This window comes from Octopus bimaculoides, chromosome 14, assembly GCF_046866305.1.
Source record: "Octopus bimaculoides isolate indiv1 chromosome 14, ASM4686630v1, whole genome shotgun sequence".
In the NCBI taxonomy this organism is placed as follows: domain Eukaryota; kingdom Metazoa; phylum Mollusca; class Cephalopoda; order Octopoda; family Octopodidae; genus Octopus; species Octopus bimaculoides.
Genome location: NC_142941.1, coordinates 60,535,304 through 60,679,482, shown reverse-complemented (window position 1 = coordinate 60,679,482; position 144,179 = coordinate 60,535,304). Strand labels below are relative to the sequence as shown.

At 35.9% G+C, this 144,179-nt stretch overlaps 5 protein-coding genes across 19 annotated transcripts in view; 4 read left to right on the top strand and 1 right to left on the bottom strand.

Annotated features, from left to right (window-relative positions):
- Window positions 1-12,939, top strand: part of LOC106876392 (SMAD family member 4) — a 175,643-nt gene extending 162,704 nt beyond the window's left edge. For all 11 annotated transcript variants that reach the window (XM_014924911.3, XM_014924910.3, XM_014924909.3 and 8 more), the window contains 5 exons: window positions 3,377-3,415; window positions 6,009-6,192; window positions 7,739-7,907; window positions 8,529-8,667; window positions 9,327-12,939. In XM_014924911.3, coding sequence (XP_014780397.1) covers window positions 3,377-3,415; window positions 6,009-6,192; window positions 7,739-7,907; window positions 8,529-8,667; window positions 9,327-9,556 — 761 coding nt within the window. In that variant the 3' untranslated portion in view covers window positions 9,557-12,939. The remainder of the gene's footprint in view (window positions 1-3,376; window positions 3,416-6,008; window positions 6,193-7,738; window positions 7,908-8,528; window positions 8,668-9,326) is intronic.
- Window positions 12,940-15,534: 2,595 nt separating this feature from the next.
- Window positions 15,535-34,229, bottom strand: LOC106876402 (beta-sarcoglycan). Its single transcript, XM_014924930.3, has 7 exons — window positions 34,072-34,229; window positions 25,435-25,638; window positions 23,958-24,143; window positions 23,368-23,398; window positions 21,229-21,386; window positions 20,271-20,414; window positions 15,535-19,307 (listed from the first exon to the last, which is right to left on the bottom strand). Exons 1-7 carry the CDS (start codon window positions 34,084-34,086, stop codon window positions 19,104-19,106), a joined length of 942 nt encoding a protein of 313 aa, XP_014780416.1. The 5' UTR covers window positions 34,087-34,229; the 3' UTR covers window positions 15,535-19,103.
- A 6,869-nt stretch (window positions 34,230-41,098) lies between these two features.
- On the top strand, window positions 41,099-99,930 carry LOC106876376 (signal peptide peptidase-like 2A). 4 transcript variants are annotated; one of them, XM_089363130.1, is made up of 17 exons: window positions 41,099-41,648; window positions 47,639-47,770; window positions 48,638-48,826; window positions 52,210-52,296; window positions 52,688-52,827; window positions 55,062-55,112; window positions 59,474-59,655; window positions 68,428-68,524; window positions 69,711-69,824; window positions 71,126-71,207; window positions 72,441-72,515; window positions 73,300-73,359; window positions 76,792-76,866; window positions 89,464-89,563; window positions 90,482-90,559; window positions 91,523-91,680; window positions 96,483-99,930. In XM_089363130.1, exons 1-17 carry the CDS (start codon window positions 41,565-41,567, stop codon window positions 96,618-96,620), a joined length of 1,842 nt encoding a protein of 613 aa, XP_089219256.1. In that variant the 5' UTR covers window positions 41,099-41,564; the 3' UTR covers window positions 96,621-99,930. The 4 variants fall into 4 exon arrangements, with proteins under 4 accessions (XP_089219256.1, XP_089219258.1, XP_089219257.1 ...); XM_089363132.1 differs by lacking the exon at window positions 76,792-76,866 and having other exon boundaries at window positions 96,483-97,545; XM_089363131.1 differs by lacking the exon at window positions 55,062-55,112 and having other exon boundaries at window positions 41,118-41,648; window positions 96,483-97,545.
- A 1,029-nt stretch (window positions 99,931-100,959) lies between these two features.
- LOC106876398 (guanosine-3',5'-bis(diphosphate) 3'-pyrophosphohydrolase MESH1) lies at window positions 100,960-111,105 on the top strand. The gene is made up of 4 exons (XM_014924927.3): window positions 100,960-102,499; window positions 105,699-105,754; window positions 106,829-106,910; window positions 109,352-111,105. Exons 1-4 carry the CDS (start codon window positions 102,388-102,390, stop codon window positions 109,654-109,656), a joined length of 555 nt encoding a protein of 184 aa, XP_014780413.1. The 5' UTR covers window positions 100,960-102,387; the 3' UTR covers window positions 109,657-111,105.
- Window positions 111,106-115,573: 4,468 nt separating this feature from the next.
- LOC106876382 (protein NATD1) lies at window positions 115,574-126,189 on the top strand. Of its 2 annotated transcripts, none has more exons than XM_014924895.3 (3): window positions 115,574-115,731; window positions 118,456-118,580; window positions 123,936-126,189. In XM_014924895.3, exons 1-3 carry the CDS (start codon window positions 115,584-115,586, stop codon window positions 124,038-124,040), a joined length of 378 nt encoding a protein of 125 aa, XP_014780381.1. In that variant the 5' UTR covers window positions 115,574-115,583; the 3' UTR covers window positions 124,041-126,189. The 2 variants fall into 2 exon arrangements, with proteins under 2 accessions (XP_014780381.1, XP_089219255.1); XM_089363129.1 differs by having other exon boundaries at window positions 115,574-115,918.
- The last annotated feature ends 17,990 nt before the right edge of the window (window positions 126,190-144,179 follow it).

Here is a 144,179-nt window from a genome sequence, read left to right as displayed (position 1 = left end):
AAGGGCATGAGCTAAGTTTAAATTGTGTTTATGCAAAATTATGTAAAAATTGTATTTATAGCTAAATTATACCCATTCAAAATTGATATGGTTACAAAATATTGTATGAATGCATAATTGTGATAATTGCAAAATTGCATTCGTTTAGAATTATATTTGATTATGAAGTTGTATTATTGTAGTATTATTATATTAAATCAAAAAAAAAAAATATTAAATATTAAAAAAATTTTTTAATTCTATTATTGCTAAATTACATTAATGCAAAATTTCATTAGCACATAATTATATGATTACAAAATTGTGTTAATAAAAGAGGCTTAATATATTGATTTAAAAAAAAAAAAAGTTCTGCTAATTGCATAATTGTATCAATACAAATGTTGTAATAACTTGAAATTTTATTGAGAGTAAATTGGACCACAACAAATGGCTGGATGATAATGTCGCAGCAGTAGTAGTAGTGGTGGTGGTAGTAGTAGTGGTAGTAGTAGTAGTAGTAGTAGTAGAAAGAGCAAAGCAACTAACGTTTCATCCAATGATTAAAATGGGTCTTTTTTCTGTTGTTGTTGTTGTTGTTGTTGTTGTTTTCTTTTTCAAACCAGTAAAACAGAAATTATATGAAATTTCTTTTGCGTGTGTTTGTGGTTTCTTGTTCTGCATTTTTGTAAACTGGTAAATTGTACATTGTGTAAGTATAATTATTGAAGAATGGATAAGCCTACTCAAAATTTTGTTCTATAACCCCCACCACCACCACCACCACCCACCTCTTTATCTCTCTCTCTCTCTCTCTCTCTCTCTCTCTCTCCCCCACCCCAACACCAAAACTAAATTCTGTTCTCTGAAGCAGGCCAATACATCTAACCTCATTCGTCATGGTTGTTTGGTTCCCCTCAAAAACTCCTTGTGTTAAATGAACCGGTGACAAATGAGTAACAGAACATACATGAGATTAAGATAGGGTAGTCATCACATGATGTAATCCCCTATCATGCCATATTCCTGTTGTAGTGGGAATAAACTTAACTTCATCTCTGCCAGCTTCCCAGTAAAGTGGTGATGAACAACACACACAGAAAAAGAAGATGCAGCCATTTCTGTCCTTTAGTTTGCTTGCAATCATTATTCCTGAGCTGTATATGTAGCTACTTCTTATTTTGCTCAGAGGCCAGGTGGAGGATGAATTTAGACACAGGGGCTCACTCAGGTCTGAGAGGGTTAATACAGATATGGGAAACTTCAGTTTATCTCTGTCTTGCTTAGGGCTGCTCACCCACCCATTTCACAAATCTAACGTGATTCTATATGAAGGTGAAAATTAAATGATTATTGTGCAAGATGATTTAAATAGCGATTAATTAATTAGCTGTACTATTACATTGAAAATGAAATATTCATTAAAATCCCATCCTCTACAAGTAGATAAGTATGTATTTTTTTACACGTCAGTGACCATGTGTGTGTGTGGTTTGTATTTTCCTTTTAATCCACAGTGAATTCACAGATTACAATAATTCTCCACTCCTAAACAATATTTCAAGCCAATGAAGTTACACATATTCCTTTTATTCTTTTACTTGTTTCAGTCATTTGACTGAGGCCATGCTGGAGCACTGCCTTAAAGGGTTTTTAGTTACAGAAATCAACCCCAGGACTTATTTTTTTGTAAGCCTAGTACTTATTCTATCCGTCTCTTTTGCTGAACCGCTAAGTTATGGGGACATAAGCTCACCAATATCGGTTGTCAAGTGATGTGGGGTGGCAAACATAGACACAGACATACACTCTCTGAGTGGTTGGCGTTAGCAAGGGCATCCAGCTGTAGAAACTCTGCCAAATTTAGATTGGAGACTGGTGTTGCCATCCGGTTTCACCAGTCCTCAGTCAAGTTGTCCAACCCATGCTAGCATGGAAAGCGAACGTTAAACGATGATGATGATGATGATGATGATATATATATATATATATATATATATATATATATATATATATATATATATATAATAAAGTAAAGTTGTGGAATACCGTACGAGTGGAAATATATATGAAAGAAGGTTTGAAAATGCACTTATTTTTTAAAAATATTTATTTACTTAACCGGTTTCACTTTTTTAGAAAAAGATTATCAAAAGTCTTTGAGAATAATAAAAAATGTTAAAAAACAGTTCGAGTATTAAAATGCATATATACATTCTTTGATGATAAAATATATTTAAAGTATAAAGCTTTGTATGAACTTTGTATTGTTACATACTGATTATCACACATTCTCTGATAAGATGAAAATGTTAAAAACAGTGTATGAAAATACACATATGGAAAAATACATATACATATTCTTATACATATTCTTTGACAATCGAATAAAGTTGAGGAGGAACTGACCTGGCTTTTTTCTCTTGTGTATATTGAGGGAATGTTTTACTGTCTTAAGAGACAGTATGACGTCATACTGTCTCTTAAGACAGTAAAACATTCCCTCAATATACACAAGAGAAAAAAGTCAGGTCAGTTCCTCCTCAACTTTATTCGATTGTCAAAGAATATGTATATGTATTTTTCCATATGTGTATTTTCATACACTGTTTTTAACATTTTCATTTTAATATCAGAGAATGTGTGATAATCAGTATGTAACAATACAAAGTTCATACAAAGCTTTATACTTTAAATATATTTTATCATCAAAGAATGTATATATGCATTTTAATACTCGAACTGTTTTTTAACATTTTTTATTATTCTCAAAGACTTTTGATAATCTTTTTCTAAAAAAGTGAAACCGGTTAAGTAAATAAATATTTTTAAAAAATAAGTGCATTTTCAAACCTTCTTTCATATATATACATATTTATTAAATAGGCTCCTTTCAGTTTCCACCTGCCAAATCCACTCACAGGGCTTTGGTCGGTCTGAGGCTAAAGTAGAAGACACTTGCCCAAGGTGCCATGCGGTGGGACTGATCCCAGAACCATGTGGTTGTGAAGCAAGCTTCTTACCACACAACTATGCCTTTTGTTATTTATTGGAAGCGATACTACTACTGCTATTTAATGAACATGTAGTTCATTATATATCCATCCATCTATCTATCTACCTACCACATACTGTTTCCTCCCACCTCTCCTCCTCTCTTCAACACATGTTTTCTTTATCTCTTTCACTGGTGCTCATTAAAAATAGTCTGTGTAGTTGTTTTTGTTTTGTTTTGTTTCTTCTTGTTGTTATATACTTCAGTATTTTTCCGTAGCTGACTTGTTCCCGCCCCATCCTGATATTACTATATGTCTGAGAAAATATATGAGCAATTTCTACCATGTATATATCTAAAATAACATCAATGTTTGTATCTTTATATTTGTTTTTTAACCAGGGAATAGCAATCAGTTACCTCCCCTGACAAACCAACCACGTAAGTTTGATATTTTTTTTTCATATTCACTATCATCATCATCATCATGGTCACGTTTTCAATATTGCTTTAATTATAATTGTATAGTTACCGAAATATGTATGTAATGTGGTGTGAGTGTGTCTGTCTTCTTTCTCTCTCTCTCTCTCTCTCTCTATGTTTTATTTATACCTGTGTGTGAGATTATTTCTTCCTTTCTTTTAAGTCTCTCTCTCTCTCTCCTCACACACACACACACACACATAGTAAAGTTTATTTGCCACCAGGAGGTAGCAGTCCTATAAAGGACATGTGTGTGTGTGAGAGAGTGAGAGATGGTTTCTTGATAAACAGCATCAATTTTTACAGTTCTGTAAATAATAATAATAATAATAATAGTATTTTATAAGCTTGAAGCTTATAAGTGATTACTGTGCAATGACTAAAGAAACTGGTCTAATAATGGGGCATATAAAACCTCGACAGAAAAAAGTATGTTTTCCTGTACTGTACCACAAACGTTGCTTAGCCCTTTAGCATTCAGATGACTCTGTCAAGTGTAATGCTTATCATTCACTTTGCTTTGAATTAATCACACATTATCTTTTAACCTCTATATTTCAATAATGTGACTGCTTAGAATGATATTGTAGGGTAAGTTTGAAATGTGATTGGCCATATTTGGCTGGTTTGAATATAAAACAGGTGAACTTACAGCCTGATATGGCCAGTTTAAATGCTAAAGAGATAAGCTTTCTATATATATGCTTCAGCTCACAGAACAGATGCATTACACACATTTGTACAACTCTTGGCTCGGCTATATTTCCCTAAACAATAGAAACAACATATAAGCATTCTAATCGATACCTCTAATAGTTGTGCCAATCCAGCATAGAGACTCTGGAAGGATGAACAGCAGAATTTACCTTGGCTGGATTTGAACTCAGAACTCAAGGCACTTCATCCGGTGCTCTCATGACTCTGCCAATTCTCTGCTTTGTTGTTGTTGTTGTTTGTTCTTTCTCGAGCCATGCCTGGCTTATACGGGCCAGTTTCCCAGTTTCGTTGGCATGTAGGCTCCGCACCTGGATGGGATGCTGGTCCATCGCAGGTGAGCTGTTAGATGCAGGAGGAAAGAGTGAGAGACAGTTGTGGTGAAAGAGTCAGCAGAAGTTCACCCTTACCTTCTGCTGGAGCCGCATGGAGCTTAGTGTTTCGCTCATAAACACACACATCACTCGGTTTGATATTGGAACCTGCGATCCCTTGACAGTGAGTCCACTACTCTAACCACTAGACCATGTGCCTCCACAATTCTCTGCCTTACTGACATGACATTCATCATCATCATCATCATCATCATTATTGTGTGTCTGCTTATGATACTGCTATGGTTTGGGCAATTCAAAAAGATCTGATGAGCCAGAGGACTGTGTCAAGCTCCAATATTTGCTTTGGCATGGCTCCTATGGTTAGATGCCAATCCTAACGCTAACTAGTTTTCAGAGTGTCTTGGATGCGTTGGTCATGGCACCAGTACTAGTGAGGTCACCAAGTAACTTGCAAAAGAAATCCCTTTGATAGAACGGAGGGGTAGTGGGGAGGGAGGTGGTTTTAATGGTAGGTGTTGAGAGGTTAAAAGATGTTAGGGGTACAGGAATAGGTTTCTTGCTAGAGAGGAAACATGACTATCCTTCATTACGTAAGGGTGGATGGGAGCAACTGTGAAAAATATATATTGTCTGTAACAAAGTTTAGAAAACAAGTTTTACCTTGAAAATCGAGTAATCTCTCATTACCGACATGAAATGGAAGATGAGTTCGTTAATCCAGTCTGTTAAAGAGATTATTGTTAGCAAAATGAAACTAGAATACATCAACAGCTGGCTAATGTCAATAAAATGATTAATGAACCAATTGTTGAGTCACCACCAAGACCATCACTGACATCATCATCATCATCATCATCACCATCACAAGTACATTTTATGTGGCACTGGCACCTGCAAGACAAAGACTTCCCAGCTAGGAGAGTGAGTAGGGGGCATGACCATAACAGACATGCCCCTACTCACATATTGTTTGAAATAAAGGGGGATGGTCGTGGATGTAATGCTTTGAATTTATATCTTTGCTATTTTTTCACACCACACAAGTGTATTATACTATATTCCAATACATATTGTTAACTTCACATCTCGAAAATAATAAGGTGTCTGAATGCTTCTACCAGGAGTCTTGTCTGCTAAACAACAACATGTTACACTTCCTCGTAAACGAAAGTTTTTTGTACATTTTCTGAAAACTAGGTGAGATGGTCGTTTTACGAATGCGTTGACTAAACTACTGTTTGCTTACACCAACTATAATATGCTATCCTCTTTTCTATGGTACACCTTCATACAAACTCTAGACTGAAGCGTCCTGAATATGTTTTCTGAAAATTTGGTGAGATGGTCATTGTTGGAATGTTTTGATTAAGTGACTGTTTGCTACACACCAACAATAATATGTCGTCCCTTTTCTGCAGTACTCCTTCATACACGGTGTAAACTCAAAAGTCCTCTCTCGTCGTAATAAAATATTCTCTTTCTTCTCCTTCAAACTGCAGCTCCAGAGTTTTGGTGTACCATTACCTACTTTGAACTGGACCAACAAGTCGGTGAAACCTTCAAAGTTCCTTCAGGGTGTCCAAGTGTTAAAGTAGATGGCTACACTGACCCATCAAGTATTGACCGGTTTTGTCTTGGTCAACTGTCCAACGTACATCGGACTGAAGCTTCAGAACGTGCTCGGTAAGTGAAACAGAAAAGAAGCACCTTGCCTGCTTCGGCATCTTTGTTTAAAATAAGGCATCCTATATATCACTATTCCTTATTCTACCTCTCTCTACCCATTTGATATAAGCGTTCAGATCTCTACCCATTTGATATAAGCTTTCAGATCTCTCTACCCATTTGATATAAGCTTTCAGATCTCTCTACCCATTTGATATAAGCTTTCAGATCTCTCTACCCATTTGATATAAGCTTTCAGATCTCTTCCCAGTCTATTTGGGATTTATTTTGAGGGCTAAAATTCTAGCCATCCAAAATAGATAAAATCACTAGCAGTAACATATTGAGAGCAAGTTAGTCAGCTTGAACCTAACCCACTTTTCTTACAAATTTGTGGTCTGATGTAAAAATTAGAAACTGTCATTGCTATCCAAAGTTGTAAGTCAGTTTTGTTATTTATTGGCCAAAACAATGGTGTGCCAAGTCAAATGTCCTATAATCAGGGCTTATGAGAGTGTGTGGAGGGGACAGAGATCAAAAAAGAGCCTAGGCAGCCAAGAAGACGTTCTAGGTATTTCTGGTGGGGAAGAGGGACTCTACCTTTTGAAATTACTTTTGGAGGACTACAGAACTGTGTCCCCATTAGTTTTTGGGTTCAGATCCTGCCAGGATTTTTTCTTTTTAACTTTTATTACTTCAGTATTGATGCATATTGAATCAGTAAAGTACTATTTAATCAATTAAACATATCCTCAAAACATTTCTGGGTCAGTAATACATATTAATGTTGTTGTTGTTGTTGTTAAAGGAAAATTGGCAAAATTAGTTGTCAATGAACAACTAGACAATGTGACATCATAACAATCAACAGCGTAACATCATAATGTTTGATAGTATGACACTATAACAATGGACAGTATAATACCATGACATTCAACATTGCGACATCATAATGTTTGACACTGTAACAATGGACAGTGTTACACCATAACATTCAACATTGTGACATCATAATATTTGACAGCTCGACACTGTAACAATCGACAGTGTAACACTAAAGCAGTCATCAGTGTGACATTATAACAGTCAGTAGTGTAATACATAAAATTTGATGGTATAACATCATTACAGTCAATAGTGCAATAGAGGAAGATATGAATTAAGGAAGAATTGGCTGCTTGCAATAGAAGCCTAATCTTTTCAAATAACATCCTACATTCTTTAAAAAAAAAATGCACATTGTACCAAATAGGATGTTTATGGCTGCTTGATCAGAACTGACCTCAATCAGATCAGACCAACAACATCATCATCATCATCATCATCGTTTAACGTCCGCTCTCCATGCTAGCATGGGTTGAACGATTTGACTGAGGACTGGTGAAACCGGATGGCAACACCAGGCTCCAGTGTAATTATATAACAGCCAGCTGTCTCCCTTTGTGAATGTAACTTTACCCATCTTCCATTCATCACCATGTTTCCTGCCTTCTCTGTAATGTTCCTGTTGTGTCCTCAATCCTCATTCCTCCTGGTAATGGTTCCCTACATGTTACATTTACAGGTTACACATAGGCAAAGGTGTACAGCTGGATTGTCGGGGTGAAGGTGACGTCTGGATTAAATGTCTAAGTGATCATAGTGTGTTTGTGCAATCATATTACCTCGACAGGGAGGCTGGTCGAGCTCCAGGTGATGCTGTCCACAAGATATATCCTGTAGCATATATCAAAGTAAGTATTCTCTTGGCTCTTGGGACATCATATTGTACTCTACTAATATAATAGGTTGAATGTAATGCATAGCATGTCATATCTTCAGCAATATATATATATATATGCGCGCGCACATACACACACATGTATTCATTGTGTTGCTCACAAATAACACTCATACACATATACGAATTAATATGGCGCATACACAGCAAGGCTCACATAGTAATATATTTATACATATACACCATCATCATCATCCTTATCATCATCATATAACGTCCGCTTTCCATGCTGGCATGGGTTTGACAGTTTAAAATAGAGCTGGCGAGCAGGGAGCTGTCCAGATTTCAGTTGTCTATTATGGCTTGGATTGGATTGTATGGCTGGGTGCCCTTCCTTATGTACAACAAGCTTATTTCAGTATCTGTCTACCAGATCCACTTGCAAGGCTTTGATCAGCCCAGAGCTATAGTAGAAGGTGCTTGTCCACGGTACCATGCAGTGGGACTGAACCTGAAAACTTACAATTGAGAAGCAATCTTCTTAACCACACAGCCACCCTTGTACCTATACACATACACAAAAATCACGCACGCACACACAGAGTGACATTAGTCTCTTATTTTCTCTTTGAAGGTATTCGATATACGACAGTGTCATTGTCAGATGCAACAGCAAGCAGCCACTGCTCAAGCCGCAGCAGCTGCACAAGCAGCAGCCGTCGCAGGTAATGTGCCAGGGCCTGCTTCTGTTGGTGGTATTGCTCCTGCTGTAGGTAAGTATCAAGGTGCTTTATGATGCACCTTTCATGTTTATACCTGACCTGTACAATCTCCACCCCCAAATCAACAAGACATTAATTAGCAAATGTGTGAGAACTGTATTGATAACGCAATATCTCAGGTGTGATATTTTTTTTTTCTTCACAGGATATTCATTAGGAAGTGAGGTATTTTTAATGTAGTTTTTTAACCCTTTTGTTACCATATTTCTGTTAAGATGCTCTGTGTTTCTTTCAGTTAACTTCAAATATAACAAAGAATTTAGTAAAATAACTTAATTATCATTTAGCTAGTGTTAGGAACATAAATTGAGACTAAGGTTTGGTGAAAGATTTTAATTCAAAACTTTTGAAAATAAGATATTTGTACGACAGAACCAGAGGCTGTTTCAGCCGGGTTGGTACCAAAAGGGTTAAATTGTGAGTGAAACTTCCTTGGCATATTTCACTCATTAACTCATGAGTGGAACTTTCTGGTGTGAACTCATGAGTGAACATTCACGCTCATGCCTATTGGATGAAACACTGGGGTCAATGTAATCAACTATTCCCCCCCCCCCCCTCAAAAAAATTCAGGCTTTGTGCCTATAGTAGACAGAATTATTATTATTATTAGAAACAGTCATTATTAATGTTATTTCTTTTCTCTGCAGGTTTATCTGCTGTGGCTGGGATAGGGGTCGATGATCTACGTCGCCTGTGCATCCTGCGATTAAGTTTTGTGAAAGGCTGGGGCCCCGACTACCCACGCGCTAGCATCAAAGAGACGCCCTGCTGGATTGAAGTGCAACTCCACCGACCTCTACAGTTACTTGACCAAGTCCTGCAAGCTATGCCACTTAGTGATCCTCGACCGACTCGACTGATTCCATGGATGAATTGATTGGTTGGTCGATTTATTGAACATCCTTCCATTGACTCCATCTCTCCCACCACCACCACCACCACCCCTCCAACTCTTCCTCGTTACCCACACACACATACGTACATACACACACACATATATATACATATATATATATATATATATATCACATATATATATCATATATATGTCATATATATGTCATATACACAAACAAACACACACACAATCATATGAATATGGTTTCAAATAAACAATTACAATAACAACAACAACAACAACAGCAACAACTGTTACTATAACTGCAGCAGCAGTTCCAACAACAGTAACAACTATTATTACTACGACTACTACTACTACTACTATTAGTACAATAAACTGCAACTGATATTACAATAACGACTACTGCATCAACAACAATAATACATTCGAAAATTAAAATAAAATTAAAGAAAACGTAAAAGAAAAAGAAACGCTCTCTTTCTGGTGTCTCCTCATTATTTTTTTAAATGACTGGGTTTTCTTTGTTTCCAGGGAGCATGGGTGTGGGTCCTTTGTGTGTCTGTTTAACTGTCTCTTCTTGTTTGTGTAAGCATGTCAATATATCTGTTTATTTGCCTCTGTGCATTTGTATGTCTGTTGATCTGTGTGCTTGTTTGTGTGTATATGTATGTATCTGTAATTTTTGTGTCTATGTATGTGTGTGTGTGTGTGTGTTTTTTTTAGTGTCAGTCTACATATGCATTTGTCTATTTTCCTTTCTTTCTACTTTTATATAGACTGGTTTGTAGAATCTGTCTATCTATAAGTTTATCTGTCTCAAAACCCTCTATCTTTCTATCAAAATATTTCTCTTATTTCTCAGTGCTAAATGTGTGTGCATTTATTTATTAGTCTCTCTCTCTCTCTCTCTCTATATATATATATATATATATATATATATATATATATAATCTGAAGTGTTATATCCATTATGGCCAATCTTACCAGTCATTTTCGTGCTAGCCATTCAATGGAGTGTTAAGTAACAATCTGATTATGTAACCCTGCTCTCACCTCCAACAACAGAGAGCTGGCACCATATTCCATTCCATAACAGCAATCTCTGATGGGCACAGGGTTACATAATCAGATTATTAATTAACATTCCATTAAATCCCAAGTGTGAAACTGATTGATAAGATCAGCCATAAGAGATATATAATACTGCATGCTTCAGATAACATATATATATATCATCATCATCATTCTTTCTCCCATTTATTCTCTTCATTTAGCAACCTTTCATAGTGGCATCTCCAAGTCTCTCTCTTTGCAGATTCATTAAATACAAGTGAGCCATCATCCATGCAGGCACATTTCTCTCCCGTCACATCACGATTCTCTCTCGCACACTGTCTTACAACACGAAACACTTCAAGTCTTTAGTCCTCACAATGCAGAACATTGGCAACTTTTTTTCTTATCTGCTTCCCCTCTGGCTAAGTAAACTTGTTTCCAAGCTTCCCTTCTGGCGATCTGATACAGGTCCCTGCTATCAATACACTTCCAGTCCTTCCATGCCTGTTTCTTTTCTCTAATGGCCCTGTCATCTACATCGTTCCACCACCATGTTACCTTAGGTTGAGAGGGGACAAATGCAAGAGTATGGCATGCTGGGCAAAATGCCTAGCAGTATTTTGTCTGCCATTACGTTCTGAGTTCAAATTCCGCCAAGGTCGACTTTGCTTTTCATCCTTTTGGGGTCGATAAATTAAGTACCAGTTACGCACTGGGGTCGATGTAATCAACTTAATCCCTTTGTCTGTCCTTGTTTTTCCCCTCTATGCTTAGCCCCCTGTAGGCAATACAGAAATAAGAAACTGAAAGAAACGTGTTGTATATGAATGTGTGTGAGTGTGTACCCTTGTCTAGACATCATGTGATGGTTGTAAATTAGCATCACCACCATACAAGCAATGTTGTTCATTTTCATTCTTGTGTGACAAACATGTCTGATCATGGGGAAATATTAAATTGCTTGGAAACAAATGAGGATTCACAACAGGTAGGGCATTTGGCTGTAGAAAATGTATCTCAACAAATTTTGTCCGGAGAAGTGGACGTTAAATGATGATGTATGTATATATATCTTTTTGCCTATATGCTTACTTTACTATCTACCTCTCTATGTACCTGTCTCTCTTTCACACACACGCACACACAAATATATATGTTTCTATGTGTTTCTCTCTAATTAAGCATCTTATCTGTTGTTTGTCTTCTTGTTTATCCAACCACCAATATATGTTTAGCTATTAACCTATTTAGGTATCTGAAAAAATATTTATGCCTGTCAATATCTATGGCAACAACTATATATTTCTCTCTCTCTCTCTCTCTCCCTAAATATATGAAGGAGTGCTGAAAAGCTCCTGGCTTTAAGAGTATTGCAAAAGACCTGGTTAGAGACCTAACACTCCAAGTTCTTTTACAGGTCTCAGAAAAACTGAAGGACCGCTGCGATAAGTGTGTGAATGTGAAAGGGGAATATGTTTAATAAAATCATAATTGACCGATCCTCCTGTATTTTCTTTTACCCAAAACCAGGAACTTTCAGGCACCCCTTGTACATGAATGTGTATATATATATATATATATATACACACACACATCTGTGTAGCTATCAAATTGTCTACCTAACTATCTATCCATAGTTTCTTTCTCTTTGTTCATCCATTTGTCTGTCTAAATAACTGTCCATCTCTCTTGCCTCCCTCCTTCTCTCCTAGTTAGTTCACATCTAGCTTATTTACCCCCCCCCCCCCACACACACACACTCATCCCCACCCTCCCGTTCTCTTTGCTATCTGAATAAATGTCAAGGAAAGAAAGATGTTTAGAGTTTAGTGCAGCCAGAAGAGACAACCACAGTTACCACAGCAACAGTCTCCTGAATTCTTGTTATATTTGTCACATCACCTGCGCACCAGACCCACCCACCCATCCACAACCACTTCTCTCTCCTTCATGTTGATATTAAACTCTGCACTCTCTTCAGTTTTATTAAATATATACATGTACACACACACACAATCTATCTCTGCCTCTCTTTCTTTCTCCTATTGACGCACAAACTATCCCTTTCTCAGTCACTTGATTTCTGTTGCATACACATGCATACACACACACACACACACTCTCATACTATCATGCAAACTCTCTCCCCTTTATCTCTCTATCTATCTATCTATTTATTTATTTCTATCTTTCAGCTGTATACAGTTGATTGTTATCTATGGTTAAGTTGTTGTTTAACCCAGGGCAGACCTGATTGAGAAAACTTATGATCAGGGATTTTTCCAACTGTAACCATTCCATATCATTTTGAAAAGTATCGTATTAAATATATTAGAGTATGATTTAACCCTTTTGTATTTAAACTGGCCACATCCAGCCAAAAATTCTCTACTTGTTTTATGTCCAATCTGGCCAAATCTGGCCTCTCACTCCTACCCAACAATGTCATTCAAAACCTAAACAATCACATCACTGAAATCTCGAAGCTACAAGATAATGCAGGATTAATTCCAACCAATGTGAATAAATAAGCTTTGCATTTGACAGAGTAACCCGAATGCTAACGGTTTAAGGGAGACTTGGTTTTTATCCTTTTGGGGTCAATAAATTAAGTTCCAGTGAAACACTAGGGTCGATGTAATTGACCAGACCCACCCCAAAATTTCAGCCTTTTGCTTTTAGTAGAAAGGATTATATCTTCCATTAGGGATCTGAAAAAAAATAAAATCCCTTTTCATTGTCTTGAAAAGAAGAATATGCTTATAATTAAGTATCCTCAAACCCAGTGTACATATATATATATATATATATATAAGGAGAATTCACAAAAAAAAAAAAAAAAGACGAAGACAGGTGGTGTAGACAACTAACAGATGTATTAGTTTAACGGTCAGGAAGTGAAAAAGTCTTTAACGTTTCGAGCCTACGCTCTTCCACAGAAAAGAACACAGAAAGAAACAAGGAGAGGAAATAAAGAATGTGTAGTGGCTAGCGATCTATCGTGGCGAATATATATATATATATATATATATATATATATATATATATATATATATATATATATACTAGGTTTGAGGAGTATTTGAGAATGAACACAAGCAGGGTTCAAAATTCACAACTGTTTCAGTAGCATTTTATTGATGCATTCTTAGATTATATCATAGCAAAACCACACCATTATCAGGTAAATTTTAAACATATATATATGCAGGCAAGTTAAAACCAGAAGAACTAAGAACAATGAGGTCAAATCAATCTTATTTTTCAACTTAGTTTATAGTTTTGACCTACTGCAAACAAGCCACTTGGCTATCACTAAATGACATGTTCAAGAAAGGTTGTTCTAAATGTTTGAAATGAATCATTTCTAAAGTTACTATTTTCCACATTTGAAATTTTGTCTCTAGGGTGTATCAACACTATAATAAAGTTAGCTGCATATTTAGTTGGCATTATGTAACTTTTACTAAAAGAAATCAATTATTAAAGACTTACAATATTGAAAAAATACGTATTCCAATTTTAATTTTTTTTTTTCAAAATGAGGCTTTGAAGTTTCTTTTCTTATTGAAGATTCAAGTTTGTACGCCAGTCACAAAATAATTTTTATTCCCTGCAATCAATCATAAAACAAATTTTTATTCACTGTGACTTATCTCTCTCTCTCTCTCCCTCCCTCCTATTCAACTGTTTTCATTAAAAATAAGTGATTGCACAGTTTTTCTTAAGAGAGAATATTTGTGAACATGGCTGCTAATCCACCATTCTTGGCAAGTACTTTATTTATTAATCCAAAAAAGAATAAAAGGCAATGTCCATCTTGGCAGAATTTGAACTAAAAGCCTTCTGTCCAACACTAACAATTCTTCCAATATACTTTTTACTAACCAACCAAGCAATGGATTGTCACTATGACTACAAGATGATATGAGAAGTTATTAGCCCTAACAAAAATGTTAACCCTATAAAATATAGATTTTTACCCTAACCTGACAAGATCCAAGAGCTGGCCCCTGTAATTAACTCCTATATATTCTGTGTTCCACACATTTATGAATGATAGCAATATTGGTTATAGGATTCCAGTGAGCTGTTCATTGTGTAATTAAAATGGTAAAATTTTACAAAAAGTATCAAATAAAGAAAACACTTTAATTACAAAGAAAGTGGAAACAAAAGTTAATAAATGACTAGAAATTTGATATATTAACCAAACATTCAAGAGTTCAAACCTTACTATGTTCACTGTTTTATGCCTTGAGGGCACATAACTTTGCTCAACACAGTCTACCTGAAAAACAAGTAGTTTTCAACACCTACTTCAATAATCTTACATATAATAAAATTTAATTGAGTTTTTACCTGTAAATTTGGATTTTTATCTCTAATAATATTATTATTATATATATGTATATGTATATATATTCTCGTTCATTTAACATCAATATATGTTATGTGAACGATAGTATTATAAAAACAAAAAAAGTGTTTTAATATTTACTTTCATATATATATCTATATATGTGCGTCAGTGTGATACTGACAACTAAATACAATTTATGATAAAAATTTGCAGTTCTATGTTGATTAAAATACCAGTGTCTTTTGAGCAAAACTTTTCAGTAGCAGGGGTGGATACTCTGAGAGCATAGCTGCTACAATAAGAATAGGCTAGGCAAAGTTCAGAGAGCCCCTACCTCTGCTGGTAACAAAGAGACTCTCACTCAGAGTGAAAGGCAGACTATGCACAAGGCCTGAAATTTTTGGAGGGGGGGGGCAGCCGATTAGATCCCCCCCCCCCCAGTATACAACTGGTAAAATTATAAAATATTAAAAAAAGAAAAAGAAAAAATCTCATCCTGGGTGGTAATGAAAAGCAATGTGTCAAACAGCAAAATGAATGAAGAAACAAAAGATAAAGGAAGAAAAGACAGATATTTTTGGTTAATAAATTTAATTAAAAACTTTATGGTTACCAACATAATGTTATTAGCACACACTCATTATGAAAAGATTAACAGCCAAGTTGTTGACAATAGATTTGAATATATAGATGTATATATATATATAGAGGTATATATTATCAATAAGTGGTGCTTACTTTAACTGCCAAAATGCTTTGTGTAAGTCGTTAATATCACATCCTAGTCTATAACAGGTGAGCAATAAGCATTACCAGTTGAATTCATTTGTATACGATTAAGCAGACAGAATACCACTAATTGATAATATATTTGAATGTGAATATATAAACCATAAATACAACAAGCAGCCTGAGGTTTAGGCTGCAGAGAGCAAACAGGTCATAAATAGTTAACAGGCCCTCAAGGTTTAACTTTAGAGTTTATATATACTGTAAATATTTTATACGCACACACACACATGCTGTAACAAACAAGCAGTTTTGTTTCAAACTCAAATATTTCAGGGTGTGTTTGTGTGCATAAATAGACACACAGATACATACATGTGTATATGTGTAATTTAAAACTAAGAAAATAAACTTGTGGTGTGTGTGTGTGCACACCTGACAAACAGGAATATGAAACTCTGAGCAGCAGTTTTTTGTGATGTTCTTGCAGCTTTAATGATAGAAAAAGCCTATTATTCTGCCTTTTTTTTCCACCTTGTTTTGCATCTATGCGCTTACTCATGTACATAATGCTTTTTTAGGTGATTTTAAATGTCTTGCCCGCTCACGTTTTTGGTATGCTGCTATATTTCATGTTGAGAACAATTTAGGTCTTAATAGACACAAGATGTGATCTATTTCTAGCGCATTAATTGTCCACATTAGTGGTCGACGTTATTTTTTAAAATATATATATATATAAATATAAATATATATATATATATATATATATATATATATATATATATATATATGGGAGAATATACAAATAATAACAACAGACGAGGACAGGTGGTGTAAATAACAAAAGTATATATTAGTATGACGCTCGGGAATACGGAAAGTCTTTGACGTTTCGAGCTACGCTCTTCAACAGAAAGAATACAGAGACAAGGAGAAAAACACGGAGAAAAAAAATTGAATAGTGTTCAGTCAACGGTCAATCCACACACATACACCACATACACAGAGTCCTCCAAAAAATGTATACACACTTCAGGAAAGGAAAAAAATCTATATAAATATTGAACTTGTATAACTACCTCTATAAATATAGATACCCCTTTCAACGTTTTTATCAAATTGCAATAACACTGAATTCAAATATTTATAGATTTTTCCTTTCCTGAATTTGGAATACATTTTTTGGCAGACTCTGTATATACACACACACACACACACACTGCAACTTTATATTCTTAGTTCTAAATTGCACACACACACACACATAAATGTATACATACATGTGCATTTTTCTTAGTTCTAATATGTGTGAGTGTGTCTATGAAAAACAAAAATTCAAAATTCCATTACTAAGACAATACATTTAAAGAAATCATTAAATTTCCTAAAATTTCTCTCATCTTTCTTTAGAAAATCTCTCTTATATGTAAAGTGGTTCTGATTTAGAAGTAGGACGGATTGATAGACCCTTTACAAATAAGTGACACAACCCTGATAATTCTCCCAGTCTGTTTATGAACTGCATCCAAGTGAATGTGAAAGAGGATCCATGATAATCTTTTAAAATCAGGAAATAAAATGTGATTCTGATGGTATACACCATGCTGAAATATAGCTAAATTCCAAATTTTTTTCTCCATAGATTGGACGTCTGTTATGTGATTTTATTTTGTCTGAGACCAAAATTAGATTCATACAATTGCTATCAATTGAAACACAGCATAATTAGTTCATTGCAATTCTCATTACATTTGGATTATTATTATTAATTCTTTCCCCAAAATTATCAAACCTCAAAATTTTGCATGCTGTTTGAAAATTGAAACAAAATTTTTTATGAATTAGTTTTGCATGTATGCCCAGGTGCATACATATTGTTTATACAATGCATGTATGGTTTTATATATATATATATATATATATATATATATATATATATTGTTTAAACATCCACTTTTCCATGCTTGCATTGGTTGGACGGAATTTGTTTTGAGGCAAATTTTCAACAGATGAATGCTGTTCCTGTCATCAAAGCCCATCCATTTCCAAGTGTGTCCCCATGTTTCTACAGGACAAATGACTCTACAAATGACTCTAAACAAATGACAGGACAAATGACTCTACATTGACAACAAATGACAGCAATGCTTGTATAAAACTCTTGCATGATGTCTAAGTATGGAGACAGAAGCACCTACTTACATACACAAACACACACATACATACATATATATATATATATATATACACACACATACATTCACACACACAACAGGCTTTATTAGAAGACTATATAGTTTATATATACTGTCAGACTGAACCTGAAACCATTTGAGTTAGAAGGGAACTTCTTACCTACACAGCCAAATGTATTTATACACACAAACTTGCATGGCCAAGTGGTTTTTAAACGTTTAATTTACTCTTCAGACTGCAGATTTTGGGTTAGATCCAATTGGATGGTACTTTGGCAAGTATCTTCTACCACACCATCACATTGGTCAATGCTGTGCAAGCGAAATTTGGTAAATGGAAACTATGTAGAAGCATGTCAGATGGACTGAAGCTGTGAGAGTTTTCCTAAAGATTATGTTGGGTGAACAAGCAACTGTGAAGTACTCAACCACATGAACTACAATTCAATGAGGAAATAATTCAATTGATTGAACAACTAGCGCATCCATTCATTCAAATCAGTGGTTCTCAACCAGGGACCATATGACCGTTAGGGATCCATGTAAGATTTTGTTAAAATTTATGGGAAATAAACGGGTTATATTTCTACAATACACAAAATATTTTAATAATTATTATTATACAATTCCTTAATAATATTTAATTATAAAAATACAGCAGATTTTTTTATATATATACATCGAATGGCTATGGTGGGGCACCCCCATAAAATAGGAATCAAAGGGGCCCTTAGGCAAAAAATGGTTGGGAGCCACTGATCCAGATAAACATGCCCCATCAAATTATATGCACATACACAGACGCACACACACATCGTGAATGAACATGAAACATGTATAATTGAAAGAGAACGGGGAAAGAGAAAGTGAGTACCACATGGTATTGAATCCTTATTTCACCATGGGATGAAACTTCAAGCCAACCATACAGTTGCTTTCTCTCTCCTTTGCTATGCAACTGTTATATCCACACCATAGTTTATAGCTTAATTACAATCAATTAATTGTTTAAATTTTAAATAGCTTCTGTGAATCAAACAAACAAAAAAAATTAGTTGAACAAATATTTGGAAAGGAAGCTTTCAAACAAATAAAGGAAACAAAAAATAAGAGTGATTAGTGGTGGTGATGGGGGGAGGTCATGTGATCAAATGGTTAGAGGGTGGAGAAACAAAGTAATTGTCCTTTGTTTCAGATTTTTTTCAATCACGTCTTGCTAAGTATCATTACATGCATCCTTTGGTGATAGACAATTTAAGGTGTTTGGTACGGCGAACAACTTGCCACTCGGTGTACAGATACACAACTTGAATGTCTCACCCGTAGCATTTACTCCAGGATTCTCAACTTTGATCGGACGTAGAGTTTTCTTGTTAATTATTATGTTGCCGTCGCTAGCATCAAATTTCAAGTTACCTTTCTGGAAAAAAAAAAAAAGAAATCAAAATTTGGATGGTCAATCATGCTTTTTGCTTTTCTTTTATTTTTAGCAAAACTGTGTATATGTGTACACAGACTAATGTGTGTGTTTGTATATACAGGGTGTTCATAAATTATCTTTTTAATTTCCATCAAGCAGTCCAAATGTGCTGCTTGTGACCAATGGAGCCCGTGTGGAAGTGGTCTGACATCTCTAATAGAACTATGAAAAAAAGATATACCATTAGCTTTTTCATGTGTTGTATTTTAGAATCACCACAACAGACTGATTTAACCTCTAATTGATTTTATATATACATACATATATATATATATATATAAAGATGAGAATGTGTGTCTGTGTGAATCCCTAAAACTTGAGAAATACTAGATGTATAGATATAGATGTATATGTATAAATGTATGTGTAGATGTCTATTTATAGATATACATGTATATATATATATAGATGTACATGTAATATGTACACATATATATACACATATATACATGCATACATATATACACTCATACACACATACACATAGATACACACACACACACACACAGATACATAGGTGCAGATGTGGGTGTGTGGTAAGAAACTTGGTTTTAAGTGGTACCAGCATTGGCAGAGTCACCAAGTAACTTGTAAGACAAAGATCCTTTGAGAGGGGAGAGGGCATACATATGCATATATATATAGAGAGAGAGTGAGAGAGAGCTGTATATATGTAAACACATGCACACCCACAGATATATAGATATTTGTATTATTATGGTTATTTGTTCAAACAGCCTTGTATGGGAAAGCTTTGTCTCAAAGTGAATTAAACCAAACATACCAACAGAATATTTGCAGTTCTAACGAGTTTATTTATACAGATTATGTCATTCATTTATTTGAAGATGACAAATTGGAAGTAACAATAACAAACTGCTTTTGCAGATGAAAATTCTTTACCTCGGCATTCAAGGAGATTCCTTTGCTGGCTTGGACATTGATTTTGTTGATGCTTTCTTCTGTACTTACGCCTTTATCACCTTTTACGTCAACTCTGGAGAAAGATTCGAAAACAATGTCGTTCCACTTTGTTCGACTTTTTATCTGTCCAATATAACCAAGAGAGAGAGAGAGATAAACAAACAAAAAAAAAAAGAGGGAGAAAATGGTATTTGACAATTTCAATGATGTTAGCTATTATAAAGCATAAATTTGTGACAAACAATAACAACAGCCCTACCAAATGGACTCGTGTCATATTTCTTGCTTGATATTCCAACTACGATCCATGATCATCTTACCTTTATCCTGTATGCAAGGAACATAGAACTATACTATCAAATACGTTCATTTCTAAGATGACAGGATGCAATTGGAGAGAGATTTGACTGCTATTTCTAGCATAGTAGAAAGGATTATTATTATTATTATTATTATTATTATGAAGTTTATAACATGTATAACCAAACATAGAAAGGCACCAGCTGTATTATTTTGCTCTGGACAAACTTCTTAAAGATACTTGTGTATTATTACATTCTTCATTGGCTAAAATCACAATATGAAATACAAAATGCTGGACTATTAACTGCACGGTCATAAGTTTAAATTTTGCAATTTTGCTGTTTACAGCCTTTATATTGTGTGCTTTTAGTCAACTGTACTTACAAATCTGTTGTTCTGACAGATTATTCTACCATAGGATGGTTTAACAGCAGGAAAAGGTTAATGATATCCAACAGCCTAATCATAGAATTAATTTCTTTTTCATTATGCAAATATTTCAAAATTACAAAACAATTAAGCCTATTCATGTTGTCATAGAAACATAGACGTACAACAGTAAAATAAAATAAAAATTAGAGGGGAAAAAAATAGGAAACAGCAACAATACAACGGCATTAGGAAATACACTTACATTGGTAGTTTCTATTGCATTGGTTTGGAGATTTTGTGGCATTTTGGGAAACGACCATTCTTTGTTTGGATCAGTTGAAAAGACAAGTTTACTAGTGTCAGCGTCAATAACATCAAAAGCATCAGTGGTGAACAAGCTTTGGGTCTCATTGACAGACACTTGAAGGAAGAAAAGAAAAAGGAGGAGAAAGCAATGAATAATAATAATAATGATAATAATAATAATAATCCTTTCTACTATAGGCACAAGGCCTGCAATTTTGGTGGAAGGGGGATAATCAATTACATCCAATGCCTCTACTTAATTCATAGACCCCAAAAGGATGAAAGGCAAAGTTGACCTCAGCAGAATTTGAACTCTGAATGTAAAGACGAGTGAAATGCCTCTAAGCATTTTGCACGACGTGTTAATGATTCTGCCAGTTCGTTGCCTCAATAATAATAATAATGATCCTTTCTACTAAAGGCACAAGGCCTGAAATTTCAGGGGAGGGGACTAGTGTTATTATTGATAACAACAACAACAATTGTGCCTAACATAGACACAAGGCCAATACATGACTGGTACTTTATTTTATAGACCTAGAAAGATGAAAGGCAAAGTCGACCTTGATGGGATTTGAACACAGAATATAAAGAAGTAGAAATGCCACAGGGCATTTTGTCAGATGTTCTACTGCTTCCCCCAGATCATCACAGATCCTCCTCCATGTTTAACAGTTGGAAGAAGGCAGTCTGGGTCAAATGCTTCTTTTGGCTGTATACTTGGCCAGTGTTTGGAAATAAGGTAAAGGATGACTCGTCTGAGAAAATAACATTCTTCCACTGCTCTAAGGACCAATTCTATAGGTTTTTACTCCACTCTGAATGCTTTGCAATGTTTCTTTTTGAGAGTAGTGGTTTTCTGATTGCAGCCCTCCCGTGAAATCTGGCTTTGTGCAGCTCCTGGCAAACAGTTTTTGTGAAAACTGGGTTCTCAAGGTGGTCATTAAGCTCTGCAGTAATTTTGGGAGCTGTACTTTTGTGATCCTTTCTAACAATTCGTGTAAGAGTCCGACAGTCCCTATCTGAAAGTTTTGGTTTTCTTCTGGAGTTTTGTTTCAACGAGAAGGTTTTTCTCTCTTTCTCAAAGGCTGTCATTACTTTCGAAACAGTACTTCTTGATACACCAAACATTTTGGCTGTATACGAGCACCAACAATTTAACCTCTTTGAAAGTTCGATAGATCTGTCATTTTAATGAATTTTAATTACCTTTTTCTGATGATATCTGAAAAGAAACAGCAATTTTAGCAAAACATATTAAGCAACACTAATAATAAATCAAGAAACATAAAAATAAACAAGCTTATGACGGTTTTATAGATATTTCAAAATTATGATGCTATGATTCTAGGTGTTTCCATTATTTTGTCCAACCTCTGTATGTATGCGTGTGGTGGGGGTGTATTATATGCATGTATGTGTGTGGTGGGGGTGTATTATATAATAGATTTAAGTGAGTGTTACTGTCATACAAGCAGTGATATCCATTTCCAATATTCCTGCAAAAAATGTCTGGCCTTACTTGGAAACAAGAGAGGATTAGTGACAAGAATGGGCATCTGGCCATAAAAACCTTGCCTCAATAAACTTTGAACAACTCACGTAATCAGGAAAAGTTGGATGTTGGAATGATGATGATGATGATGAAGAGTGCTACCATTGTCTCTGTTATAAATTTGTATATTTATACTGCACTTGAAGTTAGAGGTCTCTCCTCTACATATTGCTAACAATTGAATAATTAACCAAGGGCAGAGCCTGTTATCCAGCTTGAGCTGCAATAAATAAAATTCTGTGATTTGCCCAGTGCCTGCAATAGAAAGGCACGTTCCCTCCTCCTCTTCCTACTACTACTACTATTACTGCTGCTCCTGCTGCCACTGCCACTTTTACATTGTCTTTTTAGTCAGGTAGAGTTTTATACATTGTCTAAGTATTGTACTGATGTCCTCACAATTAATAGTCCTGCATTTTTACCTCACAGCCATTGTATACCACAATCATGAATGTGACAAAATAAGTTAATATGTTATATTATTTGATGAGTAAATGATGTTTATATCTGCAGAAATGTGTGAAATGTTTAATTACTTACACATTGAAGATTCTGGAGAACCAATATTGATCTGGAAAGCGAAAACGAAATAGTTCTTAGAAACGTAACAAAATCAAGTGTCAGTCTTTGACAAGAAGAAATTCTTGTATAGAATTTGACAAAAAATTACATGTTCTAAAGCCTGAACACAACAAAGACCAAATGCCATCAAAGAAGTGGTCATGTTCACTAGGTAGGGAACGCAAGTGAAGACTTGATACTGTGTTCCCACAGGAAATAATTGGTGCTCAGAATATATAACACCTTGAATAGGATATGAACAGGGCATCATAAATAAACACATTGGCAGAATAGAAAAACAGAATACCAGAACAAAAGAATAAAGGGATATCAAAATACACAAATTAAAATAGTAAAATGTCTGAATATACAAAATAGAAGAATGGGATACAAAAATATCGGGTACAGAGGATAAAAGTGTTGAAACTCTGCATAATATGGAAGTTACAAGAACAGTTGCATACGGTTGACATATGGTTTCCGATGACAAACAGAAAAGATCAAATCATTTAATACCAAGTAATATCTGGGTTTTGAAGGACAACAAATTAAACCAAAAGTCCACTTACCACAGATTGGTCTGCTGTGAAATTCATTCCGCTCCACATTCGGCTACCCAGTTGTCCACCTATCAGGGTAATGTTTGGTAAGACACCATTCACAATAAACCGTAGTAATTCCCCTCCAGGGATAAATTCAAGTGACTGCAGTCCAAACGGGGTCAGTTTTAGTACAGACATTAGCAAACCAGTTACCTGCAATACAGTACAGTGATTAGAACTGACACATGGAGTATAGTGGTCAATATAGCTGTCACCTACAGTATAGTGGTCAGCCAGTTATCATATATGGTACAGTAGTTAATACAGCTATCATTAACAGCAAATTGGTCAATACAGTGCTTCCATATAATACATGCATCATGACTTCCATATTATACATGCATCATGACTGCGTAGAAGTCAACTCAGCTGTCACCTACAATATAGTGATTGACACAATTGTCACATAAAGTACATCTGTCACAAAGTACATCTGTTACAAGTACAGCTGTTACAAGTATAGCTGTATCAATATAGCTGTTTTCTGTAGCAGAATGCTTAAAAGAACTGTCATGAAATATTTGTTAGAAAAATCAAAGTTAGTGAGATATGTATATATATATATATATATATATATATATTATGTGGAGAATGGAGAAACAAATACAAGAAGCAAGTCGATTGGGCTAGTTAGCCATTAATTTAATTATGTGGAGATTATATAATGAGTCATTTACGATCGTTTCAATGTGCCAAATAGTCTGGCAGATCTCTTCAGAATGTTGAGAAGTATGTTAGAGTTCATGGTGTGAGAGATGCTTCTTCTTGTATTTGTTTCTTCATTCTGCACATAATTATACTTATAAACTGCGGTTTAAGCAATAAATTACCTGCCTCTGGATACCTTCTAACGAAGACGGTACCCACACAAGTAATTCCCAGGAGTGCCTTCGGATTTAACTATCCCCTGGTTGCTTAGATACTTCAGACTACCCCTGAAATATTGAAGCAATCCTATCATTTACCTATATATATCATCATCATCATCATCATCGTTTAACGTCCGCTTTCCATGCTAGCATGGGTTGGACGATTTGACTGAGGACTGGTGAAACTGGATGGCAACACCAGGCTCCAATCTAAATTTGGCAGAGTTTCTACAGCTGGATGCCCTTCCTAACGCCAACCACTCAGAGAGTGTAGTAGGTGCTTTTACGTGTCACCCGCACGAAGGCCAGTCAGGCGATACTGGCAACGGCCACGCTCCTACACTTCCACAACCTATTTCCATATATATATATATATTTATTTATTTATTATTCAAAGAAATTCCAACTCTGTTTTTCCAGAACTTCCACCACAAGTCACTTGAGATTTGGGAATTTTGATTTTATATATATGTGCATGGATATACCTACACATGGCTATGAATTGCCTTTTAAATATTCTGCCAAGAAGCCAAATTCTTAGTATTCCCATGAAGAGGTTAACTCTGACAACTTACCACTATGTTGGCAATAGCAACCAACAGAAGGAAGGCAACAACGCAGTAGAGAACTTTCTTCTTGGAACCCCTTATACCAGTTTTGTGCAAGTATTCTTCATTGATAGGGATGAAGCCTGCTCGGAAATTTGTACGATGTTCATGATTGTTATGTTTCCTCTGGGCCTTGTCCCGCATACTCAGCTGTTGGTTCGTTGCATGGTTCTGTAGAATAAAAAAACAACAACCAAATGAGAACATTTCAGCAATAGTTTGTAGGGTGGAGGTGCAGGAGATTACCTGCCATCTTGTTGGGACCTCTTAAGTGGCAGATAAAGAAATTATTTATGAAACGCATTTCTTTTAAAAGCTCAAGATGAGGTTAATTGGTAGGGCTGGTTTAGGCCCTGCCAATTATTCAAGAAGTCCATTTGAAGTTTTTGAAGGAAACCATTTATTTGTACATAAACATTACACTGATTACAATAGTTACTTGCTGGAGGCTGTATCACTGATTACCAATAGTGAATTATGTATGCATGCTAGCTAAAAAGGATAGCTACATTTTCATGCTGTGAGAAGCAGAAAAGTTCTGTTTATTGTAGACAAACCATTCTGTTTAGTCCTTTGTCGAGCAGCGACCAAGAAACCTCAATTATGACGTGCATCTTTATTTATAACCATGACTGGAGGGAAAATCGAGGAAAATTTCAGTGTGCGTACAATTGCAAAGGAAATAGTATTGGCCACGATCCAGGACAAGTCACCTGATATGCTGCTGCCCGTTTATCATAATTGAGCTAACAGTTTCAAATTTAAACCCTGCAACAAGTGCTGCTGACATGAGAATGAAATAACATATCATAGATACAGGGGTGGGATTTGAACTCAGAATTCCACTTTTACTCTACAGTATGTTTTTATCCTAGGAAAATCTTAACGTTAAAAAAAAAAAACTAAATGTTATTTCAGTGAAATAAAGTAAAATTAAGGAAACGTGTTTTTACTGAGCAGAAGTCAACTTGCCATTGTCATTTAACAAACACGGCAGTGACAGTAAACAAGAGTTCTACAACAGAGCGATTTTTGTTCGGTTTCATTTTTCCTCTTCTTTCAGTATCATTTATTTTCCTTCTGCTCTTTTATAAATGTAGACATGTTAAACAATTATTTTTAACAATGTTCAAGTAACTTCTAAACTTCGCGTGATTGTTTTCCTTCCTTCCTTAATAAAAACGACTTGGACTTGCCCTCACACTGATCTGTATTTATACTACCTAGATTTACAGATTCGTAAATCGGTTAAAATAACAACCCCTAACTGCAGCGTTAAACTTAAACAGAGCCAACGAAAGCAAACAAGATATAAATATTGTCGAAGATTAGGTCATAGTATTCGCATTTGCGATATTCCATAATGTCTTTAAATTCCTGTTTAGGAACTTCCTTTAACTGCAGTTAGATTCAAATGATAAAAAAAAAAAAAGCCATAATAAATGGGGAAATTGCAAGTAAAAGATGCTAAATGTCTCAAACGACTAACAGAAGAGAACACATCAAACAATATTATCCTAAATGAGCAATGAATAAATTAAAGCTAGAGTGGTTACTGCTAGAATGCTTTTGGTTGTAAGCTTACTTCAGGAATGACGTAGAGCTCAACAACAACGAACATTTGAACACAGCAAATGTTTATATACTCTTATAATTGATAATCAACAAAAAAAAAAGAAATTATTTATGAAACGCATTTCTTTTAAAAGCTCAAAATGGGGTTAAATGTCGTGAACATGCGCTTGTGTATGCAACCACATTATTCAAGATTGTTTACATTTTTATAGGAAGCTTCACACGATTGACATTAGCGGGTTAAGAGGGAGAGATGAGTAAATCTTGATGAATTGTTGAATAACAATTAAACATGTTAGTTTATTTTTATCTTCGTCTTCTTGAAAAGGCCTTCGTGAGGCTAATTTCACAAGACCAAATACATACGGGTATGTGTCAATTATGAACTAACAGGATGCCAAAACAATTTTTTTTAACAATTGTTCTTTCGGGTGACTATTTTAATCAAAACTAACGGACCCCGTGTCGAATTCTGTTTCATAAACGTTCTTATCTCTATTCTGATGCATAAATTTGTAAATCTTCAAAAAGATTTCGAGAGCGAGTTTCGGAATAGCTATAACTAACCTCATAAAGAATGAAAAAGGGCGGGGGTAAGTTGATGTTTAAAAAAAAATTGAAATTCTAAGACATTTAATTTCTAAACATATAACTCTTTCAGAATCGTAATTCTTGCTGTATGAAAAACAGGGATACTGAAACAATGAAGGAAAAACTACCCAATTCCTTGCCCCCTTTTCTTTCCCCATGAGGTAGCGACAGCCATTCAAAAACTACCAATTCGATTTTGCTATCGATTTCTCCTCACAGTTAAATTTGTTTGTAACCTAACACTCGAACGAGCATTGTAAGAAGAAGAATATTAGAGCTAGCAATCAGGTAATCATCAAAATTCTGCTACCATGATCTAAAACAAAAATTCCTAAGAAACTGTATATTGATTTTGTAGGGATTCGAACCCCAACCACAAGATATTCTGTTAGAGATCACGAGTGAGCCACCACAATTTCACGTGATTGATCCATAAATCGACCAATCAGTGCGAAGCTGGGACGTGATCTAATATTCGCTCTAGAAAAACCGTTTGGCGTATAACTCAGCCAGACGGTCTTGGATATTAGTATAGACCAGATTACGTTGAGCAAGGAACGACTTTGGACACTCGCACATGATGTACCACAGCTAGCATTCTATAAGAAACAGCGCGGTTATCTCCTCCCAGTCGGCAATTATATTATCAGCATCTTTCTTTTCTAAACAGCCAACGCAGTAAATTATGTCCAGCAATATATTTAAAGTTATTGAGTTGCTTCATTTATTATACATGCAGCCAGCTACAACACACAACAATGGTCTTCAACCAACATTCACATCAACAGGCAACCACCACAACAATGGCAAACAATCCACTTCGCGGCAATTTTTTTTATGTATCTGAATGATTGGAAAATTTTATCTTCGAATCCAAATTAGCAATTGTTGTATAACTTCAAAGTTCTTGATGATTAACAAACAATACATTCAAATATTTATAACATAAACTTCTCCCAATAAAAGTATCGGGCAACCTTGAAATCCCTTGAGAAATCTGATGATCAGCAATGCATTTAAATATTTATAACATAAACTTCTCTCAATATATATATAAAAAAAGGTTGAACGCTTTTTGTTTTCTAGACCTCAACATTTTATAATAAAACATGTAAACTTCCCAAGAGATATCGCATCAAACTTTCTAACACCTACAAATTCTCTTTGCGTCTTATTTCTATTGTTGCCGACACACATTCATTCTAATGCATCCCGTTGAAACCATCTCGTCTTTTTCTTCATAGATGTAGTGTATCGATTATCACAGTATCTAATGTCCTGTCCCTTGAAAATAGAAAAACTTAAACTATTTGTCTACGATTTCTACAAGCTCAAGATACCTTCCCTGACTTATTACTAACCATTAATAATGCAGAGTATATTCCACACAAACACCACCTTTCGTTAAATTAGGGTTATAACAGTTGACTTCAACTCCATTTCCGATCACGTGTAAATTTATTATGCGTGTAGATCCCCATTTCAGCCAATCAGAACTTTTTTGTTCACATGACAAGTTCTAGAATTTTCTTTCAACGAAGGCATTAAATAGAGGCTTTTTGCGCGAGAAAACAGTGAATTCGGATTTCGTCGAATTCAGTCCCAGATGAGGATTTCCTTATGTTGTTTCCCCGCAGAGAAGTACAAGTGGAAGAAATAGAGGTCTGTGAAGAGGAGATGGTGGAAGGCGAACAAGAGGAGGTGGAGTGCGAGAAAATTTCTCAAGAAACAGATAGAAAGCGTATGCGGACAGAATCGCCGCCAAAGAACCTCCAAAAAAAGAAAGGGGGGAAAAAAAAGACAGAGAAGGAAACGGAAACCGAAAAAGACGAAGCTGAGAATCGAACCGAAGATACAGAGCACGAAAAAGAAGTGAAAAGAAAGGAAAAGTGGTAGAATTGGTTTGAAAAGATGATAGACCAGCAGAAAAGAGCAAGGATGGAAGGAAAGGTAATTGGAAGAGTCGATTATAAAAATATCATAACAGTGATTTTTTTTTACAAGGATTTAGAGTTGGAAAAGACTATTGTAAGAATAAAAGGATTAGTAAGACTTAAACTGGACCCTGAAACGTTTGAAGAAAAAAAGAAAGCTATATTGGTGGAAGAGCATGTGATGCAGAGACTGCAACAGATACACACGGACAAGTTTCAAATAAGTGGATTATACGGGGGCTACGACACCCTGCCAAGTGTAGTAACGGCAGAGGAGCTGTGGCCACTTACAATTGTTAAAGAAAAAAAATGATCATAAACTGTATGACAGAACTGTTAAATGAAACTGCGAGTTTTGGGGGACTCGTAAGCCATTTCATCACCTCATTGTAAGTAATTCATCATTCATTCTTTGTACCCCACGTGCTGTATTGTTTTGTCTGTCCTTGTAGTGTCCCCCCCTCTGTGTAGTGGCCGTAGTGCCAAAATAAAGATATGGAATTCAGTCCCAGATGAATTCCTCTCAGTAATAGCTGTTTCTACGGCTTCATACTTAAACCAGCGCAATACTCCCAATAGCTGTTTTTTTATGGCTACATACACAACCCGGAGATGGATGACGAATCAACGCAGCCATACGTAATTGCAGCGATGTGAAAAACCAGTCTAATCGTCAATTGTCTGTTGAAAATCTTCAGCACCTGTAAAACACGATGTTCATATAAGACTAATTCTCTCTGTATTGCATGACGTCTTGTGATAACGTAGCAATAAATTCTGTGTATAAACTGACACCAAGTCTTTGTTATAATTAACGCTACAGGGTGGATGATTACCTAAACGCAGATTTCATAATTCTGGAAAATTTCATTTTTGTTTTAAAACATAATTAAATTCCAGAAGGGAAAGAGTGGAATAATCCTAAAAAATATGTTTTTCAACATAATTGTAATCTACATCAAAAAGCGTAGAAGGAAACAAATTCGAGGTGTGCGAAATATCAGCATAATAGTAATGTACAACATCAAAACATGAGAAAACAAAGTCGAACGTGTGTATGCCATTTTAATTGTTCTAATAAGAGCTACCCTTCGGAGATGGTATCAACAGAAACTATTTGTTCGGCAATTTCCGTAATTTTTTAAAATTATTTCTTATTTTGTACTTCCTTATGTACTTTGTACTTCTATATGTAAACCATGTTGGCAAAATAACATAGTCTGCCATGGACACCTGTGCTTTGGTTCTTTCTTTCTTTTTCTTTTCTTCCTTTCTTTTGTCACTTTTACTATGAATTAAATTAATGAATTCAACGGGATACACCGTCTGCAAGTAGTTGGGTTCAGCATATTATCCTCCATTTTCTAATTGTTATACATATATATATATATATATATTTATATATGTTTCCAGTTGACACACAGACGTATAAGCACATGCCTTCGAAACGCGGAGTAGATGGAACAGGGACAACTGACGAAGGGATATACTCTTTATGTTGCACGTCTCGTTTCTCAGTTTGTTTTTTTCGTTGTTCGAAAAAAAGTTCGTTTTCTGTTTTCGTTTCTCGTTGTGTTTAACGTTTTTTTTTTTTTTATGTCCTGTACCCATATATGCATGTATGTATACATATAGATGTAGGTATGTACATATATGTATGGATATATCTATATATTATTTATATTATACATATACTTACACGAAAATGCATAAACGTAAGTGATTCGTGAAAACGTGTGTATTTATGTATGTATATATGAGTGTGTGTGTGTGTGCGAGGATGTGTTCGAGTGTTTCATTGTTTGAACTCGCTCGTGGACATGAAAGACAATGGGTGTACGTGTGTGTGCGACCATGTTTTTCAAATTTCAGCTGAAAATATTGCAAAAATTGCTGAAGAAATAGTTTCTAGTGATATCATATTCGAAAGATAACCTTAAAAGAAGCAATCTCGACAGTGAATGTTGTTACTTTCCATGAGATTAAATTTATCTCATTGAATGACAAAACGCATGTGATTGGGTATACCCAATCTACAGTTTTCTAAGTGACAAAAGTAATTTCCATAGTTACTTTTCTGGAACAGACAACAAAAACCTAAATCATTCTATCGTACCATATATATATATATATATATATATATATATATATATATATATACTTTGTTAATATCACAAACAAAAACTTTGCAGAAGTACATTTTTCGAGGATGTAGATCACGATTATGTTGACAAAATTCAGGAAAAAGAGAATGAAAATTTTGAAAGAGTTTCGAATCATTCTTTCTCCCCGCAACTTTGCTACCATAAATTTCCGTAACTTAGGCGTTTTTTCTTTTACTTTTTCCTTTGTCAGTATTATGCTTAACCCTTTAGTGTTCACATTATTCTGCCATAATTAATGCTTTTTTATCCACATTGTTTTGAATTAATCATGCATTATCTCGGAGCTATGAGATTTTGATGAGGTAGCTGTTAATTTTTAAAACGATATTGTAGGGTTGGTGTGAGAGACCAGATCTGGCCAGTTTGAACATAGAATAGGCAGAATACTTTTGGCCGGATATGGCTGGTTTAAATGCTAAAGGGTTAAACGTCAATATTACGTAATCTTACACCCTCGAAAACTTATCTTCAAAAAAATTTCAAAAAAAAAAAAACATGCATTTTCCGCAGTTATAAGGAAATAAATTTAACTACCAGACTCCAGTTATGCCACCACCCCTCTATATATATATATATATATATATATATATATATTCTTTTACTTGTTTCAGTCATTTTGACTGCGACAATGCTAAAGCACCGCCTTTAGTCGGACAAATCGATCCCAGGACTTATTCTTTGTAAGCCTAGTACTTGTTCTATTGATCTCTTTTGTCGAACCGCTAGATGCGGGGATGTAAACACACCAACATCGGTTGCCAAGCGATGGTGGTGGTGGGTGGACAAACTCTGACACATACATACACATACATATCCATATACACAATTTCCGTCTACCAAATCCACTTACAAGTCTTTAGTCGGCCCGTGGCTATAGTAGAAGACACTTGCCCAAGATACCACGCACTGAAACTGAACCCGGAATCATGTTGTTGGGAAGCAAGCTTCTTACCACACAGTCACTTCTATATATATTTATAATTCTTATTCATTTTGATCGGCAGAAGTTATAAGGTGACCCAAGGGCTGAGAGTCTCGTGCATGGTACTTACCAAATCTGAAACTAGTTTGATGTCATACACGAAACTATCGGCTGTTGAGTCACTTTGCAGCTTCAGACGATTAGAAATATTAATAATAATCTTTTCTAAAATAGGCACAAAGCCTGAAATTTCAAGGGAGGGGTCTAGTCGATTACATCGACTCCTGTGCTTGACTGGTACTTATTTTATCAACCCAATAGGATGAAAGGCAAAGCCCACCTCGGCGAGATATGAACTCAGAATATTAAGACGGATAAAATGCTACCAAGCATTTTGCTCAGCGAGCTAACGATTCTGCCAGAGTTTTATTTACCCTACTTCTCTCAAGTGTAAAGAATATGTATATATCACATTTACGTATTTATTTGTTTTGCGAATATTTTTATTTCCTGGTGTGAAATCGTGCGTTGAAACTGATATCGTTATATTTCGGGATGGTCTTTTTTCTTTTTCTTTTTTTTTTTGCCACATAAACGAACATGTATGTTAATTTGACAAGGAAAAAATGACCGTCTCGAAATATAACAACATAAATGTATTAGAAAATAATACTAGAAGATTAATGATGGTCTGTATCAGTTGAAAATGTGTTTAGTGTTAAGTTCTGGAAGTGGCACAAGAAGTAAGTGTGAAGTTTCTCCACATGCGAACTTAAGAAACTTTAAACTTTACCTACACGCTGACATAGTTTTCAATTTCCGCAGTCGAGATAACATCAAAAATACTTTGGTTAGTGTTTTAAGAAGATTTGGATAGTGAGAAGAAGAAAAAAAAACATTTGCTGGTGTAAAAGAAAAAGCTTCTATTCAGTATCACAAATGAATGACATGAGATATAGCCACTTGTCAATTCTTGTTTATCTTTATATATTATATCGTTGACATGAATTTTAGTACCTGTAGCTAAAATGTTAACCAAGAAATTCTTCAGTTGGTTAAATTAATAAAATTAAAAACGAAAGTAGCTTTTTTTTTTTTTTTTTAACGAAACCGAGTGATTCTACAAGAGTCACAAACGTCTGTATTGTGATTGACATAAAGAAAACAAAAATTTTGGCAACAAAATATTGGTGGTTAGGTAGCAGGAGTTTGAATGTTCGAGGCATGCAACTTCTGCGAGTGAATGGTACGGTCGGTAGAAACCAAAATACGATTTTCAATCTGGCTTCTAGACGGCTTAAAAGATTGATACAATGGCTTTTGGCTGCAGTTTAATTAGAAAAATGAAAGAAGGAAAGAGAATTGATGCAGAATTTTAGATGTTTAGAGAAGAAAACAATTCCATAAAAGTTCTTACCCGACGTGACGCCATCTTCGTGAAGTGTCAGGAAATAACAGAATCCTTCTCTCTGATTGGCTGGAGCTAAAATGGATGAATGTGAGTCTGTGAAGGGAAGAAGGGACCTTGCCGTTGCTAGGTCAGTTCCAAACAAGTAGATCCATGATCATTGCATCTTATGGAGTTGGGGTATATCCAGGATTATATTTTTCGATATGTCCTTTTATTACACAATTTGAAGAATAGCTAACTTTATTGAACATTTTGGAGGTTTGGTCAATGAGATCGGGTTTTTTTGTTTTTTTTAATGTATTTATTTATATTTATTTGACTGGTTAATGATCCCGACAAGATGAAAGACGAGCAGAATAATAAAAAAAATCACTAATTTAAACGGTTAACACCCAACCACGAAAGCAAAAATTTGCGCCAGCGAACCGGGGTTGCGGGAGAGGACTTTCGGAAAATTCACATGATCCGATTTTTTCCCTCATAACTTAGGAAAATGGATATCTTTTAATGATAGATTACGATTATAAAGAAATTTGTGGGGGAAATTTTTTCCGATGGGTGGTGAGAGGATTTTCGAAGAGAAAGAAATTCATAATTTTTTTTTTTTTTGCTTGAGTGTAATGGAAGTAAGTTTGGAAAAAATTTTAGATTCGTTTATTTTTCGCTTGAGTAATAGAAAATGGTTTTTTAAAAAGATCCCATGTATCATGCTGAGAGAAACAAAAATTCATAAATACGGCGTTGAATATGGTTTCACTATGGAAAAAAACTTAAGGGCGATTTAGCTGTTGTTTTTAGCACATCTCCACCGCTGGAATCTTTTTTAAAAAAACCTTTTTCTATTACTCAAACGAAAAATAAACGAATCTAAAAAAATTTTTTTCAAATTTCCATTACACTCGAGCAAAAAAAAAACATTTATGAATTTCTTTTTCTTCTACAAGTCCTCTCCCCACACCCTCGGAAAAAGTTTTCCGAACAAATTTCTTTATAATCGTAATCTAAGCCGTTTGAGAGGTATTTATATAAAATTTCATCCATAAAAAATATCCATTTTCCTAAAAATTATGAGGGAAAAAATCGGACCTTGTGAAATTTCCGAAAGTTCTCTCCTCACTCCACTCCGGTTCGTTGGCGCAGATTTTTGTTTTCATATTCGTTTAATACATATTTTTTACACCTATTACGCACTTTGTTTTGTTTTGTTTTAGTGGCCGGTTGTTAAAGTAAACATTAACCATTTAGACTAATGATTTTATTTGGCTACCAGGTTTTAGCAAGACTCCCCACGGTGTTAACAATGTGACATACCTACAAAAGTGTGACCGCCACCCATAGTTTTGTAAATCTTCTATCTTTTACCTTTTACTTGTGTCAGTCATTAGACTGCAGCCATGCTAGCGCATCGGCTTGAAGAGTTTTTAGTCGAATGAATCCACCCGACTCCAGTACATTTTTTAAAGACTGGTACTTATTCTATCGGTCACTATTGCCGGACCGCTAAGTTATGTGGACATAAACACACCAACACGGGTTGTAAAGTGGTGGGAGGGTGGATAAACACAAGTACACACAAGTGTGTGTGTGTGTGTGTGAAATTGCAAGGAGCATTTGGACGATAACTGACGCAGAATGAGCAACGTCTTGTGTATAAATCTTCCATTTGTTCGTTTGTTGTGTTTTTGTTTAAATTTTGGAACTTATACCAAATCCACTCTCAAAGGTTTGGCATTCAAATAAGAAATTAATAACTAAGACAGTTTGCGAAGAGTGGTTAACAAGCATTTTTTGTCCTGCTGTAGGAAGGTATAGTACAGGATACATTTCCATCAAAGCACTGTTCCTTTAAGACAATCCCCTAACCCACCCAGTGAACTTCAATGGGCTTTCTGTGAAAACTGAATAATCCTTAAGAATATAAATTTTCGCTAATGGATCATTTGCTTCAGCTAATGGGTCACGGCGTCATGCACATCGCTTTCAGACATATTATCTGAGAGCTTGTTTATGAGAGAGAGTGTGTTATGCATGTATGTATATATATATATATATATATATGTACCAACGTACGTACATACATACATACATATATACATACATACATAAGAAATCTTGAAATAAACTGAACAATGACATACATACATACACGTGTGCGCGAGGTATTTGGGGACATATTTGGTAATTTGATAAAACAAGTACTTAAAACCAAATGTATTTTCATTAAAACATTTTGCACACGTTCTCAGTTATTTTATGAATCCGCCTTCAGCTTCGATTAGTTCTTTAATGCGGGATCGGAATCATTGACACTCCTGCATTAAATGGTCGTTATTCATTTTGGACATCCTTTAGACAACTGTTGCCTTCAGAGAAGCTATGGTATTGTGAAGATGTTGATTTTTCTCCCTTTCAACAACGCTCCCAAATTTAATAGTCCATGGGATTTAAATCTGACGCGTTTGGCGTCTACAAGTTTCTTGGGTTATTTTAACTTTGTGAGAAAGTGCTGAGTTTTGAATCACGCACGTGTACTTTATCCACTGTGTACTTTATCCACTATGCACTTAATCCATCCTGGGTTTAACAATCTCTAGCATCTTTCTAGTATCTCAACGTATGCAACATCAAAAGATTTGAGGTGCCATGATATGACCTTCGAAACTCATCACTCTTAAAACCACTACAGTTACAGGAAGCTTAGTGTGCATCGTTCAAACTCTGCCGAGGTCGACTTTGCCATACATCCTTCAGGGTCGATAAATTAAGTACCAGTTGCTCACTGTCCTCTACCATTCGGGCAATAGGATCGGTGGATGTTCCGCTTTTGCTAGATGTAGAGGATTAGTGGCGGGGAAGTGCGACGACGTCCTAAGGGAGACTGGTGTCGACGAAGACGAACTGGCTAGTCTGTTCCGGAGGACTTTTCGGCCGGGGACTATTATGGATAATTTCCAGGTATCTTTGGCTTTGCAGTACTACAGCGGGGCGCTACCGGTTCGAGATAGACATTACAGATACGGATGTACTGTCAGACAGGCTTATCCGAGGTGCGCACAGAACGACAAAACCGTTTTGCACGCACTCGTTCGATGTCCGGACATTGCTGACTTGTAGAGTTATGTCGAATAGCTGCTGTCGCGTGTGGGACGCATTCGCCTGTCATCCGAGTCCAAAGTGATGATTGCCCCGCTGCCCTCCTTTAATCGAGCAGGCAAAGCACTTTTCCTTTGCCTGATGGCTGTGGCGAAAGAGGTTGTCTGGTGGACGAGGCTGAAAGAGATGAAGACAGAGACATTCCTTTTTGGTAAAACCCCCATCGACTTTTTCAAGTTTCATTTGTGAAGGTGGGGAGGGAGGTAATGTCCTCGAGTGAATTTATCAAAAGGCGGGTGAAAGTTGCGAAAATGGCAAGAATGGATGATAGCATTCTAAGTGTAGACCTGTGAGTCGGAGGAAAGAAGTTGGGAAGGGCACTTCTCCTTGATATTAAGGGTGATCTTGTATGGTGGGGTTCTTCGATTATCCCCTTTCCCCCCCATTCTTCTTCTTCTTAGTGCTATATACAATGTATACTTATAGTTTTAGCTTTTTTTTTCTATCATTCCATTATATTTAAACCCCAACACTTTTATGTCTCTCTTTGTATTGTCCACTCATCCTTCAGCCCTGGTGGCGAATAAAAGAAATCATTATTGTGGTTGTTGCTGTTGTTGTATAATCTATTAATTCTAAACAATTTGCTGAATAAAATTCCAGTTACTTCAACGGTGTGAAAACATGCTTCTGACAACATTTATATTCAACAACAGTTTTCTTGCCAACAATGGAACAATAGTTATGTAAATGTTAGCAAAAGGAATGCATGCGTTGATGTGTGTATATGTGTGTGTGTGTGTGTGTGTGTGTACGAGCGCGTATGTCTGCCAATGTATGTGTAATAAATTGCATGCAAGGTCACAAGACAGTGTTAATACATTTGTATGTCTTTCTCTCGATGCCTGTGCACAATGAACGATGCATATATGTGTGTTAACCTCTTCGTTACATGTGCTCGTTTAATGGTGTGTGTGTGTGTTGTGAATACAATGAATGTACGTTGTGATGTGTCTAATGCATTTAATATGTAATGCATTGTTGTTGGCATAGTGTTGATCTCCAGCTCAGCCCTTATTTGAACGAAAAGCTATGACACCTAGCTTGTTGGGAGAAAGGCTGGGAGCGATTCACAGATCGACTGTTTCAAACGTATCTTTCCAAACTCCGCATCCACCCATCTAGAGATACAAGCGGATGAATACGGAAAGGCTTCTAAATAGCTCCGGCAGTTTCTGCATGGAATTAAGCCCGTGTGATGTTCATTCTTTAACCTAATAAACTTATAGAGAACATACTGCTCTCAATAACATGCGCTGCTTCATCGTATCCGAATGCAGTGCGGAAGATCGAGTATATGGCGTCTTTTCCGACAGCCCAGTTAATTGTTTTTTTAAAATTTTTTCTGTGTGTGAGAGAGAGAGAAAGAGAGTACTAGAACTCGCTATAACAACCACAAGTCCTTCTTCAACATCCCGGAGAGACGTAACGCCACAACCCTGGCCAAGCACGTTTGGTCTTTGAAAGAGTTCCAGGATTTTGGCGAGTGTGGTATTATCTGTTAGCTACTGTTGTTCCCTGGTCTGCTCTGACTCAGAGTAGTAGCACCTATTATGGTCCTGGTTATTTGTTAACTAGCATATGTGATGACATTCCACATGAGCACGAGTCGCAGAAATACCTTTGGTTGCTGTCAGGGCGCGCATTAAAACCAGTGAGAGTGAAGGACAAGCTGTTGTTTAGGCATCCTTCTAGGAAAGAGTCACTCTGATGTGAAATCTATGGCTTCATGTGATTACTGTTAAGTACCTAGTGACTAATCATGGAGACTTTTAGACTGGTACTCAAGTTACACAAGTGTTTACAACTATAATCCATTGACGTACAGATATCTTTTTATGGTGACCTCATTTGTCATCCCATCTTCGCATCAATGTCCTATGGCGATAGAAGAGTGGCAACGTGAGCAGACCTAATCAGTTGGAAGTGCACACTGAGTTACAGCTTTCGTCTGTCATCAATGCTTCAAACCATGCTGATCAGCAACGTGACTGATGAATCATCAGAGAGGTAATGAATGGAAAATCAGAAATGCCATTTACAACGAGGAAGCATAAGCAGACGACAAATAATCAGCTATGAAGATGGAGCAATATGCATGTGTGTATGTATGTATGTATGAGCGTACGCGCACACATACCAATTTCTGGAGCTCTTCATGAACTGTCGTTTCAACTAAATGCGTATCCCTTTGATCGCGACTACGAAATAAACCTAATAATAAAACGTGCTCAGCCCGAGTAAATATCCTTTCGATCCTGGAGCAGTGGAATTGTCCTGTCTCGTATGTTACGTTACTTTTGGCGTAACATGAAGCAGGATCAAGACCGGATTAAGATTCATAGCGGCCCTAAGTACTTATAAGATTTTGGTGGCCCCATATATATGTAATTGAAAATATAAGCAATAATAAACCATAAAATAAATTTTTAGGTTTCAAAATGAAACAAAACAAACAGTAAGATGGTAAATGATGGTTATTTTTATATGCCTCCACTTTATATTTGAAAAGTTTTCTCCTGCTTTTTGTAGCAGCATAGTTTTTGATCTGTTCCTCAAAATCGTAACACATCTACTTCTAACTTAATAGAGATAAGACAGCCCGAATATCATTTTAGCAAGTTTAAAGTGATTTCTTTTGTGTTATAAACCATTTACCATTTTTGTGGTGCCTTCCTTTCCCTTGATGAAGTGCTTATTTTGCTAAATGGTTAACCCAGCGCTGAGCAGGATGTATGATCCAGGGCATACATCCTTAATATTACAGCGGAGGTAGTGATGTTAGGTGTGGTGGTGATGAGTTTACTGCATCTGTTGTGGAACAGAATAGGACACTAAATGAAATACCCTAATTTGTCGGTAAATTATATTTTTAAACCTGTGGCATTTGAGATGTTTCGTGGTGACTGGACTTCTGGCAAAGAGGTTTTATTAATACCTCGTCTCACCGAAGTATTAATTATGAGAAACTTGCCGTCAGCCTGACTTTCTGAATGGCACACCTAACGAAATACTGATTTAAAATTTTGGCACAGGGTCAGTAAGTTCAGGAGAGGGTTTAAGTCGATTACATTGACCCCAGTACTTGTCTGGTACTTATTTTATCGACCCCGAGGATGAAAGGCAAAATCGACCTCGGGGGAATTTGAACTCAGAACATAAAGACAGACGAATTGACGCTCAGCATTTTGCTCGGCGTCTTAACGATTCTGCTACCTCGCCACCTTACACCCATCGAAATAGTACCTTCACTTTTTTTAGTAGTGCCTTAGGGTGAACTATATCTCATGCATCCAGCTTCTCGAAAAAGGTTGCTCAATTTGTGTGCGATGGTGCTTATGAGGATGCAGAGCTCTTCAAGCGCCTCAGTCTCTCGATCATCTGCGGTAAAGAGTGTGTTTTAGGTTGCCTCGAAAATGTTTTAGAAGGAACCCCGCTGTCTCCTCGTACGAGGTGTAATTCAAGATTGTGTCAGCTATTGTTTTGTTTATTGATTTCTTATTCATATTTTTACCTTCATTTTTTTTTTACTATTTTCAGTTTACTTTTTGTAAATTGAGCTTTTTTTCTTCATTAAATTATGTCAATTCATATATTAAATCGGAAAATATTACCAAAAATATAAACACAGACACACGTAGAAAATAAATATATAAATATACAGATAACACACACACGGGTTCCTTGAAACCGACTCGAATATAAACGTGATGCAAATATTAAATATAATATGGCACATAATGACCTGGACACACAGACCTAGCCCCCCCCCCCTCATATGTACACACACATACATATACACACCAACACTCGTATACACACTGACCAACAATATACACCAGACTAAAACGTCTACGCGGCATTACAATTATCTCCCCTTACTACACTCTCTTTTACCCATAACCACACATACAATTATAGGTACGTACACACACTGACACTCACGTACACTCACACACATATATATATATATATATAAATATAGACAAACCAGATTAGCCAATATTTTTACTAGAAAATCTCTGCCTTGTCAATTAAGTGTAAATGTGACAACAGTATCTTGACCTTTATCGTCTCCCTGGCAAACATTTTATTTATAATTTAAATTACTATCTATATTGTTATTTTCAAATTTACTTCCGTCCTATTAAGTAATCGAACGTGTGCATTCAGGAAGACGAAGGAGTATACACAAGACAGACATTTACATATATGTAAATTTCGTTGAACGCAAACTCACACATGTATATATAAAAAGCTAGCTATACTATATCTATAGTACGTACATAAGGCTCTCACACGTATAGAAGGGGACATGTGTACATAAGGGCAGAACTTAGCTCGTTATGTTAAACTCTGCATCTTTTCCACAAGTGTCCCCCCACTTGTGCCAAGTGTTTATACTGTTGCTGTGGTCCCTGATCTGCCAGGTTAGTAAATGAAAAAAAAAATAATCACCTTGTCTGGTTCATTTTTCGTTTTATCATTGTGTTACTTATGAACTCGTACACACTACATACTATATATTCATTTACTCACACATACATACATACATACATACATATTATTTTGGTCGGGTCAGTCTCTTGTTGCTCTGGGTTTCGATTGTAGCTAGGTGCACAGGGGCCTTCAGACAAGTTATGCCTTGCCCCTAGACCCTGTGCACTCACTGGCAGACCTCAGAATAATAAGAGACTAACTCGACCAAAATAATATTTATCTCTACTATGGTATTAATACATTTTTTTTCCGACAGTCAACACTAAATGATATTATACATATATAATACAAATAATAAATGAGTATAGGCATATATACGTACATGTATGTACATACCTACATCTACATGTATATATAGATGCATATATATATATATATATAATATAACAATATAGGTCTCTTGACACTCTTAGTCCTGTTCAGTGATGACTGTATTTTTCTTGTATGGTATCACATTGCGCCTACACATACATACATACAGGGTTGTTATGAAATCTGTGCAGTTTTATTCCTTTTGGTTTTATATAAAGTGGGATTATTGTGTAAAATTCATAACTGGAAAAAAGATTATATTTACAAAATTTCCAGCATGTCCGTCGTCTTTATGTCTATTAATTAAGTCTGGCCAAGTGAGCTGTTGTCTTTACGTGTCCCCCAGAAAGTAATGTTTTTACAATTAATTAATTTTAAAAAAAATAAGTGTTCTTTCACCCGCACGATTTTCACTAAGAGAAAAAAAGAAAAAAAAAAAACTCGGATTTTTTGCGTGAAATCCAGTACCCTGACCTAATATGCTACAAACCCCTTATTTTTGTTCGGGAAAAAGTGGGGTGGGAAACCGGACCCCCACCTTATAATTTACCAAAGATTCTATCACATATAGAACTAAAGTTATATAAATTTAGAATTACACTATGATCCTGTATTATGACTGTATGTGTGTGCGCGCACCCATTTTCCTTTTGCCAGCTCGAAGGGTCGGTCATAGGATGGAGTGAATCATAAGCTTCGAATAGAAAAAAAAACAAAAACATGTATCAAGTAATAGAGTTTCTATATTCACACATATTACAGTGTGTGTATATTTATTAATGTTCAGTTATATAAACAATTTTACATTAATCTGATAGGTTATTCTATACTTTAGTAGAATACAAATCTATTCTTGTACAAGAATGTTGTTGACAGTGATTTCGAAGTTCCGGCCAGCTAAGCCATCGTCAGACTATTTCATATATATATATATATATATATATACTGCTTTAGGCAATATGTGTTTTTGTGGGGTCCCGAGCGGGCGGAAGGGCTGCCCCGGGCGGCACACACTCTAGCTAGATAATGATATATATATATATATATATATATATATATACACACACATACATGAACAGCCTATGTACAATGAAACAAGTACGCATATACAAGCATATCTAACCTAATAGTAAACATACTATAGACAAAAAAAAACGCATACATACAGGTTTAGATTGACAACCTGATTACATTGTTACCACGTAGTATGTGTGTGTGTGTGTATATATGTATACATTCACACAGATCAGTTTTAGTTTGACGAATGAATGTATATAAGTAGATGCACTCACGAAGAAATTTGATTCTTTTATATACTATAAATTACCCACTTATATCTAAATTTTACAACTTCCGACTATTGTGACACTTCACTTTCAGTTTTTCTTGTTATTTTTCCAATTTTATTTAATTTTATCTCCTTTTTAAATTTCTTTTTTTCTTGACCAACAAATTTGTAAAAGAAGGGTATGGAATTGTGTGAGTTGAGTGGTGTGATTAGAGAGATTGTGTTGTGGTGACGTTCATGCCTTTCTCAAGGACAACAAACTACGTCGCATAAAGTGACTTTGGGGTTCATAGTTTGTTTAGATTTCGTTAGAGAGAGAGAGAGACTCGGGAATGTGGTACTTCTTTTTTGTTGTGATTGTTGAGGTCCAGATCAACCTTGACCAGTGAAAAAAAACTGTGATTAAAAGTATTCCAGTCGCGATCGTCTCGTCTTTTTCGAGGAATATGTAGGACGTACATTATCTAATGGGCATAATTACACAAGTGTGCCACTTCCTCATCGACTTTGTTTCCTCATAACTTTAATGTAAATTTATATCTTTTAATGAATTTTTTTTTTTCAAATGCCTTTCAAATAGTATAGATCACGATTATCTTGAGATTTATTGTGTGGTGGCCGTGCACGCATACTGATACATATGTAGATAGCTGCGAAATGAAACTTGAAATTTTGAACAAAATTATGCGCGCCCTTCAAATTTTCGATTTTATTTTACATTAAATTCTGGGTGATTTTAATCTACACCACCTGAAAGGTATTTGTAGAAAATTTCATTAAAAAATATCCATTTTCTGGAAGGTGTGAAGAAACGAAGTCCGTGAGGGCACTTGTGTGTAGGTGTGTCACCTAATATTGTTTTTCTTCATTTTAAGTTCTCAACCATTTTTTTTTTTTTTTACCCCTGTACCCCATTGATTCCTATCTTATTAGGATAAACCCTCATAGCCATCGATGTTTAAAAATCCTATTTTTGTTGTTATGAATTGTATAAAAAAATTGGTAAAATATTTTTTGTATTGTGGAAGTATAACTAATTTATCGCATGTAATTTTTAACAACAAAATCCTATATTAGACCCCGAAAGGTCATGTGGACCCCAGTTGAGAACCAGTGTTTTAGATCAGGGGTTTTCAAACTTTTTGACTTGCGGACCCCTTTATATTTCAGGCTTTACCTTATGGACCCCCTTATAAACGCTTATGAAATTTATACATAGATATTTGCTTAAAATAACATATTTTTACATTTATTTATTTAACAGTATTTAACAAAATATGTTTATTGTCAATTAAAAGATTTCGATTAAAAAACGTATATAAAATCAAATTGCCCATAAAAAGTATTTGCTGTCCACGGATCCCCTGTCTTGTCCTTGCGGACCACAGTTTAAAAACCCCTGTTTTAGATAGTATATTTGTGGTTTGGGGTAGAGATTTTCTAGCTAGCTTGTCAACCACTTAATAACTTCCTGGACTCTTTTTGTGGCCACAGAGATAAGCAAGATGGACAGTCTCAAGTGTAACAGATACTGTTTCTCTGCATTCAGTTAGTATTTGCTTTGAGAGGAATAATTATAATTCACGATGACTAGAATTCAGATTTGACTAAAAAAAAAAATTTTGTTCAGTAACAAAAGAAATAACGATCTATAGATTTCATGCAAGTTTCTGGGTTTGTGTTTGTTTGCATAGAAAATGATATAAAGAGAGATTGAAACTAAACAATTTTACTAGTTAGAAATTCTTTGTGTACGTGGTATGTTGTTAATTGTCAAGCTAAACTAGATTAGTATGTAAGTATATGTGTATGTTCGTGTATGTATATACATAATGCAATGCATTCAGTTGTCATGCTAACCTAAATGTGTACGCATATGCGTTTTTCTGTGTATACTTCAAGTTGTTATTATTTTCCACCCTCCTTTCATTTCCCATCGTGTGTGTGCCTGTGTTTGTACCCCCACCATCACTTGACAACTGGTGTTGGTGTGTTTACGTCACCGTAATCTAGCGGTTCAGCAAAAGAGATCAATAGAATAAGTCCTGGCGTCACTTTGTTCGGCTAAAGGCAGTGCTCCAGCATGGCTGCAGTCAAATGACTGAAATAAATAGAAGAATTTATATAAATATATAAGAATCTCAACCCTCAAATATATTTGCAGATACCTTAGTTCTTTCACTAGGATACGTGTACTGGTGTGTGTATGTGTGAGTCACCATCATAATTGTGCAGAAGACACTTGCGCAAGGTACCACAGAGCAGGATTGAACCTGTAGAAAGCATGATTGCAAAAGCAAGCTTCTTAACTACTCAGCCATAAGTGTCAATGTTCATTCAGTTGCCCAAGATTGGAACTGAGAAACTCCAAGAATCGACTCATGCAACCTCAGTGTTGAGCAAATATTATTTCACTCTGTTTAACAATATCAAGTACTTTTTTTTCTTCCTCCCATTTCTTTTCAATTCACACTTGTCATGTTACTCTCTAGTCTTATTAAATGGCAAATCAGCCTCACTTCATTAGTATTACTATCATAGTAAAGTATACACATTACACTCAGTAAATGAATCGGCAAACTAGCAGATGCAACATAAGGTTGATAGGGCCCTATGATCTTATCAAGGACATGACAAGCTCTCGACTGCCTAATGTTGTTTGTGGAGATGACCTCTTTTTTTCATTGGTGATATCTGAATGTATGTGAATATATTCTACACTAACTGGTATAGTCCCCAATATCTGAGACACATTATTTTACTATGTTCTTATGTGTGTGTGACTTGGGTCATCCCATAAATACTGCAGTTGTTTTCAATTGCATCAACTTGCTATAAAAGCATGTTGTAATTTTACCGTGTCCTTATACTTAGTGCAAGTTTTGAAGAGTGCAGTTTGATTTTAAGTTATTTTTTCAAAGCTATAATGGGAGTCACTATGCATATTTAGCATCTTTTGCTTTATGAGTTCAATGCACAGAAAGTGTGAGGAATATTAATGCAGTATATGGGGATAAGACAATAGGCATAAGCCAGTGTCAATGGTAGTTCCAGAAATTTTGAGCCAGAAACTACAGCCTAAAAGACGAACCTCATCCTGGAAGATCTGTAGAGCTCGACGAGGACATCCTGAAAATCCTGGTGGAACAAAATCCTCCTTCATTTTCTACAATGCTCTTCCAAAATTCACTTGTCTGTGACAAAAAAATACTCCTCCAGTACTGTTCTGACTGAATTCGTATTTTTTCTGTCCAAATGATTTTGAAGACTGCGGAATAAATGATAATCATTTGGGGCAATGTCCAGCGAACATAATGTGTGGGGTATCGTTTCCCATTCAAACTGTTCCAGCCTTTGGAATATCACCCTAGGATGATATACCAAAGGCTGGAACATTATGTTCACTGGACATTGCCCCAAATGATTATCATTTATTCCGCAGTCTTCAAAATCATTTGGACAGAAAAAATATGAATTCAGTCAGAACAGTACTGGAGGAGTATTTTTTTGTCACAGACAAGTGAATTTTGGAAGAGCATTGTAGAAAATGGAGAGTATATTTTAGATCAAAAAAAGAATTTTGTTTATCATTTTGAAAAATAAAAGAAGTGTATAAAAAAAACTACATTATTTATGGGATAACCCAATATTTCACATGACTAACTCCCATAATCATTAATATCTGAAATCTATTATGTTGTCATAGGTATTTTTATTGATATCTTTCTTTCCATGTGGCTTACTTCTTTTTATTCAATTTCTAGGTCACATAGTATAGGCTATGTTGAATAGAGTGGGATTGTAAATTTAATGTACAAATCATTTCCTATATATATATATATATATATATATATATACACATACATACACAGGGGTTGGACAAAATAATTGGAACATGTATTAAATTCAATGAATATTTATTTAATATGGAGTTGGTCTTCCTTTGGCTTTCTGAACAGCTTCGATGCATCTAGGAATTGATTGATACAGCTTCCTGACTTCATTGAGAGGAATCTTGATCCATTCTTTTTGAGATAGCCAAACTGACACTGAAGTAAATAATCTAGTCGTGAATATCTCAAACAAACGGGATTAAAACAGGGTCATTGAATTTTTGAATGGTTAGAATATGTTGGTTGAAGGAGGTGGAGGTGATGGTAGGATACAGCAATAAAAATCTAATGAAATATAAGCCTTTTCTTTTTGATTTTGTAATTATCTTTGTTGTTGTCTGTCGTCAAAACATTTCAGGGGTATGATTTCAACTTATAAAAAAAAAAATTTCTTAATAAAGAATATTCTTTTTGTTACATTTTGCAGGCAAATGGCCAGAATTTGGAAGACAGAGCAGTATTGAGTGCATATGGAGAGGAGAACCCATCTGAGAGGGTACATTTCTGTATCCCATACAACCATGAGTTTCATGTGCTACCAGAAAGCCAGTCGGCAGCTGTAAGCTAACACTTTGTATCTTGTTTTGTAGCAGGTGTTCTGGGAAATTTTACCTAGATTTGACATGAAACTGAAATCACCATAACTACCATCACCAACGTCACCCCCAACACCAGCACCACACCCATCACTACCATTATAGCCACACCCATCACTACCATTATAGCCACCACCATCATCATAACTACAATGAATACCAACACCATATTAATAAACTGCAAGGCCCACATAACCACAACTATCATCATAATTACCATCACCACCGCAACCACCACCACCATCATCATCACCACCACCACCATAGCCACTATCACCACCACCACCACCACCATCATCATCGTCATCACCATCCTCAAAGCCTTATTAGCATAAATTAATGACGATGTTGATGTAGTAGTAATTTCCTTAATTGACAAGCTGACATGAATACATAAATTAACTGATTCTGTGTGATTTAAGATGTTCTCTATGTGTCTCTGCTGTTGTCTGATGGGATCTTGACTCACATTAAGTGATCATTGATGAGAATTTTGATAAGCTCAAAACTGTGTAGTCATCATCATTGTTTAACATCCGCTTTCCATGCAGGCATGGGTTGGACAGTTTGACTGAGAACTGGTGAGCTATGAGGCTGCACCAGGCAACAATCTGATTTGGTAAGGTTTCTACAGCTGGATGCCCTTCCTAACACTAACCATTGTGAGAGTATAGTGGGTACTTTTAACATGTCACTGGCACAGGTGCCAGTCAGGCAGCACTGCCATCAGCCATGCTCAAATGGTGCTTTTTACGTGCCACTAAGATCTAAGTCTTTTCCTGTGTACTGTCAATTTTCTCTGAAGAATTTTTGTGTTTATGCCATTTCAGAAGTTCTACCGTCTGGTCGACTTTAGTTCAGCCACCGGGTGCTCCGAAGATGCATACGCTGGTGCCAACCTAAGTCAGACTGTGGTCACAGTGATGCGTGGTGATTGCAGCTTCTCTGTGAAAGCATCTATCGTTGCCAAACTTGGTGCTGTTGCCATTATAAACATTTCACCAAGTAACGAAAGTCTGGTAAGTTCTCAATGTTTTTATATTTCTAATATGTTTCTATCTGTGAACGTTTTATTTTTGCTTCGTTTGTAGTGTGTATGGGTGCAAGAGGAAGGAAGCAAGTACCCAATAGGTAGGCTAGTTGATTAACTAGCCAACAAGTCACCAGTTCAAATCCTGCCCCTGTTACTGTCTTGTATATCATAACTAAGATACTCCAATGTCTCAGTCTACCTAGCTGTAAATAGGTATGACAGAGTAGCCTATGCAATGATACTGTAATGATGGGCAAAGTAGTTCTTTAACTTGCAGTGTTGAGTTCTTTCTTGGATTCAGCCCCACTGATCTCATCTAGGTGTGGCTGTGTGGTAAGAAGTTTGCTTCTCATCCACAATGCTCTGGGTTCGTTCCTACTGTTTGGCACTTTGCGCAAGTGACTTCTGCTGTAGCCCTGGGCTGACCAAAAGTCTTGTGAATGAATTTGGTAGATGGAAACTGAAAGAAGCCCATAATATGCATGTGTGTATGCACTTCCCCACCACTATTTGACAACCAGTGTTGGCTCATTTATATCTCTATGGCTTAGTAATTCAGCAAAAAGATATTAATAGAAGTACTGCTTTGATTTGTTCAACTAAACTCACGATTTGTTCACTCAACTCACTGGAGTATGGCACCAGCATGGTCCCATTCCAATGGCTGAAACAAGCAAATGATAAAAGAACCAGTCACCCATTGATGCATGATTCTTATCACAATTTTGTTAATTTATTTCCTCATGAAAATTCCTGTCAGGTGAGTCTAGCATAGGGGCACAGGAGAAATACTTGACCAGTAAACAAACCCCTTTTCTAGCATAATACCAGAATCTGGGAGGTGACATCCTCTCCACTCAGTTCTAATTGTTGGAAATTATATGTGCTTAATGAAAGCCTCTGTGTGCTCACTGGACCTCCTAGAAATATCAGCCAAATGTTCCCTGAATCACACCCTGGAGTTGGTCTGTTTACGTCCCCGTACCTTAGCAGTTCGGCAACAGAGACCAATAGACTAAGTACTAACCTTAACCCTTTCGTTACTAACCTGGCCGAGTGTACCCATTGTTATTTAAATGTATATTTGAACCCAAATTTCGTTAGTACATTTGTTAAAACACCTGATTTCACTTTGCAAACAGTTGAGTTATTGTCTCAGACATTGTTTGGCATGATATTTGAACTCAGTGAATTTTGGAAGATTTTTTTCCACATTTTTTGCGGGGTTAATTTTTTTCAACTTTGAAGATGGAGAGGAGTTTCATGCTATCATGCAGTGATTCCGAATTTGAAGGTTTTTCAACAGAAGATATGGAGATATCGAAGAAAAGAATGAATGAGCTACGAAAGGGTTAAATAAAAACAAGTTCTGGGGTCAATTCATTCAACTAAAAATTCTTCAAGGCAGTGCCCCAGCATGGCTGCGGTCTAAGTGCCTGAAACAAAAAGTTAAATGACTTATACTATGGACTTCTTTTGGTTTCTGTCTACCAAATCTATTCACAAGACTTTAGTCATCTCAGAGCTATAGTAGAAGACACTTGCCGTTGGTACCATGCAGTGGGCCTGAACCTGAAGCCATGTGGTTGGGAAGCCAATTTCTTAACCACAGTCATGTCTATGCCTAATAATCACAGTGGACAGTCATACTTGGATTTTCATTAATAATTTGTCTCAACATTCACATTACTCTCTGACTTACTTGGACATCCTCTTCTTTTTTCATCATCGACAGAGCCAGTTCATTTGAATTTGTCCTCTAGTTTACATATTGTTTTATCTGCTGGCTGTGCTTTGTTGAATTTCCTCTCAAACTTATTTCTGATTTCATTGTGGTTCTTTCATTGGACTTACCAGATAAGTATTGTCACACATTAGTGCATGGGTTTTCAAACTTTTTGACTTGCGGACCCCTTTATATTTCAGGCTTTACCTTAGGGACCCCCTTATAAATGCTTATGAAATTTATACATAAATATTTGCTTAAAATAACATATATTTTTACATTTATTTATTTAACAGTATTTAACAAATAGGTTTATTGTCAATTAAAAGATTTCGATTAAAAAACATATATAAAATCAAATTACCCATAAAAAGTATTTGCTGTCCACGGACCACAGTTTGGAAACCCCTGCATTAGTGTATTCACTTGAAGGGTCTGGAAAAAAAAAAAATTTTAATTGAGCCATTTGTATTAAAATAGTACTTGACTTTGTCCAGCAGGTATTTTACAAATAATGAATTGGCAAGGCGATATGATAAATAAAATCAATACAGCTAATGGAGTAATGATTCAAATGAGAAAAAAATCAGATGAAGTTGTGTGTACTCCAGCTGTTTATCTATAAAATGGAAAAGGAAACTAGATGGTTCATAAGTGTTAGCTGACAGCTTATATGATAATGAGTTGGTAGATAAGAATGTTTTTGATATAAATATTTTGTCAATGACAAATAGGAGTTGTGAACTAGCAAGAAGAGTAACATACATTGAACTAACTATATTATTTACATTTGATGGATATTTGTCCTCATCTTGTTTGTTGTTAATATATTTCAGATGATATACCCTCCAGCCTTCACCAGGTGTCTTGGAGAAATTTCAGACCTGGGTTCTCATTCCTAAGGTATTTTTCAATGTTGTTATTATTATTATCATTGCCTGGAATCGAACTCGGAATCTTGGGGCTAGTAGCCTGCACTCTTAACCACTTCGCCATATGCCTGTGGGCGTAGTGATTAAGAGCGTGGGCTACTAACCCCAAGATTCCGAGTTCGATTCCAGGCAGTGACCTGAATAATAATAATAATAATATCAAAACATACCTTAGGAATGAGAACCCAGGTTCAAAATTTCCCCAAGACACCTGATAAAGGCTGGAGGGTATATCAGCCGAAACGTGTTAACAACAAACAAGATGAGGACAAATATCCGTCAAATGTAAATAATGTACATAATTCCTCATCTCTTAAATATAGAACTGTATTGAACTAACTAGTTTCTATGTGAGTATTTAGTGAAAGGTAATACTTGTTTAGTCACATTGTTTTGAATTAATCCTGTAATATCTCGTAGCTTTGAGAATTTGATGGTGTGATTGTTTACTTTTAGAACAGTGTTGCAGGGTAGGCATGAGAGGCTGGATATGGCCTGTTTGAACCTAAAACAAGTAGAATATTTGGGCCAGATATGGCAGGTTTAAATGCAAAGAGGTGAAATGCAGAAATATATTATAGGGGTTAATTCAGAGCATTTTAGAGAAACCTGAAAGGAAAGATAACATTTTTATTATGATGTAATATTATACATGTAAAATGTTTTTTCTGACTTGTATGTAATCTTGGTTTTTGTGTCCTGATTTCACAGATTATCCCTGGGGGTAATAAAACTGACTACATGAACATCAACATCACTGTGGCTCTAATGAGAGATATTGAATTTGCCACTATTAAAGTAAGTGCAAGTTTCCTTTTTTTTTTTTTCACCTCTAAGACCTGAGGTGCTTATCCAGTTATTTTCTTATTTAACACTAGCCTTATCACCGTTGCTAGTAATCATTTCATTGCAAAGAGTTAAAACCATCTACCACACAAGCCAAATGAGAGAACTTGTTTATATGTGGTTATCTCACTCTGCTAGAAGTAGCAGCCAGCCAGTCAAAGGAGAGCATCACCAGAATTATCATTTAGTACCAGTAAAACACTGGGGTTCAGTGTAATCGACTATCCCCCTCCCCCAAAATATCAGGCCTTGTGATTATAGTAGAAAGGATTATTATTATTATTATTATTATAAAGGCAATTATTGATCTAATAAGTAACTTATTTTTGTTGTTGTCTTTCAGTATCTTGGTGACGATATTAAATGCCAGCTGTATTCTCCGCAACCAACACTGTTTGGACTCACGGAAGCTGTCATCTTTCTTCTGGCTCTCATCAGCATTGTCATTGGAAGTTACTGGTCTGGTGTCCTCTTCTACGAAGAGTTAGTCTCAAAATTTTTCTATTATCTTGGAGACATTTTTTTTTTTTTTTTTTTTTTGTGTCTTTTGGTGTTTTTACTCCATTCTGTGTGCATATGTTTGTGTTGTTGTTTAGACCCAAGCTAACTCTGATTGAGCTGACAAAATCCAAGGCATTCTTGCCATGACCATTTCATCTTTGCTTTTTTTTTAAATTTTAGTACTCCTAAAACTAGATTATGCAATGTGTCCTTCTACTTTTTAAAAATAGTATGGTGTAATTTCAAAGGAATTTGGCTGCCATTTTTAGCAGGTTGAGCGACCATGTGGAAGCTCCCTCATCATTTGTGTCTGTGTGTGTATTTGCACATTGTCGAATGGCTGAATGGTCAAGAAGTCCCCCTTTGCAATCCTTTAATTCTTGGTTCAAGACTGCTGCTGCCACTACACGTACATATTCTAGGTCACTCCAAGTCACTCCTCATACATCTAGGACCGAACTATTATTACATAATTAACATTTTATGCTTGACTATTATAACTGCTAAATAGTCAAGCATAACAGGACATGTTACTCTAATCCAACATGTCTAAAACAAATAATGAAGAATTAATCCTTAGATAAGACTTGTTACTGTACTCTATATGAATACATCAACATATCTAACACTATTAATACTATGATTACTAAAATGTTAAACCTTATACAAGACACACCACTCTTATTTTTATGAATATAGTAACCTATCTAACATCATATATTAAAGGGGTTAAACATTAAACAAGATACACCACTCCACTATATAATGCTAAAGTATTTAACTTTACACAAAACCCACTCCTCTACTTTATATGAATTATTAAATGCCTGATGTGCTTCATGGCATACATATGTGAATACATACATCCTTCCTTTCTTCAGTCTACTGCTAGGTGAAGGCTACAGCATGTTCTCTCCACCAACCACAATCTGATGTTTTCCTCTTCCATGCTTGGGTGCCAAAGAATTTAACAAAGTCTTCATTCTAACTTCTGCATGGTCTTTCCTTCCTTTTTTTCTGGAGGTGGTGTCCACTCTGTCAATTTGCTATTCCGTCTATTGTCCTTTCCTCTAAACACATGTCCCACAAAAGACCATTTCAAGATTTTTGTTTCCCAGACAATATCCATTAAACCTCAATATCAACATATCTAATGCTTTTTTCTATTGTGAAGTTTAGACAAAATAATATTCTACTTTATATAAATACATTAATATATCTAACAATTTTTCTATTAATATTGAACAGTTCAATGCTTAGACAAGAATTACCTCTCTACTTTGTATAAATAAGAAATCTAACACCACACATAAGTTCCACAATGTGAACTGAGCCTACAACCCCAAGTTTGCTTATCTCTATTTTACTAACACTCTTTGGAAAGGCATGAACACCATTGCTCCAGTTCCCTGGAGTCAATAAAGCTGACCATTCAGTAGTTGTCTCAGGTCAACCAAAGCCACATGAGTAAAATATGGTAGGCAGAAACAGTAATGGAGACCTATCAGAGGGCCTGTTACTGTCCTTGGATCAAAGACTTAATCATTTGATTTAATCCCTTTATCTGGTCCTTGGGTGCCACAAAGCAGAGTCCACTTTATTGCAAATATTTGAACCAGGTCTCCAGTCTAAAGATAACTTTCTCCATTCCTCCCACCAATCTCCATGGCTCTGAAAAAAGTTATGCACATTGCTATCCCTTTACTGCTTTAAGCCATTAAAAAATATTAAAAAAAAATCATGAATGGTCAGTCATTAAATTCATCTTATTTATCCTACTGGTGCATGGCATCTATAAGTATTTGTCTATCTTTCATCATTAACCCTTTAGCATTTAAACCGGTCATATCTGGCTCATATAGTCTACCAGTTTTATATTGAAACTAGCCAGATTCAGCCTCTCACACCTATCCTACAATGATATTCTCAAAATAAACAATCACATCATCAAAATCTCAAGACTATGAGATAATACATGATTATTTTTTTTAAAAATGTGGATACATAAGTATTACATTTGATAAATTAAATCTGAATGCTAAAGGGTTAATATAATGAATACTAAACCTTCTAGAACCTTCTGTATAGTTATCCCCCCACCTCTTTTCCTCAAAGCTCTAATCAAATTAAACGTCTGTATTTTCTGTTGTGTCTTCAGTTAAAGACCTGCTTACTCTGTGGAGTACTAACAACTTCCTGCTCTTCTTTATTTTCAGAACCAATTTGAAAAAAATTAATGAAGATGTTTCTGAATCGCCTCCCACACGGTACGATTCCCTTAACAACAGCAAAAAAAAAAAAATCAAAATCAAAAAAAGGGCTACTAAATTTTTATAGCATTTTTATCTTCTAGAAATATTTAGAACCCCTCAACTTTCACTCACTCACAACCTATTTTTCCTTTGTTTTTGCTTTTCTTAAGTGTTTTTTTAAGTTGCAGATTTTTAGTTATTTATTTATTGATTTTTTTTTTTTCAGTTGCAGTCTTTATTCTTTGTTTCATGATTTAATATGCTGCATTGTCATGCTGTGATTGCACAGTTTCATTAAATACGCATGCTTTTTTCCTCCTCACTCACCCACCATTCTTATGCTAACAGTTAAATGTTGACACTGACATTTTCTGTTTTATTTCGTAGCAGCTGTTTTGGCACTGATAGTAGAATGCTTAGCGTATTCCTTCTCTTATCCACCTGTTCTCACTTCAAATATCACTGGTATAAGTAATATAAATACCAGTAATATTCTATTACAACTCTTCTACCTAAAGAGAGAAATCCAGCCAGCACAGCAGCACGACATATCTTGCAATATTAAGTCCTGTTCCTAAGGCGGTGAGCTGGCAGAAACGTTAGCATGCCGGGTGAAATGCTTAGTGGTATTTCATCTGCCGTTACGTTCTGAGTTCAAATTCTGCTGAGGTCGACTTTGCCTTTCATCCTTTCGAGGTCAATAAATTAAGTACCAGTCACGCACTGGGGTCGATCTAATCGACTTAATCACTTTTTCTGTCCTTGTTTGTCCCCTCTATGTTTAGCCCCTTGTGAGCAATAAAGAAATAAGAAACGTTAGCATGCCAGGCGAAATGCTTAGCAGTGTTTCGTCTATCTTTACGTTCTGAGTTCAAATTCCACTGAGGTCAATTTTTGCCTTTCATTCTTTTAGGGTTGATAAATTATGTACTAGTTGCATACTGGGGTTGATCTAATTGACTGCCCCCCCCCCCCCAAAAAAAAATTTCAGGCCTTGTGCCTAGAGTAGAAAAGAATATTAAGTCCTGTTCTTTTAATTTCTGTGTTAAAACCTTGCCTGCTTTGCATGTTATCTCTCTTACAGTTGGTAAAATAAATATGTACCAATCAAATACTGGATCAATTATGTCTTTTGATGCCAAGCCACCCATAGTTCTGATACAAACCTCTGGTTTTAAAGTAATCTAATTTAAAATCTTCCGCCAAAATTTCCGGTTAATTTATGTTCCAAGCACAGACAGTTTAATGATGACAGTTATTTGAGTAAATTTTTCATTACTTTTAAAAATCAATTGAAACAAAGTTGGTATATCCCAATAGAAATATGGTAACGAAAGGGTTAAATTCACATAGCTTTGTTCCAAGACTATATTGAGCAGCCCTCTTGGAATGGGGAAATACATATTCCAACCACAGCAAATTTTTAACTCAGGATTTATAGGAATAAGTTAAGGCCAAATAAATAGTGGGATATGGAATCTAGTATTCTACTATTTTTGCCATCTTACTACCCTAACAGCAACACAGGGCCACCAATATTTGGTGGATAGATGATTGAACCAACTCTAGTGCAAGACTGGTGGTTTGTTGATTCCAGCAGCATTTGAACCTAAAGGGATGTGGCTAAGATATCCTGATATTTTGCCCAGTACTTTACCAATTTTGCTAATCGCCACTCTTCTTCAATAATAACCATGATGAAGAGGAGGAATTTCACTGGCACAAAGTTAAGGATAGTCAGGTGAATTGTCCCCTACTATATAGCTGGTATGGATTTTAATTGACCTCAGAGGGATGAAAATGAATTAAACTGACCCAACTTGAATTTTAGTTTAGAATGTAGAAAGAACATACAAAAATGAACCAAGAGGCTTTTGTCACCTGTACCATTTCTGCCTGCTCACCATCTTAATAATAATGGTTTCAAATTTTGTCACAAGGCAGTAATTTTTTTTTGGGGGGGGTGAGTCAATTACATCTCTCCCAGTGTTTGACTGGTACTTATTTTATTGGCCTCAAAAGGATGAAAAGTAGAGTCAACCTTGGTCAACCTTGGTGGAATTTGAACTCAGTATGTAGCAACAGGCAAAATACAGCTAAGCATTTCATCCGGTGCACTAACAATTCTGCCAGCTTGCTGCTTTAATAATATTGATAATAATAATAATAATAAGGGACCTTTTGAGTGGGATGGGCTACTCGACCTGAAGAAAATTCTAACTGGGCCCCACCTGAGATCAGCATGTCACGCACATATGATTGTGATGCATGTGCCTGGTGTACCCTTATCATACAGGTAGTCATGATGGGTATATTGGGCTTCGTATATTTTACCCCAGTATCACTTTGATGGCATGCACTGCTCTCTCACTCAATAATAATACAGTAATTATTACTTAAACTGGCAAATTTTACAAAGAGTTTAAAAATCTTTGAAGCTAGGGTCACAATCAACTGACTTTGATTATGCATTTGACTGGTACTTATGTTATCAACCTCTTCTCTAAAAATCAGTAACAATAATAATTTTTACCATTGACAATTCTTTTGTTTTGCTTTGTTTTGTTTCTCTATTATCAAATTTCTTACTGAGTTGTTTTTTTTAAAAAAAACAAAAACGTGTTCTCTTTTTCTTTCCCTCCAGTAGCGTCTTCAGGTGCCGCAGTACATTTCTTTCTTTTCCTTTTAACTCTTTAACTGCATAATTAAATTTCATGGTCATTTCAGTAATGATGTTAAATATCTACTAAAAAAAAAAAAAAAAGTACAATTGGTATTTTCTGCAATTCCCATTTCCTCAGTAAACTTGGTATAAACTCAACAGAAAAATAATAATTTCAAGCAAGACATTCCTCAACAAAAGATAGATTGGTAAATAAAGCTGCTTTCCACAGTTAAGGGTAATGAAATTCTGATTAGAAGGGTTAATCCCCAAAAGCGCAGCACTACAAATGTTTTAAACCTAAAATCAAGTACATCATCCTTACGAGTTTGAATGCTTTAGGTTTATTAGTTTTCTTGGATAATTTAATTCACATCTAGAATGTATCATGATAGGACTGTAAATCAACCTCCTGTTTTTAACTGGTACTTTAACTTTATGATATACAAGCAAGTGGATCACAAAGTTGACCTCAACAGGTTTTGAACTCAGAATGTAGATAAAAAAAAATTTTTTTAACCACATGACTGTCAGTATTTGGTTACCTCCCTTTATGTTCTAGTCTTCCAAGTTTAAAAAGATGACATATAACTGTCAACTGCTAGAGTTGGTTTAATCGGTTTTGCTCTCACTGCAAAATTTCTGGTCTTGTGCCTGCCTATGTAAAAATTTGGCAGAATCGTTACCATGCCAGGTAAAATGCTTAGCAGCATTTCGTCTGTCTTTACGTTCTGAGTTTAAATTCAATGAAATTGAGTTACCGTAACTTAGTTGTTCGGTAAAAGAGACCGATAGAATAAGTACTAGGCTTACAAAGAATAAGCTCTGGGGTCGATTTGTTCGACTATAAAGGCGGTGCTCCAGCATGGCTGCAGTCAAATGACTGAAACAAGTAAAAGAGAGTACCCCACCCCCTGAACTTGCTGGCCTTGTCCCAAAATTTGAAATCATCATTAAAAGGCAGCGAGCTGGCAGAATCATTACCACTAAGCATTCCATCCAGTGTGCTATTTCACCTGTCGCTATGTTCTGAGTTCAAATTTCGCCAAGATCAGCTTTGCCTTTCATCCTTTCAGGGTCGATAAATTAAGTACCAGTGAAACACCGGGGTTGATATAATCAACTAGTCCCCTGCCCAGAATTTTCAGACCATGTGCCTTTAGTAGAAAGAATTATTGTTATTATTTATGAACCAACTTGAAGCAGTAGGTTGGCAGAACCATTAAATTATTGGACAAAATGCCGTTAGGTATTCTTTTGGCTCTTTACATTCTGAGTTCAAATTCTGCTAAGGTCAACTTTACCTGTCATCCTTTTGGGATTGATAAAATAAAATACCAATTAAATCCCTCCCCACATATTGCTAACCTTGTGCCAAAATTAGAAACAATTATTTTTAAACACACCGAATAACAATTCTTGACTGACACTGAATTTACCTTTTAACTTAGTGGCATTTTTACCATCTGTTTATCCATTGCTGGTATGTGTTGCACAAGTCTACTGGCCCGTGCCTACCTTTCTTTTTATTTTATGCATCTTGGGCTTACTACTTCACATCATCCACATAAAACAACAATACTCACAGTTTCACATTCACCACATTATCTTATATATAAGATATTCTTTAACTTGTGTAGTAAAAATATGCTCTGTACTCCTAGTTTCTCTCTCTCCCTCATTTTTTCCTCACCTTGCTTCTGCTTTGTTGTAGGAATGAAGTCACTGCTGAAGGGCACAAACCTTTGGAGTCAGAAAATTCCGATGATGCTGATAAAGAAAGGAAAATGAAGGCTTCCCAAAAACTACTTTCCATCTCTGTACCAGTCGTTATATTTCTCATTATCGTCATGAGTACCTTTCTGCTTGGCCTCTACTTCTTCTACAACTACCTAGGTAAGTATTTTCAGCAGAACACCAGAATACTCAGCTCTCTCTTTCTCTCTCTCTTCTGACATCTCTCTCTCTCTGTCACCCACTCTTCTTTCTCTCACAAGATCTCAGTCCATCCCACAGGACATTCTATTATTATCCAGTGGTTTAAGGCAACAAGCTGGCAAAATCATTAGCTTGCTGGGAAAAATGCTTTGCAGCATTTCGTTTGTCCCCATGTTCTGAGTTCAAATTTCTGCTGAAATTGACTTTGCCTTTCATCCTTCCAGTGTCGATAAAATAAGTACCAGTTAAACACTGGGGTCGAAATTGCTGGCCTTGTACCAAAATTTGAAATCCTTATTATCCAGTGGTCAATCTACTTGACCAATAAAGACTTACTACTTCCTTGGTAGTAACAAATGAAAGCTCAGTAGTAGCAGTTTAGCTTGTACTTTTCAATATCTGCATCACCTCACTTGTCCCTTTGTTGAGCAATTTCATCTAATTCTGTAACCCTGGTGGTAGTGCTGCTGCTGGGGCTTTCATATTGGCACTTCTCTGCAACAGATGCGAGACAAATTACTCCTGGATAGGATGTCATCTTTTGGGGATGAGCTATCAAGGGAACGTCTGTGTTGTTACTCAACCCTACTACAGGTACATCCAGATCTTCCTTAAATCACATTTTACTGTCTTTAGAAAAAGAAGAACCTGTTTTTATCACATAATCTTCAAATACTGAAATAAGGACAAGGCTCGTCATGGCAGAAACCTCTTGAATCAAAGACTTTCATGATCAGGGCTAACCTCAGGCTAAATGATACAGAAAGACAGTCTGCTAGAAACAGCAATCAAATCTCATCTTATAGTCTTAAAAATGGAAGGACTCGTTAGATAATGGCATGGTGCCCTTCCTAACACCAATTACTCCAAGAGTGTAGTGGGTGCTTTTTACATGCCACCAGCACGGGTTCCAGTTACAAGACATCTCACTTGGCTTGACGAGTGACCTCTAATATTTAGGACATAATTATATGTGGGACTGAATTTTTCAATGTATTGTTCCTCTTTTTTTTATCTTAAGATATAGAATATCATTTTAAAAAGATTTGTCTGTTATTTTTAGCAGGCTAAGTGACTCTGAAAAGGGCTCACCACCAGCACAAGTGAGGTTGCCAAGTAACATGCAAGATAGAAAAGGAATGGAGGAAAAATATAAAGCCCCTACTATTAAGTGGTGGGGAATATTTGAAAGTGGCTTTATTCAGGTGTTGATTGGTTAAAGTATGATACAAAGACAAGAACAGGTCTTTTGCCATGGAGGAGACACACAGCTACCCCACAGTATATAAGTGGGTTTAGAGTTAGCTGCTATCTTTCTCTGTAGGTCTGTGTGTATGTGCACTTCAAAGACAAACTAAAAGACAATCTGAAGTGAGGCAACATTCCTTTTTCTTCCTGGAAAAACAAAGCATCAGAACACAGGTCCAGGTTCAAGAATACAAAAAAAAAAAAAATTCCAACAAGAATCAAATAATAGCAGAAACAGAAAAACACATACATAGACAGTCAACAACACACACTCACATTACTATTACTGCAATTCACCAATATTTATAATTCAGTCAATTCACCTGGTTACTCCTCATGTGAATCTTCAGGCCACCAAAAGCAATATGGATGTGAGCATGACTCATTAAACCAGCATATCTCTCTTTCTCTTTCCGCTTGTTCTTTCTCAAAGTATAAACAGCTAACAAGTAGAGAGATAGAGATTTGGAATATGTCACTGTCATTGTGATGGGAAGGAAGAACTGTCTGTAATTGTATAAATGATAATTCATTGTGATATCATAAAGATAATTATTTCCAATAATTCTTCATTATCCTTATTGTTATTGACAAACATTTACTGATTTTTCATCTCTCCATATGTTCATTCCATTTTGAATCTGACTCAGTTTGGCTCCCAAATATATTTGTTCAATTTCTTTCTCTCCTCTTCTTAACCACAATTCCATTCTCCAAACAAATTTTAACCTAAAATTTTTTTTGTGCCTGTTTTTTTTATTTATTTATTCATTTAATTATTATTTTCATCTTAAATTCATTATGGGTGCAACAATTAATATATAGAATTTGGTGTTTGAAAAAAATGTATTAAACATGTTTGACTGTTTGATTCAGAAGAGAAAATTTTCTATTTTCAAATTATTATTTTTTTCCTTTTAATCTTACAAATTCTAAAACAGTTTTCTAAAATGACTAATTTGTTGTGTTTTTAAAAATTTATTTATCGATTTATTATATTTTTTGACTTAATCGCAATTGTTCAAATAATTTTTGGTACTTCAAATTCTTGTTTAACATTTTAGTCTTCTACTGACAGTTGTGATACCTGTATTTTGTCTTGTCATTATATATTAGAGTATTAGGTTGCAGACAAAACTACTGGCTTCAGTTTGTACAGCCAGATGTCAATGCAATGGCATTAATTCTTAACCCTTTAACATTCAAAGTTGGTGTCAGTTCAGCAGCAATAGAAACAATGTTTGTTGTTTAAACTGGTCATAAACAACCACATTGACACACAACCTTTTCTAATAGTTAACTCTACTATAACTAGATTGCACCAGCATTAATACTTTAGCCTTATCATCTCAACATTTTTATGAATACATCAAAATATCTAATAACCATGATCTTTATGAAATACGTGTTATACTTTAGATAAGACGTACTATTCTTGAGTGTATGAATACATCATGTACATCTAATGCCAAAGGTATTATGAATATTTATATTTATATACCTTAAATATATATGAATACATTATATACATCTAATGTCTATAGTATTATAAATACTATAAAGTTAAACCTTATACTTTTATGTTATATAACTACATAAATATACAGATCAACTGCCATTAATATTGTGAATGCTAAAGGGTTGAACCTTAGACGAGACACATTTTTCTGAATGAATTTATTCAGTTTCACAATCATTAATAATATTAACCACTGCTAATACTGTAAATTTGAAAACAATATGACAGTTGTGGTGTATGTATTACTATACAATAAGACAGCATGCAAAAAATGAATACGATTTGAATTTTGACAGTTATTTCTTTTTGTTTAATATGATTATGTATTTTGGAATAAGATTGGCAGCCTTATAAAAATAGTCATTATAGATTTTCTCTTGGCAAGTGTGGAATTGAAGATATAATAATATCATTCCAATTCTAGAATGTTCTTGATTATTCTATGGTATTATGTAATGAACAATGGTCAAGAAGTTTATATATATTTTGGGTCATCCCATAAATAATGCAGTTTTCTTTTACTTATTTTTCAAAATTAAGATAAAGTTCTTTTTTAATCTAAAATATTCTCTCCCTCATTTTCTACAATGCTCTTCCATCTATCTGGTAGACTTGCAAGGCCCCTCTTCCAAAATACACTTGTCTGTGGCAAATAATACTCCTCCAATGCTGTTCTGACCTGGTCTGCAAAATTCATATTTTTTCTGTCCAAATGATTTTGAAGACTGCAGAATAAATGATAATCAGATGGGGCAATGTCCAGCGAATATGGTGGGTGGGGCATCATTTCCTACTCAAACTGCTCCAGCCTTTGGAATGTCATCCTCGCTTTATGTGGCCGAGTATTATCCTGATGGAAGAAGACCTTTTGTCTTGAAACTAAAGATGGTCGTTTTCCTTCCTAGTTCTTCAACAGTTACAATGGGATTTTGTTCCACCAGGCTTTGCAGGTCATCCTTGTTGAGCTCTACAGATCTTCCAGGATGAGGCTTGTCTTCTAGGCTGTAGTTTCTGGTTCTGAATTTCTGGAACCACCATTGACACTAGCTTACGCTTATTGTCCAATCCCCATATACTGCATTGATATTCCTCGCACTTTCTGTTGAATTTATTGAACTCATAAAGTAAAATATGCTGAATATGCTCCTTTGTCACTTCCATTATAGCTTTGAAAAAATAATTGTTAAAATCGAAAAACTCCTCAAAAATTGCACTAAGAATAAGGACATGGTAAAATTACTACCTGCTTTTATAGCAAGTTGGTGCGCCTAGTTTATCCCATTCCCCTCCAACTGTTAGTTCATGCAACTGAAAAACCGCATTATTTATAGGATGACCCAATATAATGTTTATATATAAAACAGCCTAGTCTTGTTGCAAGGATTTAAAAAAAAAATAATTGCCTGTGTAATGAGAGAGCAATAGATTGTGACTTCAAATCTAATTTGGATCCTTGTCAATTCCAATGTAGTCAAATCCCCAAATTACCTAAGCAACATGAAATTAAACATGCTTTCATAAACAGAATTAGTTAACTCATTTGCTGCATGAAAAGTTGCATAATTATTGTCACTTAGTTATTGTTGAGCTTAACTCTACCAACTGAGAAATGAGTCTTATGAATTCTTTGAAGTCTTCACAAAAAATGCATTTCTCTTCAGTCGGATCAGATTTTAGTTAGAACCAGAAACCTTTCCCCCAATTTCTAATCATTCAACATGTTGTGAGGTACTCTAACCCTTTAGCATTAGCTCTGACAAATGTAATGTATATTTATTCACATTGTTTTGAATTAATCATGCATTTTCTCATAGCTTCAAGGTTTCAGTGATGTGATTGTTTATTTGTTTTAGAATGACATTGTCGGGTAGGTGTCAAAGGCCAGATCTGGCCAGTCTACATATAAAATAAGTATAGAATATTTGGGCCGGACATGGCTGGTATAAATGCTAAAGGGTTATAATACAACTGAACATAATTCCATGTATAAAACTTATTCTTTTTCTGTATGACACAATATATAGTTACTATTAATTGTTTGTTTCACATGGACTATTTCAGAAATTGTGTGATCCTCTGGGTTGTTTGTGTCATACCAGCAGAGCATCCCCATCCAAAATAGATTTGATATTATAATCTTTTGATTACAATATATATATATCTGTATATATATGTATATATGCTCTCTGTCTGTTTCACTATCTATTTTAAGAGCTTTATCAACATTACTTTTTACATGGAGACTAAATATATGTACAGCTGTTTGTGTTTGCTACAGATTACAGATGTTCTCCACAGAAGTCTGTACTCTGCACTGTTTTATTTTGTTTTTAGCAAGCTAACCACTTAAAAAATTGTAAAGTTTGATATTTCAATGTCTAAATATCTGAGCAGGGTCACTTGGAATAATAATAATTACCTCATTTATTTAATTTTTCCTATTTTTGTATTCTACATTGATTTGATTGACTCAAACTCCAATAATCTTCAGGCATTTTACTGTTAAATATATATATATTCTTTTCTAGGCTGGGTTTAAACTCAGAAACACGTTCTCTCTCTCTCTTTGTTTTGTTTTGGTTTTTTTACCGTTTACATATTTTCTGTACTTACCCTTCTGTAATGTTTACTCAAAATTTCTAAATTCTCTCTACTGAACATCTCACTAAGCTATATTGTGCTGTGTGTGTGTGTGTGTAATTCTGCATTTGGTACTGAACCAGTGCATGTATTTTTTTTTTATTGGCATATTGACCCACCCTAAACACTAGATATACATATATGTTTATATATATATATATATATATATATATATATATATATATAATGTTAATGTGATGTCAGTTGAGCTATGTTATGCTGTAAGGCTTCAGTTTTTGTTACCTTTTACAACTTTACATGTCTTGCAGCTGTTACATCATACATGATGCTGCTTTTACTTTCGCTATCAATGCTCTGTTGGTCAACACCGCCCTCTGAGGAATGTTATTGATCCACTATAGATAGCACCAAGTTAAGATACCAAATAACTAGCCTTGATATCAGCAGTTTGCTTCCATTAATGTCCCCACAGACTAATTCACTTTCTGTAAACAGTCTCAATACTGAGTTCATTTCCTTCTGTGTGCATGAGCTATATTAGAAGCATTAATAATAGATCTTTACTTGAGCCAGCACTGGAGTCTATATGCAGTCACTTGACTCGCTAGAAATAACAGCTAAATTTCTAAATAAAGGAAAAAAAACTACATTACTTTGGGTAATGTAGTTTCAAATCTGAGAGAAAAAGATCGTGATATTAACTGCTAAAATTTATTTAATCATAGATCTGCTTGATGAAGGCTGACCTGGGACTTATCTATAAAAACATGGTCTTTTTATTGCTCATGCAGCCAAATAAAGAGTCTTGTTGACTCAAGCAACTCCTTGGCCTTTTCTCATAAAATATTTTAATAAGTACAGTGTTTACACAGCCATGACAATATGTAGTCTTAAAAAGAAACATACAAGAATCTATCTAATGTTTTTGGTCCAATATATATAGCTTGTAGTAATTCTAAAAATCAAGGTGTCTTGGTTGTGTGATAGCTTAAACTCTGATCTATTTAACACTTTAACCTCCATTGTGAATATTTAATGAGAGTGCCCCTATTTGGTCACTTGGCCTTCCAGAAATAAGTTAAATCTCCCTCAAATCACCCCTCACTGTCTTATAAAAAGATAAAGGCATGTGAGATAATGTTGCCCTAGATACCTCTGAAAAGATGGGATGGTCAAGATTGGAATGCTTTTGATCACTTGATTAATTCGTTAACTCATCTGCTCTAGGGAAAGTTACATAATTATTGTCATTTATTTATTGTCGAATTTATCACCAACTGATAAACAGATTCTTAACACAAAAAAGTCCCTTTTCTTCAGTTTCAATTTGAACAAAAATCCTTAAACTCTAATAATTTCACATTTGGCCTTGAGCTAATTTGATACTTTAACCCAAATATTCTATTTGCTTTATGTTTAAACTGGCCAGTTCAGACTCTCACACCTACCCTACAATGTCATTCTAAAAATAAAACAATTACACCATCAAATTCACAAAGCTACAAGATAATGTGTAATTAATTCAAAACAATTGTAGATAAACATTACATTTAACAAAGTAATCATAAATGCCAAAGGGATTAAACTCTGCAGCAGCAAAATGCTCCTTGGGAAAGATAGCAAAAGTGTTTTAATTCAAATCTAAACGGGATCAAATTTCCTCACCCTACCCCTCTTTATACACCATAGCCTGTTGAGCATAAAATAAGAGCAGTAATATGTATGGTGGAACTATGTCAGTGTTCCCTCCTGCAGGCTTGCATTGAACACTTAGACATTGTTTAGTCTTCTTATCTTACCAATGTTTGTTCTTTTGTCAATTATATATAATAGCATATATACATATATAGTATGCATGCATATGCATTTGGTTATTTAAATATATTTTGTGTTTATATACAGTTCATACCTAATACTTTTTCAGTATGCTAACCCCCCCCCCCATATATATATATATATATATGCATGCATGTGTGTGTCTGTCATATATATATATATATATATATAAAGGTAAAAAATTAAGGAGTGTGTGTGATACATAAATATTTTCAAGATTAAATAAAAAGACAACAAACGGAAAATATGACCTACCAATATATATATAATTAAAAACGCCTGTAGTAAATAAACAAACGAACATATACTAAATACAGAGATGCACAGAAAGTCACCAATTCTTCATCAGTTATTGGCCAGAGGATCAAATGCAGCTTCGGCCATTATTGATAATATTGCTTCCATTTGTTGTCTTTTTATATACACATACACACACACACATACACACACACACACACACACACACACACACTTTATGTGTATGAAATGTATGTGTGTATTTACTTACTCAATTATGTAATTTTAGTATTAATTCTAATGTTTATTTTGATTGTCAATTTAATATGTAATTACTGCCTCTTTATATCCTCATTATTAACAGCCACAGCAACAGTTTCATCATCATCATTGCCGCAATTACTTAGCCCCACCTACTTCATATCATTTAAAGTATTTCATTTTTCATTACTGTCATTGTCACATTCCTCATCACCTAATCATCAATATTATCATTTGGTCAGAGGTATTAGAATGGCAGATTGTATGAAGGGCTGGCTGTTATTATTGTAATTTAACTCTGGTTCTACTCTGGTCAAGTAAACTTATGATCAAAGTTGCTCTAGCCTTCATTATCCTGTCTTTCCTCAGCCTGTCTAGGACAACACTAGGCTATGTGTCCTTCTCTGAAAAGACGGCAGATTTCAGGACTTCTGCCAGGCCAAGCAGCTAGAGATTTGCTCACTGTCTTACTGTTGCAATACAGCTTATAAACACACATGCACACACACATGCATACTCTCTCTCTCTCCTTCTCTCCCTCTCTCTCCCCCCTCTCTCTCACCAGACACGTCTCTCTCAGTTTGGATTCATTTTGAAGAATTGCCGAGACATTTGGTAACTGATTTTGATATGGGACCCTGTATTGGAATGGCGACCCTCTCCAAACTCACAGGAGAAAGTTAATTTTACACTATAACTTAACAAACCACATGTTGATTTCTCAGTACATCTATTTGCTTTGAAGAGTTGCCCGCCTCTGACACCTACTTAGTCAGCTAGATAGACCGGGCCATTTTTAGAATTAATTGCCATGACATGAACCAACTGAATCTCTACTAGTAGCTTTATCTCTTCTTATCCACTCGGCCATCCATGCTCTCAACTACCCTGTTTGTCTCCTGGAGACAAATTGTTTGCTACAGAGGCCAATATCTTCTTCAACTAACCTCTACATATTTTCTCAATTTCCATGGCCAAAGTATTTTTCGTACAAAAATCTTGCTCAATTTTTGATTATTTCATTTCAGTCTATGTTGTGATTGTTATATTCATGGTTGCCGCTTCCATTGCATTCTACTCATGTTTTAAACCTTTCTGGAACTATATAATTCCAGGAAAACAACGGTAAGACTTTCAATTTTTACCTTCAGTTATTGTTGTCCTAGAGATTCCCTTCCCAGATCATCAAGACCTATGATCATAGGGATTTAAGTCATTAGTGTGTGATTTTGTAAGGCAATTCGGCTGTTATTTCTAGTTGATTGAACTATCATCTAGAGCAGGGATACTCAACTATTTTTTTTATCCATGGTCCCCTTTGATTACCATTTTATTCTGGTGGACCCCATAGCCATTCTATGTTTAAAAACTATTTTTATAGGTACTTCTTTCAAAATTCCTATTTTGTTTTTCACACATTAATTTGTTACTCGTTGAACTATGTAAAACATTAGAGAAAGAAGCCTAGCTGTTTTTTGCAATAAATAGCAATACATACATCTGAAGCAAAATTTCTTCAGGGGCCCTTAGAATACTGTTGTGGATCCCCAATTTACTATCTTGTTGCATGGGCCCCAAAATCTCAGGGGTCATATGGACCCCAGTTGAGAACCACTGACTTAGAGGCTCCCTCATTAATGGTTGTGGTACTTAGACCCAGCTTTAGCTGCTGTTTCTTGCAGATAAATGTTCCCTCAGTAGCTTCAGAGGCACCCTCAGTGCCTCATTAGGCTAAATGTAATGTTATTGTTTAGCTCCAATTCAACCCTGATCAAGCAAAACTATGATCAAAACCAAGACCGTCCCACTTTTATATATATTCAGGATTATATTATTCAGTATGTTTGTTTGTTTTTTATATTACAACACCGTTTGAGGGTGACTTAAATCTGCTATTTCTAGCAGGTCCTGCAACGCTATAAAAGCTTTCTCACTGTACTAGCGCTATAGCATGATGCAAAAGAATAAGACAAGTAGATGTAATAAATAGGCTGACGAGAGGTAGATACTATACAACAGGAAAGTTTAGAAGAGCATAGACCAGTGTAGTAGCAGTGAAAGAAGCAGGGAGTGACCATAGTTTGTTGGTGGAACATATTGATAAATAAAAGCTTGCTTAACAGAATGGAGGTGTTTCTTTCTCCCTCTCCATTTCAATATTTGGCCTGTATGTAGTCTTAACCCTATCCCAAATGAGCTGTAGGATGTAATTGTCCCCTTGTACAAGGTCTGCAAAGATTTTACTTAACCCTTCTTATATCCCTCTTCCACTTTTAACAACTGTTTTTGAGAAATATCTCCTTGCTTTCAGATTAAAGTTTAATATATGTTCCTGTTGTAAAGCAGATATTATGTATAAAGAAATTGTGTTACTGATGTTGGGTTTTGCAGCTGGTATCACATGGCTAGTCCTCAGACATAAACCGTAAGTATTCTTTTACCAGTTTCTTCAATCTAGGGCCATCAAATTTGCAACTAACTGAGTTAGTGTTGAACATAGATGTGCCATGTGGAAGAAAGATATGTTGCTTCCTCGCCATCAAATCCGCAACTGATTCAGCTATTTGTAAAAGGCGCATATACTGCTGGGCAGAAGTTGCCACATGTATCCTTCTGCAGCCAGCTCTAATTGGATGAAGTGGCCATAACATGACTGTGCTATGCCACCATGACAAAAAGCTCTTTTCTGTCTCTCTATATATTATAATTCCATTCTCATCTTCGATGTTTCTTATAAATATTGCATCATTGCAAGTACTTGACTGGTACTTTATTGAGTTGACAATCCAACAAGACATATATCTTGTATTCAAAGACCAGCTGAATAGTGAAGAATTCGGAGTTTTTTTACTACAAATAATGGGGTAGATTAAAGAGATGCTAAGTGTTCATTGGTTTGGGAAATAAATTATTTTATGCCCATACCTCCATCCTTGTATAGCCTCTATATCCTCCTCTTCCTCCTCACAGCATGCATCAGTTCTTTTTTAAACCAAGGGACCTTTCAGTTTCTATACCTTCCTACTACATTCTCTTGTGTTTTGGGGTGCATCTAACTTATAATCTGATGTCACCAATCACTGATTGTAGTAAACAAGCATTATCTTCATCAGTTTACCCATCCATTAAGCATGCATCATTTTTGTTATTGTCATGGCTAAGTGGTGAAAAATAAGAAAGAACAAATATATTGCACACTATAACCAAAATAGCCCTATAACACAAATTCAAATTTGCATAATTCATATTCGTTTAACGTCTGCCTTCCATGCTAGCATGGGTTGGACGATTTGACTGAGGAATGGCGAACCAGAAGACTGCACCAGGCTCCAATCTGATTTGGCAGTTTCTACAGCTGGATGCTCTTCCTAATGCCAGCCACTCTGAGAGTGTAGTGGGCGTTTTTACGTGCCACCGACATGAGGGCCAGTCAAGCGGTACTGGCAACGGCCACGCTCAAATGATGTTTTTCACGTGCCACCTGCACAGGAGTCAGTCAATTGTTTTGTTCACATGTCACCGGCACAAGTGCCAGTAAGGCGAAATAAGAAAGAAAAAAATATATTGCACACCATTGCCAAAATAGCCCCATAACACAGAAATTCGAATTTGCATAATTCATATTAGGGCGTAAAGGAAAAAAGAAAAAGGGATATCTCTTTGATGATTACTAACTTCTCTATTGTTTAAACCAATGATGTATTAAACTAATAATCATTATTTCAGATATTCCTGGATCTTGCAAGATATTCTAGGAGTGTTGTTTTGTATCAATGTCTTGAAAAACCTTCGAATTCCCAGCTTAAAGGTGAGAAAATTATTTTATTTTTGGATTAGAAATATGGGGTGGGGGAATCCCCTAAGTAGCCAGCAGAGTAAGGAAGGGTTACAGAAAATTTAGGGAGTGTTGCAGAAGGCAGACTGAAACATGTAAGATGTGTGATGCTACATGGTGGTATAAATATTGAATGTAGAAGATTAATGACCCATGATTGCAGTATTTCAGTTGAAGCAACACTGTGTTCTCTCACTTGAGCTCTGACTTGTTATCATCTATCTTTTGTTTTAGTCATTGAACTGCAGCCATGCTGGGGCACTACCTCAAAGAGCTTAGTTGAGCAAATGAATCCCAGTACTTATTTTTCTAAGTCTGGTATAAATTCTATCCATCTCTTTTGCCAAACTGCTAGGTTACAAAGACATAAGCAAACCAACCACAGTTATTGATTGCTGGGAGACTCGTACTCTTTCTTTCTCTCTCTCTCTCTCCATCTCTCTCTCTCTCATTCTATCTCTCTCTCTCTATTGGCTCTCTCCATCTCTCACTCTCTCCATCTCTCTCTTTCTCTCTCTCTCTCTCTCTCCATCTCTCTCTCTCTATCTCTCCATCTCTCTCTCTCTCTCTCTCTCTCTCTCTCTCATTATCCTCTTCATTTAATGTCTGTTTTCCATGCTGGCAATGAGCTTCCACACAGTTTTCATCTATTAAATTCACTCACCAGCTATTGGCTGGCCTGAAGGCTGTAATAGAAGACACTTGCCTAAGGTGTCAAACAGTGGGACTGAACTCAAAACCATTCAGTTTCAAAGTGAGCTTCTTACCCATACAACCATGTCTGCACTTACATATGTATATATTGGTTTCAAATTTTGGCACAAGGCCAGCAATTTTGGAGGAGGCAGGTAAGTCGATGACATTGACCCCAGTAATCAACTGGTACTTATTTTATCGACCCTGAAAAGATGAAAGCATTTTGCCCAGCATGCTAATGACTTTGCCAGATTGCCACCTTATATGTAAATATTCTCTTTTACTTGTTTCAGTCATCTGACTGCGGCCATGCTGGAGCACCGCCTTAAATGTATATATATATGTATATATTATCATTTGAATTTGATGGATTGTCACTGTAACAGCAGCAATTAAAATCCAATGAATTTTAAAGAACTTCATAAAAGCTACCAGATATACTTCTTGATACCAAGATTGTAAAATATTTATGAAGAATTCACCATTTCTTACCTTTTCTTTTCATCACAGGCTGGCACCCTACTTCTAGGAATGTTCTTCCTTTATGATATATTCTTTGTGTTTTTGACACCACTGTTTACCCAGGTGAGTTTTATCTTTATTCTTATATATATATATATATAATAATAATAATAATAATAATAATATTAGGGACAAAATCCAAAATTTCAGGTAAAAACTCAATTAAAATCAATTTATAAAAAATTAAAATTAAATTGAGCTTTACAGATTAAAATATCGATGAGTTCATGAAATTTGGTTCTTTTCCCTAAAACTATATATATATATATATATATTTGTCTTCTCTACATCTTACTCTGTTTTCTCTTTCTTCTTGGTTTCTTCATCTGCTGTCCAATTCTTCTTGATTCTTCTGCCTGCCTCCCATTTGTCTTCTGTCTCTTCCTTCTGCCTGCTCTTCCTCCTTCTGCTTCTGTCTGCCTCCCCCTTTCACTTCTGTTTGCTTCTCCTGCCACCCCTTCTGTTTGCTCTCCTCTTGCCTCCCCCTTTCACTTCTGTTCCTTCTGCTTCTGTCTCCCCCTTCTGCTTCTGCCTGTCTTCTTTCTGCCTCCCCCTTCTGCTTCTGTCTGCTCCTCCTCCTGCTTCTACCTGTCTTCTTTCTGCCTCCCCCTTCTGCTTCTGTCTCCTCCTCCTTTTACTTCTATCTGCTTCTTTTTGTCTCCTCCTCCTCCTCCTCCTCCTTTTGCTTCTATCTGCTTCTTTTTCTGTCTCCTCTTCCTTTTTCATTTTCTTCTTGTAGTAAGGGAGTGAGCCCCATTATATCTAATCTATTACATTATATATTGTAACCCATTGTTATGACATGGTAGCTCTACATTTCATTGTTTCTTTTTTCCCATCGTTCTAGAATGGTGAAAGTGTAATGGTGGACGTAGCAACAGGCAAAAGTGGCCATAATTCAGAATCAGTAAGTACAAGACGCTACACTTTCAAGGATTTTTTTTTTGTAGCTGTTTCTTTTCTACATTTATTTTCAGGCAACTCAGTTTTTGTTTTCAGAGAACTTTCTATTGATTTGTAAATATTCCATTCCAGGCAAGAATTTTAATTAAATTCTAAGACGACTGCTATTTCTAAATTACACATGAAAGTATCAGTATAAGGTTTTTATAGCTGGGTTTCTAAAAGCATGATAAAGAGTTCAAATTCTCACTACAACCACTGTGTTGTTCTTTGGCCAGACATATAGTTGTTTTTGTGTTTGCCTGACTGATATAAAACTGGTTCTACTTGCTAGCTCACAGGTGAGTGGTTAGCAATAGAGACGTTCCCTTCAACTGTAAAAACTGTTGTTCCAAACACATCATTCCATCTACTCTAGAATAGAATAATGGAACAAGTATGTTGGTATAATGGATTATTGGATATATAACTAACAGTTATGAAATGAAGGATATTTTGCACAATTTTTAAATACCGAATTATCCCTGATTGAACAAAGGTGTTCCAGTCATGACCATCCTGTCCTATTGTGCATTTCATTACCTAAAACTACATTATGTCCTTCCTTTTTCAAACAGTAGGGTGTGATCTGAGGAAGACTTGGCTGCTATTTTGAGAAGGGTAAGCTATTATGTAGATTCCTTTCCAGTGGCTCAGTGGATGTAAAATAGGTTTTTTTTGGGGGTTTTTTATTTTTTTATTTTTAAATGTCTAAAATATAAGGTGACTCATCATCCTTTCTACTAAAGACACGAGACCTAAAATTTTGGGGACGGGGCTTAGTCAATTACATCTACCCCAGTATTTCACTGGCACTTAATTTATTGACCCCGAAAGGACGAAAGGCAAAGTTGACCTCAGTAGAACTTGAACTCAGAATGTAGTGACAGGCGAAATACTACTAAGCATTTCGTCCGGTGTGCTAATGATTCTGCCAGCTCACCGCCTTAACCATCATGATAATAAGGCAAAATTTATTAAGACTGTTAACCTTACCTTCTCAGATCATAACTTCTCGTGGTAATGGTCGTGGCGGCAGTGGTGGTGGTGAATAAGAAGTGTCAAAAACTTCATTTCTCTTCACCCCTCCCCCCATCCCAAGGTCTACTTACGGAGAAGCGATACAAAAAGATGACAGTGATGAATCAACAGAAGACATGTAAATGCCAAGTTAATTTAAAGAGGTTTATCGCTTTTACATTTCAAACTATCTATAAACATATAGCACAAATACATAGTGACGATCCTGTCTATTTTCTCTTTCTTCTCTCTCTCTCTCTCTCTCTCTCTCTCTCTCTCTCTCTCTCTCTCTATCTCTCTCTCTCTTTTGTACCATCCCCCTCTCTGTCTTTTTTCTTGTACCACCCCTCTTTGCTGCCTTTTCTCCCTCTCTCTCCTTTTTTGTACCACCCTCTCTCACTTTGCCTACTTTCTCCTTTTTGTACCACCTTTCTCTCTATCTCTCTTTTTGCCTCCTCTCTCCTCTTTTGTACCACCCTCTCTCACTTTGCCTACTTTCTCCTTTTTGTACCACCTTTCTCTCTCTCTCTTTTCCTCCTTTCTCCTCTCTCCTCTTTTGTACCACCCTCTCTCTCTCTCCCCCTCTCTCCTTTAGTTGGATTCTCTTTCACTTTATTTTAACTTATTTACCTCTTGTCATTTCTTTGTTTTCCATTCTGTTTCCCAGAACTGTGGAATCACTGCATATCAGTACTTTATTCATCTGTCCTTTCATGGGGCCCTCAAAACTCCTCCGTGTGTGTGTGGTGGGTTTAAGTAACAAGTGATTAAGATCCAGCTTGGATGCAAGTAATATTTCTCACAACTGCTATTGCTCTTAAGAGTATTTTGTATCATCTTTGGGTATCTACTAATACCTTGGAAGATTGGGCTATTGAGCATTAAATAACCTCATCATTATCATTACATTCATCACCAATTCCAACTAGAACTAACCTCTTGAAAATTAAATGTTTTTGCCTTGGGGCACCTACTTAAGGCTAGGTGGACTGGGCTGTAGGACAGTTAAACAACATGGTTATGGACACAAGTTGATGATTCTGGGCCTGAATATTTGATGATTTTATACAATACTCAAATATGTTCTACATTAGATTATTTGCTTTTTTTTAAAAATATTTATTCGCATTATATTTGCCTTTTTCAGCAATATACTTCTTTTCTCACACAAGTTATGTTTTTCTTCAACACATGCCATACTTTCCTTTTCCACACACACACACACACACTAAACATGCCTTCTTCAATGCACCTCATACAAGCTTTCAGTGATAATCTAACTACAGTAATCTATTATGGCATATGGATTATACTTTTTCAGGCTTTTCTCCTCATCTTTACAATTTGATATATCCTTTGATATTTACACCCTACATTTCAATCAGTTTGTTCTCCAGTCATAAGTGTCTTATCCCTAGATAGATGGTATTGTGCAAGACTTGAACTAAAAACATTTACAGTGGAACCATGGTTTAGAAATTTAATTCATTCCTGAAGGCCATTTGTCATCTGAAATGTTTAGAAATCAAAACAAATTTTCCCATAGGAAATTCAAGAGAAACCACAGCAAATTCAAGCAGGAATGTGTACTGAGTGGAAACTAGACTACAACTGATACTCTCTTGCTGGTATGCCCACTTACCACCAACTATTGTGTATTCATTACTCAAGACACTGTTCGTCACAACAAGACATTTTATTCAAAAAATCGTTTGTAAACCAAGGTTCCACTATATTTCTGAAGACAAGATTTATCATCTGAAAGCTTAAAAGTAAAAGACCCCCTTTGGTCATGAATGACCATAGGATTGCATCCAGAAAGTTCCCCTTCAAGATACAAGTCGAGGCAAGGTTGCTTATGAAAGACCAGCAGTCACCCATGCATACCAGCCTCCCCTCTCCACACCACTGATGTTATCCAAGGCAAAGGCAAAGGCTGATACAGCTTGGCACCAGTGACATCGCAACTCATTTCTACAGCTGAGTGAACTGGAGCAACATGAAATAATGTGTCTTGCTCAAGAACACAACACTCCTCCCAGTCTGGGTATCAAACTCACTACCTCATGATTGTAAGCCCAACATCCTAACTACTGAGCTACTAATAACAGCTCATTTCTCAGATATTTACACATTTAACTCTGCAAGTTTTCATTTCCCTTTGAAAAAGACCAATGGCAGTCTCTCTTTTTTTCTCTCTCTCTCTCTCTCCAAAATATACCATCTTCTGCATTTCTCTGTTTAAAAAAAAAAAATATTTTTGAGATGTATAGAGACAAGCAACAGAGAATTACCTGCAAGTTCTGCACTTACTCGTATACGTGAATGTTTGTCTCAAAAATAAACCCGCTGTGATTTTTATTTCTGTTTTTGTTAGGATGCCAGTAACAGTATGCCTCGGTCCTTAAATGTACCAGACAATAAAAAAGATGTAAGCTCAACTAGGGAAGTTGTAAGTATTTCTTGCACCCAGTAACCTTGGTTCTTGTGTTCCTTCATGTAGGTTGCATTAATTTAATAGGATTTTTCACACATACAACCCTGCACAGCTTCTTTCAAATTTCTTTTCTCTAACATTCTTATCTAATGTGGTGCATTGGCAGAACCATTTGGGCATCAAACAAAAACACCTGCAGTATTTAGTTATGACACTATGTTCTGAATTCAAAGCCTGACTAGATCAACTTTCATCCTTCTGCAGTTGAGAAAAGTAAGTACCAGGCACATAATGAGGTTGATTTTGATATTCTTATAAGGCATTCTGGATGGAAATGGAATTGTAACACTGTGGAACAGAATAAAAAATTTTTTTTTTTTTTTTTGGTCTTTGGTCAGTAAGTGTTATTTCCAATTTGCTTCTATCTAGAAATCAAAGAAAATGACTACCATTCCCTTCAAACTTTGCTTTTGTGACCTGGATATCAATGTTTTGAAACTGACCTATTTCCCATTACATTTCAGACAGATTCAGGGCTGAGTTGCTGAAGCAAAAATATTGCTATAGCAAATATTCGGCTCAATACCACAGATTTGCTTATCAGTTGCTTGATCTTAATCACTTGAGCATGTCCTTTAGTGGCTGACAATATGTGCATCTTTGATCATGAGCAGTAGTAGTGGGGGAGCATCATAGTCATGTGTTGAGAGGAATTATTGGGGGTTTGAATAAATGTAACAAAAGCAAAGTTTGAAGGAAATATTAGCCATATTTCATCCTTTCTAGGGGTAAAGGAATAAGAAATAATAGTTGCTACCTAAGGATAAAAATCATGTTACACAGTGTAATATAAACCTCCCTCCAATTTTGTCCCCTAATACACAAAACTGTAAATCATCCTTCTAGGATTGATAAGATAAAATTCCAGTCAAGTATTGGGGTCAATTTCATCAACTAACCCCTCCATCACCTGAATCCTTCGATAGAAATCCACTATATATTTCTCCTTTCCCAGCTAGAGCAGCCATGTATCTCCTTTACACTCCCTTTATCATACTTTGGCTCCCTCAACACCTGGCACAAAGCCACTTGCCTCAACACGGCACCCCAACTCAGTTGAAGGTTCTTGTCTTGCAAGTTACTTGGTGGCATCCTTAGTACTGGTGCCACAAAAAAAAAAAAGTGCACCTAGTACACTCTGTAATGTGATTGGCATTAGAATGGGCATCCAGCCATAGAAAACATGGCACATTGGAGTTCAGCACAGTTCTCTAGTTTGCTAGATCCTGTTGAACCAGCCAGCCTATGACCCACATCAGTATCCAGTCCTTGTTGCAGCATGTTGGCTGATGTGCCTCAGTGATCCTGTGTATCATGTCATTGGAGCACCAGCTCCTGGTAGAGCCTACTGGACGGGTCAAAAGTTAAGGGTATCCAACTGTAAAAACCATACTAAAACAGACCTCGCCAGTGCTAGTTCCATGTAAAATGCACTCGGTCCATTCTGTAAGGTGGTTGGTGTTAGGAAGGCCATAGAAGCCATGTCAAAACAGGCAGTGAAACCTGGTGCAGTCTTCTGGCTTTGCCAACTCCTCTCAAACTGTCCAACCCATGCCGGCATGGAAAATGGACGTTAAATGATGTACCCTTTTACTCTTTCATTAGTTTCAATCATTAAATTGTAGCCATGCTAGGATACCATCTTCAAGGGTTTCAGTTGTTAATATCGACCCCTTCTTTCATTAACTTATTTTATTAACCTCACATGGGTGAACAGCAAAGTTGACCATTAACCTAAGTTTAAAGAACCATAACTAAATCCTATCAGGTATTTTTGTTTAATGTTTTAACCAGTTCTGCCATCCTTTCGCCATAGATAGATAGTTGATAGACTAATATAGACGAGTGTATAAATGAAAGTGCACTCAACATGTGATGAAGAGTTTTAATATTGGTATTAGCTTAACTTGAAAATGCATTACTTGAAATTTCACTGATGTAAAATACCCCTGATGTTTTGTAAGCTCACTTCTGAAGTAACGCATTCTGTCTGAATGATCAAGAATTAGAGGTGGTGGTGGTGGTGGTGGGGGGTCACATCTATGAAAAATAAAGTAATGCTTCTCAGAGTGTAGCTGATTCCCATCCTAGGTCACCTGAGGAAATGTACGTGTTTTAGGCTATTTAGTTCCCAGTACACTTACACTCCTACCTCCCCTTCAAACTACCCATTTCTGGCCTTTCTGCTGTCATTGCTCCTTTTCCTAATCCCTTCTTTGGTCTACAAACCTTAGGTTACTGAGTACTCCAGTTTTGGTGCCACAAGAAAACATCTCACTTTATTCTGTAAAGTGGTTGGTGATAGAAAGGGCATCCAACTGTGGAATTTATAGCCAAGTGGACTGGAGCAACATGAAATGAAGTGTTTTGCTCAAAAACATAATGTACAGCTGATCATGAGTGCAACTACTTAACCACTAGGCCATACACACTCACATTATATAATGTGTCCCCTTTTTGCATGCTGGCATGCATTGGACAGAGCTTCTTCAAGCAGTATTCTGCGGAAGAACGCCCTTCCTGACACCAACATTTGTCAGTTTAAGTACTTTGATTCAAGAGTTTTCATGGGTTAAGTCACTGAAACACACACACCCACAGACATATGCATGCATACAGCCCTCTGTACAGTTTCTGCCTATTAAATTTTTCCTACAAGTCATAGGTAGAAGTCACTTGCTCAAGGTGCCTTGCATTGGGATTGTACCTAAAATTACACAACTGCAAAGCAAACTTTTTAACCACACAGCCAATGTATATATTTTCTCACATACATACACACATAACAAGGCTTTGGTCAACCTGAAGCTAGATGATATGCTTGCCCAATGTTGTGCTTCGGCACCAAATTTAGGACAATGTGATTGTCAAATGAACTCCTTAATCACAGTCATACCTGTTACCCAAGAAATGAGTTGAAATTGTGTTAGTCAACTCTACCCTACATTACTCTTACGCAAATAGTTTGTGCCAAATCCATTTCTGAGGTGGTGAATTGGCAGAGCTGTTAGATCATCAGACAGAATGCTTTGCAGTATTTGTTCTTATTCTATGTGCTCTGAGTTCAAATCCTGCTGAGGTCAATATTGCTTCTCAATCCTTTTGGAATTAAGAATAAGTACCAGTCCAAGGTGCAACATTGGCTGAGCTGTAAGAACATTGGATCAACTGCCTCGTATTATTTATTCCAGCTCTTTGCATTCTGAGCTCAATCCAACCATGACCTACCAAGGTGGTAGACATAACCCATCACCCAGTTTAACACTACCACTTGACACCTTCAGCATTTTAGCAGAGTGCCCTGTCCAACACCCAGGCCAGCTTTTATCTGGTTTGAAGTTACTTTTGTCCTTTCCTCCCTCCAGTCTCAGTGACCATATAATGGGGCCTAGGTACTGACGTCTCCCACTGGCTAAAAGAAAAAAAAAATTGTTAAATAAAATCCTAATTTATTTTTGCATGTGCTTTTTGTTTCGTTAACAATTAATGTGGAACAATGTCTGTGATATTTAACCACAAAGTGATAGTTCTTTTGTTGTTGTTGTTGTTCTTTTTTTAATACTTCTAGAGCAAAATAGACTGTAGTGCCTTTTACGAACTGAGCTAACAAAATAGGAGCCACCCTTTATTTCATGGTTAGTTGACTGATTGATTACTTGATAAGAAAGGACGTTGTGAATTCCAGCTTCATCACTTTCCATTGTCGTTAGTTGTATTGTCTGCAAAGAAAACATCAAGGAACATTGTTTGACTTGTCTCATTCTGTATGGAGGACAAATAGACTGCATTCTTAGAATGTGGTTGTGTTGTTAGGAGTTAAAAAGGCCGTTGTAAATTCAAACTTTACTACCTCAACAGTTACTGAGTTAGAAGCTTTTAAGGTACTTTATACCGGTTTCTTTATGATTTTCTCTCTCTCTCTCTCTCACATACACACATAAACAATCACAGGTAGAATAGATTTATCATCTTCATCATTTTACATCCACTTTCCCTGGTGTCATAAATTGGATAGATTATCACAGTCCAAATCATATCTCATTTAGAGAACCACATCTCACTCCTACAAGAAATGAAAATATGCAGCGGTTTTTGTGGGTTTTTTCATTTTCTTTTTTTTTTTAATGAAAATAAGGGTTCTTGTGAACATGCAGATTCATCACAATTTTTTTTTAAAGATATACATACTTGGTTTTTTTTTTTGTTTGTTTTTTTTTTTTCTGTTACAATGTACACACTATTGGGCTTGCTTTGTTTGCTTAAATCCACTGAAAGCTTTGCTGGGTAAACATGCCCTCATTTGAATGACTGCTGCTGGGTGATCAGACTCTTAGCTGAACACACTATTTTGTGAATGTTTTGTTCGGTGAAGGTTTCTTTTGATGAACATGTTCGGTTAAAGTGAACATTTTGTTATCCAGTGAACAAACTCCTTTAAGTAAACAAAGCTTTGGATAAGAGATACTTTTTATTATTAACTGGCCAGAAGAAACAGTGTGACTCCCATAATCTTTACAAACCTTCCTAAGTCTGGTGATTAATGCTTAATTTTTTTTTATATAAACTGAGAAATCTGGATGTCAATACATGTGTGTGTGCAGGCATTGCTGTGAGGTTTTGGGTTCAGTCCCACTGCTTGGCACCTTCACTGTCTTTGTGTCTTCTACTATAACCTACCAAAACCTTATAAATGGATTTGGTAGATAGAAACTGAAAGGTTATTGTGTGTGTGTGTGTGTGTGTAGGTGCAGGCATGGCACTATAGTTAAGAAGCTAGCGTCTCAAGCATGTGCTCTTGGTTTCAGTCCCACTGTGTGGCACCTTGGGCGAGTGTCTTCTACTATAGCCCCAGAAACTGAAAGCAGCCCATCGTATATGTATGTTTATTATATATGTGTGTGCATCTTTTGTCTTGACATCATGTACATGAGCATCACATGATGTTCGTTTACTGTTTTTCCCTGATAAAATATTACCTTACTTGGAAACGGGCGAGGGTTGGCAACAGGAAAGGTATCCAGCTATAGAACAATATCTGCATCAGCAAATTCTGCTGGCTCATGCAATCCTGGAAAAAGGGACATTAAAATGATGATGGAGTGTGTGTGTGTGTGTGGGAGCATGCAGCTTGCTTAGTTTTGCAAAGGTGGCAGTGATGTTGTCATTTCTCCTATCAACAAATCACCCATTTACTTTGTGCCTTCGAAGCCAGGTGAAATAAGAAATCCTTTCTTCGAAAAACAAGTATAGGTTAAAAACAGGAAGAGCATCCAGCTGTAAATCAATGCCGCAGTAACTGACTCAGTGGTTCTCAATCTTTTTTTTCGTACCTATGGACCCCTTAGATTTCTGTTTTACTCAGGTGGACACCCCGCCCCATAGCCATCTGATGTTTTAAAAAATCCTATTTTATAATTAACTATTATTAGGTATTTGCTTAAAATGATTGAAATATTTTGTGTATTGTAGAAGTATAACCAACCCCAGTTGAAAACCACTGATCTAACCCATGTAAGCATATAACAAAAAAAAAAAACAACATAATCAAAAACTTACATGTATATAACTGAAAAAATTTGGAGTCGAATATAACTAATGTGTGTATATATATGTAGTGAAACTACCTATCGCCATTAGATACAAAACTGCTATCGTGTGGTACACGGAACAGATCTCAAAGAGAAACTGAACCGAGACAAATTTGCCGCTGAATTAATGCTACTTTTATAGTTGATAATAGGCTCACCAGACAACAGAAAAATACTCTATCACGTGACCTTATTAGGGGCTGTGATTGGTCAGTTTGCGTTCTGGCGGGAACGGTTCGAAGAAGTTGCCGATTCGAATAATGATCAGTCACGTGATGACAAGGTTGATGTTTTCCGTTACGCCCGTGCTTGTTTATATTTAAATGAGAAGAATGGCGATAGGTAGTTTCACTATATATATATATATATATATATATATATCATCGTTTAACGTCTGTCTTCCAGGCTAGCATGGGTGGAACAGTGCCACAAGAGCTGGCCAGGCCGAAGCCTGCACCAGACTTCTGTGTCTGTTTTGGCAGGATTTTTACAGCTGGATGCCCTTCCTAACACCAATTTATTTATTTATATCTGCTTATATAGTGACTGAAAATTGTCTGCATTTACTAGCGTCTGAATAATTTCCTTTTAATGGGTTATGTCTTTATAATCCTTCATTTGCATATCTTCATATTTGAATAACCAGGATTATTCTGTTAATGATTGCACTGAGCAATAATTTTTTCTTTCTTTTTTTCTTCTTTCTAATCCTAACAATGCTTTCCATTTAACAACAAGGAACAGGTAAGTGATATTAACTCCTCTTTGTCTTTCTATTCACTGCAAAATTATAAAAGTTTCTGTCCTGCACTTTGGTATGTCTTCAAGTGTTTAAAAATTAAATTATAGCAACAATAACATTAAGTGGCTCTAGTTCTGTTGCTTTCTGTTGATCTGCTGATATTTTGGCATGCAGTGAAGGCTACTTTTATCGGTGTCATCGTTCAGAGCTGAAGATTTCTTTTGTCCATTAAACAAAACAAATATTTGTCTCAGCGTTTGAGGGAATCATCAGTTTCTGCTTTTTTCTGTCTGTCTGTCTGTCTTTTTTTATTTTTGCGATTGTACAAAAACCCACTAGAAATTGGCTTTTATCCCATTCAAACCAGCTGAAACCTACTACCATACTGTTTCAGGTAATTGGTCTATTGCTCTTAAACGAAAAAGAGGCAAAATAAAAAAAATCACAATCTCACAGTTAGTTATGCCATTCCCACACACATCTTTATTATTTTCATCTTCTCACTAGCATGACTGCAGCCTCATGGCTGAAGCACACACAAGAATAAAAATAACATGCCTGGCACTCAGGGTGTTTGTTATGAATGCTTTCTGTGTCATTATCTCTTCTCTAATTCAGCTTTTAATTTTTCTAATCTGCTGGCTTAACATATATAACATTATATAGACAAACAGTTACTATATTGTTTTTTTTTGTTTTTTTAAATAAAACCTATCCTGCAGCTGCATTGAGTTAAATCAAGCTGATTGGTTAAAAATATGATCCTCACTAGGTGAACCTTGAAAGTTATATATTTTTATCTAAAATAAATAAGTGATTATGATTAATGATGGGGGAATATATTACAATAAACACTATGGCAACACTGGTTGACTTGCAGCATGCTAAAAGTTATTGTTTCCTACTTTATCAATTCAATTCAGGACCCTTTTGCAAATAACATGTCATATGTCTATATTGTACTATTAATTAAACCCCTGTTTTTAAACAGACGTCCAGCATCTCACCTTTGAATGTCTTGTAATTCTGAACTTTTTATCACAACTAGCTTTGGTAGAAGCTGGTTCTATTATTATCAAAATTATCTGGAATTTCATTGATTTAAAAATGTTTTTATTTTTGAAATGTTTATGTATTCTTCTCCTGCCTCTGCAGATTTATTTCTTCATTTGCTAAACAGTAACTATTTTACAGCAGTTCATATATGTATGTGTATAGACGTATATGTGTTATTTTTTTTAAATGGTCTTGTTTTATTTAACTAAATCAATTACTTTTGTATGTCTATTTTAATAATATTACTGTTTTTTTTCTAGGCTAATCCAACAATTTTTCTGTATTTTAAATCCCTGCAACTTTTTTCCTTCTTTGTGAGAGGTCTAACATGTTTGTCAGCTTCACAGTACTTCATACATATGTGTTTGTGCATATAAATGGAAGGAAAAGTACTCAGTACATAGGAGTTTCTTTATAGGTATAGCTGAATCTGTGTGCCAGTGAGTGTCTGAGGGACCTTATTAAAACAAAACCTGACAAGTCAACAGCGAGATGTTAAAACAAGCACAACATTTCATCTTGCTTTCTCTTTCCATCAAACAAAATCGGTCTGACTCTTCACTTGAACATTATAGTTTTTATCAAATTCAACATGTTGCACCTATAATGAAGTTTATATATATATATATATATATATATATATATATATATATATATTTGGTCAATCAAAATCTATCCCTCATTTCTCAGTAATGGTTCAATCTTCAAGTTTCCTTCTGTTTTTCTTCCCCCGACCCATTTTCTCCTCAAATAAATGTTTTGGAAATTAATTTAACACTTTTTCTTAGATATCTATTTAACCCTTTCAGTCATAGATGAAAAAGTACAACTATTTTAAAATTTTATTTTTTATTTATATTAAAATACAAGGTAAATTAACACATATTGAGTAAACTTCCAAAGAATTCAATATGCTTAATTTTTGACATGGATAAATAATTTTGCTAACACTAGGTAAAAATAATACTAATTTACTTACAACCTGCAGCCATCCTCTATGACTTGTATGCAAACACTGAGTCAGAATCACGTGGTCTTGGTTATATATGTGTTTTAGAGGTGTCCAATGAATTGGTAACTGTGACTCAATTATAATTTACACTGAAAAATTGTCCAATACATTGGACAAAGTGACTGAAAGGGTTAATGATTTTTAGTGACCTTGTTTTGTATAGTAATTTTTATCATGGAACTATAAAGTAATATCTGTCTCTCAAGATTGAATACCTGCCTTTTTGAGTCCAATTCTTCACTATGGTTAATGATGTATTTTATCTTCCTGATCAAATCTGTTTCTATGATCCACCGTTTTTTTTTTGTTTTGATTTTTTAGTTTTGTAGTTTTATTACATCATGCAAGAAAAAACAACAGTACCTTGGTCTTTCTCTGATATGCCTTACCTTCTTAAATTGCTGAAATCAGTGTTATTGGTGTGTTTTAACTTGGACTTGAGAATTGGGACAGGAGTGATGCAGGACTTGAGGAAGAATGATCAGATAATGTATATAGTGGAACACAATAGGCTGGAGGGAGAGAAAGTAAGACACTATTTGCTAGTTCAGAGGAGTTAAAATTGTTGTAGTAGTGGTAACAGAGACAGAAGGAGGGGCCACAGCATATTGCTGAGTTAATGATTGCAGCATGCTAATGAATACATGTTTGCTAGGCAGTTTTGGGATTGCGCCTTTATTCATGTCAGGGATCGATCTGTTGCATCCCAGATATATGCAATTTCCAATTGTTGGGAATTGCACTTGTCCCTTGTCAGCACTTTATCAACACCTTTTTTTTATTTATTTTTTTTTATTATTATTTTTTTTTTTTTATTTTTTTTTTTTATATATTTGTCTAGATCTGATGGTGAAGTCTATTTTCTGAAACGGTTTTAGTTAAGATTGGGGTTACTAACTGCATCAACTTTGAAAAGAAAATTTTCAAAATAAGTTTGGAATTTGACATAATGATTTATATTGTGTTGTTGCTGGAATCCCCTGGTTATGTTGATGTTGCTATCACTTTTTTCCCTTTTTTTTAAGTCTGGTATTTATTCTATCAGTCTCTTTTGCCAAACCACTAAATTACAGGGATGTAAACAAACCAAAACTTCTTGTCAAGTGGTGCTAGGACACACACACACATACACAATGGGCTTCCACACAGTTTCTATCTACCAAAATTCACTCACAAGGCACTGGTCATCCTGGGAGCTATAGTAGAAGACGCTTACCCAAGGTGCCATATAGTGGGACTGAACCCAAAACCACATGGTTGCATTAGCAAACTTCTTAACCACACAGCCATTACCTGTGCCTCTAAGAGTTTACTCCCACCCCACCTGCCAAAGAAAATGTCTAAACAGTTATATATCAGAGGTTCACCAAACAATCACAAATCTAGTGGCACAATGCTGATCTTGGTTAAAGATCAATTGTTTTCGGATGCAAATAATGACACTTACTGGAATTAATAAGTTAGTAACAGTTTTAGGTTTGCATGAATTGAATTGGAAATGAAAACAGGTGTTGTTGCTGTGTTAGGAGATGAAGATGAAATAAGGATGGTTGATTTAGTTAAAGCTTGTTATTTGCTATGGAGCTCTTCCTCATTACTCTTCCATGAAGGCTTGATCTTTTTTTTTAATCATCATAATCCTCATTATTATTAGTCTCTTTGTTTGTCCAGTAAGCTCTTAGACCACTACTATGGACTGCCAAAGATTCTCACTCCATCTTTCTGCTGCTTCATTCCCTTCTGAGAAGAGATTGTCCATATTGATCTATTTGTTTGGTGCTATCTTTTTCCTGTCACTGTCTTCATCTTCATCTCCTTGCTTGCTTAGTTGTTTTCAGAAAACTATGTAGTCCCTGTCTCTCTTTGTCTCTTATACTACTATTACAACTGATCTTCTTCCTCTGTATACCATTTCTATCCAGATCCAACTTCTCTCATTACTCTCAACACCCTCTGCCTCTCCCACTAACTTTGTATTGTATTATTGTGTTGTACACATTGCGACTCCTCATTACTCCTCTTCCTCCTGAGTTGATGGTGGGAGGTACAAAGAATATGGGACCTGCCCCTCTTCCTTAGGATGAAATAATTAAGCGAAAACAAAAGATAGCCTCTCTTACCTGTTAATGCAATGTTTCTAAAACGCAGAAACATAATCATCATCATCATTGTTTAACGTCTGCTTTCCATGCTAGCATGGGTTGGACGATTTGACTGAGGACTGGTGAAACCGGATGGCAACACCAGCCTCCAATCTGATTTGGCAGAGTTTCTACAGCTGGATGCCCTTCCTAATGCCAACCACTCAGAGAGTATAGCCAACCACTCATCTGTTCAAAACACATTGAGGCTATGATTAGACCTTATTAATTAGCTTTGTAGTTGTTCTTTATTTCCTAACAGTTGGAGAGGCTGATAAAAAACTAATCTCCTTAAAACCACTTCTCAGTTATGGATTAATCAGTAACCTGAGGATCTCTTATGTAGATGATGGAGGTGGAGTGCATCAATTCTAAGAAGCCCCTACCACATCAGTATAATAACTCTTTCCATAACTTCAACACATCAGCCTTTCTGTGGATATTTGACTAAGTAGTTCATTTCCTAACCACAAGTTCAGTTCCTCTGCTTGACACCTTAAGGAAGTGTCTTCTTCTGTAGACCTGGTCCGGCCAAAGCTTTGTGAATAGATTTGGTAGATGAAATCTGAAAAGAGTCTGTGTGTCCATGTGATGGCTGTAACCATTTCTAGGCTTTTGTAGAAACATGTCCAACCAAGGGGAATTAGGTGCGGAAACCTTTCTTGGAAATAGGTGAGGGTTGTCAACCGGAAGAGCATCCAGCTTGAGGAAATCTGCCTCAATGAATTCCATTTGATACATGCGAGCATGGAAAAGGGGATATTAAAACAATAATGGTAGTGATGATGGCCTCCATCGAATGTTCTCACTGCATTTTGTTATATAACATGCATGTTCAGAGAAAGATATGTATCTGTTTCACACTCTTCGGAATACTATTGCAAGCATCTCGGCCCAAAACCAAAAGCATAGAACATCGCAAACACCTTGGTCCAAATTCAAAAGCTTTGAGGAAGTCAGTCAGTCAAGATGGGGGGGGGGGGGGTGTAGACAGTTGTCCAAGTTCTCAACCACTAATGTCATTCTCTTGTAGAAGAATCCACTGAAGTCAAAGAAGAAAATGACAAAACTGAAGATAATCTGAACTAGGGGTTCTCAACCATTTTTTAATTCATGGACCCCTTTGATTACTATTTTATTCTAGTGGACCCCCATAGCCATTCAATGTTTAAAAAGTAGTCTTATAGAAACTTTTTCCAAAATTCCAATTTTGTTTCTCACACATTAACTTGTGTAGGTTGAACTATGTAAAATGTTAGAAACAAAAAACAAACCTAGCTGTTTCTTGCAATACATATCAATACATATATCTAAAGTGAAATTTTGATATATGTTGCATGGACTCCAATTGAGAACTACTGATCTAAATAAAACATGCAAAAGAAAAAAATAAAATGAAGTGTTCTTTACTACTTCTTATTTGTCTTGCGTCAACCCCAGTTTTGATTTTGTTTTGATTTTTGTTCTGTATTGGTAATGTGGTGAGGGAGTTGGAATTCATTATATTTTTCTTTATTCCAGATAACAAACTTTTGGATATATTTCGTTTTCCCTTCTATTTAATTTCAATTTTTACTTTACAACTTAAATGTCATGCAATTTTGTCAATACACAGATCAAGTCACTAGAGAGTATACATACACATATGTATACACACATATATTGCATACTTTTATTATTAATTTACTGGTTTTCATCACTGGGCTGTGGCCACGTTGGTGGATACCACCTTGTATAGTTTATTTACATCAATCCGAGTACTAATCTTTTATTCACCGGAAATTATTTTATCAGTCCCAGAACAATATAAGAGAAAGTGAACCTGAGTGAGATTTGAACTTGGAATATATATATATATATATATATATATATATATATTGGAGCCTGGTGTTGCCATCCGGTTTCACCAGTCCTCAGTCAAATCGTCCAACCCATGCTAGCATGGAAAGCGGACGTTAAACGATGATGATGATGATCAGTGAAGCTAATCCTTTTTGTTTTTCTTATTTTCAGCTCCCTCTAGTTTTCCGAGTGCCTCCTTTGTTTCCGTCTCATCCCTCAGTGTGTTTTGTACAGGAGTCGCTTCTGGGCTTTGGCGACGTCATATTACCAGGTATGGGTTGCCTCTCTCTCTCTCTCTCTCTCTCTATAAGAGGAATTATTCCTATATTCGATACAAATGTCCCACACTCCTCTTCAACTCGAGACCGGATTGCTTTCCTATCCAAGTTTGAACTTGTCAGGTGACTTCTAAAGAGGAAAATGCAAGCAGTGGTGGTTGGAGGAATTCCAGGAGAGTATAGTCGCACATTCTCCTGGAAAGGTTACTCAACTAATTGGCATGCAGTCACTTTCTGACAAGCTCCAGCCTTTGGCCCACAAAGGTACTGTGTCTACTCTCAGTTATTTTCCAATTGCTACGAGGGTCTCTGCTTCTCAAAGCTGGCTGGCCCCATGCCAGCTCCACTGAAGCACTCAACTGACTCATCTCTCCTCCTTTCATCATCCACATTGTAGCCAACCCTGCCACCACAGGCCCACACTAACCGATATACTCAACCTTTTCTCCTCAGAATGTCAGCCCTCTTGAATTCCCACTCCCTTGCATCTTTCTTACCTGCAGTCATCAACTTGCCTCAGTTCATGCAAAACATTAACAGCATCAGTCTTGCCAGACTCGGAGATTATGGTCACTACCCCTCTCTCCAAGACCTCGCTAAAAGACATTGTTTGTTTATAACTCTGTTTGCCTTGATTGAGTAAATCTGTGATTGACAGCATTCTTGCCATGATAACCCTGTCCTTTTTGGGTATCATTTAAAAAAAACAAAAAAAAAAAACTGCAGAGTATATTTGAGACAATTTGACTGCTGTTTCTAGCAAGTCAAATCATTATTAATAGTTCCCTAATTGTCTCACAAAGAGTTAAACTGTGAGTTAGAAATCGTTGTTTGAAGATGTAATACAACATAAATGTTAGACCTTGTTTTGATGTAGAAAGTATTTTATATCGATGCTGTTCTCGTTACAGGTGTACTGGTTGTCTACAGTCATATTTTTGATATCTACGTCCGAGCAAAGAAACTCTATCTCATTATTTCTATTTGTGGTAAGCATTGATAACTTTCTTTTCATTGAAACTGAATTTTAATTAGTTTGGTGGCTAATTAGTGGTGATGTTGCTTGGCTGCAAGTCACCCACCCCTCTTGTGTTTATTCTATCTTCATTATAAGTTATTATGTGCCTCATATTTTAAAGATTGTATAATGATTGTTATGATTTAGTTGCCACATTGAACAGATTTAGCAAATCTCTAAATCGGATTATGTAGTGATTGTGGAACTGACTCCAGAGGTCCCTGGTTTAAACACAGTATAGTTAGGTATGATTTAGCTGCTACATTGAACAGGACAAATGACTGGCAGAATTCATAAAGTGTCAAACAAAATGACTTTTATGGTCTGAGTTCAAATCTTGCCAAGTACAAGTCAAGTACTGGAAGTCAGTTTAATATTCCTTTAAAGCATCCTAGATGTGAATAGAATTATAATTGCAAAGATGCAGGTTTGGCTGTGTGGTTAAGTCCCAGTGCATGGCACTTTGCACAAGTGTCTTCTATAGCTCAGGCCCACCAAAGCCTTGTGAGTTGGATTTGGTAGATGGAAATTGTAAGAAGCTTGTCATGTATGTATTGATGTAACTGAATGTCACAAAGCATTTAGTCCACTGCCCTATCAATTCTGGCAACCCACCTTAATTTTGCAGTTCAATAATAATAAAATTGAACTACCATATTTTCTGGCATACAAATCAAATTTTTCTGACAAATTTACAACCAAAAAAAAGATAGGTTAACTTCTACAATGAAGATGATTTAGGAGGACTAAAAATCTCATGTGAAATACAGCAAGATTTAGAAAGATAATGGTGAGGCTTGAATGTTTGCACTACATACTACATTGATTTGTATGCTGGAAAATACTGTAAAAGCTTATTTAGTTATCATTTTTGTCTGTTTCTTTATATGTATATTTATATATTTACTATTCTTTGATTTTTCTTTATCTTTAGGTTATTTACTTGGATTGCTTCTTGCCTTTGTTGCTTTAACTCTAATGCAAGCTGGCCAGCCAGCGTTGTTGTACCTTGTACCTACTGTGCTCTTGTCAGCTATCATTCCATCTTGTTGCCGAGGAGAATTTAGAGAAATGTGGACTGGAGATTTTTTGGTCAGTTTGTTTTATCAATAAATCTTTGTGAGATGTGTGTGATATAATTTAACAGGCTCCAAAGAGATATGAATTGGTCAGCATGAGCAAGACTTGTACTATTTAGTAAAATTGACAAAAGAAGTAAACTTACATTACTATGTATGTATATGTACACAGACACACACACACACACACTCATACATATATGAAATTAAGCACTAACAACAAAAATGGATAAAAACAAAGTAAACAGAACACAATTAAAAATTCACTTTATCAGTTGTCTGCTGGCACCATTGCAATTCTGATGTATAAGACACAGTTGCTATCACCCAGTGGCATTAGCAACATCCAGAAAGGGCTGCTTGGGAGTAATGCAAGGGAAACAAGATAATGGATATGCAAATTATATTGCATCATCCCATAAATAATGCGTTTTTTTTAATGCTTCTTTTATTTTTCAAAATTAAGATAAACACAGTTCTTTTTTAATCTAAAATATACTCTTCCGAAATTCACTTGTCCGTGATGAAAAGTACTCCTCCATTACTGTTCTGACCTCGTCTACAGGATTCATATTTTTTCTGTCCAAATGATTTTGAAGACTGCAGAATAAATGATAATCAGATGGGGCAATATCCGGTGAATATGGCAGGTGGGGCATCATTTCCCATTCAAACTGCTCCAGCCTTTGGAATATCATCCTCACTGTATGTGGCTGAGCATTATCTTGATGGAAGCATATTTTTTTATCTTGAAACCAAAGATGGTCATTTTTCTTCTGGTGCTGACTTAAGCTGCTTGTAGTAGATCTCCTCTGTTATCGTTTGGTTTGGATTTAAAAGTTCAAAGTGGACTAAACCTTTCATATCCCACCAAACAGATAACAACACCTTATGTGGGTGAAGAATTTTTTTTAGCCCAGGGTGTCGTGTTTCTCCTTTCCCTACCCACTGTCTTCAGCACTTGACATTTTATAGAGAACCCATTTCTTATCATGAGTCACTGGTTTTAACAACTTTTAAGAATTGGTGTAGGAAAACCTTAGAAATCAATTTTTAAAATCCTCAAAAACTAATTTAAAAAATAAAATCACTAAAAATTAGCATAAAATATTTAATTTTGTAAAGGAAAATATGTTTGCTCTTCCTTATTTTGTATAAATTATCATTCACTACTATTCACAGGCTCCTGTACGTTCCCTTCGGCCAAATCTTAAATGGTATTAAATAAACTTGCTTGGTTTAGTATTGCTTTCCAAGTATAATGGGTTCAAACTCAGGTCAGAAACAGTACACTACTTCAATGTGCCTCCCTCACACAACAGCTCAATGTAACCTTTGCACAAATAGCTTTTTCCATCCTTTCTTCCATACTAATGGTTCCCTAGATCATTGTACTGGCATGGAATATTCACTATGTACAGATATTGCTTGTATTTTTCTCTGTAGAGGAAGCTAAAAGCCAACTTGAGTGAATGGATTTATGTTGGTAGAAGGTATCACAGGACTATCTCATTTTACAGATCTTCTGTTCAACTCTGAAGTAGTTCCGTTTGGAACCAAAAAATACAATTGGTATTTTCTGCAATTCACATTGCCTCAGTGAACTTGACATAACTCAAGAGAAAATAGTTTCAAACTAGACATTCCTCAACAAAAGATAGATTAGTAAATTAGAAAATAAAACTGCTTCCCACAGTTAAGGGTATTGGAATTTTGAGTGGTTATTCTACTCTTGCTTCAATTTACATAAATTGGGTGAGTAAGGCTACAGTAAGCAATCTGAAATGTACTGATGTCCTATCTAAGGGAAATTTTATATAAAAATGAAATGGAAATTGTAGTTGTGATACCCGTGCCAGTGGCATGTAAAAAGCACCATCCAAACGTGGCCGATGCCAGCGCCACCTTGACTGGCTTCCATGCCGGTGGCATGTAAAAAGCACCAACCGATCGTGGCCGTTGCCGTTGCCAGACTCTCCTGGCCCGTGCCGGTGGCATGTAAAAAGCACCCACTATACTCACGGAGTGGTTGGTGTTAGGAAGGGCATCTAGCTATAGAAACACTGCCAAATCAGACTGGAGCCTGGTGCCGCCTCCTGGCTTCCCAGACCCCAATAGAACCGTCCAACTCATGTTAGCATGGAAAACGGATGTTAAACGATGATGATGATCTCATCTGCTTAATGCTATGAATCTTGAACTAATCAAAAGTTCTGATGATCTCCTTGGTATTCAGGATACATTTAATCTGTTTTATTTACTATTGTCAAAGAAGCTAGATGGTTATGTGGTAATCATTCAGTCGAGGAGCTGCATTACTGAGATACAGAGTTACAAGTTCAAACTTTGTTAGAGCCATAATGTCACATGATTCGTTAAAAGGTGGTAAAAGGGACCCTCTGTTTTAGGGAGAAAAACTATGAAGTTCATGTTCCTCCTCCTTTTTCTTATTAAAAGCAATATATCATCATCATCATCATCATCATCGTTTAACGTCCGCTTTCCATGCTAGCATGGGTTGGACGATTTGATTGAGGACTGGTGAAACCGGATGGCAACACCAGGCTCCAATCTAATTTGGCAGAGTTTCTACAGCTGGATGCCCTTCCTAACGCCAATTAGCAACAGAGGCAGTATTAATACTGATAGGTAACATTTACCTCCACTGAAATGTAGATGGTCTGTTAGAACACACTATACTGCAGTAGATACCATGAGAGAAATGCTCATATTGGTTTTTGGTACAAAATTCACTCCTGTTTACATCACTGGTGGAGATATAAATCCCTGCTGCCTCCAACATTGAGATAAACAAGAGGTGCATTTTTGCACCAAAAGCCAATATGAGAGTTTCTCTCTTGGTATCTACCACAGTATAGTTTGTTCCACATTTCAATGGGGATAAATATTACCTTTCTCTTGTCTCCCATCCCCTTGAAAATTATTTGTATAAGAGAATTGAAGTGGCTTCAACCAGTTTTGAAATTATATCCTGGCTTTTGGCTTGTTCTCCAGATTCCCTCTTGCTCAGCAGTGTTCATCGGTTGTTGTTATTGTGTAGCCCTAACTCCGCATTGATCAAGTAGTCCTGTGGCACGCAGGTCGTCAATCAACAACAAGGGAATCATCCACCACAGAGCTGCTGCTGGTGGTGTTTATGTGTAACCTTTAGTCAACTCTGATTGAGATTTACAACTAAGTAGCTGTTGTAAAGCAGTCTTTTACCACTTCTGTATCTATCTTTTGATGACAGTCGTTTCTCTGATAGATATTGTTATATTCTGAAGTTGTCGACAGGGTGGTTCTATCTGGCATTGTACAACCCCACCACCACCACCACCATCATACAGTGTTATTATCTTCAAAAGGTTGGATTGTTATAGCATTCACTCAGTATCACAGTATGATTACTATATCAACACAGATACGACTATCAACACAGTCTACATGTACTCTCGACCTTCTACTGGTCTATTTATAATGGCTGGTTACTACCACTTTTTACCAGGAGGGGTGTACAGTTTCACTATACAACAGTAGCATCAAGAATCCTTTGTTCCAGAAATACCATAGTGCAAATTCCATCATGCAGGAGGCATACTATACTCCCTCCACTTTCCAATTTATTTTTGTACACCTGTTGTTGTTTAACCCCAAATAGTGAAGATGCTTGGCACAGTGGTTAGAGCACCAGGCTTACAATCATGAGGTTGTGGGTTCAATTCCTGGATCAAGTTGTATGTTGTATTCTTGAGGAAAACGCTTTCATGTTGCTCTGGTTCACTCAGCTGTAGAAATAAGTTGCAACATCACTGGGGCCAATTTGTATTGGCCTTTGCCTTTCCCTCGGATAACATCAGTGGTGTGGAGAAGGGGTGCTGGAATGCATGGGCGACTGCTGGTCTTCCATAAATGACCTTGCCCAGACTTGTGCCTTGGAGGGGAATTTTCTAGGTGCAATCCCATGGTCATTCTGACTGAAAGGGGTCTTTATCCTGACCTGTTTTTTTTTTTATATCAAGGACTGAATTATTCAACAATACTCACCCCACTTTTTCTAAGTAAAGAAATTCAGTAGGGTGATGTTTGAAGGAAATTTTGCTTCTATTTTTAGCAGTCTGGTTGACCATGTAAAGGCTCCATAGCAGTGGCCACAGTGGAGGTGGTAAAAATACACAGAGTATGACACTTGTTGCTCCTCTACATTATTCATGGTCTGCATCTCAGCACACTGTTTTAAACTGATTGTGTGTGTGTGTGTGTGTGTGAGAGAGAGAGAGAGAAAGAGAGAGTCATTAATTTTGGACTGTTTGAGTTTGTGGTTTATTGAGATAGCATTTTAGGTTGCTATTGCAGAAATGTTCTGAGGGTGATTAACCCTCTTGCATTCAAGTTATTCTGTCAAATGTAATGCTTATTTATTCACATTGATTTGAATTAGTCATGCATTACCTTGTAGCTTAGAGATTTCACTGATGTGATTGTTCGTTTCTACAATAATTTTATAGGGTAAGTATGAGAGGTCAGATCTGGTCAGTTTGAACATAAAGCAGGTAGAATATTTTGGCCAGATATGGTCAGATTAAATACTAAGGGTTATTAAACCTGCTGCAGCAAGGACTGTAAAGGTTAGAAATTGCTGTGGTAACAAATTGTGTGAATTTTGTTTGTCCGAAATAATCTTTCCTAGTCTGTTTGCCTTCTGTTTGAATGTTGGCAAAATCCCCAGGTCATTAATACTCTATAACACAAGACATCTACTTGCTGCTTGTATTTTGTGATTTAATTTTTTTTTTTCATTTCTCTCTCCTACAGAATTTTCTAAAAGCCTCACCTCCAGCTGATGATAGATCTCTCTCCCAGGAGACCCTCCCAGATGACGTTGAAACACCACCCATTTCTTCAAAGACTGACCAGTCTAAAAGAAATGAAAACGACCACCTACTAAATTAGTTGCCTAATGAATATTGGGATGCAAGAAAATCGCTGACTTTTACGCCATCTTTCTGGCATTACATTATGCCAGGCCTTTTGGTTTGTGAATATCCGTGTTTCTCCCTGTGTGTCTGTGTGTCTGTGTGTGTGTGCATGTATGTATTTCGTGTGTACACCTATGTGTGTTTTTGGTGGTTGGGGTTAGATTTACAATTTGAAATAAGAGTAAATGTATATAATACATAAAGTTTGTATGTGTATATATATATATATATATATATATATATATATATATATATATATATATATATATATAATATATGACAGGAATTGTAACAAATGTTCCATTCCATCTTAGCAAAGTTTGACTGCCAAAGTAAAAGATAAACCAACTGAGGAGTAGGCTCAGAACGGCAGAGTTGATATCATATCAGGCTACAGAATCTCAGGTATTAAGTTAACCTTTTTGCTAAATATTTTAGGCAGGAGGCCCTTTATTCTGCCTTGTTTGAGTTCTGTTGCTTCTTGGAAGAAGAGGTACCAGAATCACGAGAATGTTACCTTTATTATAAACTAGCATTCTATCCAGGAACAGATTTGACTCTCATTTGCCGAGTGCCATGAGACTAAAGCTGAGCACTGGCTGAACCTGCGAGACCCTTACATGTTCTACTGGTATCCATAGCTCATTGCATTGTGTCTTGACATATTAGCTTCACATATCTCACTCCTCTCCAAGATATCCCTTATGATAAGGTAAGCTTTTAGGTGGTCGTTAAGTGGAGCTACTGTGAGGGAAATATCTGAGTGTGTCTGAGGGGCTCAATACAAGACATCAGAGTTCTCTATCTCATGACAACTAAATTTATTACCATCTACAAACTCTCTTCAGATTCTTTTACTACTGTTGTCAGTGCTGCCGTTTGACCATTTTCCTCGGATTCCAGATTTTATCCTTATCTCCGTGTTAAAATTCTACTAATAAATTATTACTTTCTATGGTACCTTTTACTAGCTCAGTGGACACCAGATCATTTGCGACTTGACCACAGACACAACACAATGCCTGTTGTGCAGGTTATAAACCATCAACTGTTCAGATAACAGTTTGACATCATATCAGCTGAAACCAGCAAAATAACTTACCTGTATTTGGTAAAATTTCTTTGCATTCTCTCTGAATCCTGTTTTGTTTAACGTTCCCTTTTCCTCCTCTAAGGGTTGATAAAATAATCATTATTCATTTCGGCTTCATTAAATATACTATGCCTCTCTTCCCACCAGGGTCACCTTTCCCTTTCATCTTTTGGGGTTGGTAACATAAGTGCCAGCTGAGCATTGGGGTCAGTGTGATTGACTAAACCCCACTTCTAAAAATTTGGGGTCATGTGCCTATTGTAGAAAGGATTGTTATTACTACTATTTAAAGCAGCAAGCTGGCAGAATAGTTAGCACACTGGACAAAATGCTCAGCAGCATTTTATCCATCTTTACATTCTGAGTTCAAATTCTGCCAAGGTTGACTTTGCCTTTCGTCCTTTTGGAAAATAAGTACCAGTTGAGTACTGGGGTTGATGTAATTGCCTAGCCCACTCCCTCAGAATTCCAGGCCTTGTGCTTTTAGTAAAAAGGATTAAGGATTATTATTAAGGTGGTGGACTGGCAGAATCATGAAAGCATTAGACAAAATGCCATGTCGGTATTAATATTTGTTCCAGTTCCTCATGGTCTGAATTCAAATTCTTCAGAGGGAGACTTTGCCTTTCATCCTTTTGGGGTTAATGGAATAAAATATCAGTCAGATACTGGGATCAATGGCATTGACATATCCCCTACTCTGAAAAATTGCATGTAAGTTAGAAACCATTATTATTTCATCAAAATGGTGATTAGAATTGTTGGTGTTAACGATCCTTTATAATCCAAGTTCAAATGCCACTAAACTCAACTTAGCATTTTATTCTTTGGGGATCTGCGTAATCAACTAACCCCAACCTCAAAAGTATTGATCTTCTGCCTAAATTCGAAATTATTAGATATCCTGGGTTGGCAGAATCATTAGAGCATTAGTAAAAATACTTTGCAATATTTATTCAGTCTTTATATAAGTACCATTTGGGCATTGATGGGTCAAATATAATCAACTAACCCTGCCAAAATTTCAGGCCTTGTGCCTATAGTAGAAAGACTATTATTGTAACTGAATGAAGTGGTAATTTTGCATATAAATGTCAACTTATGACAGGTGTGCACCAAGCTCACTGGCACCATTTCCTGTCTTATATTATGTCATTTTAGATTATTAATATTATAGAAAGTGGTGATTGGCAGAGCACCGAACAAACTACTTTGCGGTATTTAAATTCGTCCCTTTTTTTACATCCTTAGTTCAAATCCCACCAGAATCAACCTTGCCTTTCATACTAACAGGTTGGAGAGGTCAATAAAATAAAAACACCAGTCAAGTGCAAAAGGGCAATACAGTTGCTGGCCTTGTGTGTGTATGTTAGAAATTTTAATTATTGTTGTTGTTGTTTTTTGCTGTTGTTTACAAACTCTGAGTGCCATTTTGTTTTTATTTTAAAGATGGAGGAATCTTTAGAAAACCATTTTACAAGTCAATTCTACCCACTTTTTCTTTTAGTTTTCCCTAATTTAAATTTAATATCAGTCCTCTAAAATTTAGTCAATTCTACCCACTTTTTCTTTTACTTTTTCCCTAATTTAAATTTAATATCAGTCCTCTAAAATTTTTAAAATGCTACATTTTACTAAATCGGGCTTTTATATCTCATCTGAGGATGGGCTATTATTAGTGTGATTATTATAATTATTATTGTTATTACTACTTAGGCAGTGAGCTAGCAGAATCGTTAGCACACCAGGCAAAATGCTTAGTAGTATTTTGTCTGTCTTTATGTTCTAGTTCAAATTCTGCTAAGGTCAACTTCCTGTCAGGGTCGATAAAATAAGTACCAGCTGAACAGTGGGGCAATGTAATCGACTAGACCCCTTCCCCCAAAATTACTAGCCTTGTGCCAAAATTTGAAACCATTATTATTACTACTACTACTACCGTTATTTTGGCAACAAGAAGAATGGTTTCCATTGTAACTCTTGAGTTTTTTGGGGGGTTTTTTTTTTTACTCTCATAACCTGGTTTACAATATATCAAAGAATATTGAAACTTGTTTTACTCCTGCATGTATTTTAAAAATATTTCGTTATCATATAAATGAAATTTAATAAACTGTACAAACAGAAAATCCTAATTCGTCTGTATAACAAAGACTTATTAAAAATGTTTAATCAAATTGAAGAAAACAAATTGTTTATTCTCATTGTTGTTTGTTTATTATAGCACATTCTTCTTCATACATGGCCATTTCCCTCACCGATACACTTTAGTTCCAACACTAATACACTTCAATGTATTAGTGTCTGTCTCTCCCTGTCTCACTCTCTCAATCTGCCTTTCTCTTCCTGTCTGCCTGTCTCTCTTTCTCTCACTCACTGTTTTTTTTTCTCTCTCTCTCTCTCTCTCTGTATCTCTCATTTTTCTCTTTTTCTCTGTCTGTCTGTCTCTCTCTCTCTATCTCTCCTCCTCTGTCACCCTCACGCTCTTTCTCTCTCTCTCTTTTTCACTCTGTCTGTCTGTCTCTCTCTCCCCCTCTCACCCTTAGTGGTTCGGCAGTAGATATCGATAAAATGTCCCCGTAACTTAGCGATTCAGCAATGGTGATCCATAAAAGGATGTGAAGTTAAAAAAAAATTGTTTTTGATTTCACATTAATCATAAAATTTTTTTTTTTTTTATTGAAGACGAAACCCACTTTCTGGATTTGTATATAGTTTACAAAATACTTGATATGAACTCGTGTATTGTGACGCATTTTGTTGTATCCCGGGAAGGTCCTTATGCCAATAATAAACATTATTCGACAATTGGTTTTCCATTTAACCAACTAACTAATGAAAATAAAGAAATGAAATAAATTAGTCTGAGTGTTTATTATTGGTATAATGACGCCAACAAATACACAATGAAAAAAATATGTAAAAGGGAAATAACTCTTAAAATTTAGGAGCAATTTAAGAGTTATCTAACTTACTTTTTCTAAGTATAGTTCCAATTTTCACCAATACTTAACGGCACACGAAGTCCATGTTACAAACATTATTGGACACGATAAGCTTACACCTGCAAGATTCTGTAGTGAAACCTATCTCTCGGGTATTTATTTACAAATGCGAACGTAGCAGGTAACATCTAGCCCTCGGCCCGCTTGGACCCTGCTGTGTCCATCACCCTGATTGGCTCTTATTTGCGCCAGGGTGAACATCAACCAATCGTGGCCTTCTGATAAAGTCACGTGAGAGTGTTTTTCTGCTGTTTCTGGAGCCCCTTTTTCTCCATAAATAAGCCTGTTTTATCCACGCCAGTTTGTCTCGGCCTTTGCCCTCTCACAGGTCTGGTTGTTGACCATCTCACAACACAGCTCTAGCCAGTTTACAGCGACGACGTCAACACCACCGTTCTACTGTCTTCTACAGTCCCGTCGCCAGCGCCAACACGACGCCACCAGAGTACACACTACCAACAGCAATCGCGGTTTCATCTCAACACTGTGTGGATTGTTTCCATCTCGAAAGAACAGCCAGAACAACCTGCGAGAATCTTCTGTTTCTCGGAGCACAATATCCAGGCGAGCCTTTTTTTTTTAAAGACGATAATGTGTAATTTGATAGATATTTAGTAGGTGTTTTTAGGCAGCTCGAGTGACCACATCAAAGCTCCATCGTCGTCTCGTCAAGTGACGCTTGTAAATGTTGTATGCGTTGAGCTTGCAAGCAAATTTTTTTTGTAATCGCTCGAAACAATGTCCTTAATAAAGATTTTAGTACTTTTAAACATGGGAGATAGAGGCTTAAATGTAATCAACAGAACTTATTAGATATATGACGAGTTCAACTAGCAATCAAACCTACAATTTCCTGGGGAATGATAAGAGCAATGATGCATATATACAGCTGGTCGACTTTCTTAACATAACTAACAAATCTTTAACAAGAAACTCACACAATGCAAAAAACGATACACCGCCACAGCAGTAACTGTATTCAACTGAATAGACGTCAGTGATTGGTTGAAATTATCGAAATAAGACAACTTTTAACATGAAATAACTTCGAATACAAAATTTATCTGTTCTATAACACAAAATATACAAGTATACGAAGTTTGAAAGTGTTTCGGTACCAAGAACACTACATAAATGAAAAATGTTGCCCGTCAAACCAAAAAGATCCGTAGTATGTATTCACAGCCAACACAAAACTCAGCCCCCACACACACACACATACGCGCGCGCCTGTCTAGACATATAACTATAAGCATGAGAATAGATATATAAAACAAAAGTATAAATTTGCATGTGCACTGACTCCAAATACTGCACATATATCCACATACATGCAAAAATATCCTCTCTATGTAGACCCCATAGCAGTGCATGGACACCTGTTTTTTTTTTTTTTTGTTTTTTTTTCGTTTTAAACACTTATGAGTTGAAAGGAGAGAGAAATACCTACAAATATTTTTCGTGGTTTCTTTTTGCTACATTGATAGACTATAAATAAAGTTAACTGCCCATTCAGTGGAACAGAGTAAAAACCAAAGGTAGAAGCCGGAAAAATCGTGAGTGGGATGAGCTGCTATTTGTTTTACGGTCGTTTCTGAAATGTTCGCTAGCTTTACACGTTTGCATTGTGTACAAATGTAAACATGGAAGATATGTTAAGTACAGTGATCGAATGTGCCAACTTCGCGGCTATTAAACACAAAAACCAAAAACGTAAAGACGTGGAAGGAACACCGTACATAAACCATCCAATAGGTATTCATTTTTTTTTAAATGTAAGGCTGGCAAGATCTAAGAGCCTTACTTTATAGAACTGCGGGATGACTTGCACCTAATAGAACAATTATTTCCCTTTAGGTGTTGAGTTCAAATCATGCTGTGGTTGATGTTTATACTATTCTTAGACCCAAAATATGTGATTTTGTACCTAATCTCGTCAGTAAGCTGCCGATAAGCCAAGAATAACGAGCAATTTCAATATATGATCGAAGCTATGGTATTTAATTTATGCCGCATTTAATTCATGTCTTTACGAAACCAAGTTCAATCGGAAAATCCCATACCTGTTTCTTTTGAAGTACGAGCCCTTCATTTTCAGAAATGTGTACTTTGTTTTGCTTTTCTGCTTTCTGAAATGTTGGTTAGCTTAACCTGATTGTAAGCTTAATTATATTATTATTAATTGAATCCACGTGCTTTGTCAAAAGACAAATTTAAGATCGGCAGCAAAACTGAACTTGCCTTAGTTTCGCACACAGTTGTTGTGTCTATCAGTTTAAGGAGTTTTACTTGATGGACCTTAAGATATAAGTTCAGTTTTTCATTACTAACGGTAAATACGTAGAAAGTAACTAAGAAGACAATATGCATATTATGATTAAAGAAACTTTCAGGAGAATTTTGTCAACTATCAAAATAACAGAGTTATGTCCCTTCAATTAATGCCGCTTTCCTGTTTTGCGCGAAAGTACTGGAAATGATTTTTCTTATGGTAGTCGCCCAGAAGGCCGTGTTTCTCATAGCTGGCTTATATCAGGTTCATGGTTGATTATTAGGATAGTAACTTAACACTAATTTCTTTCCCAAAGATAAATGGTTTAAGTTTAATTATTATTTAGACAAGGCTGCAACTGGTGCCCTCAGCTAAGCCAGTCTTCCAAACATCTTGTTAGCATCCAGTAATTTCTGCTTCTATATTTTAGAGTCCAGCGTTCACAGCCATATAGTAACATAAACTCTACAGCTGAATACGAGAAGCTGGGATTAATATGTCCATTCACTGGCTATGCCATTCAAAGTCTTTCATGCAAAATTCCTTTCTCACTTTGAGGTTTTGCTCAGGTATCTGAAGTCTTTGATTTCCATTTGAGTAGCACTCCAGTTGTCATTAGTGGTGCACGGCCTTGGAATACGTTGTAAGTGATGACCTTGGTTTTCATCACTTTAATCAAAGACCAACCTCCACTCTGCTCAAGAGCTGAGCTTGCTTCTTATGGTCAAACAGCAGGCTGATGATGTTTGCATAGTCCACATCCGGAGGCGCAATGGCCCAGTGGTTAGGGCAGCAGACTCGCGGTTTCGCTTCCCAGACCGGGCGTTGTGAGTGTTTATTGAGCGAAAACACCTGAGGCTCCGGCAGGGGATGGTGGCGAACCCTGCTGTACTCTTTCACCACAACTTTATCTCACTCTTACTTCCTGTTTCTGTTGCACCTGTAATTCAAAGGGTCAGCCTTGTCACGCTGAATCTCCCCGAGAACTACGTTAAGGGTACACGTGTCTGTGGAATGCTCAGCCACTTGCACGTTAATTTCACAAGCAATGTTCCTATTCACATTTATTGATAGCCTCCAAGTGTATAATCCAGGACTATGATGAAAAAGGAGAAGGGCATGAGAGTGTCTCCTTGCAATATTTATACCAGGATAATTAATAATATTTCATTTAACCAGCAACTACAAGAATCAGTTTTAGATATTTTTCTGCATTTCTTCTATGTTCTTATCAAAATATAGCTGCATTGTAGCTTGTCAAAGTTATAGCAAACAAATTGTTAATATACAGAAGTATATATTTGTTGACAGAAAAATAGCATTGTTTAAAATTAAATAAATATAAACTGCCATTTAAATGATAAACAATAGATCAGTTGATGTCAGCATATTTGAAGTTTGGATATTACAATAGTACGATAGCTGGAACAGTCAGACTATCCTCGGGTGATGGTAGCAAAATGTGTCAGAAGCAACATATTATTCATTGATTAATATTATTTTCTTTCCCACTGCTTATTTCTTATTTCAAGCTCTTTGTTACTCTAGTCCTTAATGTGCATAGATCGACCTATTATTCATTAAGATTAGGCTGTTTTTTTAATTTTCTTACAGTTCACTAATAACCCAGAACATAATATATAACAAGTTCAAAAAATGGTATACATTATTTAGTTTATTGTAAGGAAGAGGAGAAATCCAATGTTTCTGACCGAACCTCATCTCACTTCTTTCTCACAGCAAACTAAGGCATATGGCTCAGTGGTTAGAGCATCAGGCTCATAATCATGAGGTAGTGAGTTCAGTTCCTGGACTGGCCTGTGTGTTGTGTTCTTGGAGTTGCAACATCACTGGTGCCAAGCTGTATCAGCCTTTGCCTTTCCCTTGGATAACATCTGTGGTGTGGAGAGGGAAGGCTGGTATGCATGGACAACTTATGCCTTGGAGGGGAACTTTCTAGGTGCAATCCCATGGTCATTCATGAAGGAAGGGGTTCCTTCTTATTGTAGCCATGACACCATATGCCAAATCCTCACTGATTTCATGAACAGAGATCTCAAAAGCATCTTCCAATGGGGATATACCAACCTTGTCCGTCTATCATAAAACAGGAACAAAAATGCTACACATATCACGAAAACAGTGTGTTTCCCCCCCCCCCTCCCTAGTCATGAGCAGCACTCAGCTAGCATCTTCATGATTGTTCCAAATGCTAGGTCTCACTATTTCCAAGGATCTCTTCTGAAGAAAGCACCTCCTTACAATAGCTAGTATTATATCCCAACAACCAACCTTTCACCTCCAACAATTATTAATGCTGTCTAAAATTAGGGTCCCTAATTTGCTGCTGGTGTACTCCTGTTTATTCTGACCAATATATATTTATTACAATTTGTACATTTGATACAGTAAATAAAAAATCCCTCTGGTGGTGTTTTAAATCTAAAAATAATAAGGTAGATCAGTTGGTCAAAATTTTTGGGTAATGGAGTCTTTAAAGTCAACAGATATTTTAGTCATTTCAGATGGAAATATTAAGTGTGATCAAGTGATTCTGATATATTTATTAAGAGTTTTTGTTCTTGACATTTGTTAGGTTTTATACTTCTTACAAGTAGCCTATTTCTATTAAGAATATATATTCAAAATGCATATTGATTTTGCATTCTATTTGTCACTTAGGCGTGTCCTACATATTGACCAACGAAGCAGGTATTACTGACCCACTAGTCATCCAGGTAATCACTTGATTTTTTGTTTGTTTATTTTAATATATTTTCCAGAACTTGTGTGTGTGTGTGTGTATATATGTATATCATATATATATATATATATATATATATATATATATATATATATATATATGATAATGAATTGGCAGGGCCAAAAAGACAAGAATGGTGGGTAACACTTTGAAGGCATCCTAAAGGATATATATATATATATATATATATATATATATATATATATTTTAAACACTGATTTACCAGCCAGAAAAAGGGAATTCCTAATATATATTTCCTTACATAATATGTATATCTATCTATATATATATATGTATGTATGTATATAAGGTAGAAAGTATGGTGAGTGATTACATGTGGTTGAATATATACAGAAAAAAAATAAGATTAAAAAACACAGATTTGTTTTACAAGCCTAAAAAATATATTAGAATCATAATTGCAAAAGTATTATACAATATTGTACAAAATAAGAATTTTTTCTTCCAACATAATAACCTGTTTCACTATCGCTTTTCAAATTAAGAGTTTTGGATGAATTTCCTAATTAGACATTCAGAAATTCATCCAAAACTCAAAATTTGAAAAGTGATAGTGAACCAGTTATTATGTTGGAAGAAAAAAAATCTTATTTTGTACAATATTGTATAATACTTTTGCTATTAGATTCTAATATATTCTTTAGGCTTGTAAAACAAATCTGTGTCTTTTCATCTTATTTCTTTCCGTATATATGCATATATTTATACACACACACACAAATATATATCAAAGACCACATATATACATATTTGTTTTGCAAGATTTTTGATGTGAAATCGTGTGTTGAAAATGGCTGATAGTTAGCAAGGTGAGACACACATAAGAAAGAAGAAAGCAAAGGACCACTGATGAGGTCACAGAAGTGTGACGAAAGAACTCTGGCCGAAATAGGATTAATGTAATATAATGTAATATAAAGCTGAAGCAAATTAACATAAATATACAGTGCGTGTGTTTTTATTGGCTAAACTGGCAATATGACCATCCCCAAGTACAACAACCACATATATATTTCTTTCTTTGCAGGCAGCACTGCTTCATGACACAGTAGAAGATACAGACACCACTCTGCAAGAAATTGAGGACCATTTTGGTAAAGAAGTGGCAGGTAAAGTTCTATACTCAGTTTACCACTACTTGATTACCTGCTGGAAGAGATTAATATCACTCATGCTAAAACTGATTCTTTGACAATTCCCATCAGAAGGCCAGTACCTCTTTTCTGTCACACATTGTTTCTTATGCTGTCTAATATTGTTTATATTAGAACCATAACAGTTAACGTCTGCTTTCCATGCTGGCAAAAGGTTTGACTGGAACTGGAAAGCCGGAGAACTGCACCAGGTTCCAGTTTGATTTTGGCTTCGTTTCTATGGCTGGATGCCTTTCCTGACACCAACCACTCCAAGAGTGTAGTTGGTGCCTTTTATGTATCACCAGCGTGGCTACTTTTACATCTCACCAGTATGAGTACTTTTACGTGTCACCACCATGAGTACGTTTACGTGTCATCTTCATGGGTGCTTTTACATCTCACCAGCATGAGTACTTTTATGAGTCATCAGCATGAGTACTTTTACGTGTTACTAGTATGAGTGCCTTTACGTGTCACAAGCATGGGTGCATTTATGTTTCACCAGCACTGATCCCAAGACTTGGCTTGATGAGTCTTTTCAAGCACAGTAAATTGCTAAGGGTCACGATCACTTGTCGTTGCCTCCATGAGACCCAATACTCAAAGGTCATGCTTCCCCACCATGTCCCATGTCTTCCACATGTTCCCTCCACAGATTGAGATTGGCACTTCTTTAGGCAGCTGTTCTCATCCATATGCACCTCATAACCATATCAGTGTAGTTGCCTCTTTTGCACACATCTCTTATACTCTTATACTCAATTTTTCTCTCAAGACACTTACAGCCTGTTTCGCACATGCACGCACACACGCACACTACTGCTTGTTATTATGGGTTGAGATATATATAAATGATTTAACAAGAGTGACAGTGAGTTTGAAGTTTCAGCCTGCTTGTCTTCATTGAACAGCCCAATGATATCATCATCATCATCATCATCATCATTTAATGTCCATGTTCAATGCCAGCATGTGTGGGATGGTACCACAAGAGTTGACCAGGCCAAAGCCTGCACCAGAGTGGGGGGGGGGCAGTCGATTAGATCGACCTCAGTATGCAACTGGTACTCAATTTATCGACCTCAAAAGGATGAAAGGCAAAGTCGGCCTCAGCAGAATTTGAACCCAGAACGTAAAGACAATTGAAATACTGCTAAGCATTTCGCCCGGCATACTAATGTTTCTGTCAGCTCACCGCCTTATATCACATTTATATTATATACACACTGGTACATTTGACATACATACAAGCATACTCACACACCATACACATGCAAACACAAACATATAGATACTTATGCACACATACACATCTTTACGCATAAGCATTTACACAGACAAACCTTACACACACACACACACATACACACACACACACACACACACACAGTGACACAAGCTTATGTACACACACATACACATACACTGAGACAAGCTTGCACACACACACACACACACACACACATCACACACACACATCACACACATATGCACAGAAATATTATTGACCACCTGACACAGATACATGCAGAAAGATATGTGAAAAATATGTCAGTGTTCTGTGTGCAATGACATGTTTCTGTAAATTATTTTCACATTATTTATAAAATACCAGCTTGTCACTATTGTTGATTTAATTTTTAGTGGTTTGGTAAAAGAAGGGAGAACAACTTCCATAAGAGGGAGAGAAGGAGGAAGTTGTCCTCAAATTGGATGGGGGCCTTGTACAAATGCTTGCAATAGAGTGGAAAAAACCTGAGGTTCAAGTGAGGGTGTTAAACCATGTGATGGTTGAAGTCTAGTTCAATGTAATCAACAGTTACTACTCATATTTGCCAGCTGAGTGAACTGGAGCAATGTGAAATGAAGTGTCTTGCTAATAAACATTTATTAGTAAGTAGGACTATACCTTTTAATATAGTTCTGTATTTAAGAGATGAGGAATTATGGGCATTATTCTGAGTTCGATTCCAGGCAGTGACCTGAATAATAATAATAATAACATCGAAAAATACCTTAGGAATGAGAACCCAGGTTTGAAATTTCCCCAAGACACCTGATGAAGACTGGAGGGTATATCAGCTGAAACGTGTTAGCAACAAACAAGATATATATTTATATATATATATATATATATATATATATACAGATACAGACACATACACACACAAAACATACATAAACACACAAATATGCAATTCAGGCATACTTGCATATGGCAATGTTTTGCAGAGTTTTCCTTTACCAAATTCAATCTAGTAGTAATGTGTAGTAACATGCCCAATGTGCCATGTGAAACCAAATTCAAAACCATGTCATTGCAAATTCTTAACCACAAGTCCCTGAAGGTGCTTGTATACCTTGTAATACCTTTATCTATCTCTCACTGTCTCTTTTCTCTCTTTTGTTGACAGGAATTGTTGCTGAAGTAACAGATGACAAAAGTCTAGCGAAGGCAGAACGTAAGAAACTGCAAATCGAACATGCAAAGACTAGCAGCCACCGTGCAAAGTTGGTGAAACTGGCAGACAAACTATACAACCTTCGTGATTTGAACCGAAGTACACCAGTTGGCTGGACTGAAGAAAGGGTCCAACAGTATTTTGTGTGGGCAAAGAAAGTTGTCAGAAATCTTGCTGGGACCAATGAACCAATGGAGAAGGCACTTGATATTATTTTCCAAGAAAGAAATATATCTGAATTGGAGTTACTGAATTGATGGACTGGTGACTGCGGGAAAGGTTCAAAGTGCTGGACATACTGACCACAGAGTCAGTTAATAGGAACAGACAATGCTATTATCTTCTTAATAATAAATGCAATATCCAGCAAGGACCATATTATGTCCTCTACAAATGCTACCATTTGTCTTACAACCTTTGGTGATGATCAGATAGTGGGTAAGGATGAATTCATGATGATAGATGAACACTGCAGAAACAGACACTTTGATTTTACAATGTTTTGTAAAATCTTTCATAGTTATCTGACATATATTATCTTGCTAATGTTTGTTTATGAGAGGCAAAAAAAAACTATTTAAAACCCAAACATGTACTGATCCCTATATACTGGAGTATCATTCATAGGTTTAAGATTATGTTACTATTCACTCCACAGATGCACACACACACATACATTTATTTTCAAAGACAAATTGACATCCATAAAAAAAATGACAGTCATCACATGATAAGAAAGCCTTCCTATATTAATATCTTTCAGCCATTTGCTCACATTTGATTTGTGTCTTTTAGAATTACTACAACAGTCTTTGTTCCATTGAACTTATTGACTTCTTACTACCTCTGTTTTATACCATCTGCTTTACCTGTTTTATTGCCTTTACTCTGCCTCAGTTCCAACAAGCCTTCTGAGATATTGCTCATCATATATTAACCCTTTTGTTATATTTCTGTTGAGATGCTCTGTGTTTTTTTACAATTAATTTTAACCCTTTAGTGTTCACATTATTCTGCCATAATTAATGCTTTTTTATCCACATTGTTTTGAACTAATCATGCATTATCGTGTAGCTATGAGATTTTGATGAGGTAGCTGTTAATCTTTAAAATGTTATTGTAGGGTTGGCGTGAAAGACTAGATCTGGTCAGTTTGAACATAAAACAGGCAGAAGACTTTTGGCCGGATATGGCCGGTTTAAATGCTAAAGGGTTAAATACAACAAGAATTTAGTAAAATAACTTAGTTATCACTAAACTAGTGTTAGAAACATAAACTGTGACTAAGGTTTGGTGGGAGATCTTAATTCAGAACTTTTGAAAACAAGACATTTCTACTACAGAGCCAGAGGCAGTTTCAAGCAGGTTGGTATCAAAAGGATTAAAGTATTAATTGAATAAACCTTGTCTGTAATACAGAGTTCACTATATATTACCTTAAGCAAATTCTAAAATCTTGATAGAGAGAGCATGTGAGTGAGAGAGAAAGAAACAAAATTGTTCAAATTTACTGTATTAGACCAAAGGAATTTTAGTAAACAGTTATATTTATATAATCTTGATATTTATATACATCTTACTAAAAGCTATAAAGGACTGTATGTGACCTGAGTGCTACTGGTCACCCATTCTCGCCCTCAACAAACAAATTATCATCACCCAGTTTTTTTTTAGTTTTTTTTACATAAAACAATATTTCTTTGAAATTGTTTGTGTTTTTATTGTTTTTATTATACAGCATGACCGCAGCCACTTGGCTGAAACCCATAAATAAATAAATATATTTATATGGACAATAGAAACTGGTGGACATCATGTCCATTGGTTTTATTCAACATTTGTGTCATTATCTCAGGAATATTGATTATAAAAATAAAGAGTAAGTGAGAGAGAGAGAGAGAAGGGGGAGAAAATTTATATATGTATATATATGTGTGAGTGTGTATGATTAGATACTCTTTTACTCATTTCAGTCATTTGACTGTGGCCATGCTGGAGCACTGCCTTTAGTTGAACAATTTGACTCCAGGACTTATTCTTTGTAAGCCTAGTACTTATTCTATCGGCTCCTTTTGCCAAAGTGCTAAGTTACGGGGATGTAAACACACCAACATCGGTTGTCAAGTGATGGTGAGGGGGGACAAACACAGACACACAAACATCATCATCATCGTTTAACATCCACTTTCCATGCTGGCATGGGTTGGATGGTTTGACTGAGGACTGACTTCTTTCAGTTTCTGTTTACCAAATCCACTCACAAAGCTTTGGTTGGCCCGAGGCTATAGTAGAAGACACTTGCCCAAGGTATCATGTAGTGGGACTGAACTCGGAGCCATGTGGTTGGGAAGCATGCTTCTCACCACACAGCCACTCCTGCACCTAGGACCAGGCATGGCTGTGTGGTAAGAATTTTGCTTCCCAACCACATGCATAGTTCTGGGTTCAGTCTCACTACATGGCACCTTGAGGAAGTGTCTTCTACTATAGCCCTGAGCTGACTTAATAGACTGCCAGAGAGGCAAATTAGAGCTAGTAGATAGCTTCTGTTATCTAGGTAACCAAGTTAGTAGTGGAGGTGGATGCTCCGAGGGCATAGCTGTATTTTTAATCCATTCATACTCAAGAATGGTCTGACTTGGTTCTTTGTGATCAGATAATAATAATAAAAAAAAACGATATCAAAAAACAATGGTGATAAGGTTATTTAAGCAATGGGGGAAATGGTAAATGATAAGAAAAATAAATTGATCTTTAACATGAGAATGAAAATTGAAAAATGAAAATAAGAATTAAAAAGAGAAAAGGAAAAAATATCAGAAAAATTAATTGCAGCGTGGAAGATGTTTGTAAGCCATTTAAGAACACACAAAAATCCGTAAGATTCACTTCAACATTTAAAGTTAATTTGTGTCAAAATATTTTCGTCTCTTTGAAACTATGACCCTTTCATTGACAAAACCTCGTGCAGCACGAAAGCATATATACATATATATATATATATATATATATATATATATATATATATACTAGCAGAAATACCCGGCGTTGCCCGGGTTAAAGAGAATAATGAAATCTAAAAACGCCGTCTAGACTACGCATCATCTTTATATATAGAGATGTATATACACACACGCACCCAAACACACGTATATATATATCAATATAAATATATGAAAGTCAATGAAGTTTCGTAAAAGAAGGTGATCATGTACATACTTTCTTGCTGTTGTGATTATAACACCTCATTGTAAACTATGTTCCTTGTTTTCCCTTGTGGAGCATATACAAATAGGTTTTTTGTTGCTGCCCACTCTTGAGCAGCCAACATACAATTGTCCATGTGAGAAGCAGGGCTCTTCCAAGAGAAGACCAGCTACAGACAGTGTTTGACCCTGATATTTGTTTATGGACATGGCAAAAGTCACACGAAGGGGGAATTGTAGTCTTCTGAATGTAAAAGGAATGTCTGCTCCTGATGGAGTAAGAGGAATTCGTGGAATAAAGACGTCATCCCCTTTTGCACATCCAGAAAGAATGGTAGCCTCGATAACGTGTGACATCATTTTCTAAATAATGCTGTTATGTTCGGGTTAAAATTTCATCAACATCAAAAATATATGAATTTTCATGGGAGTTATGGCCGTTATGCAAAGAATATAATTTCCAAATTTCATAAAGATCCATTCAGTACTTTTGACGTAGTTTTGGATAAGAAAACAAATGACTAATGTGTGTGTTTGTGTGCATGTGTATGTGTGTGTGATGGGTGTATATATGTATAGATATCTGTATGCATGTATATATGTATATATGTGTACATATTACATGTACATCTATATATATATATACATGTACACATATGTATACATATACATGTATGTATAGATCTATATATATATACATATACGTGTACATCTATATGTATACATATACATCTCTCTCTCTTTCTCTCTCTCTCTCTCTCTGAAAGTATCTGTCACTACAGTATCGAAATGTGATTGTTTCAGTTAGTGGAATAGTTTCATTTTTAAAGTGAAAGTATTTGACATGAGTGTTTTTGTTTCACTTTTGACACGTAATACTTAAATAGTGGAGGAGATATTATGTTGCCGTGTGCTCGAACTCTGCAAGAAGTTAATAATTTGTTTTGACTAAGACACAACTGGAACCCTAAGTAAGGCATGTGTAAAATTTGAATGAAATTGGTTGCGTAGTTCTCGAGTTTTAGGGATTCACACAGACAGACAGACAGAAAGACAGACACACATTCTCATTTATATATATATATATATATATATATATATATATATATATATATATATATATATATATATATATATACTAGCAGAAATACCCGGCTTTGCCTGGGTTAAAGAGAATAATGAAATCTAAAAACGCCGTCTAGACTACGCAACCCTCAACTGTTAGTAGCTACGATACCATATTTCTACATTAATAACTCTCCAATCCATGCCAGCATGGAACATAGACATTAAGTGGAATGCCAGTCTCTCATCTAGGAGGGCCTTGAAATCAATGTTACCAACTGGGGACTATGTGTGTCGTAGTGATAATAAAAAGACCCAAAGGAGGTCTGCAACGAAATAATTTTACTCAATACTTTGCAAGTGAATCAGTGGAGGCAAAGATGCGTCTCATTTACTTGACAATTTATGCACGACATTGCAGAAATCACAATGTAAGTATATCTGAAAGGGTAGTCTTACTCTGTTGTACCGTTGAATTACAAATAATGCTCATCTGTTATGTTCGGGTTAAAATTTCATCAACATCAAAAATATATGAATTTTCATGGGAGTTATGGCCGTTATACATAGAATATAATTTCCAAATTTCATAAAGATCCGTTCAGTACTTTTGACGTAGTTTTGGATAAGAAAACACTAATGTGTGTGTTTGTGTGTGATGGGTGTATATATGTATAGATATCTGTATGCATGTATATATGTATATATGTGTACATATTACATGTACATCTATATATATATATATATATATATATATATATATATATATATACATCTACACATGTGTATACATAGACATGCATGCATATAGATCTATATCTATATATATATAGCTATGCATATACGTGTACATATACATGTATATGTATACATATACATCTCTTTCTCTCTCTTTCTCTCTTTCTCTCTCTCTGAAAGTATCTGTCATTACAGTATCGAAATGTGATTGTTTCAGTTAGTGGAATAACGTGTACATATACATCTATATGTATACATATACATCTCTCTCTCTCTCTCTCTCTTTCTCTCTCTCTGTGAAAGTATCTGTCATTACAGTATCGAAATGTGATTGTTTCAGTTAGTAGAATAGTTTCATTTTTAAAGTGAAAGTATTTGACATGAGTGTTTTTGTTTCACTTTTGACACGTAATACTTAAATAGTGGGGGCGATATTATGTTGCCGTGGGCTCGAACTCTGCAAGAAGTTAAAATTTCTTTTGACTAAAACACAACTGGAACCCTAAGTAAGGCATCTGTAAAATTTGAATGAAATTGGTTGCGTAGTTCTCGAGTTTTAGGGATTCACACAGACAGACAGACAGACAGACAGACACACATTCTCATTTTTATATATATATATATATATATATATATATATATATATATATATATATATATATATATATATATATATATATATATATATATAGAGAGAGAGAGAGAGAGAGAGAGAGAGAGCTGTGTGTGCGTGGGCGTGTCTTCGTGTCTGTCTTTGTCCCTCTTCACCATCACCGCTTGACAACGAGTGCTGGTGTGTTTACGCCACCGAAACTTAGCGGTTCGACGAAAGTGATCGGTGAAATAAGTACCGGGCTTTAAAACAAATATTGGGGTCAATACATTCACCTAAAAAGTCTTCAAGGCGGTGCCCCAGTATGACCGCAGTCTAATGACTGAAACAAGTGAAATAAGAAAAAAAGTAAAAGAAGAAAGGATGCGTTAAATTGGTTCTTACACCGCTCATCTTCTTTCTGAAGGACTGAGAAAGAGAGATAGAGAGAGACGTAGGCAATGTCGGGTTGGTGTGCTGTTCAGCTGAGTATCTTTGTAATATACTTGTCTCTGTTTCACGTGTCTACCGACAAATACACACTGTCTCTGAAACGTAAACAAACGTTTATTTATTCTCAACAATGTCTTTGCTAACTGGACCTCGAATGGTTACACGACTTTTAGCTTCCAGATCGAAGACCATGGCTGCAGCTTTACCTGACGATTTGACTGTTGTACATAAACCTAATTTGAATAAATTTATAATAGATTTACCGCCACAACCTCCAAGTAAGTGGCTTATGCCTATAGTAGAAAGGATTATTGTTACTAACGATATGTATGTTGCTGATGTTGTTTAATCCTGATCAAAGGTGCCCAGCTGTGACCATCCCGTCTTTTTTTCTCAGTTTCGCCTATTCTAGGACTCTAGGTACAAGGACGATATTGTCTGCTATTCTACGAGCTGGAGCGACCAGTAGGTATTTTCTGGATATGTGTGTATGTTTGCTATAGTTATAACTACAACGTAGTTATTGGGATGACCTTAGATAAGTGGTTTTGTCAGCTGGAATTTATAGCTAGCAGAAGTTCAGGATCATGAAAGTTACCTTCGTGGACATTAATGTTCCTGATGGGTGGACCCCTTTAGCCTTTCAATGTTTATGTTGGGAACATCTGCAGCAAGTACCGGCTTTTCATATGATGTGGAAGCAATTAAAGTCCGCTTGATGGTTGTATCTGAAGATCGGGGTTTAAGATCACAAATGATGTGGTTTGATCATCAGGAATATCGTGATACCGCACAGAACACTGAAACTTTGCAATTCGAGGATAATTGAAAGTAAATGAGCCCAGTGCAAAATTACACATGCTTTCACTAACCCATTGTAACGTATCCAAAGCTATTACCTTTTGTTACTACGTTTATCTTTATAGTGTTGTTGGCACTCCGTCGCTTACGACGTCGAGGGTTCCAGTTGGTCCGATCAACAAAACAGCCTGCTCGTGAAATTAACGTGCAAGTGGCTGAGCACTCCACAGACACGTGTACCCTTAACGTAGTTCTCGGGGATATTCAGCGTGACACACAGTGTGACAAGGCTGGCCCTTTGAAATACAGGCACAACAGAAACAGGAAGTAAGAGTGAGAGAAAGTTGTGGTGAAAGAGTACAGCAGGGTTCACCACCATCCCCTGCCGGAGCCTCGTGGAGCTTTAGGTGTTTTCGCTCAATAGACACTCACAACGCCCGGTCTGGGAATCGAAACCCCGATCCTATGACCGCGAGTCCGCTGCTCTAGCCACTGGGCCATTGCGCCTCCACTATCTTTATATAATAGTGTAGGTACGTTGCCAGTCAGCCTGCGAGAAATAACCAAATCTAACTCACCACACCACCACAAATCTTTAAAGAAAAGGACAGTGGCTAATATACATCAGTGGTTCCCAACCTGGGTTTTTTTACTCCCCCCACCCACCCACCAGGGATCCATATAAGCAAAATGGTAAATCGGGGATCGACTGTAGTATTTTAAGGGTCCGTGAAAAAAAATTGCCTTAGATGAATCTATTACAAGAAACAGTTAGGTTTTTGGCCAATGAAAAATGTTCTCTCAGGGAGTATTGTCATAAACTTACACAAGTGAATGTGGAAGAAACAATATAGGGATTTTGAAAGAAGTATCTGTAAAACTAGTTTTTAAATATCAAATGGCTATGGGGGTCCACCAGAGTAAAATAGTTATCAAAGAGGTTCATAAATAAAAAAAATGGTTGAGAATCACTAACCTACATATGTTATCTCTGACCGCCACCCCCCAGGATAGAACGTCTTTGATCATAGTTCTGCTTGATCAGGTCAACCTGATGATGCTTAAGAATAAATTAACGCTTGGTATGAAAGCTGTTGCTGTGAATAACAACCTCCATAACAAGCATGGCAAAATGGATGACGGTGCCTCCACATCTACATTTCAGCTGTGACATTCTCATCCTTTTTTGCAGTGTCATTATCGTCAACATCAACATCATTTAACACTTGTTTTCTATGCTGGATGGCTTGACAGGAAGTGGCAAAACCAGAGGCTGCACCGGGTTCTATTGTCTGTTTTGGATACCCTTCCCAGCACCAACCACTTTACAGAATGTGCTTTCTACATGACACCACCACCAGGGCTGTTTATGTGGTACAGCACCAGTGCTGTTTACATGACACCAGCACCCACACCAATGATTTTTACATGGCATCTTGGTTTTATTCTATCGGTCTTTTTTGCCAAACTGCTAAGTTACAGGGATGTAAGCACACCAGCATCGGTTGTCAAGCAATGTTGGGGTGACAAACACAGACACACAAACATATACACACACATACATATCTCTCTCTCTCTCTCTCTCTATATATATATATATATATATACATATATACGACGGGCTATTTCAGTTTCTATCTACCAAACCCACTCATAAGGCTTTATCGGCCCAAGGCTATAGTGGAAGACACTTGCCCAAGGTGCCATGCAGTGGAACTGAACCCAGAACCATGTGGTTCGTAAACAAACTACTTACCACACAACCACTCCTAAAATAGTTATTCAAGTTTTCGCTTTCATTTTTCCATTGTTTCATTTTAATATTTTTCTTATAATTTTTCTATTGTTTCATTTTAATATTTTTCTTATAATTTTTCTATTGTTTCATTTTAATATTTTTCTTATAATTTTTCTATTGTTTCATTTTAATATTTTTCTTATAATTTTTCTATTGTTTAATTTTAATATTTTTTGTTTCATTTTAATATTTTTGTTTCATTTAATATTTTTCAAATAATTTTTCCTTTTCTCTTTTTAATTCTTAATTTCCTTTTTCAATTTCTATTTTCATTTTTCAGTTTTCATTTTCATGTTAGGGATCAATTTATTTTTCTTATCATTAATAATTTTTTTTACCTCATTACCTAAATAATCAGTTGCATTCCATTTTTATTCCATTGATTTTTGTTTCTTTTTATCAGATCACAAAGAACCAAGTCAGGCCATCCTTGAGTATGAATGGATCAAAGATAACCAAGTAGATCTCTATCATACTGAAGTACCAGACCACTTTCGTGGAAAAGGGATCGCCAAAGTCATAGCTAAAGTACTTTTTCACATATTGCTTCTTTTGAATTAATTTTTGTTTGTTATGCCATCCTTGCTGTCACCTTTTGTATTTCTTCCTCACCCATATATAGTAATGGTATCTTTTTTTGTGAAAATATTGTCACATGATTTTAGTAGTGATTCTTGAAATTGATGAGATATCTGTGGTTGTGTGTCATAGCTTACATTTAGATTTATATCTGTATCTATGTATATAGGGATATCTATATCTATATCTATTTGTCTGTCTGTCTGTTATCTGTCTATCTATCTATCTATCTATCTATCTATCTATCTGTTTGTCTCTCTAATACCAATACCTGCTGTCGAGTGGTGGTGGAGAGGACAAACACAGACACAAAGACTCACATGCACGCACGCACACACACACACACACACACAATGGACTTCTTTCAGTTTCTGTCTGTCAAATCCACTCACAAGTCTTTGGTCTACATGAAGCTTTAATAGTAGACACTTGCCCAAAGTACCACTCAGTGGGATTGAACATGGAAACAAACTTCCTACTATACAGCCATGCCCGTGCCTATTTACATACATACATACATGCATACATATATATATGTCTGTTTTTTGAATGTGTATATAGATGTGTGTGTGTGTATACTAGTTTAATGTGAGTTGCATATCTATGGAATGGTAGAAGTGACAATTCATTACTTTCTCAGAACACATGTGCAGCCACAGGTTGTTATACACTTTGAATTTGATTCTGACCTTAACGCTAAAATATGTTTCCCATCCCTGATAGTATCTGCATGTGACAAAAAAAACAAACAAACTGAGAATATTTTCAAATGTAAAAATAGCACCATGTCAGGCCAACCAAATAATGGCAATTTCCATAACTAACCTTATCAAGGAAACTTGACTGTTAATATCAATGTGGCTGTGGTTTTAAGTAACCAATCAGAAAATATCCTCCAACTTACTGAGGTGAAGGAAGGAATGGAAAAGAAAAAGAAAACATTAGGGAGAAGGTAGCGAATTAGAATGTTTGTTGGTATTCCTGTTTTTCAGGTTAGAGAAAGTTATAGATATATCTGCTCCTGTTTTGGAATTTATGTTTTTCTAAAAGATTTCCCACTGTTGTGGTTTGTGTGCTTCACTTTCAATAATCACCTATGTCAATCAAAGAACTTGTTTGATATTTCTTTTCAATTTTGTTATTCTAGTGAAATCACCTTGTTGAGTTATGCAGCCCATTTGTGGTGAACACGGTGTGTATATGAGTGTGTGCTGAGTTTAATGTACTTTGAACTTTTACACACACACACCATCGTTCATTGCATATTGTCCATTATCAGAATTAAAGGCAATTATTAGCCCTAATCTAAAGCTGTAAACTGCTGTAAACTTGGCAGAATTAGTGGATACTGGACAACAGTATCTTGTGGCACATATATACGAGCAGGTCCTGAAAAGTTCCTAGTTTTAAGGGTATCACGAAAGGCTTGGTTGGAGGCCCAAATTTCTGAGTTCTTTTACAGGGATTAGAAAAACTGAAGGACTGCTGTAATAAGTGTGTGAATTTGAGAGGGGAATATGTTGAATAAAATCATAATTAACTGATCTTCCATGTGAGGTTGAATTTCTCCTCCTCAAAGCATGAATTCTTTCAGTAACAGCACCTTCTCCGTAGACAATACAAATGTCTCAAGTGGTTTTGGCAGCTTCAGAGCTTTGGTTGAAAGCAAAGAGAAACAGATGTTGGAAATGCTTATTTTTTTCCCCCTACCTAGCACTCCATCATCATATGTCTAAAAAAAACCATAAAATTTATTCAAATTTCAAAAACAATAAACAAAAGTTGTTTGAATAAAGCTACAAAACCCATAAAACACTACAATAAAAATATTTTTCTTGTTAATTCAAATAACATTGTAAAGAAACAAATAAATTTATTTGACAACCCAATAAATCCAGATATTGGCTACATATATAGATATAAGTGATAATAGTTCAAATCATTCGAATATCTGTTCCAGCTGGTTGACTGTGGTCACACTGTAGCTTCATTTTTTATTCATCACGATTTGGATTAGCAGATGTTAAATGATAAGGATGATGATAATAATATTATTTTATATATATAATAAAATATTATATATGATATACATATATCATATATTATATTTATGCATTATATGTTATATATATATATATATATTAAGAGTATGAAGACCGGGAAAGCCCCCGGCCCATCAGGAATCACTGCAGAGATGCTCAAAATATCTGGCAGTGTTGGCTATAGCCTAGTCACCCGTATTACGAACCAGGTGATACACGAAGGAGTCATACCCAATGACTGGTGTAGCAGCATCATAGTCAACTGCTACAATCGTAAAGGTGACGCTTTAGATACAAATAATTACTGAGGCATCAAGCTGTTAGATCAGGTTATGAAAGTTACAGAGAGGGTCATAGCCCAACTAATTAGGGAGCGAATCAATTTAGATGAGATGCAGTTTGGGTTCGTGCCAGGTAAAAGCACTACTGATGCCTTATTTCTAGTAAGACAGCTGCAGGAGAAATACCTAGCTAAGGATAAACCTCTGTACCTGGCTTTCGTTGACATGGAGAAAGCCTTTGACAGGGTCCCCCGATCCCTTATCTGGTGGTCAATGAGGAAACTTGGGATAGAAGAATGGTTAGTGAGAGCTGTGCGAGCCATGTACAGAAATGCTGCCAGTAAGGTGAGGGTTGGAAATGAGTACAGCAATGAATTCCGGGTAGAGGTAGGGGTCCACCAAGGTTCCGTCCTCAGCTCCCTCTTATTTATCATAGTCCTCCAGGCAATCACAGAGGAGTTCAAGACAGGTTGCCCCTGGGAGCTCCTCTATGCTGATGACCTTGCCCTAATTGCGGAGTCACTATCAGAACTAGAGGAGAAGTTTCAGGTGTGGAAGCAAGGTCTAGAATTGAAGGGCCTTAGAGTCAACCTAGCTAAAACCAAAATCCTAATAAGTAGGAAGGTAGATAAAACACAAACCCCTTCAGGTAGATGGCCCTGCTCAGTATGTAGAAAAGGAGTAGGTAGTAACTCTATAAGATGTACCCGGTGCAAGCTATGGACACATAAGAGGTGCAGCAACATCAAAGGCAGGTTAACTAGGAAGTTAGTTTTTGTTTGTGGCAGATGTTCAGGTGCAATAAAAACTGTAAACAAACAGGAAACAACTCCTATCTCATTCCAGGGTGAAAAACTAGAGGTAGTCGATAGCTTCCACTATCTGGGCGACCAAGTTAGTAGTGGGGGTGGGTGCGCTGAAAGTGTAGCTGCTAGAAAAAGAATAGCCTGGGCAAAGTTTAGAGAGCTCTTACCCCTGCTGGCGACAAAGGGACTCTCACTCAGAGTAAAAGGCAGACTGTATGACGCATGTGTACGAACAGCCATGCTACATGGCAGTGAAACATGGGTTGTAACTGCTGAGGACATACGTAAGCTCGCAAGGAATGAAGCCAGTATGCTCCGTTGGATGTGTAATGTCAATGTGAATACCCGTCAGAGTGTAAGTATCTTGAGAGAAAAGCTGAACATTAGAAGCATCAGTTGTGGTGTGCAAGAGAGACGATTGCGCTGGTATGGACATGTGGTGAGAATGGATGAGGATAACTGCCTGAAAAAGTGCCACACCCTAACAGTTGAGGGAACCCGTGGAAGAGGTAGGCCCAGGAAGACCTGGGCTGAGATGGTGAGGCAAGACCTTCGTACATTGGGCCTCACCGAGGCGATGACTACTGACTGAGACCTTTGGAAATGTGCTGTGCGTGAGAAGACCCGGCAAGCCAAGTAAGATCGTTGCCAGTGCCCCTGGACTGGCTCTTGTGCGGGTGGCACATGAGATGCACCATTTTGAGCGTGGCCGTTGCCAGTACCGCCTGACTGGCTTCCGTAGGATTTTCGAGCGAGATCGTTGCCAGTGCCTCTGGACTGGCTTGTGCGGGTGGCACATAAAAGACACCATTTCGAGCGTGGCCGTTGCCAGTATCGCCTGACTGGCCTTCGTGCAGGTGACACGTAAAAGCACCTACTACACTCTCTGAGTGGTTGGCATTAGGAAGGGCATCCAGCTGTAGAAACTCTGCCAAATTTAGATTGGAGCCTGGTGTTGCCATCCGGTTTCACCAGTCCTCAGTCAAGTCGTCCAACCCATGCTAGCATGGAAAGCGGACGTTAAACAATGATGATGATTATATGTTATATATATATATATATATATATATATATATATATATATATATATATATGCATTATATGTTTTATATATATATATATATATATATATATATATATATATATATATATATATACTTTATTTAAAAGCAGCAGAAATTTAACAAAAGCTGTTACTCAGAGTTTCACGTTCCCGTTTGTTGGACAGGTTTTGTTAAAATAGAACAGAAATAATGATATAACACTCGAAAGGTGGTGCCATCACGATTTCGCTTTCGCTTGCCCCAACAGATCTTCGCATATATATATATAATTACTTTCCATTGATAGGAGTTGAATAGGACAGTGCAAGACTATGTAAACAGTTGTTAACAGTTTTTAGTGTTACCACTGTTTACAACAGTGAGGGATTCCAACATTGTGGTAGCTATTTACAGCCCTCGTTACAGCTAGATGGCTGTTAAAAGTTAAGTATTTCGTTGGAATAAAGATGGGTATTGCTCAGTACTGGAAATGAAATAATTATTGGGAGACAGCTGGATGACACCGATGCCCTCCACTTCATCTCTGCGTACACATACTCTATGATGTGGGTCACTTATCCATTTTCAAAGCAAAGTATGTGTTTGTTTACTGTGGATATTGAATACTTAACCTAGAAACTTTCATTCTATATCACAGATTCAATAAAATGTGGAAATAAATGTCACTTGAAAAATATGGAAGTAACAGCCTAAAACCCATTTCTTGACTGGGACGAAATTTTCCCAACCTTACTCATCCAAAATTCCAGGAAGGAGAATTTAGAGACTCTAAGGGGAAATGTGGAAATTCTAGTGGCAAAATTAGCTTTGGTTTGAATTCTTAATCATTATTTACACTGTTTGAGTTAGTTTTCTTAACGTTGTTTTTGAAGAACATTAGGCATGTTCTGTGTTTGAAACCCATCAAGGGTCTTTCTTTTTGATTTAATAAAATAAAATACCAGTCAAGTTCTTTGGATTGCTGGTGCCTCTCTCAAAATTTCCGACCTTGTACCTATGTCTGAAAATGTACTTATTTAATAAATTTTCTTACTTTGCTTTTTCTTTCAGTTTTCTTTTTTACCTATAAGTTTTTATCTGTTTTTTTTTTGTTTTTTTTAATAATTTTCAGGGTGCCCTGGATTATTTTGTTGACAAGAATATCAAAATGGAACTGAGCTGTACATATCTGGCGAAATTTGTCAAAGATACCAATTATAGGTCTTTGGCAGAATAAATTTCAAATGAACATGGCAGAAAAAAAAAAGAAGAAGATTGCAGAAGGACACGCATTGAAGGCGATTAATTATGTCTAGTTTAATTATATATTTTCATTCAAAAAAAAAAAAATATGTGTGAAACCATTTAGGCTCCACTTTAGGCACATTTTTTTTTGTTTGGCAAACTTAGTTAGGAAATAGAATTTCTTAGGTGAAACGATTTTAAAGACAGATCAGACTAGCTTAAAGGAATGTTTAATTAAAATCAATTCATAATAATTCAAAACCCTAAGAAGCCTGAATCAATGAGGAAACCTCTGCATGAGTTTTCAGCCTGCTAAAAATAGAAGCTAAGTATTCCTCAGATCACACTTCACCGTCTTACATTGAATAATGTAATCCTCCATTAATTTCTTAACCAAAACACACACAAAAATATATCAACGTTGCTTCAGAAAACTGTTTAGCTTTAATTCAGAATTACTCACTAGCAGAGCAAATAAAGAACACCCTCACTTAGTGGTTCTCAACCAGAGTCCATATGGTATTCGTAATAAACTGCTTATACTTTTACAATGCACAAACTATTTTAACAGTTTTTTTTATACAAGTGGCTGTGTAATAAGAAGTTTGCTTCCCAACCACATGGTTCCAGGTTCAGTCCCACTGCGTGGCACCTTGGGCAAGTGTCGTCTACTATAGCCTTGGACCAACCAATGCCTTGCTAGTGGATTTGGTAGATGGAAACTGAAAGAAGCCCATCATATATATGTGTGTTTGTGTGTCTATCTGTCTTCCCCCCCCCCATCACTTGATAACTGTTGTTAGTGTGTTTATGTCCCTGTAATTTAGCAGTTCAGCAAAGAGACTAATAGAACAAGTACTAGACTTACAACAAATAAGGAGTCCTGGGGTCGATTTGTTCGACTAAAGGCGGTGCTCCAGCATGGCCGCAGTCAAATGACTGAAACAAATAAAAGAGTAAAAGAGTAATTCTTTATATTTAATCATAAAAAATATAACAGGAGTTTTTAGATGTTGAATGAGTATGAGGGTCTTCCCACCTTGGGTAAAATAGGAAGGAAATGGGTTCATAGGTAAAAAAGGGTTGAGAACCACTGCTCTAAGCAGTCCCCTGAACTGCTAAAAATAACTGCTAGATCCCCTTCACATACTACTGTTTTTAAGAAGGGAAGGGCATGTAATCTTAGAAAGGACACTATGTTTGAATGACTGAATAGAAAATAAAATAGTTATGGTTTGATTGCTTTTGATCAAGATTGATCTGTGGGCTAAACAACAACATAACTAAAACTATAACAAACCCCTTCCCACAAGGTTATATGTAATAAAATTTGACCCTTTAGTATTCAGATTACTCTGTCAAAAGAAATGCTTGTTGATTCACATTGTTTCAAATTATTCATGCAGGGTCATGTAGCTTCAAGATTTTGGTGAAGTGGTTGTTTATTTTTAGAATAACATTGTAGGGTAGGTGTGAGAAGCTGAATCTGGGCCAGTTTGAACATAAAACAAAGTAGACTTTTGGGTCTGATATGATTCATTTAAATATAAAGGGTTAAATATAGAGTTAAAATATCTAAAGTTAGGTGACATCAGTTTTAAATAATGTGAACAATTTATCAAAGACTAGGCTAATTGAGTTGAAAGTGGCTTATATTTAGCTAAACAGTAAACGATCATAGCTAAAAGAAAAATAAAAAGAGAAAAAAATCTATTGGATTTGATGGCATATAAGACAGTTTTTTTTCAAAACAAAACAAATCTTAAAAAATCCACCCTGGGCCCTACATGCAAAATTTGGCCTTCCAAAAGCTTTACTGCACCAAAATTTTTTTATTCTGAGAATGTGCTGCTGAAATTGAGGTATGTCTAATATGTCTGTGTGTCTTTTATGCCTTCAAATATGTTAGTTAAAATACAAGTCATTCTAATGGATATTAACACTAATTTCAGAGAGAAAAGAGCAACAAGTTCACTGCCTGGATTTGGACAACTTACCTGTTGCTTACTGACAAATTTTATTATCAGTTGCACTACAGAGTGCCTGCCATTTCAAACTGTCAAATTAGATACTATAATTTTTATTGTGCTATGATAAAAATAAAATTCTGGGAATTTTTATAATAAAAGAATCAGAAGAGATATGTGTCTTATTTGTATGTGTATGTATGACTATATAGGGATATATGTATAAGCATATATATGTATGTATATAATAATAATATTAGGGATAAAATCCCAAATTACAGGTAAAAACTCAATTAAAATCAATTTAATTTTAATTCTTAATAATATGTATGTATATATATATATATATTTATATAAATAAGGATAAGATCGATATTTAAAATATTGATCTTATCAAGTGGTCAGCATGGGAATAAAAACCATCAAAGGTAATAATTATTTAAAATTATAATACAGGGTATCAAGAGATACCACCACGCTGAAAAAATAGCAGTCAAATCCTGACTCTAAAACCACAATAAATGTCCACATGGCACGATTAGCGAAGACGAAGACCAAATGAACCAGTAAAAATAAGATAATTCCAAATCCTGGATTTCTGGCTTTGCATAAATAATAATGTTCTGCCTTCATCAGTGGAATATACTCCAGTACATAAATACAAATACATGTATATAAACAGTATACTTACATATACGGACGCATATACACATATATATGCACGTATGCACACGACTAGCTTAAATAGCCCGCCTAAACAACCTTTCGTGGGATCCGGACAGAATATCAGCGCAGTAAATACACTGATAAAATTATATTTATATAAATAAGGATAAGATCGATATTTAAAATATTGATCTTATCAAGTGGTCAGCATGGGAATAAAAACCATCAAAGGTAATAATTATTTAAAATTATAATACAGGGTATCAAGAGATACCACCACGCTGAAAAAATAGCAGTCAAATCCTGACTCTAAAACCACAATAAATGTCCGCATGGCACGATTAGCGAAGACGAAGACCAAATGAACCAGTAAAAATAAGATAATTCCAAATCCTGGATTTCTGGCTTTGCATAAATAATAATGTTCTGCCTTCATCAGTGGAATATACTCCAGTACATAAATACAAATACATGTATATAAACAGTATACTTACATATACGGACGCATATACACATATATATGCACGTATGCACACGACTAGCTTAAATAGCCCGCCTAAACAACCTTTCGTGCGATCCGGACAGAATATCAGCGCAGTAAATACACTGATAAAATTATATTTATATAAATAAGGATAAGATCGATATTTAAAATATTGATCTTATCAAGTGGTCAGCATGGGAATAAAAACCATCAAAGGTAATAATTATTTAAAATTATAATACAGGGTATCAAGAGATATCACCACGCTGAAAAAATAGCAGTCAAATCCTGACTCTAAAACCACAATAAATGTCCGCATGGCACGATTAGCGAAGACGAAGACCAAATGAACCAGTAAAAATAAGATAATTCCAAATCCTGGATTTCTGGCTTTGCATAAATAATAATGTTCTGCCTTCATCAGTGGAATATACTCCAGTACATAAATACAAATACATGTATATAAACAGTATACTTACATATACGGACGCATATACACATATATATGCACGTATGCACACAACTAGCTTAAATAGCCCACCTAAACAACCTTTCGTGCGATCCGGACAGAATATCAGCGCAGTAAATAAACTGATAAAATTATATTTATATAAATAAGGATAAGATCGATATTTAAAATATTGATCTTATCAAGTGGTCAGCATGGGAATAAAAACCATCAAAGGTAATAATTATTTAAAATTATAATACAGGGTATCAAGAGATACCAGCGTGGTGGTATCTCTTGATACCCTGTAAAAGCACGTAAAAGCACCCACTACACTCTCTGAGTGGTTGGCGTTAGGAAGGGCATCCAGCTGTAGAAACTCTGCCAAATTAGATTGGAGCCTGGTGTTGCCATCCGGTTTCAGCAGTCCTCAGTCAAATCGTCCAACCCATGCTAGCATGGGAAGCGGACGTTAAACGATGATGATGATGATGATGATGATATATTTATATATGTTGAAGCCTTATGATTGAATTTGGTAGGTAGAAGTTTCCGTGTGTATAGGTTCTTATGCTTCCTAACAGAGAGGAAGGAAATATATATATATATATATATATATATATATATATATATATATATATATATATCAGGTTGTAACAAAAGTTTTTTAAGGTTCAATAAAACATTAAAAAAAGCAATGTCTGATCTATTTTATTGTTAATATAGTCATCATATATGGAAAGAGAGAAAGAGAGAGAGAGAGAGAGAGGGGGGGAGAATGATGATGATGATGAGGCTGGGTGAGAAAGAGCAAAGAGGCAAATAGGTTATATTATGACGACTTGTTTTGGAGCAAGTCAGCTTAACAAAGCCCGTGGGGCATGTGAAGTTATGGATGTGTGGTTAAGAAGGTTACTTCGCATTCAACTTAATTAAAGGGGTTGAACTCACTGAATATGGTGTTTTTGGTATGTTACTTCAACCGTAACCTTGGCTTAGCAAAAAGCACAAATTCATACACCCATGCACACACAAACACACACACAGAGTCACAAGTACACGTGCACATAAACACACACATGCACACACAAGCAAACACACATTCATACACACACACACACAGTCACAAGTACACGTACACACAAACACACACATGCACACACAAACACTCACAAGTACACACACACAAACACACACATGCACAGACAAGCACTCACAAGTTCACACACACACACACACACACGCGCAAACATACACACACAAGTATACACAAACACTCAGAAGTGCACACACACACATATACACACACACACAAACACACACATGCAAACATACACACAAGTATACACAAACACTCAGAAGTGCACACACACACATATACACACACACACACACAAACACACACATGCAAACATACACACACACACAAACACACACACAAGTATACACAAACACTCAGAAGTGCACACACACACATATACACACACAAACACACACATGCAAACATACACACACACACAAACACACACACAAGTATACACAAACACTCAGAAGTGCACACACACACATATACACACACACACACACAAACACACACATGCAAACATACACACACACAAACACACACACACACACACAAACACACACATACACTGATGTATCGCAGGTTTGAACAGCATACCTTCGCCAAACGACGCCACTGGCTGTGACAATCCACAGAAGCTATGTTATATGATAGTTAGATGCCTAATTTTCCTGTCTCCCTATGGATTACAGTTTTATGATGTACATAGTCTTTTACTTTTAAGGAAGAGCCAGTCTCACCTTTATATTCACTGTTACAATTACATGGGATGGAACACACTCAGCTTTTAGTCATGATTGCTTCTGATGAACGATTTGTTCTCGTGAGGGTGAGATATGTCCCCAAAAAGAAAATCCTGCTTTTGAGTACTGTCTTGATGTTGTAGGGGCCAGGTGATATTGTTGTGTCTTTGGAGGGTCATTACACCAATAATAATAATAACACACGTTAGTTAAACATCACTTCTTTATTGTTAGTCAATTGGTTAAATATCTAATCAATCATTTCTTTAATGTGACGGTGAAACAATCAATCAGTTGTTTGTTAGTCAAAACTCCTTCATCACTGTTTGCGACTTTTTCAGTGACTTCCCCTTCTCTCTCCAAGGGGAAGTCACTGAATTCACATCAAGAATCTTGCAAACCAAATACAAAAACGAAGTAAAATAAAATAAACAGTGTCTGACTGCATAATTTCACTCAAATGACTTTAGTCAATCTGAGACAGTGGTAAAAAGACATCTCCCCAAAACACTGCTCAGTGAGATTGAAACCAAGACCTTATGAACATGAAGTCAACTCTCAATTACTTGATTATGTCTTTGTCCAATACATATTGAGGACATTTGCTGACTAATTAATATTTAATTCTAGAAACTGAATTAATGATAGTCTCTATAAAATTTATGCACATATCAATTAGCATGGGATTCACCACTTCCTAGGATGTTAAATGCACCATTCTCACATGTTAGATACTGGTGTGAATGTGTGTATGTATGTATGTATATATATATATATATATATATATATATATATATATATATATAGTAAAATTTCTTTGTTTATTGTATAGGCAGTAGTCAGAAGTGCTCAGAAAAAGACCTGAGACGCAAAAGTATAAAGAAATGTTATAGGTTCAACAATTTAAATAAACATATATTCTGCCATGGATCGATGTATATCAGTTTTTGAATATAGAAATGCATCAGTCATTAAAATATTAAAACATTAAAAATCAATGAATACATAAATATATAAAAATTTGATATGCATATGTAAATGGGTGAGAGAAATTAGGTTAGAATGATGTAAAAATTATTTAAGAATAAAAATATGCCCTTACAAAAAAAAGGTGAATAAATTAATTTAAATGATTTGTCAGAGTCTTTCACTACACATTTATGGCCTTTGCAATAATTCTTTGCACATATATTTTTTGATATTTTATGTCAAATTTATATATGTGTGTGTGTGCTTGTGTGATAAGGTGCTTGCCACCATGTTTGTGTGTATATGTATGTGTGTATGTGAATGTGTGGTGTGGGTATTTCTTTGTGTGCATGTGGTGTGTCTTGTGTATATATGTGTGTTGTGTTTGTATGTGTGTGTTGTGTTTGTATGTGTGTGTGTGTGTGTATGTATGTTATATATGAGTGTATATATCTTGTTATTCTTTATTGGTTTCTTGTTTTCGCAGATAAAAGCGATTCAGTTTGTTTTGGTTTTATTGCTCATGTATTTTAATCATTGCTTTTACTTTTATATTCAGTTGTTATCAATTTGTCTATGTTCACATGTTTTTCTGCTCAAACCAGCTGGTCTGTTCATTTATGTATACACTCATACATATGCTTATACATGTGTATGGAAACACTAAATTCATACATGCATGTACACACATGCATAAATTCATCCACATACATGTATAAATACACACCAGAGCACATATGTACATGCATACATGCATACATACATACATATATACATACATAGATGCATGCATGCATTAATGCATGCATGTATATATACATACATGCATGCATAATACATTCATGCAAGCATGCATACATACATGCATGCATTCATACATACATGCATGCGTACATACATTCATACATACATGCATGCGTACATACATGCATGCGTACATACATGCATACATACATACATACATACATACATACATACATACATACATACATACATACATAAATGTTGCATGACATTGTTACTAAAAAGCCTTTATAATACCATCTACAGAAGGAATTGTCATGATAGTCAAGCCTAACATACACCAGAACCAGAAAGTAGGTATGAGCAACTTTAGAAATAGAAAATTCTGATAGAACATACCAATAAAAGCAGCAACCTGTAGTAAATGCAATAAGTAAAATATTTCTGTTTGAGACAGGGAGTAAAAACCATGTTGTAAAAGCCAGAAAATAGTATGGAAGCGCTATTATGAGAGGCTGCTGAATGTGGAGAATGCATGGAATGAAGAGGGGTTACCTTGAGCTGACCCTACTGAAGGACCAGCAGTTCAAGTTGATAGCAGCAAACTAGGTAAGGTGATCAAAGAGATGAAAAGTGGGAAAGTTTGGGTCCATTGGGGATAGTTATGGAGATGCTCAAAATATTTGGATAGTGAATCTCCTGGATAGTGAATAAAGTCATACAAGCAGGAGTCATACCCAGTGACTGGCATAGAAGTATCACTGAAAGCTGCTACAAAGGCAAAGGAGGTGCCTTACAGAGAAGCAGTTACAGAAGAATTGAATTACTGGATTAGGTTATGAAGGTCAAAGAGAGAAGAATCATTGCACAATTGATTCATGATAAAATAGAACTAGATGAGATGCAGCTTGGTTTTGTGTCTGGAAGAGGTTCCACAGTTACAATCTTCCAAGTGAGGCAACTACAGGAGAAATACCAATATTCCTGGCCTTTGCTGATTTTGAAAAGATATTTGACAAGGTACCGCATACAGTAAGTAATCTGGTGGTCACTGAAGAAGCTAGGCATTGGCAATTGGTTTGTGAGAGCTGTGCAAGCTATGTACAATGACACAATAAGTAAAGTGAGAGTCAACAACTTCAACGAGGAATTTTGTGTGAGAGTTGGAGTTGATCAAAGCTCAGTTCTCAATCCCCTCCTTTTCATTATGGTCTTACAGGCCATCACATAGAAGTTTGGTCTGTGCATGGGAACTTCTTATAGCTGAACCTATAGGGGAACTAGAAAGGAATTCCCAGACATTGAAGTTAAACATTGTGTTAGTGAAAACGAAACCCTACATCTCCACCACTGCAGCTCTTCCCCTTCCTGAGACCACTTTTCTCGCTTGCTATCCGGAACCATCTCACTTGTTAAACATTCTTTATCAATTAATATTGTTCTCAACAACATGTTATGGTGGCCACTCCTTCATAAAATTCTCTCTCCTCATTCACTACACCTGTTTATCTCTTTCCCCGACCCACCTGTCAATGGTGGTATCATCATAACTACCTTGCTGATAGCCTCCTCAACACATGCAACCTCTTTCCTCAGCCCTTATCAATCTTTACAGATGTTGCTTACCTACTTCTCTCTCTCCCACTTTCCCTCTTCCTTCCCCATACACCCTTGCAACACCTCACCCACCCACCCACTCGCTCACTCACTCACTATTACCCCTGACCTGAGGTGCCATCTGGACATCTTATCATCACTGTCTATCTCTTTGGAGATATCAGCAGTTCATTCTCTCTCTCTCTCTCTCTCTTCTAAATGTGAGTAGGCAAGTAGCTTCTCTACAACAAGAACATGCTTTACCTCAACCCCTTCTCTCATACCTCGACTCCCAACAAACATAAAGATGCAGCAACCCTCCTCCTAAGGTTTTGTAGACTTGTGAGCTATATGGTAACCTCAACAGTGCTGATAGCATGAAGAAAAAGGGAATCCAGTACACACTATAAAGTGATTGACATTTTGAAGGGCGTTCAGCTATAGAAACCATGCCAAAGCAAAAGCTGGAGCATGATGCAGTCCTTGGACTCATCAGATCCTTGTCAAATCCATGCCAGCATAGAACATGGATATAAAATGATGATGATGATATATACATGTATGTATGAGAGCATGTGTGTGTGTGTGTATAGAGTGTTTGAAGTGGTGTACAGATATTGCATATTGTTGTAAAGTAGTCTTTTGCCACTGTTGCATGTCTTTTGATGACGGTTATCGCTCTGACAGATATTGTTATATTCCAATGTTGTCAATAGAATTGTTCTATCTCACATTGTATGCACCCTGCCCCCAGTGTTATTATCCTCAAAATGTTAGATTGTTATAATATTCACTCAGTAAAATTTCTATATCAGCACAGATACAACTACCAACACAGTCCACATCTACTCTCGACCTTCTAACCTTCTCCTGTTGACCAGCTACTGGTCTATTTATAATGGCTCTCTACTACCACTTTTTACCAGAAGGGGTGTACAATTTCATTCTACAACACATATTAAGAAGAAGGAAGCAGTTAGAATTTTGGATAATTCTTTATTAACACTTCAATTCATTCAATCAAACTCTTCAAGATATAATGTGCAGAAAATTTCTGCCTTTTATATAAATTGAAAACAGAAGAAATTTTGTTTCTTGGAGAAAGGGAGAAAGAGAGAAACATAGGAAGAAAGACAAGAAGGAGAGAGAAAAAAAAAGCAAAGAGAAGGGGAAGATACATATAGTTTATTTGTAAACGCCATCATCAGACTATATATATATATATATATATATATATATATATATATATCACAGCTCAAAGTAAGGTGAATAAAATCAAAATAAGTGACATGGTATCTTGTGGCTTATTTTGACTTTATATATATTTATATACATATATTTATACATATTATAAGAGTGTATATAAATATGTGTGTGTGTGTGTGTGTGTAGGTATGAATATAATTATTTAACAAGTTGAAATGTGCATTTCTTCCTGGATTAAAACTTTGATTTTGCCGGTATAAAGTCTTCTAATGCAGGATGTATTTTCCATTGAAGGAGAGGAATAAAAGTAGATACAGTACCAAAAGTTTCAACAAAAGGTTGGGATGTGGCTTCAACTCCTACTGGAGTATTTTCAATTTATTTTCTATTATATGTTTACTTAAATATGTAAACATGCACAGTAATATGTGTGAGTGTCAGTACTCTTATCAACAAACTTGAATAGAGATGAGAAAAAAAAAGAAGAAAGGACAGAGATAAAGAAGGAACATATTTCATCATCTGAACTATTTCTCATTAGTGGGAAGTTGTGTAACTGGCTACAGAAGTGACTCATTTATATTTACGCAGATTAATATATCTGTACAGATACAATGATAACGTTGATGATGACGAACATTTTTGATCTCAGAGTTGGTAAGTGGGTGCATGCATATGTGTGTGTGTGTGTGTGTGTGTTTGTGTGTATAAATATATGTATGTATGCATGTTATTGTTAGTTTTGTTTCAAGATTTCTTGCCAATAGAGAAAGAGCTGGTTTCTGACCTAGGGCCAAGGTTCCAACATTGGAATATCAACATCAACAACAGGCTATTTTTGTTTGTATGTATGTATGTATGTATGTATGTATATGTATATATACATATATATGTATATATACATACATATATATATCATCATCATCATCATCATCGTTTAATGGATGATACTACAGTTAAAGGAAGCATAAATAATGACAGAAATAAAAATAACACATACGATAGTAGTAGTAGGATTAATAGTAATAGTGATGATAATAATAATTATTATGATAAGAGTATCAATAATATTAATAGTAGTAATTCTCTTGGTTGCAATTGTAGAGTTAAATCCCACTGTCCATTATTAGGCTGATGTCTAATCCAAAACGTAATCTGTAAACGTACAATCATAACTGAGGCTGGTAACTTTACATATATAGGATGTTTGATAAATAGGAAAAAAACGTATCAATAACCATTTTTCATCTTTTAAACTCAAACTTAAAGCTAATTGTACATCTTTATCTAGCAAGATTTGGGAACTGAAGGAAAGTGGGATCGAATTTAGCCTTAAATGGGATATGATATGGAAGTCACAGCCTTATAGAGATAGTCGATACGGGTGTGAGTTGTACTCTATGGAAACTTATGAGGTTTTTAAGTATAGGGACAAGAACAACCTGATTAATAATAGATTAGACCTAAGGGTATCATGCATGCATAGTGTCACCCGTACATTTAAGTATTTTCAAAATTAGCAATTATAGGTACCATACTTAAACTTTGATAGTGGAAATAAATTTTGGCGTTGTATCTCTTGTAAACTTACCCTTAGTATTATATATAATAAAATCATAGGATATTGAGTTATATGGTGAATTAAATTGCATTGCATATATTATAAGCTATATGTTATGGTATATGGTGTGCTATATGTAATTATTACTATCCCATGAAAACTCTTGCCTAGTTAGTCTGATTTCATTGTTTTTGGTGATTAAACTATTTGTTCCTTTCTATGATGTTCTACCCTACTGATCATATTATGTATATTTGTAATGGCTTTTATGTAAGTAAGTCTCCTAATTATATACCCCCTAGAAACTATAAAATCATTTATGTAACAGTACCTGTAACATTGCAACTTATAAAATCTCTTTGGTCGGAATACCTCCAACTGCCCTCACTACTCCCATACCTACTACCTCCTCTTTTAGGGTTACCTTTATCTCTTCCCGACCTCAAATTTTAATACCCTGTCTCTTTAAATGTAAGTTACATATATTTCTTATATTCTATAAATTCTTATTATTTTGTTTTCTTACTTTGATATCCTTACCTATTAACCTTTTATCCCTAAAAATTGTTACTGTTTTTAAATAGAGATTTTTTAGCTACTAGGTCAATGTGAGATGGCTATACTATATCTATATAAACGTATAAATATTTGTATATGTGTATATGTGTATATATGTGCATAACCTATTAACCTCTTATCCCTTATAAATTGTTATGTTTCTTGTTCATAAATAGATACCTTTTAGTTACTTAAGTCTATGTGAGATGGTTATACTATATCCATGTAAATGTATAAATATTTATGTATGTGTGCATGTATGCAGATAGATAAATATGTGTGTGTATCTGTACACTAATTTTTTTTTTATTCTTGGCTTATAATTAATATATAGATATCATGTTTATCTTTCCAGTATTCCATAAGTAAATGCTCAGAGCAGTCTTTATAGAAACCACCCAATAAGTAAATAATCAAGTACATAAATGAATATTAAACTGATTCTATGTAACCTTTCCTTTTTGATGTTGAAAATTGATATATATATATACACATTTTACCTATTTTGGTTATGATATCATTTTTGATACTCTCAAATTTTATCTTTATACAACATAACAATATTGTTTATAAACAACCACCCATAGTACCCCATGATAAAATTTCCTCTCTATTAACATCATAGGTTTTATTACCTTTAACTGGTAATTGACATCATGATTTAGGGTCTTCCCCTACCCAGCCTCCTTTATAGGCAGTTACTTTCTACCCAATTTACTACTCCTAATATCTTGACAATATTTATGACCATACCCAACCATGAGCTGTCAACTCTCTCTTGCCCTTCATTCCAAACAGACACAGTCCTCTAGTCTTAGATTTAGTAGTTGATAACAGATGAATATATTAGAAATGAACCACGATCCTTTACAAGCTATGACCCCAGTAAGCTTCATGCTTTTCTTCAAAGTGTAGTATATTTTTAGCTACAATAGCAACAACATGGATTTCTTCCATCTTCTTGCTCTGATAAAGTATTTGAGTAAAATTATATTAGTGTGTCTGACTGATTAAAATTCTACTTATTTGTGCAGCTGATGATAGCCCAGAATTTAAGTTAATGTAATGATTGCTTTATTCAATTAAATAGAGCCACTTGAGACAGTCAAACTGCATCACTTCTTGATATCCTGTTGCTTATTTTGATTACACACACACACACACACACACACACACACACACACACACACACACACACACACACAGTGACACAAGCTTATGTACACACACATACACATACACTGAGACAAGCTTGCACACACACACACACACGTGTCTTTCTGAAATTCTGTTAATTTTGGCATTAAATTCATTATCATTCTTGAAGGGGAATGTTTTGAGGAAGAGTAACAACATTATTCCAGATATGTAACTTGGCAAGAAATAGATATGGTGAAGGCTATGCTTTGTGAATAGGGTGTTCTAAACATGGATGAAAAATAAGAGGGAATTTAATAAAAAATTACATAAAGAAAATATTACTAGTTTCGATGTATCTCATCTTGTCAGATATCAGTAAAAATTTATAAAAATTTGAAGTAAAAACAGTTTATCTTCTGTCTAGGGGTCAAGAAGATGTCTGGAGATTTCTTTTAGACAAAATATTTTTTAGATAAAAGATTTCTTTTAGACAATAGACACCCCTTCTCTCAATCTCTAACACTTTGAACTCTATACCAAACTATATTTAAAGGTGACTTCAACAAAAATTCTCCAGATATGTTCTTGACCCCCAGACAGAAGATAAACTGTTTTTGCTTCAAATTCTTATAAATTTTTACTGATATTTGATAAGAAGAGATATATCGAAACCGGTAATATTTTCTTTATGTAATTTTTTTATTAAATTCCCTCTTAAAATGATGAACATTGTAGAAAATGAAGGAGAGTATATTTTAGATTAAAATATACTCTTTATGGGATGACTCAATATATATATTTATACACACACACACACACATATACATACTGTTATGATTTTATGTAATTATGTAGATTGTAAAAAGGCTTTCTGGTGTATTTTATAGTTTTCAGATACAGCTGTTTGTTTACCTAAAATGGCCACAGAATTTGCATCTGTTTCGTCTGACTGTGCATTTAAATTATAATAAAGTGTTATTAGAATATTAAATGGAAAGTAAAAATGAGTGAATTCAATATTAATCAGGTGAATATATTGAGTAATTGTTTAAATATGTAGACTCTTCTTTTGCTTGAATATCTGGATTTGTGCTGGGTATTAATAGTGTATATTTCTATCTTACTGAATAAGTATGAATTAAGGTATGTATATTGTTTTCAAGAGCTGGTCGAATTGTAAGCAAATAAAAGCCTGTAGCTTACACTTGAGTGAAATTCCTCTCCTCTCTATTATATATACATACATATGAACGTAGTAGATAACAGCTAGCCTTTGGCCGCATTTTGGACCCTGTTGTGTCCACTACTCTGATTGGTTGGTATTGGTGCAACTTGTCTCTTGCTCTATCATATGCCAATATGCAACTCAACCAATCACAGCCTTCAAATAAGGTCACAGGTGACAGCCTGTTTTCTACCTCAGCTGAGCCTACAACTCCTTATAAAAAATCTAACTTTTCCTTGTCTTGATGTCTTCCAGTTCTAGACTTTTTAAGGTCTGGCCACTGACCACACAAGGCACTGCCAGTTCCAGCGACAACACAACAGCAGCGACGTGGAGACTCACCAACTTCGTCCAACAGCATTCGGCAATCTCCATCTTAGTTGTCACCATTCGTCTTAAAGTCAACATCTCTCTACATACTTGCCCAGGTTACAGCACTGCACTGTTCGTGAACTACTTCACCATGGATCAACAGTGAATATACAACCTGTGAGAACTCCTGTACCAAGTGACCCAAGCAGCAGCATCACAGCCACAACTTCACATGTGACATGTACCGCAATCGGCTCTGCATCATCGCCGCAACTTCTTGATATAGTATTTCAACTATCGTGTACAACTGACTATGAACTGATATTTATCATTCTTGTGTCTATGAACTTACTCCTCACTTTGATGGCTATAGACTCTTTCACTGTCTCTTCTTCATCGCCATCCTTATATGTTCTTAACACGCATACGTCTATGCCTACAAACACACGCATACATCTTATTCTTATGACAGCCTGTCTATTATTCTGTATATATGACGCACACACAATCACATATGTTAACATATCAATAAATCTTCTCTTAAACATTCTTCCCGGTTGTGTCTCTTACTTCCCTCTGGCACATACATGCATTGTTCTATTTATATTCATTATATCGACCGTGTGATGTACTAAGGAGCCATTCTCATCACCTCGCTTCGTACGGATGTCACAATTTGGCGACCCATTCCAGCTCCAGGAAACTACAAAACAATTATAATGGGAGAAGGAGATACTCCACAGGTATGTAAACATTCATGCCCATTATAAACCTAAGTTCACTGCTTTCTTTTTTGTACTGCCAGTATACTTTACATACATAATGCACACACACACACACACACACACACACAAATGTTTGTATATAAGTATCTCTATATATTGAACCCACACACACATACACTTATTTATATATATGTGTGTGTGCATTCTTGTGCATGTATCTGTATATATGTGTATTCCAGTTTTCAAAATAAGTACACCTTATTCCTGCATGCTTGTAAGGGGTTTAAAAAGAAAAACTGACATCAGAAAGGGTGCCAAGCCATAAAACACTGCCTCAAAAAAATCTTCTTCAATATCATATGCCAGCAAAGAAAAGCAGATGTAAAAATGAAGGTGATGTTTTAAACACACACACACACACACACACACACACACACAAATCATTAATGGTGAACTGTAGGGTTTCTTGAAATTTATATTGTATCCGTTTGGCTCAAAAATATGGTTTTTAATAGCTTTTTAGGCAGTCCCTTTAGATGTGGTAGTTTGTGTCTATAGGTAGAAAGGTAAAAGCAAGATGTAAAAACAAGCAGCTGTTTTGTGAATGAAAAAAGAAATCATAATACAATGTTAATATGTATAAATTATCAATTGGCTGGGTCTTGTGTGGATTTGGTGGTGGTTTTACACTTGAATAAGTATAAATGTTTGTTTGTGACTAAGAGATTCGTTGGTCCATAGAATTCATGTGTAAGTACACACATAAATACCATATACTTATATCCTACTGGTAAAATGGAATTCAATACAATCACTTTCATAACTCTTTAGTGTTCAAACCAACCAAAACAAGCCAAAATTAATTCCTTTGTATTTATTCAAACCATCTGGCCATATCTGACTGCTTTATGAAATTGTTAAAAAAATAAACAAATCATGTTATTGAATTCTCGTACCTTTGAGATAATGCGAAATGAAGCCTTTTCCACTTTTATTCAAGTATAAATACTCTGAAATTGTTTAGACCACATGGTTTTTCCAATGTTTGTTCAACATTCTTGTGAGATGAAGTTTGTTTATTACTGTTGTTTGAATTGTTGATTATTCTGTGCTGTTTTGCAGCAGTTTTCTAGTTGTGCTTTCTCTCGATAAAATCAAGAGAAACCATGGCAAAAAGGATGTTTTATTCAGACCTTAGTGGTTCTGAATTGTTCTCTTCAGAGGAGGAACTGGTTCTTGTAGTCGGTAGAATGGATGAATGTCTAAAAAAGAAGAGGTTCACTGAAGCGACAGAAATAAAGAAAAAGGAAGTGGACATTTCAAATACTGAAAGATATGAAAAAAGTGGCATGTAGAGTGGGTGGTGATGTTAAGCTGTCACTACCCCAGAAGATAATGGACAAAATAGACAGGAAGACTGTAACATACAAGGTGTATTTGGTGGAGGAAAGGAAAATTGAACACGTAGACACTCAGTCTGGCAAGATTTAACATATCTGGTAAGAGGGAACAAATTTGGAACCATTATAGTCCATTAAAAGATGGAAGCCAAAGCTAAGGAAAATGTGACAAACACAGTAACCATCATCATCATTTAACGTCCATTTTCCATGCTGGCATGGGCTGGATGGTTTACTCTTTTACTTGTTTCAGTCATTTGACTGTGGCCATGCTGGAGCACCACCTTTAGTCGAGCAAATCGACCCAAGGACTTATTCTTTGCAAGCCTAGTACTTATTCTATCGGTCTCTTGTGCGGAACCACTGAGTTATGGGGACGTAAACACACCAGCATCGGTTGTCAAGCAATGTTGGGGGGGGGGGACACAAACACACACATATATACAACAGGCTTCTTTCAGTTTCTGTCTACAAAATCCACTCACAAGGCTTTGGTCGGCCTGAGGCTATAGTAGAAGACACTTGCCAAAGGTTCCACGCAGTGGGACTGAACCCAGAACCCTGTGATTCGTAAGCAAGCTACTTACCACACAGCCACTCCTACACCTATAACAAGAAATGGCAAGCTAGAGAGCTTCACCAGGCTTCAGTTGTTTGTTTTGGTATAGTTTCTAGGGCTGGATGCCCTTCTTAATGCCAACCACTTTGCAGATTGTACTGGGTGCTTTTTTTATGTGGCACTGGCACAGGTGATTTTCATGCTGTGTCAGCCTCAGTGCTTTTCACATAATGCCAACCTGGATGCTTTTCACATGGCACCAGCACGGATGCTTTGCTAATAACTAGATTATATATTATGCACTTTACTCTGTTTAGTTATGTGCATGGTCCCCTGTCTGTGGAAAACAGTTTGTGCATGGAATCAGTCTATGGTACAGAAAAGGTTGGCGATTGCTATTTTGTTTGACTTATGGGTGATGGATGAAGGATGTACTACAAGAAAAATTATGAAAACAGTGGGAAGTGCAGTTACTCAGAACTGACTCTGAAAGATACAGACAATAGAATAAAAGCAAGAAATCTAAAAGGTGTGAAATGAGGCTTTCCAAAAGAAGACAGCCACCTTTGGTGCAATAATAGAACCTGACAAGACAAGATTACTCTTAATTACTGAAGGTCAGCGACTTCTCTTAGCTGTGTTCTCTTGTTTATATATTTAAGTGTTAAGACACTACCAGTTAAACGAGTGTTTTTATTTACAATGCAATACAATAACGCCCACTTTCCATTAAAGTTGTGAGGGTTTACATAGAAGTGAATGATATGTAAATATATGGTACGTAACATTAAAAAGAAAGAGAAATGGCAATGAAAATGATGCAATCCTCCTGGTACAGGAGGATTGTGAAAAGTCTCTCCGAAAAGATACAAAAAATATGTGAAAGGGCACCCCGAAAAGATATAAAAGATATGCGGCCCCTATGACATCAGGACAGTGTTCAAGAGTAATACAACACTTTGCAAATATCTCCTTCGAATAAAACCACCAATAGAAGAGAATATGACCAAAGACTGCATGTAGACCATCCCATGCAGCTGTGGTAGGTTATACAAAGGCGAAACATGTCGCTTCCTCAAAATAAAGGTAGATGAACATGGCAAAGCTGTGACATGGGGAGATATTGATAAATTGGGTATAGCTGATCATGTATAGAAAAATGGAGACCACCTCCCCGTGTAGGATGAAGTTAAAATAATAGATAGAGAACACCACTGGAAAATACGAAAACTAAAAGAAGCAGCACATATGTTAGATTTATAAGCCCTAAAATTCATTCCATAATTGCCCATGGGCATATGGTGTAGGGGTTAAGAGCATGGGCTACTAACCCCAAGATTCCGAGTTCAATTCCAGGCAGTGACCTGAATAATAATAATAATAATAATAACATCGAAACATACCTTAGGAATGAGAACCCAGGTTCAAAATTTCCAAGACACCTGATGAAGGCTGGAGGGTATATCAGCCGAAACATTGTGTTAACAACAAACAAGATGAGGACAAATATCCGTCAAATGTAAACAATGTAAATAATGTACATAATTCCTCATCTCTAAAATATCGAACTGGAGTGGATTCTAGTCCAGAGGGTGAGTTAGTGAGTGTTCTAGGGTCACACCATAAATACCAGTTAGAGTTTTGTATATTGTTTTTTTCTTGGGGTCATTCACCAGCTGAAAGTCAGTGACCTTTCTTCCATCCTTCATAATACAATAACATTTACAAAACCATACAGTCACCATTATGCAAACTTGGAAACAGTACAACACCCTGGCACAGAAAGAGACATGATAACAATGTTATTGAGATTGTGCACTAGAATTTCAGGAAGAAACTTAAGTAGAAGACAGGAAAAAAGTGGAATATTATGAGTACCATTTAACACAGTGGTAGAGTCAAATGAAGTTTAACTATTCTGGGGCTAATGTGATCACAAGAGAGAAGAGCTGGTATTTTATTATTATAAAAAAGGAAAGACTTTGATGGATAAATAATATAGTATCACTTGAGGATAACAGAGTATATCTGAATAAAGAACAAAACAGATTTAGCTGTATCAAAACTTGAAGAGAGAACTTGAAGTGAGATATTACGTGCGGAACATAGAAAAGGTTGAAGTCATACCAGTTGCCAGGGGTTCTTTGGAAACAGTAACAACTAACGTAGAAATGGGAATTGCAAAATTTGGAATTGAGATTTATAAAAACCATATTCAGGAAATCACATTGTAAGGAATAATTTGGGAAGGATTTAAAAATATAAAAATCTAAGATACTCTTAGTCATTTGTTATGATTTGCTGTTTCAATATTGGAAGTCAGCATAAGATTGAAATGGTGACAGCAGCAACAGCAGCAACAACAACGGAAATAACAATCGAAATCATGATAAGAGTTGTGCTTCTCTGTCCATTTGTTTGCCCATCATATGCTATCCTCAGATTAAGATGGTTTTCAAGTAACTTAAGAGAAATGAAATAAAAACAGACAATTTATCAATTCATTCAATCATTGAATCCACTTATGCAGCATTTGGGAAAATATATGGTTTGTATGTTATTTTTGGTCAAGGTTTTAAATTTTTCTGTTGAATACTGCCAAGAAACGCCTCTCCACCCCCCAAAAGCAGCCCTGAATACTTCACTCTCACTACAACAATAGACTGTGTGATGAAAAGGAAAAAAATAATGATGGGAAACAGCATGAAGAAAGAGAAAGGAAACAAAAATAGCAACAGATTTAT

Excerpts from the sequence above, each read along its gene's own strand:
- LOC106876402 (XM_014924930.3), bottom strand. Across the intron at positions 21,387-23,367 it reads TTCTCCAGAATCTTCAATGT|TGTCTGTCAATGAGACCCAA; the intron begins GTAAGTAATTAA and ends TCTTCCTTCAAG. Across the intron at positions 20,415-21,228 it reads ATGCAATAGAAACTACCAAT|ATAAAAAGTCGAACAAAGTG; the intron begins GTAAGTGTATTT and ends TATATTGGACAG.
- LOC106876376 (XM_089363130.1), top strand. The coding sequence starts at position 41,565 with ATGTTAAACTCTGCATCTTTTCCACAAGTGTCCCCCCACTTGTGCCAA. Across the intron at positions 76,867-89,463 it reads TAAGCTCAACTAGGGAAGTT|CTCCCTCTAGTTTTCCGAGT; the intron begins GTAAGTATTTCT and ends TCTTATTTTCAG. Across the intron at positions 90,560-91,522 it reads TCTCATTATTTCTATTTGTG|GTTATTTACTTGGATTGCTT; the intron begins GTAAGCATTGAT and ends CTTTATCTTTAG.
- LOC106876398 (XM_014924927.3), top strand. The coding sequence starts at position 102,388 with ATGGAAGATATGTTAAGTACAGTGATCGAATGTGCCAACTTCGCGGCT. Across the intron at positions 105,755-106,828 it reads CTGACCCACTAGTCATCCAG|GCAGCACTGCTTCATGACAC; the intron begins GTAATCACTTGA and ends CTTTCTTTGCAG. Across the intron at positions 106,911-109,351 it reads TTTTGGTAAAGAAGTGGCAG|GAATTGTTGCTGAAGTAACA; the intron begins GTAAAGTTCTAT and ends TTTTGTTGACAG.
- LOC106876382 (XM_014924895.3), top strand. The coding sequence starts at position 115,584 with ATGTCTTTGCTAACTGGACCTCGAATGGTTACACGACTTTTAGCTTCC. Across the intron at positions 115,732-118,455 it reads TTTACCGCCACAACCTCCAA|ATCACAAAGAACCAAGTCAG; the intron begins GTAAGTGGCTTA and ends TCTTTTTATCAG. Across the intron at positions 118,581-123,935 it reads TCGCCAAAGTCATAGCTAAA|GGTGCCCTGGATTATTTTGT; the intron begins GTACTTTTTCAC and ends AATAATTTTCAG.